The 144,179-nt window shown below is 43.1% G+C and overlaps 1 long non-coding RNA gene across 1 annotated transcript; it reads right to left on the bottom strand.

Moving 5' to 3' along the window:
• Positions 1-7,425: 7,425 nt before the first annotated feature.
• Positions 7,426-48,195, bottom strand: LOC144588097 (uncharacterized). The gene is made up of 2 exons (XR_013543442.1): positions 47,071-48,195; positions 7,426-11,389 (listed from the first exon to the last, which is right to left on the bottom strand). It is a non-coding gene; the product is annotated as an uncharacterized LOC144588097 (long non-coding RNA).
• Positions 48,196-144,179: the final 95,984 nt, after the last annotated feature.

Consider the following 144,179-nt stretch of genomic DNA (forward strand, 5'->3'; position numbering starts at 1 on the left):
TCCTGATGAAACACTTCCATAGGTTTGAAAGAAGGGTGATAGAAATTTCCCTAGCTTTTCACATCAAATGAATATAAGAAACATACTGGATCCTTGCCATTATCAGGTGAAACTCTGTCAGCATTCCAGAGACATGATTTCAGCTTGCTTTTCTGAATGACCCATCAGAAGACCAAATCACAAAACAAACCAAGCAAATCTCTGAGCTCCAGGAGGTGGGAAAGGCTGTGACAACCCAATGTTCTTGACACTTAAGGCATCCCCTCTTTTGACCGAAGGCTTTTGGTAGCATATACTTTGGCTCTAATTCTCCTGGAAAAGATTTACCAAGAAAACAATTTAAATGACAGGAATATGGTACCAAAGGGGTGATTTGACTAAGGAGAAGATGGGTGGTGCACCGAGTCCTCACCATACTGTGGGGCCAAGGATTGGGTCTTAGGTCTTCAGAAGAACAAATGAACATGTTTGCCCTTTGCCTCCCTGTCAAACATACAGTCTCACGACAGTCTCAGATTTATAATAATTTAACTGCTGAACAAATATGACAGGTGATGAATTGAGCACAAGGATCTAGTTCTCAGTGTGCTATTAATCATTAGGCCACCATACAGGGAGAGAATGAGCAATCTATATCAGTTACAAATGCTGTATGGCCTACATTACTCAGACTGCACAGAAAGGTCACTGTGATGCTGAAAAACAGGATGAGTAGATTTAGAGGGATTGATGAGGGACTTCATTTTGTGCATTTATTTTCAAGGAGGGGGAAAGAGCCCATCATTAAATCTGTACAAACATCATAAATAAGCAACTAGCATTAGAGGAGAGGAGGGAAACCCATTTTTGCCTCTGCTTCCACAGTTATGTTCGCATTTGTTCCTTAAATACTTCCAGGTAGCTCTTAGTCTTAGTCAAAACTGTGCTTCAGTTTATTGAATCTCCTTTTGTTAGAGCCCAGACATGCAGGAATTAAACATGGTGTCTAGCCATCTCCACACCTGCAGACAGATTGTAGAATCAAAGAAGACTAGGGCTAGAAGGGACCACAGGGGATATTGACCCCACTTGTCTACCAAAGCAGCAAATCCCTACCTAAAACATCCCTGAAAATTGACTGTCCAAGACACCACCAATGATGGAGATTTTACCACCCTATGAGGTAGTCCATGCCATTGTTAGGATGCTCAACATTTCCCTTTTTGTAATGAAATCTATTACTTCAGACACTACTCTGTGGAGCTCCAAAAAACAAGCTCAGTCCATCTTCCATATGATATGCCTTCAAATATTTGAAGAAGACTATGATATTAATGTAGCGAGCACACTGAAGCCTCTACCAACTCAGGCCTCCAGGAGTGCTCACTCTTCTTCTTCAGTTGCTGCCACCAATTTTATCCAATATTTAAAAAGACAAGTGTTGTTTCAAAACAAAAACTTGTTTATTGGTTTAACAAAATAAAGTAAGTAAATCACAGGATGTTAATCAAGGTCTCTCACTCACTGACACACACAGACTCTTCCCTCACTGACTATTTGGCTTACAGGCCCGTAGACACACTCATCACTCACTCTCTCAGAATCTCCCTCCCCATCTTTTACCTCATACACCCCTTTATATATTCCAGCTCCTCCCCCTTCTGCATCACCTTCCGTCCCCTCATTGGCTGATGTTCCACTGCCCAGCTGTGACGGACAGGTGAGGGCAGGGCTGAATGCTACAATCATATCTCAGTCTTCTCTTCTCCCAACATGGCTAACATCCTCAACTGTTCCTTGCAGGGACTGATTTCCAAACCCTTTATCATATTGGTTGACTTCCTCCAGACACATTCCAGCCCCTTTCAATAACCTCCTTAATCTGTAGTGCCCAGAATGAGAGTATTCTGGTTGAGGTCTGACCAACGGTGAAGGGTTGTGCAGGCCCATCTCCCATCCTTCTCTGTATTCTTCAGCTGTCACCATCTCTCCCTCGCCCTCACACATCTCTCTATTCACCCTTGTACCACCTTCCTTCCATTCCTCACTCAACGGTCCAGGCTTCCCTCTGTCCATCACTCTTTCTCTTCAGTGTCTGTTGTTCTTCATACTTTCCACAACATCTCCATACCTCCATCTCCTCCCATCCCTTGCTCTCATTTCCATGCCTTCCTCCCTTCTTCTGCTCATCACATTGTTGACTCATGCATAATTTGTGATGCAGTGAAACCCCTAGGTTATTTTCACATATGCTGCTTCCATACATACAGTAGGACCCCCGCATCCACAGGATAGGTATCACAGTTTCACTTATCTGCGGTCTGAAAATATTAAAAATATTAAAAGAAAAGAGATTGAAATATCCATTTTCATTATGTATTTTCTAGAACTGGCCACTAGAAGGAGACAGACACAATGCTACGTATTCTTCAATAGCAAAAAAATACAATAGCATGGCCTCCCGGCCCTTCTAGCGGCCAGTTCTGGTAAATACATTGTGCAATTTTTTTTTTGGATTGTTTTCTTTTACCATCCTATTATCTGCGGTTTTCAGCAGGGAGACATCTTGGAACCAATCTCTATAAGATATGGGTGTCCAAACTCCTTTTCCCATGTACTCATGTTAAGATGATGTTGAACACACAAGGTTGTGCATCAACTTTTATGCAGCAATATGTCTGTTGGTGTGAATTAAACAAAGGAAGAAAAGTTACTTTTCTGAATAGCATAGCTGTCGCTCCAGAGCTACACAGAGCATCCCTTTATATAGACCACGATAGCTCACTTCTTTTTCGTCGTTTCGTTTTGTTTAGTCGTGTCCGACTCTTCGTGACCCCATGGACCAGAGCACGCCAGGCCCTCCTATCTTCCACTGCCTCCCGGAGTTGTGTCAAATTCATGTTGGTTGCTTCGCAGACACTGTCCAGCCATCTCATCCTTGGTCGTCCCCTTCTCCTCTTGCCGTCGCACTTTCCTAACATCAAGGTTTTTTAGGAGGAGTAAAATCTATAAATTCTGAAGTACAGTGGTGCTTTGACTTATGAACTTAATCCATTCCAGAAGATGGTCATAACTCAAAATGGTCATAAGTCAAAGCACCATTTCCCATAGGAATGCAGTGAGTCACATGTAATCTGTTCCGGCTGTTTTTTGGTTGTATCTCAAGGCATCATTCACAAGTCGGAACATTTGTTCCCATAGGAACTAATGGAAAAGCAGTTAATCCATCCACTACCACTAGGGGGAGACACTTTTTTTAAACCTAAGATGACTTAGGTTTCTAAAAGGGCAGGAAAGGAGGGAGGGAGGGAACATTAGGGAAAAGAGGAAAGAAAGAAGGTCATCACTGGGGCACACAGACCCCTCAGACAAAAGTTGGTGCTTTTAAGCACAAAAAGAGAGAGGATATATATAGAGAAGAGACAATGGGGAGGGAGAGAGGCTTTTGAGTCTAAAATACATTTTAAACCCACACATTTTAAACCAACACCTTTTAAAACAAAAGAGAGGTCACAGTATACAAACCCTAGGAGCCACAGAATAAAAAAACAAAACATTCTAGCAGGGACTGAAAATGCTACAACCACACACTGCAAGACCCATCAGAGCACAGAAACATAACCCCCCAGCCCAAACGCACACTGCAAAAAACCTGTACATACAGTACTCACCCAGAACAGGCAGTCTCTCTGTTTTAAAAAAGATAGTCAAAAAGCAAAAAGCAAAAAGCAAAATTAAAAAAACATATAAAAAATATACAGTACAGTACAGTACCAGGCAGTCCGAAGTCTCTCTCCGAACCCACACTCTCTAACCACTGGGGCGAAAGAGCTACAGAGAAGAAGGCTCTTTGCTGAAAGCAGTTCAAATTCCCCGCCTTCTTTGCCTTTTTTTCCTGTTCGTAACTTGAAGGGCCAGTCGCAAGTCAAAGCAAAACCTTGCGGCTGGAGCCGGTCATAACTCGAATTGTTCGTAAGTCGGGACGTTCATAAGTCGAGGCACCACTGTACATGAATCTACCTACAGAGTGACATCAAATGTTACTTTCTGCCATAGTTTTAGTTTTGATTTCTGGGGTTTATAAAGGCAGTTGTTGGCCAAGAGTTACATGTGTCTTAATCAATCTGCATTCCTCCTCATGCACAGTACTTGTTGCTTCTGAAACCAAAATGGCTATATTCCTCACTATTCACACTTTCCTGAGCCTGAGTGCTATTACACAACCAAAACCTTGGAGAAATGGCATATTTTAGAGGAGAAATAAGCCCTATTTATGAAAGAGGCACACAGGAAGTCATGAAATGTGTCAACATTTCTTGCTGAAAGATATGAGGCAACGTATATACAAAAATGTATACAGTGGTGCCTCGCATAGCGATCGCTCCGTTTAGTGACGAAATTGCTTTGTGACGAACTTTTTGTGATCGCTTTTGCAATTGCTTTACGATGTTCCCTATAGGGTATTTTCGCTTTGTGATGAAGATCATCGCAAAGCGACCATTTTCGCACAGCTGATCGGCGGTTTCAAAATGGCCACCGGAAAAAAAAACATGGCCACCTGCTGTTTTCTGGGACGGATTCCTCGCTTAGCAGGCAGCAAAAATGGCCGCGCTATGGAGGATCTTCACTGAACGGTGAATTTCAAGCCCATAGGAACGCATTAATCAGGTTTTAATGTGTTTCTATGGGCTTTTTAATATCGCATAGCGACGTTTTCGTTCAACAGCGATTTCGCTGGAACGAATTAATGTCGCAATGCGAGGCACCACTGTACAAAACATTATGAATATCAAAACAGGGTATGCATTTTCATGTTAATGGAAAATACAGTGTTTAAATATGGGGAAAGTTCCTTAGCTGCCCTTGAAAATGCTGCACTGAAATAAGCACCTGTAGGGAAACACAAATCGTCCAATTAACAGTGTAATTAATGCCTCCACGAGCTAAGATGGTTTTACAATATCCTGCTCACCTGCTTATGAGGATCGGCACTGACTAGAGGAGGGCATAAACTACCAGTTCAGTGGTGCCGGCTAGTTCATTTATCAGCAGAACAGAAATTTGGTGCCTCCCAGCTCCACCCCCTCCAGCAGCCACCCATTCAGAGGCGGTGCCTGGAGGAGGCAGGGCAGGGAAACCAGCCCACCGCCTCCAATTGGGCACTCACTGGAGGAGGTGGGGCTGGGAAGTGCCGAACAACTGTTCGGCTGCTAAACGAACCAGCATGAACCGGCAGTTCGTGCCCATATCTACCAAGGACATATCTATGAATACTATTTATTAGCCCTATGTCTTTTTTTAATACTTTCAAATCCCAGAATTATCCATTCTGGGAGTTCTGCCTGCCTAAATTGTGCTCATCTGGAGAATAACTGAGCTGGAAGGCTTCAAGGCTGAGGACAAACCAAACTCTGGCTTAGCTGCCTGTTAGAAAAGGAGGTCGTCTGGCAGTTGCTGGGAGTTCCCAGGTAACCTCCTTTTCTAAAGACAGTAGACCTCAAGGTGAGTACAATTTAGGTGGAAGCCTTACAGGTAAGGACATCCAGAATGTAGAATTCTGGAATTTGATGTCCCCGGAGGGGAGGGAATCAAGAATAAGCAGAGGGCTGTCTGGCCATGTTAGCACACCCAAAGCCAGGATCTGCCCTTCCCAAAGCCTGTCCAGACGTCATCCCATCACCCCATCATCCAGCTTCAGATAGCAGGACTCATCTGGTTTTCAACCCATGTCAAGGGGGCCAGCCTGTCTAAGCACCGCCCCCAAAACCTCAGAGGGCTATCTTTATCATATCCGGGCAGTCTCAACAGCCAAGTTGCAAGCAATCCCCAGCTTTCTAGTTCTAAACAAGCATCTTTGTTGCCCCATCGCCCGGCTTCAGATTGCAGAGTTGATCTGTTTCCGACAGCCCTGTGGCCCCATGGATTAACCGCTGTTAATAGCACTGACCCTGTTCATCTGCTGGTGCTGCTGGTGTTGTTGGAAGTTGCAAGCAACCTCAGTTGCCTCCTGGGGGCAAAAACCTTTCCTTTGCAGGCAAGTCTGATGTTACTGAAGAAGACCAGAGTCTGCTCTGCTGCCTTTTGCCTCAGTGCCCCGATGGGGCAAGACACGGTACTTTGCTGCTGCCAACCACCTCAGTGCCCTATGGAGCCAAAAAGTCTGCTGTGCTGCCAAATACCTCCTTGCTTCCAATCCTCCTCCTGAGGGCAAACTGTAATTCACTGGCAAATGTAATGTTGTGCTGAACTGAAGACAAATTCGATGCCTCATGCATGCCTCTGCCAAAGAGACCTCTCATTCTGCTGGGGCCAAGTATAACTCCCTCAATGCCATGGGCTTCTGTGCCGTGTGGTAAACTCTCCTGGGGGGGACGCAATTTGTGGGTGAATAACTTGGAGTTCTGATATCGAATCTTCACCAAAGTTGGCAGGCATATTGGGGAAAGACATAGGAAGCTCCCTTGTGAATCTGGAGCCTCTAAGTACATGGGGGGAGCTTTTCTGGGGGGGGGGGTCCTCTTTGTGACTATATTACTTAGAAGTCTGTAACACAATGAATGTTCACCAAACCTTCCAGAATTGTACAAATGTGTCTGAGGAAGCTTCCCTGCAAATTCAGTGTATCTAGGTCACTGGGTGCTAGTGTTATAGCCATTTAAAGTGCAGACAAATCGACAGATCGATTCATCAAAGAATATTCATATATTTGTATTCATTGATCCGTCAACCTTGACGACTAACAGATCAAACTGAATCACCATTTTTTAAAAAATTCGTCCTCATCTCTAGTAGAAATACAGTGGTGCCTCGCTTAACGAGCGCACCGTTTAACGACGAATCTGCATAGCGATACGGATTTTGCGATCGTTTTTACGATTGCATTGCGATGTTTTCTATGGCCAAATATCGCATTACGATGATCTTCGCATTGCGACTTTTTTTCAACAGCTGATCGGCGGTTCCAAAATGGCTGCCGGATGCCCAAAATGGCCGCTGCAAGTGTTTTCACGCCCTGCCCTCGCTTACCGAGGGTGCGAAAATGGCAGCGCTATGGAGGAACTTCGCTGAACGGTGAGTTTGGGAGCCATAGGAATGCATTAAACCAAGTTTAATGTGTTCCTATGGCTTTTTCCATCCCGTTTAGCAACGTTTCTCCATAGCGACAATTAATCCAGAACGGATTAACATCACTATGCGGGGCACCACTGTAACAGGATGCTGGGTAATACTTTTGCTTTAACTTATGAGCTGCAGAAGTTCTGATGCTAGTCTTCCCTGCAAGTTCTTTGCTCAGCAGGCGTCCTACAGGGCAAATGCTGGGTAGTTCCATTTAATAAATAAAAAACCTTGCTTTTCATCAACTCACTGTTTCCACAGCCTTGTTAGCGAGACAAGATAAAGGATGGACCAAGTGATGTCCCTTTACAAAGTCTTTCCCTGTGAGAATTCTTTTTTTTTTTTTAAGAAAGGCTCTGTAACATATCTTGTTTTCCATCTTCTTTGTTTTGGTGAAAAGACCACATCTGTTAGGAAAGAGCACAGAATGAATAGCTGATAATAAAGGAGCCACCCTGGGTTCATGTATTAGGGAAAAGGCAGAATATAAAGCGAATAAAGAACATTATCTTTGCAAAAAGGTTTGTCTCCTATTGAGTCACAACCAGTCCCATGTCTCTGTTATACATGCTGTCAAGTCACTTCGGACTTATAGCGACTTCATGAATTAATGAATGACAGAAGATTCTATTGTTCACAGGTCTCACAAAGTAAAGGCTGAGGCTTCTTTTATAAAATCAATCACTCTTATATTATGGCTTCCTTCTCTTTCAGCTTTTCCTAGCGTTTTTGTTGCTTTTTCTTGTTGTTGTTTTCTGGTGCCTCTTGTTTTCTCATGATGCGCCCAAGGTACAAGAGCTTTTGTTTTAGTGTGAGAGAGATAGCAGACGACACTCATGGGAAAAGATAATTACATTAGAAAAAGCAGAAAGCAGCAGAAAGAGAGGAAGACCGACCGTGAGGCAATAAAGGAAGCCACCACATCCAGTTTACAAGATCTGAGGAGGATTGTAAGCGGGGGCATTTTGGAGATCACTAATTCATCAGGTCTTCTTAAGTAAGAAATGACCTGACAGCCAAGTACAGACAAAATAAAAGTCTGATTGTCAACACAGCTATTCTTGTTTTCCATTTCAGTGCCATTGGAATGGCAGGGGGTTTGTTTGTGAAAAAAAGGATAAAGCTTTTCACCGCAATTGCTTATGGTGAGCCCTTTGTCAAAGACACTGTTCGTTAACATTGTCTTCCCCACAAAAAGAAAAATAGCGAGTTCTGAATTTTTGGTTAAATTCCTCTAGCTGCAGAGTAGAAGTGTAGGGATAACAGAGCAGATTAGCTAGATTCTCCAGAGCAGTCTACTCTTTTTCTCATTAACTAACACAGTCTCAGTAACTCACTCTGAGACATTTGTTGTTGTTTAGTCGTTTAGTCCTGTCCGACTCTTTGTGACCCCATGGACCAGAGCACACCAGGCCCTCCTGTTTTCCGCTGCCTCCCGGAGTTTGGTCAAATTCATGTTGGTCGCTTCGGTGACCCTGTCCAACCATCTCATCCTCTGTCGTCCCCTTCTCCTCTTGCCTTCACACTTTCCCAACATCGGGGTCTTTTCCAGGGAGTCTTCTCTTCTCATGAGATGGTACTGGAGCCTCAGCTTCAGGATCTATCCTTCCAGTGATCATTCAGGGTTGATTTCCTTCAAAATGGATAGGTTTGTTCTCCTTGCAGTCCATGGGACTCTCAAGAGTCTCCTCCAGCTCCACAATTCAAAAGCATCAACTCTTCAGCGGTCAGCCTTCTTTATAGTCCAGCTCTCACTTCCATACATCACCACTGGAAAAAACCATAGCTTTGACTATGCGGACCTTTGTCGGCAAGGTGAGGTCTCTGCTTTTTAAGATGCTGTCTAGGTTTGCCATTGCTTTCCTCACAAGAAGCAGGCGTCTTTTAATTTCGTGGCTGCTGTCACTATCTGCAGTGATTATGGAGCCCAAGAAAGTAAAATCTGTCACTGACATTAGTAGTAGAAATGTTTTTAAAGAAACGTTTCATTTACTTACTATTGAACAGCCAACTGACAAACACGACTGCTGTCAGCAACAGTTCCCAACAGACCTCTGATTGCTTCCAACAGACTAAAGATGGGGGAGAGAGTATAGAGCAGAGAATTGGGGCTCTGTTTGAATTCAGAGGCAGAAGAGAATGATTGGCTACTGCTGGATAGATTGACAGTCATCCCGGCCCAGAAAAGTCTCTCCCAGCCACAACTTCTCCAGGCAGCATGCGAGGTTGTAAAAACACCAACAAAATCTTTCCCCTCCTCATTTTTCTTCCTACAGATATGGTGGAGAATTGTGCAGTGCCAGTGACACCAAGCCATGCCTTCATGTCATCAGAGCTACATCTGCATTGCAAGATATATGTTCTGATGCCATCTAGCTATTTTCCAAGGTATAACTTTTTTATTTTCCAGTGTTAGGAAATCTAATACTTTGCAGCATTCATTTGTAGATGGAGAATAGGTTGCATGGGATGGACCCATGAAATCAAATTTAGCATTGGGCTTGATGCCAAGGTCTGTTAGGGTGATGGAGCCAATTGTTGTTGGCCCCCCCACGTGTATACTGCAGCTGAAGTGTGATCTCCTGCTTCTTTTGCTCTCCTGTTTGCTGGAGGCAATATGGCAGAGGCTGAGAGTCCTTCCATGCCCACGACTCCCTCAAAAGCATGGCAATGGGTTAAACAGCATGGAAGCAGGAAATATTGATCGCAGAACAAGTGGGAAGGGGCATCCCTCCAAGATTCCAGGGGAATATCCCCTTGTTCTCATCAGTATGTACTGAGGTACCATGTGGTGTGATGGATAATATGTTGGACTATAATTTAAGGGTCTTGGGTTCAAATTCCTGCTCAGTTGTGGAAATTCACAGGGTTGGGATAATATACTCCTCCTTGAACATCTCACATCCCTCAAAAACCTATTTGAATCACCATATGTTAGAAGCAACCTGAGGGGGCATAACAAGAAATGCAGTACAGGCACTTCACAATTAACAACCTACCTGTTTAACGGCGCTGGGGTTTACAACCCTCGTAAATCTGTGCTTGTGTCTTTGCCACACCCCTTCTCAAAGCCATGTGATTTATTACTCCTTTATATGTTATCGTAGGGACGTGGTGGTGCTGTGGGCTAAACCGCAGAAGCCTCTGTGCTGTAGGGTCAGAAGACCAGCGGTCGTAAGATCGAATCCATGCAATGGAGGGAGCTCCTGTCGCTTGTCCCAGCTCCTGCCAACCTGGCTGTTCGAAAGCATGTAAATGCAAGTAGATAAATAGGTACCATCTCAGTGGGAAGGTAAAACGGCATTCCTTAGTCACGCTGGCCATGCGACAATGGAAACTGTCTTCAGACAGGCGCTGGCTCTATGGCTTGAAAAGCAGGATGAGCACCGCCCCCTAGAGTCGGACACGACTGGACTAAAAATGTCAAGGGGAACCTTTATATGTTATTATTGCTCTCTGCTTATCAACCAGTTCGCTTAACATAAGAAGGGAATTCAGTCTTTAAATGAGGAGTGCCTGTACTGATGTTCCGGATTCCATCTATCCTTTCCCTCCCTGTAAGACTTTCTCTTCGTCCCCCGACAGTCCATCAATCAATGAACACAATCAATTGTCGTTCAGTTGTTTTGCCATTTCCCTGGCTCCTTGGTTATTCTCCCTTAAACATTCTGTCGTCCTGCAAACCATGTGGAAGAGATGGGTTTTGGGATTTTCTGGACTACATATACCATAATTCTCCATTGTTGGAACTCTGCCTACTTTACAGACACCGACATGGGGCTCACCTGGGAGAAAGGCCTACATTGGAAGACCTTGAGGCTGAACTAGGCCTAGCTCTGCCCAGGCTTCCTGTTCATAAAAAAAGAGCTCCCAGCTAACACTGGGGCAGGAACAGGAAGCCTGGGTGATGCTAGGCCTAGTTCAGCCTCAAAGCCTTCTCACTTTCTCCCACGTGAGCCATTTAGGTGCTTTATGTTGGTGTGCGGTTCTGTTCATGTAAAAAACAACAACACAGCATTCATAATGAAGCTTGGAAAGAGTGAGAATTATTATTATTTTTAGAAAGAGGACTTAAACAACACCTTTCCTAGAGGCGCTGCTGTTGCTGATTCTTATGCTGCGCACATTGCGGTTGGATTATAGATATTCTGGACGTAGGTGATGTCAAATTTCTCAGCCACTAAAATATTATCCCGGAGGCATTACAAGCCTCATTCATTTCAAATTTGGTGATTCAGGTTGTTGCTTTGCAGGTAACGGAATTTCAGCAAGGCCGGGTTGAAGGTGCACTTGCCTGCCAAGATAAGAATGTGCATTACAAATACTGTTGATTTTTTACAGGTTACTGTGAGATGAAGTAGGACAGTAGGCTTTGCAAATGCCAGATACATGGCAATCAGACAAGTCCAGGGCACATTAAAAGGCTGGCCAGAGAGGCCAGCAAGCAAGAGCAGACCAACGCTTCATTTTTTTGCTCTCCTACATAAAGGGTGCCCAAGTGCGGTGTAGCGGACAGAGTGATGGTGAACAGGGTTCGAATCCTCACCTGACCATGGAAACTGACTTGAGGAGAGGAACTGGTAAAACCACACCTTAAATATCTCACTTACCTTGAAAACCCTGCTAGGGTCACTATAAGTTGGTTCCAACTTGACAGCACATAACAACAACAACACAAATTAAATTTCCTTACCGAGGTCTTATTGTAGATAAAAGGGATACCACATTAAATGATCAAGATATTTTGTCCCAGCCACTTGCCAGGCAGTCAAGAGAACAAAATTCTCATTATTAGATTTGCAGGTTTACATAGGATATCATCATCATCATCATCATCATCATCATCATCATCATCATCATCATCAGCATCATCATCATCAGCAGCATCATCATCATCATCATCATCATCATCTGCTGTCAAGTCAATTCTGACTTTTCCAAGGTTTTTCAGGTAGACTCATAAGTGGTTTACCATTGTCTTCTTCTGTGGGCGCCCTGGGATGGTGCAGCTTGCCCAAGGCCACATAGGCTGGCACAGAAAGAATGGGGAAACTGGATTGGTCTCAGGAACTGTATTGTCTGCTACGATCCATCTGGTGGGCACATATTTTTATCCGAGCCCAGTGGTGGCGAACCTTTTTGGGCTCGCGTGCCCAAACTGGGGGAAAAACACAAAGAACAGTGGGCGTTGTGCAGACCTGGAGGAACTCGAATCAGAAGTGGTAGTGGAAGGGGGGGGAATCCCGGCATGGAGGTGCCCCAAGGTCCCTCTGCTGCCAGCACCAGTTGCTCCTGATCCGCCTGCCGAAGCACTAGCACCGGCTGCAGCCGCCTCCTGAGGTTTGCTTGCATGGGGGGCGGGTGGGGAGAGTAGCGATCTGGCAACTTACTGCTTGCGTGCTGGCAGAAAGGGCTCCACCTGCCAGCTGTGGCACGCGTGCCATAGGTTTGCCATCACTGTCCTAGCCCAAGCTCAGCCCCTTCCCACCCAATATACTTATAATTTCCCTAGGCAGAAGAGAGGCTATTCTTCCTCTCCCAACATGGGAAAAATAATTTGATCAGTGATTGAGGAGATCCACACACAGCCTTAATCCCCTTGTATGGTAGAGCTTACCCTTGGAATTCAGGAGTCTCCATGGTCTAAAAACACTGGAGAGTTTGTTTTTCACCTCTGCTGAACCCTACTATTGATCACTGAGTGGGATTGGGAGATGGTGAATGTAAATAATTAGTTTTTAGAAAAAGGAGCTTTTAAAAGTTGGGATTGTAGGACGTCCTGGTTTCCTTGTTTTGCAGGAATAATGACCAGGTTGTTATTTAGCTTCATCGCTACATGAAATGGCAGCTTAGGTCTTGAGCCTTAGTTCTCATGGATGTTCTCGATAAAAACAAGTAGCCTGAGCAATCTGCTTCTTGCTTGAATGGCCGTCCTTCATCAGAACAAGAACTTCCCATCTTTTGGCATGTTGGTTAGTCTGTGACCTAACCAACCTATTAGGGGCAAGACAAGGTCATTCCCTTTTCTCATGTTCAGTTCTGCCACATCAATAATGCCAAACTAGGGCATCTCTCTTTGTCTCTCTCTCTCTCTCTCTCTCTCTCTCTCTGGGAGATGGGCATAATCTGCCATTCTGCAGTTCAGCTGCACAGTTGTTCGGTGGGCACTCCAGCTTCCCAGCCCTGCCTCCCCCAGCAGCCACCCATTCAGAAGCAGTGTCAGGGCTTTCCAGCCCTACCTCCTCTGGGAGCTGCTTCTGAGTGGGCACCTGCTGGGGGAGGAGGGGCAAGACAAGCCCATGAAACAGCTTGCAGCCAAACCACGGTGAACCCAGAACCACAGTTTGTGCCCATCTCCCTGTTTCTCGCTGCCTGTCTGCCTACAAACATGTTAAATGTGCTCTGAATAAAAAGCCGGCTCAACAACTCCGGTCTCTTACTACCCAGAATGCAGTTTCCTCTGGCACCCCAGCATCTCCCTATTAACCCACACCATCCCAAACCCAGCATTCAGCCACCGCCACGGATCAGCCACTGCCGTGATGTGCATCTTCGGCCCAGCCATTTCAAGTGCAGCCTCTGTGTGACCCTGTTTTTCCTGTTTGTTCTTCATAATAGGCTATCACTGTGTGTGCAACCTCTCCCTGGTTCATTTCGGGTCCTCTTCAATTTCGGCTGAAATCATCTTCAGCTGTTACTTAAATTGGAAGGCCCTGTAGGCCTGCTGGTGAAGGAGGTGGTGTCACCACCGTGGTTTGAAAGCAAGCAACTGTGTTTCCCTTTGAGCAACTGATTATAGCCCCATTAAGCAACAATTACTATAATGGAAATTACCGAAGCAGCATGATGCATGGCAAGCTGTGTACATCTGGCCAGCTTGTGCGTTTCTATGGAGAGGACTGGAGAGGGCAAATAGAAAGAAGACTGAGGATGGATTATTCACAAGAATATCTGAAATGGATGTCAGTTTGAGAGCAAATGCATGTTGCAAAATTTTGAATGTCTGGTTAAATTCTTCTGCCTGCACAGCAGAAGTACAGAATTCACAGAACAGAATAGCTTCAAGCTCGCCAGATTAGTCCACCTCTTTTCTCATGAACAGGCACTTACAGTCTCAATAACTCACACTGAAACATTATTTGACAAAAGAATAAAAGCCATTTTCTTTGCTTAGAGCCGTGAACAGATCAAACAGCAAACTGAGGAACATGGCTGCCTTCAACAATAGATTTTAACAGGTGATAGAGAGGGAAAAGACACAGAGCAGAGAGGCGGGGCTCTCTTTGAATTCAGAGGCAGGGAAGAAATGATTGGTTAGTGCTGGATAGATTGACAGTTACCCCAACCCAGAAAGGTTCCTCCCAGCCAAACCTACTATAGGCACCATGCAAATTTGCAAGAACTCCAACAGTACAAAACCCGGAGATGTGTGGGGATGTGTGTGTTTGTGTGTCTGATTTTTTTTTTTAAAAAATACAACTTTGAACATCCTGTCTTGGATGTTCTAGAAGTTCTAGATGGGGAAAAAACACCCCAGAGTTTTACAGGTGAGCAGGGCTGCACCCTGTGGAAAAGGAGCAGTCAAAAGGGAAATCAAACCCTTGCTTATTTATTTTTATTTATTTATTTACAATATTTTTTAGCCGCACCATTGCCTGTGGCTTATTCCTCAAAAGCTTGTACAAAAAGGCATGTTTTTAATAGGATCTTAAATATGGTAGATAACTGGATCTCTGAGGAAAAGTTGTATAATTTAAAGTGCCACCACTGGGAAAGCCATGTTGTACACTGTACGGTGGCCATATAGGCCACAGGAAGAAAAGGAATAGCATTAAAACAAAAGTCTTACATCAGTTACTTTACTCTTGTTTACATCCTTACTTAGCTCTAGTTCTCACTGAAAGACTTCAAGTCCAGGGTGGATAGTTATCATCTTTTGGGAAAGCCTTGGCTTCCACTCTACTACATCCAATTTGGATTCATGCCCAATATTGGCTGCAAGGCCATTTCCAGGTACAATTTGAAGTGTTGACTTGAACTTATGAAGTCCTGAACAACTTGGATTCAAGCTATTTGAGGGACCATCTCTCACGTACTGTATCAGCTGCTCCAGCTATTAAGATTTCTGGGGAAGGCCTTCCTCTGGATCCCCACCATCTTTACAGGCACAGACATTGTGGAATATGGACGGGACAACCAATAGGATTCCAGCCTTTGAATTATAAACTGTTTTTAATTCTCACTGTTATCTGAATAAGAGTTCATTATACATTCAGTAAAGAGGCTTATGTGATATAGTGGGTGGAGTCGCCTTAGTCTAGTCACTTTCTCAGCTAGCCTACCTCATAGGGTTGTTGTGGACTGAGGACATCTACATGCATTGCCTTCTCAGTAGGAAAAAAAGGAGATCTAATCAAGTAGTAAATAATTAGCAAATAGATAATTGCAGACATGCCAGATTCAAGGTGAACCAACTAATTCCATGTTTCAGTGGCGTCACTGGTTCAGCAATTCTATTTCTAACTTCAAAAGCTATCCTAAAGCTAAATGATGATATTAATATTTGGATGTTTAATTCAACGAGAGGATAAAACAGATTTCTGAATATACAAGGTTGCTTCCAGTAACTTTATTTATCATTATGACAGTTTCCAGAGGTAGCTGTGTTGGTCTGTTTCACAACCACCACCAAAGAAAAGCAAAAAAACTAAAACATTATGGTGCTTTTAAGAACAGCAAATCTGTTTCCATGTGAGCTTTGGTGATTAGAATTGGACGTTTGATTTCATGGACCACAAATCCCATACTTCTTCATTCTCAGAGTTCTATATGACAGACAGATGCCTTATGGACATCTAAATGTGGGTCACCTTGAAGAAAGGTCTCAACTGGAAGGCTTTGAGGATGAGTGAGGCCTATCTCTCCCAATTCTTTCCAGTTATTGTCCCAGTGTTAGCCAGGAGCCAGCTTTCCTCATAGGAAGCTAGGTGGAACTGGGCCTAGCTAAGCCTCAAGGCCTTCAAGGCCGAAGCCTTTCTACCAGGCGAGCCATATTTAGGTGTCTGTAAGGTATCTGAAGTGAGAGCTGGACCATAAAGAAGGCTGACGGCTGAAGAATTGATGCTTTTGAACTGTTTTGTTGGAGGAGACTCTTGAGAGTCCCCTTGGATTGCAAGGAGAACAAACCTATCAATTCTAAAGGAAATCAACCCCGAGTGCTCACTGGAAGGACAGATCCTGAAGCTGAGGCTCCAATACTTTGGCCATCTCATGAGAAGAGAAGACACCTTGGAAAAGACCTTGATGTTGGGAAAGTGTGAAGGCAGGAGGAGAAGGGGACGACAGAGGATGAGATGGCTAGACAGTGTCATCGAAGCGACCAACATGAATTTGACCCAACTCCGGGAGGCAGTGGAAGATAGGAGGGCCTGGCATGCTCTGGTCCATGGGGTCACGAAGCGGCAAACACGACTTAGCTATTAACAACAAAAAGGTATCTGTCAGGTAGAACTCCAGAATGGAGAATTATGGGATTTGTAGTCCACAGAATCGAAAAATCCCATCTCTAACACTGTGCCTGAAGACGTGGATTGTAATGCACAAAAAGCTCGCTCGAACACCAATGTGTAAATCTTAAAGGTGCCACGATTCTTCTGTTGTTCTCCTCCTTGCCGTGTCAGTAATACCTTTATTAATCTAATAAAGGCTTTAGAACAGTTTGGATTTGGGAATTTGACCAGACCGTCTCCCCCTGCTTTGAGTTGATCCATATGAGGTCCATTTCCCCTACTTCCCATCCTGTCCTTTTTTGTTCTATCCACATAGTCTTCTCTCCGCTGGAGATACAGGTGCTTCGCTGCAGCCATGCCCGGCTCCAAGGCTTCTGTGGGGCCAGCTGTGTTGATCGCTGGCAGATTGGATTAAAGCGAGAAACCACCAAAGACTTTGCTTAGCCTTAATTAGAGCCAGTGGCACACATGGTGGGTACCGAAGCAGACGAGTTGATGGGGGAAAGCAGCAGGCTGTCATTATAAAGCAAGTAAACAGCGCTTTCTTAGACCTGCAAAACCCAGAGCACACGAAATGCTAGAATATATCAGTGCTGGGGTGGAAAGAAAGCAGACGTTATGAGGATGTTTGCTTTGTATTGCTATTCCATATTTTCTTTTCTCCCATTTGCTGTGCTTGCTAAAATATTCCATCAAAGGCATCTGCCGGGGAACATATGTGAACTTATAGGAACTCATTTAAGGGGCCAACTAGACGAGGGATGGGAGATTTGTCTTCTGGTTTGCCTGTGATTCTAAAGGCAGTTTGTCCCCACGATACTCCGTTAAAGTTTCCGTCTGTTGCATTTATTTGCCTCTCCATCTCTACCTACTGTGTTTCCCCGAAAATAAGACCGGGTCTTATATTAATAAGCAGTAGGGCTTATTTTCAGGGGATGTTTTATATTTTTTTCATGTCCAACAATCTACATTTATTCAAATAGAGTCATGTCTTCTTCTTCTGGTTGCTCCACAAGGGTGGAGGGTGGGCTTTCCCTTAACTAGGGCTTATTTTGGAGATAGAGCTTATATTATAAGCATCTTGAGAAATCATAGTAGGGCTTATTTTCAGAGAAACAGGGTAATATATTGCTTTCTGGCTTCAGGCAACACCCTCCTCCCCATGCATCAGAGTGGGGGGATTTTGCTGATGCTGCATTACAATGTGTTGTTGTAAGTTGTATAACCATAATGTAAGTTTTTATGGCATCGTCCTCTGGAGAATAGTACAAAATGGCCAAAATCCTGCTGTTTTACATAGTAAGTCACACTAGAGTAGGCCCATTGGATCACTAAGTAAGCTGCCTTGCGTCCTTTTGGGGAAAAAGGTGGAACAGAAATATTTTAAATAAATAATATGTTTTTGGTGAGTGAACTCTTTTGTGAGAGCCAGTGCTTTGAATTCACTTGCTTTGTGATTTACTTCAGCATAGTAAGCAGGGAACCAATCATCGCAAAGCGAAATTCCCCCATAGAAAATATTGTTAAGCGATCACAAAAATTTTGTCGTAATGTAGTTTCGTCGTTAAACGGGGCAATCATAAAGCGAGGCACCACTGTATACAGAGAGCATAGACTTCAGACATTCAACTGGCAGCATGGCATGATACAATACATGATATAGAGATAAATGATCTGACTTGCAGCAGATAAAATGTCCCCTTTACACATACCTTTTATATATCTAGGGACCAATCACAAAATACATTACATCAATTTACACTTACTAAATCATTTTCTCCAGTTGTACAACATCAAGCCTTCAACCTTGGTACCCACCTGAATCCACTTAGTACAGTGAAACCTCTACTTACAAACGTCCCTACCTACGAACAATCCAACTTACAAACAGCTCCGTTCGCAAAATTTTGCTTCTACTTGCGAATGGAGCTTCAAGATACGAACAGAAAAAGGTGGCAGGGTGGAAAGTGGGCAATTCAAATTTCTAACTATAGGTGGTGCTGAGGCTGTTTTTTGTGCTGTAGCACTTTCGGTTGTTACAGGGTATGTCGCAGTTGGAGGCTTGGGAGAGCCTCCTGCTTCAGAGTGAGCCTGTGTGTGTGTCTGCAGGGAGGTAAGCTGCTGTTTTCCCCTTTAAAAACTGTTCTAAGTGGCTTTTGGCTGGGGCGAATATGTTTCTGTGCTGTGTTGTTGGTGGCTTTTTTTCCTTAAAGCCTCAGCAAAGGAGCTGGGTTGGCTGTTTATTGTTGGAGTGTTTCCCCCTTCTTAAAGCCTCAATGCCTTCCGACCACGCTTGCTGTGTTCTTTTTTTTGGGGGGGGGGTAGTTTTTTCTTCGGCCGGAACGGATTAAATGGTTTTCAATGCATTCCTATGGGAAATGGAGCTTCTACTTACGAACGTTTCAACTAACGGACATCTTCTGGGACGGATTAAGTTCGTAAGTAGAGCTTCCACTGTACAGCCGCCTAGAGTGGTCGAAATGACTAGATAGGCGGGGTATAAATACAATAAATAAATAAATAAATAAATGAATGAATGAATGAATGAATGAATGAATGAATGAATAAATAAATAAATAAATAAATAAATAAATAAATAAATAAATAAATAAATAAATAAATAAATAAATAAATAAATAAATAAATAAATAAATAAATGACTCAGGTTATATCAGCCATCTCACTTTCTACTATACAACATTGTATTTAATACACATCTAGATAAAAAATCTCAACAGTGGGGGCACCTCCAATGTCCTGCCCTGCCTCCTCCCACAGGCGCCCACTCAGAGGATGAGGAGGCAGGGCACAGAAGCCCAGGGCACTGCCTCTGTGTGGGTGCCTGCTGGAGGAGGCAGGGCTAAGAAGTGCTGAACACTAGTGATTCCTGCCCATCTCTGTTCACAACCTATCCCATCCAAACTGCTGTTATTTTGTTATTGGGGCCATTTTTTTGTCCCAGATAATATACTGGGACAAGGAAAGAAATACAGGAAGAAAGGGAGATAGATCCCATGCCATTTTCAGCAAAGCCAGAGGCTGAGAAGTGACCCTGATATCCTCTGAGGGGTCCCTTAGTGGGTCCAGAATATTCAAGACATGTGACCCTAACCTCTCCCTAACTCAGTGTTTTGGAATGTAGCAGAGTTAAAGCTAATTTGTTTGCTTGCTTGCTTGCTTGCTGCCTTTCTCCCCATAGAGGACATAAAAAGGCTCCCAAGGATTCTGTTATGTGCCGTCAAGTCGCTCCTGACTTATGGCAACCCTCTATAGAATGAGCGATCTCCAAAACATCTCATCCTCAACAGCCCTGCTCAGCAATTGTAAATGCATACCTGTTGTAAGCTCAAGGAATTTAGGGAGTATATCCATCTTGTATTTGGTCTTCCTCTTTTCCTGTTGCCTTCAGCTTTTCCTACCATTATTGTCTTTTTCAGAGAATCCAGCCTTCTCAGGATGTGCCCAGAGTAGGGCAGCCTCAGTTTCAACATTTTTGCCTCTAGAGATAGTTCAGGCTTGATTTGATCCAGGACCCACCTGTTCATCTTTCTGCCAGTCCAGGGTCTCCACAAAGCTCTCGTCCAGCGCCACATTTCAAATAATTAATTTTTCCCCCTGTCGCCTATTTTTTACTATCCAGTTTTTATACCCAAACACTTAAGACTATGCAATAATCACAGTTTAAAAACCCATCCAAAATTATACTAAAGAACAATTAAACATTTGTCAGTATTAAAACCGCCATTAAAAACTAGTTAAAACATTTTAAGGTTAAGTCAGAGGTTGTAGATAATCAAGAATTCATCAGCTCAGAGACTGGTTCTTCACTGAATGGTACCCTGTTTTGGTACTGTTGTATCAATAATTTCAATACTTTAACTAGTTTTCCACCCTGTAATTGTTCATAGGATTAATTTTTGGGATAACACCTTTATGTAAACAGCAGGTTAAAATATGTATATATATGTATATATGCATGTATTCGGATGGATGGATGGATGGATGGATGGATGGATGGATGGATGGATGGATGGATGGATGGATGGATGGATGGATGGATAGATAGATAGATAGATAGATAGATAGATAGATAGATAGATAGATAGATAGATAGATAGATAGATAGATTCATTCATTCATTCATTCATTCATTCATTCATTCATTCAATGGCTGAAGAAGAAATCTTGGTGGACTCCATGGCAGATTACCAGAAGCTGGAAAGCTTATACTTTTAGATGACATTTCTCAGAATGTTATAAAGGACCAGTGGCTCATGGGCCTGCTAACATTGCTTGCTTCTAGAATAGAGGGATCAGGCAGGAATTTAATGAGAATACATTCTGTAACTAATAGCATGTGGTTGGCTTTTCCAATGGATCAGCATCTCCTGTTACCTTAAGAGAGAATATTTGTATTAACTGAAGCATCATAGACTCTTGGCTTTGTTGAATGTACATTTTGCAACTATAAGTGACGGTCAATGCCTCATAAATCTGTGCAAAACTATTAAACTTAGACTACCATTTACCACTTCAGAGAATTCTGCAGGCTTTGCATAGGACTGGATAATCACGGAGCCCTATTTTTTTTAATTAGCTCCAACCCTTTGTTGTTGATCATGCATTATAGCAAGGTCATTCTCCCTGCCTTCACTTTCTTCTAAAGTGTAATACAGGGGGTGGTCAGTGCTGGAGTTGTTTCCAAAGAAAACAAGCTGAACTGGGCTCTGAGCAATGGTCCTCAAAGTACAGAATCAAGTCCAAGAGTTCCCCAGATCACCTCTAGCAGGTAGCTCTTGTTCCTGCTATAGAAGCAAGGTAGCATGGTTTTCATGCTGAACTACAGCTCCTAGAACCTTCCAATCATCTTGGCCACTAGCCACACCATCTTGAAATCAGAACTTGGAATACAGTGGTGCCCCACAAGATGATGTCAATCCATCCCATTGAAATCGCTGTCTTGTGAAAACATTATCTTGCAAAAAGCGTTTCCCTGTTGGAATGCATTGAAATCCATTTAATGTGTTCCAATGGGGAAAAATCGTCGTTGTTTTGTGAAAATCACCCATGGGGAAGCCATTTTACGAAGCACCAATCAGCTGTTAAAATTGCTGTCTTGTGAAGCATCGGTCCCAAAAACACCCATTTTGAAAGTCGTGGACCTAGCTGTGAAAATCGTCGTCTTGCGAAGCATGGACCGAAACATCTTCCCTCGAAAATCGCCCATAGGAAACACTGTTTTGTGAAGCGCTATAGTGACCACCAAAAGTCATCGTCATGCAGATTTGTCATTTTGCGAGGTCATTGTCTAGCGGGGCACCACTGTAGTTACTTTTCTTGCACTACATGTCCCAGTACTCCCCAAGCAATGAGGGCATAGGCCACACTGGCTGAGGAATTTGAAGAGAGAGGGTCTGTCAAAGCAGAGTTAGGTTCCAGATTCTAGTACTTCCATTGTCACAGCTTGGGTGAAAAAACAGCAAATATTGGGTGGGAAGGCAAGGCAGAAATAAGTGGAACTGGTTGGCCATTGCCTGAGAATCCTCAAGTATTTATTTTAGTTACCGGTATTTTTTCATTTCAATTTTTCCCCGGCCTATCTAGAGGCCAGGCCACTACTCCAGACAGTTTATAGCTGAAAAAGGCATAAACATATACTAAAATTCTATAATGATAGCAGTTAAAACATAAAGCAAGTTCAGAGGAGGACAACGAAGATAATGAGGAAACTGGAAATCAAGCCCTGTGAGGAGAGACTGAAAGAACTGGGCATGTTTAGCTTCGAGAAAAGAAGACTGAGGGGAGATTAGATAGGACTTTTCAAATATTTGAAAGGCTGTCATACAGAGGAGGGTCAAGATCTGTTCTCGATCATCCCAGAGTGCAGGACACACAACAATGGGCTCAAGTTAAAGAAAGCCAGATTTCGGTTGAATATCAGGAAAAACCTCCTAACTGTTAGAGCAGTACGACAGTGGAACACCAGTGACCTCAGGAGTTGGTGAGGGCTCCAACTGTGGAGGCCTTCAAGAAAAACGTAGACAATCACCTGGCAGATACGCTTTGATTGTATTCCTGCCTTGAGCAGGGGGTTGGACTTGATGACCTTGTAGGCCCCTTCCAACTTCACTTTTCTATTACCTGGGGGGGGGGCTGCAGGTGAGCTCTCCAATGTTGGAAGCATTCAAGAAAAAATTGACAGCACATCTGTCAGATCTGCTTTGGTTTGAATTCTTGCATTCTGCGGTGGGGGGGTTGGAATTGATGGTTTTACAGGTCCCTTCTAACTCAATTATTCTGCTCTATCAGATATTAGAGAGATGAAAAATTAGAAGTTAAGCAGGCACAAGAGTGTTAAAAGCCCGGGCAAAGAGCCAAGTCTTTACTCCCCCCCCCCCCCCACAAAGCCGATGACGGAAGGGTCCTGTCACAGGGAGAGAATTCCATCACTCAGAAGGCCTGGTTCCTAGTTATAGATTTCCAGGTCTCCCTTGGGGTAGACATCATGACATCATATATTGGCATGATTTAATACTTCTGGACCGCGTACACAATGACTGGAGTTCCGCTGACCCTTTTGAGCCAATTTATTTAAGAAAATTGGGTTTGGGTAGATGATTTTTGGTATCCCTTCCAGTTCTTCAGTTCTATGGTTGTGACTACCAGATGAGATTTTTTTCCCTGAATGCCCACCACAAATCAATAAGGAGCACTGGACGGTCTGTCCTAGAGGTAGCATTGTGTGAAACAGAGGTCTTCCGCTTGCGTTTCTTGGGACATAAAGCAGATAGTAACCCCGGTAACAGGAGATATAGCACTGTCAGAAGTAAATTTAAAACAATCTCTGGGCTTCTTTATTCGTTAATTAAAAGGACATTTTCCCACCAAACGATAGTGCCAGCCTCTGTGCCACAATGGTTCATTAAAAGCCAGATTTTATTACGTATTACATGCTTTCTGCTTTTCACACAAACTTATTACAGCACTCCGAGAAGGTGATCTTTTAAAGCACATTAGACTAATGTTCCTGAAACTCCAGCTAATGTAAGTTTTATTGAATTGCTGTGACTTTGATTTTTATTTATTTATTATCATTTAAAAATAAAAAGAGGTCACCTCATGATTGGCTCTCATTACCAGGTTTGGTGAAAAGAAAACAAAAACGAAAAACAGGCCTGAGATACCTTTAACACTTGCTGAGATTGATGAATATTACCACAAAATGAAGAGACAAAATTTATTTTTATTTGTGTGTTTTTTTTCTTCTGCCACTGTCATGAAATGAATGATGAAGGGGAGACAAAGGAGATTGGGGTAGCTTTATTTATGTATCTCTGGAAAGAAAAGAATTGTGATATTATAGCTTGTTTTGTTTAAAATGGAGTTCATTGCTTTCTGAATGCGACGGGTGTTACTGACATTAACTTTTCTCTGTGCTATCCTAGCAACGTTGGCTGGATAGCCCAGAGGTTTAGATCTCTGGCTATGGAACCAAAGGTTGGGAGTTCGATTCCCCCACTGGGCCTCTTGTGAGTAGAGCCAGGCTCTGTGGCCTTGGGCAAACTGCACAGCTAAAACTGTGCTCACGACCTGGGGTTCAAATCCCAGGTAGCCGGCTCAAGGTTGACTCAGCCTTCCATCCTTCCGAGGTCGGTAAAATGAGTACCCAGCTTGCTGGGGGGGGCAATGTGTAGCCTGTATAATTAAAATTGTAAACCGCCCGGAGAGTGCTTGTAGCGCTATGGGGCGGTATATAAGTCCAATAAATAAATAAATAAATAAATAATAAATAAAGTCCCAGGGCACCCCTAGAAAAAGGGAGTGGGAAATCACTTCTGAGTAATTTCTACCTAGAAAACCCTGAAAAGGGTCATCGTCAGTGGCAGAAGTCCATTTTGAGGCCCTGAAGGTTGAATTACTATGGGGGACCTTCGCAACCGGCAACGAGGAACCCTCTGGGTTTAGGGACCCTGAAGCTTAAACTTTGTTAGTTTCATAGCAGATCTACCCCTGCTTGCTATAAGTCGGAATCAAATTGGTGACACATGATTATTATACAGTACTAGCAAATTCAACAATCCTCTGTTCCCCTATTTGTCTCCTCTTCTTCTCTAGAGAATGGGATGTGGTGGCGCTGTGGGTTAAACCGCAGAAGCATCTATGCTGCAAGGTCAGAAGACCTGCAGTCGTAAGATCAAATCCACGCGTCGGAGGGAGCTCCCGTCGCTTGTCCCAGCTCCCACCAACCTAGCAATTCGAAGGCATGCAAACGCAAGTAGATAATTAGGTACCACCACGGTGGGAAGGTAACAGCGTTCTGTGTCTGGTCGCGCTGGCCACGTGACCACGGAAGATTGTCTTCGGACAAAACGCTGGCTCTATGGGTTGGAAACAGAGATGAGCACCGCCCCCTAGAGTCGGACACGGCTGGACAAAAATTGTCAAGGGGAACCTTTACCTTTACCTTCTGTAGAGAAGCCAAGTGCCTGAGAGAAGCTGTAGCTTCCCCTTACGTTAGCAAGGCAGACAAGTGTCCTTTTTTTTTTAGGGAGAACAATCCTCTGTTTGAAGATTGGCCAGAAGACCCTCCGTTTGGGTCGGGGGTGGGTTCCTGACCCGGTTCTGGGTTCAATTTGTGCCTTTTGCTGAAATGAAACAAAGACCCAAACTTTTTTTTTCTATCCCATGGTTTGTTTCAGCAAAACGGATGGTTACATGCCCATTCCTCTGCCCCCATTGCCTCCTCACCTGGTCCTGTTGCCTTCTCCTCTTCTCCTCTGCCACCCTTTTCAGAGATAGCTGCCCAGCATCCCTGCCATCTCTGGGCATGCACCAGCCTATCAGCATGGCAGCAGCAGAGCGCTAATAGTGGCACAACAGAAGAAGGCAAGTCCCTCCCCTCTCGGGCATGAAGTGAAAACCAAACCAGTTTGCAGTTCAGTTTTCTGGTTGGTTCATGATGGTTTGTGGCCAACCATGAACAACAAACCATCACACAGCAGCATTTTTCAGGTCCATCCCCTACATAAAAGGTGGTCACACAGAGAAAGAAGAGAATCTGAGAATGCAGGGCATATAATAATGGGCTCATGTTACGAGAAGCCAGATTTAGGCTGGAGATCAGGAAAAACCTCTTAACTGTTAGAACAGTACAACAATGGAACCAATAACCTCAGGAGGTGGTGAGGGCTCCAGTGCTTGAGGCAGTCAAGAGAAAACTGGACTACCGTCTGTGAGATTTACTTTGATTTGGATTCCTGTACTTAGCAGGGGATTGGACTGAATGGCCTTATAGGCTCCCTTTCAACTCAGTTGTTCAATGATTCTATGAATTGTCACTCAGTTTTTTGTGCTCTTTGATAAGGGCTGGGGAGAAGGCAATATGTGGCTTATGGGCTGTCTAACCCTCCCCCAACCAGTGATTTTTGCAGCCGCCAGCCATAGTGCCCCCCATATTTTAAGTACAGTGGTGCCTTGCATAATGAGCGCACCGTTGAACCATGAATCCACATTGCGATGCGGATTTCCCCATCGCTAATGCGAGGGCATGCTCGCATTACGATGGGGGAACAGGTGTTCCAAAATGGCCTCCGGACACCCAAAATGGCCACCAGAACACCCAAAATGGCCTCTGGACACCCAAAATGGCCACCAGAACACCCAAAATGGCCACCGGGACACCCAAAATGGCCACCGGGACACCCAAAATGGCTGCTGGAACACCAAAAATGGCCACCGGGACTCCCAAAATGGCCACCAGAACACCCAAAATGGCCGCCGGGACACCCAAAATGGCCACTGGAACATGGGAAAACATTGGAGAATGGTGAGTTTTGGGCCCATTTGGAACGGGGTTTCAAATGGGTTTCCCCGTTCCGCTTAACGATGTTTTCCCATAGCGAAGGTTAAATCGAAACGGATTAACCTCGCTATGCGGGGCACCACTGTATTTCTGTTTCCCAACTGGAAGATGAGAAAAATGCAGATATAGTAATAAGGACATCACCAGTGTTATCTTAAAACTGCAGAGCTGGAAGGGACCCTATGGATCACTATGTCCATCCCCAGTTGAGGAGGCTCAGTGGGGAATCGAACTCCCAACCTCTGGCACCGTGGCGAGATGCCTAAACTACTGAGCTAGCCAACAGTTCTATGGGCATAGGAACACGTTGACCAATAGCAGATCTCCAGAACATGAGAAAACTTTCCCCACCCCTGAGAAATGGAGTTTATGGACTCTATCGCTATAAAATATGCCCTCTGCTGCTAAAGTATAGTCTTTTTTAAAAGAATTCGCTGCACATCACTGGGTACAAATAAGACCCAAATTTGTTCCCATCTGAGTTACATCGGGGATCATAATGAGAGGCCTATAAGGACGAAGCTGAGGTACACAATCTCTAATCGGTGACATTGCTGCTTTCCAAAGAGTCCTTGGTCTGTTGTAGGTGGTCTAATTTAGAAGTGTGAAATGGAATGCCATCTTGAGCTCATTGGAAATGGTTCTGCTTTCAAAAGGCTCCGGACGGCTTGACGGATGAATTGATAAAGTTACTGCCATAACGAAAGAGATCACATCTGCTTTATCTTCCAGAAAATGTATTACATTAGAACCTTCGGTGAATCAAATCGTGTTTCTTGGGGGGGAAGTCCTTTGAGATAAACGTATGAGCCCTGCTGTCGGGTAAATAGCCGGCTGCTTCTGCATTGGGGTGGATGTATCTGTTTGTTTCACTTTCTGTAACAAGGAGATTTTTTTTTCAAGTGCAATGTGACTCCATCTCATTCCACTTCAGCTTGTGTATTTTATTTTTAAAATTCATGCAGGAAAACAAAAAGGTGCATTATTTTGCACTTAGTCCCCTCAATAATTTGCAATTAACCTTTGCTCTCTCTTTTTCCTACCCTGTTTCCTCCAAGGATGCATTATTAAATTCCATTTTCCAATAGCTATGCATTTTGGGCTACTGTTTCCCCTAATGTATGCATTTTATACATAGTGTTGATGGGGTGACTACGGTGTAATGAGAGCAGTGCAGAAAGAGAAAAACAAATTTTAATCTGGTTTATCTGTTAGTTCAGGATGTTTGAATTAAGTTAGGTTGTATTACAATCAGAACTTTAAGTAGACATGGTCTAGAGGGGCGGGGTATAAATAAATAAATAAATAAATAAATAAATAAATAAATAAATAAATAAATAAACAAACAAACAAACAAACAAACAAACAAACAAACAAACAAATAAATAATTTGAGTGGTGATACCGGGCTTTTGACTTATGACACCAAAACTGAAACTATTGCAGAATTTTAAATGTTTGGTTAAACGCCTCTAGCTGTGCAGCAGAAGTGTAAAGACCTACGGAGCAGACTTAACCTCAAGTTCCCCCATATTGGTCCATCCCTTGTTCTCATTAACTGGCACTTACGGTCTCAATCACTCACTCTGAGACATTTTCAGGGGGAAAATACTTACAGTTGAACAGATCAAACAGCCAACTGAAAACAATCATGAGTGTTTTTTAGCAACAGGCCTCAACAGCTGCAGTGCTTTCAACAGACAAAAGAGAATGGGAAAACACAGATCAAGAACAGATCTTGTCCCTCCTCTGAATGACAGCCTTTCAAATATTTGAAAAGTGCTGTCAAATCACCCCTCAGCCTTATTTAGGTAAGGTAAAGGTTCCCCTTGACATTTTGTCCAGTTGTGTCCAACTCTAGGGTGCAGTGCCCATCCCCATTTCCAAGCCGTAGAGCCAGCGTTTTGTCTGAAGACAGTTTCCGTGGTCACATGGCCAGTGCAACTAGACCCGGAATGCCATGACCTTCCCACCGAGGTGGTACCTATTTATCAACTCGCATTTACATGCTTTTGAACTGCTAGGTTGGCAGGAGCTGGGACAAGCGACGGGAGCTCCCTCCATTGCATGGATTCGATCTTATGATGATTGGTCTTCTGACCCTGCAGCACAGAGGCTCCTGTGGTTTAACCCACAGAACCGCCATGCCCCAGCCTTCTTTACTCAGGGCTAAACATGGCCAATTCTTTCAGCCTTTCCTCATAAGGCTTGGTTTCCACCCCCCTGATCATCCTTGTCACCCTCCTCTGAACTGGTTCCAATGGGAAACAAACCTGCCAACAGAGGGTGCTAGTGGTGGCAACTCAGCTTTCTGAAGGACTGATGGATCTGATGGTGACTGTCGTTCCTCCTTTCCTTGTTACCTGCTCTGTGATGCTATTCATATCAAGTTTAAGTAGTCCAACAAGCCTCAGGTTTACAGAGGTCATAGCCTAGGAGGACTTGCCTACGACCCTGGCACTCAGCGGGGTGTGTGTGTGTGTGTGTGTGTGTGTGTGTGGATAGCAGTGCTCACAAATTGTTACTAAGGAATGCACAGAAAACAGACTTAAGTTTTGCTAAATGTTTCTGTTTGTTTCCTTTCATTATTCTCCTTTTGCAGGCCAGTCTTTTACTGCATGCAGTTGGCCCAACCCAACCCTGGTACTCACTGACAAACCAGTGAACACTCAGAAGTGGTTTTCTGTTCCCTTCTTCTGGAGGCATCCTGGGACTTTGCAGCTCGCCCAAGGTCACACAGGCTGGCTTTTCTCCCAGGAGGCACTGTTCGGAATCAAACTCCCAAATTTTGGTTTCAAAATCACTTAACTTTCTAGCCAGCCACGAATAATACTATAATTAGAGATGGGCATGCATCAGAAAAATGGTGATTCGTTTTGATTCATCATTCATCAAGGTGGATGAATCACAAATTATGAATTTACATTTTTTTTCCTGAGAATCAATGAATGGAGTCATCAATTTTTTTAAATTTAAAACCCTATAAATACCCCCCAAGGACCTGGAAACACCAAATACACAGTAAAACTTCGCCTGACTCTTCTCTGCAATCCTTGCAAGTTTGGTGGAGTTTGGGTTTCAGATGTCCGAGTTATATTCATTCATTCATTCATTCATTCATTCATTCATTCATTCATTCATTCATTCATTCATTCATTCCATTTATCTGGTCATTATGACCACTCTAGGAGGCCCCCTCCGGAAGATTCCCCCAGGCACTTTGAGGCACCAAAATAATAGAGAAGCTTCCACTGACTCTGCTCTACAATCCCTTCAAGTTTGGTAAAGATTGGGTTTCAGACATCAAAGTTATACACTTACAAAGTGGGTCCCCCCCCCAAGAAATTGCCCTTTAGCAGCTGGTTTAAGAAAACCCAATCTTCACTAAACTGGGAGTTATTACAGAGGAGAGTCACGGGAAGCTTCTCTGTGGTTTTGGTGTCTCCGGGTGCCTGGAGGGCTGTTTTACAGCCAAACAAATAAAAAAAAAAAACACTAAAAAATTGTTGATTCGTATTTCTCGGGGGCATTGATTCGTATGGATACGAATCAACAAATTAGTGATTTTGAACAAATTTGGTGATTTCTTTTTTTAGTTCATGCCCATCTCTAACTATAATCAAATTTGTATGCAGTAATATGATGGCTAAAGGTTGATGGAAGCTAGAGTAGCGACAGCTATCTATTGTCTGGGTAGTTATCTCATTCAAAGCTGATAATCCTCTTCTGACAGTGAACTAGAAAGGGACATTCCAACTGTGGATGAATAAATTAGCCCTCTTGACCACGCCCTTTCCAATGTGTAACTTTCTGTGTGCTACTGAAATTAGATAAGTTAGCCTCCCGTGATCTCCAGTTCAGATCTCACAAACTCAGCACCACGGTTTCTTTGATTTAGCCTAGCACCCAGTTGAGCAGAAGAGAATTCCCATGGCCATTGGGAAAGACCAATCCAACAACCTAAATAGACATCATTTTTTGTGCTTGGCTTCATTACCTGCTTGAAAAAAAAATGCTTTTGTTATGATGTGCCATAGATTACCTTCTAATTTAGGGCGGCCCTATGACTTAGTGACACACACCCTCTCCAAGAGGCTCTCATTGACAGTCTGGGCCGAGTTTTGCAACCCCTTGGCGGTTGTGTCCTTTATTGCATCGATTCACCCCTTCCTCTCTTCCTGCTGCCTTCTACGTTTCCCAGCATTACTATTTTTCCTACTGACTGTCCTTATGATACCTCTGAATTATGATGGCCTCCTTTTAGTCATTCTCATTTCTAGTGAGAATTCAGGCTTGAATTCATCTAGCACTCACTTATTTATCTTTCTGGAGGTGTAGGGTATCTCCGAAGCTCTCCTTGAACACCACATTTCAAATCAATTAGTCTTTCGTGTCCAACTTTAACATCTATATGGATGATTTTGGCTTTGGTCCCTGGTGACACATCTTTATTTTTCAGGATCTTTTCAAGCCCCTTCACAGCTGCCCTTCCAAGTCCCAGGCCTTTGTAAGCCACCTTGTCAAGAAAGGCAGATAAGAAGTGGATGAAATGGATAAAGGAATATAATATTTCTGATGGGTAACACAAACGAGCATTCTGGCTGCCTCCTTCCCTATGGCCCAGCCTGGAATTTAAGATCTTGGCCTTTCATCTCATGAGTCAGCTATTGAGCCCTTAAGTGGCAGTTAATGAGAAAGTGGTGGACAATATGGGGAACCTGAAACTATTTTCCTCTGTGAATCTCGTATTTCTCCTGCAGGAAAAGGAATTTGACCAGAAATTCAAGGCATTGTCATCAGTCAGAAGTGACTTGATGGCACATATTAACAACCTCCCGAAAATCGTGGAGGGCTGAGTGGAGCATATCTGTGTGCATTTATTTGGACATGGACCATGGTGGTGAGGGATTAGGGCTGCTAACTTTCTGAAACCTGCCAGATTTATTCTCCTCTTTAGGGTTTCTTGCATCTCCAGATTTCATCATCAGCACAAACCCAAAATTGTTACAACCATTTTGGTTCTCCAGTGCAAATCGACAAGAGATACTGCATTCTCCTCCAACTTCATTGAGAGCTTTAGCCAACACGTCAGGCGTGGGACGATGTCTCTTGCCCCAGTTGCCAAAATGGCTAGTTATCGCTCTGCCCATAAGCACTTTTGCATGGGCCCATGAGCCCTCGTGCCAGCTAAGAAATAGGGCAGAAACCGCAGTTCATCTTGGCTTGTGGAAGTCCAACAACCATAAAGTTACAATTTCTTTTCCTGAATGAACCACGAAGTGACTCATTGGTTCATTTGGGTTTTTTTTTTAATTTTATTTTTCGAACAGCCCCGTGGCTTTCTTTAAAAATAAAAACACTTGCTCCTCACAGCCACAGCCTGTCTCCCACCCCATTCCCATGGCTCTGGTTCTCTCCCTCCCTTTTTCTGCCACTGCATCCTCCTCCGCTGTGGCATCCATGGCCATCTTAAGAGGCTGCCTCTCTGGCAGGCCAGCCGGTCTCTGCGCATGTCCCGACTTCACAGATCTGCGCATGTCCCTGCTTCTCAGTTGGTAAGTGGGGTCATGAGCAGATGGCCTCAGGGCAGCTGACAAACCGGCTAATTAAAAAGAAAAAATAGATAGATAGATAGATAGATAGATAGATAGATAGATAGATAGATAGATAGATAGATAGATAGATAGATAGATAGATAGATAGATAGATAGATAGATAGATAGATAGATAGATAGATAGATAGATAGATAGATAGAGGGACGGACGGACGGACGGACGGACGGACGGACGGACGGACGGACGGACGGACGGACGGACGGACGGACGGACGGACGGACAGACAGACAGACAGACAGACAGACAGACAGATAGATAGATAGATAGATAGATAGATAGATAGATAGATAGATAGATAGATAGATAGATAGATAGATCTAAGATTATTAACAATGGTTGCCATTGTGTGCTTCTGAAACATAATTTTTCTACTTCTTCTTAGCTGAAGGTATTCAAGCTCTCCCATGCAAGAAACCGTACTGCCATGTGGTGCGGTATTAAGACAAAACACAGCTTGGATTAAATTCTGCGTAGCACTAGATTCTCCTCCCCTCACTCTTTAATATACTCATAAAGGTCTTACTGTTTAAACCACATCTATAAAAACACTTCATATTCTCTGTTTCTCTTTTAGCACCTTCTGTTCAGAAATAATAGGCTTTAAAAGAAGCTTATTCTTCTTTTGTATTTCCATGGAATAGACACTCTGGTCTGTTCAGCTAAATCGCCATAGGAAAATGTTGCAGAAAAATGAACCAATAGTATATTCATGTGCTGCATTGGGGAACTGCCCTGGATGCAGCTTAGGCAGAAGCACAAAATGGACAGGAAGCATTGACAAATGAAGTGAACAATAGCTTAAGAACATCTAACATTTTCTTCCTTGCAGCTTTGGCATGATTCCAAGATTGTAAAACTGTCAGAGGCTTAGTGAGGGCAGCAGGCCAGGCAGAGTGGGACTGCTAAAACATTTCATTCATTTTCTCTGCCAGCAGCCTAATACACTAAAACACAGACAATCACTTTCTGTACCCTTATAAGGTGTGGTGACCCACCAGCTGCTACCATGTCAAGCAGTAAATGATGATGTGATCTCAGTTTCCAAAGGATAAACTACAGTAGGTTGTTGCATCAGAAACAGAGATGTGCATGACAGGGGATGAGTAACCCTGTATAGCCTTAGGAAGACTGCCCAGTCCCAGAGCACACACACACACCCCCAGAAGAAGAGACGGGTCGACCACTTCTGTCTCCTCTCTGTCTCAAAATCTCAGAAAGAGTTGCCATCATTTGGAATTGATCTGACAACTGTTAATTATGCTTTTTAAAATTTCGGGCGAGAACACTGGTTTACAGAATGGGTAAAAGTAAAAATTCCCCTTGACATTTAGTCCAGTTGTATCCGACTTGAGGGTGCAATGCTCATCCCCGTTTCCAAGCCATAGAGCCAGTGTTTTGTCCAAAGACAGTTTCCGTGGTCACGTGGCCAGCGGGACTAGACAAGGAGCGCCGTTACCTGCCCACCGAGGTGGTACCTATTTATCTACTTGCATTTTTACATGCTTTCGAACTGCTAGGTTGGCAGGAGCTGGGACGAGTGATGGGAGCTCCCTTCGTCGCGTGGATTCGATCTTACAACTGCTGGTCTTCTGACCTTGCAGCGCAGAGGCTTCTGAGGTTTAACCCACAGCACCACCAGACAGGCATGGCTATATGCAAAGAGCCAATAGAAGGCATGTTTACACGCTTTAGGGATCCTACCCCTGTCACCAAAATGAAGGGTACTTATCAAAGGGTTCAAAATCCAGCCTTGTGGTTGAGGTCATGTCTAATTCGTATCAGACACCTCAGAAGTCTTCATCAAGAAAGTCATTATGGGATAGGGACACTGCTTTGTTAATATGTATGGGTCATGTTTCTATCCTGCACTTCCTCCACATAAACTCAAGCAAAAATAGAGTCAGAGTTTTTGCAACCTCACATGCAGCTTGGAGAAGGTGTGAATCAGAGGGACCTTTTTGGGCTGGGGTGACTGTCAATCAATCCAGCATCAATCAATGGTTTTCTCCTGCCTTTGATTCAAAGAGAGCCCCACCTCTCTGTCTGTTGGCAGCGGTTAGTGAGTCTGATGAGGTCTGTTCCTGCCATGTTTTGTTAGTTTGCTGTTTTACTGTTTGATCTCTCTTCAGAACTGTATTCTTTCTTCCACTAATGTCTCTGACTGAGTTATTGAGACTGTAAGTGCCAGTTGATGAGGGGGAAAAAGATGGGCTGCTCTGTGAGAATTTGAAACTATTCTGGCTCTGTGAATCCTTGCACTTCTGCTTTGGAGCTAGAGTCAACATTAAGTCAACATTCAAAACTCAGCCACATAGAGGTGTGCGTGGCTCCCTTCTACCCCTTTCTTCACTCACAACCTCCCTGTGAGGTCTGCCAGGTTTAGAGACTGATTAACACATGTTTTCTTTCTCAAACAAGTAGCTGTGTTGGTCTTTATTTTCCTGGCAAAAGAAAAGGGATTGGGGAGTGGAGGCAGGCAAAATAGTGCACTACTTTACTGTAATACATCCGTGTGAGCTTTCCTAGATCACAGTCCTTCAGCAAAAGTTCAGCACGGGAACTACGATAGTACTCTGACACTTTTCTTGTATATACATTTGGGTTATTTTTATTTTTGCTTTCCTCTTTTCACAGACGTCATTGAATAATACGCAAGTGGACTTCTAAAAGGCAGCTCGGTAAGTCACCCTTGGCTGGATTTTGGATTTTCATTGCCGGATTGCTTTTAGAGAAATTCTGTGCAAAACATCTGTGGGTTGAACTGGATGGCTTTCTTTGCATATTGTCTTGGATGGAAGGATGGGAGGCTTCCTTTAAGGAAGCAGATGGACTTTGTAGAATTTGAGCTGCTTAACAGGATTTTGGGTCTCGAAAGGCGATCACTGCTGTACTCATCACGTCGTCCAACTATTTTGCTGTTTTGATGATTGCTTCATACCTTTGTCACCTACATTGTTAAGATAATGGCATGAAACATGGTAGATCTATGAAAACAGCTCCAAAATTGTCTTAAGATGCTCCTTAAAAGTAAAATTTGAAAGCAGGCAAAAGACATGATTCATTAGACCACCACCCTTTCCCCCTCTATTGTTACTTTAGGGATGTCATTGTTACTTTTGGAATTTTCTCTCTATTGTTACTTTAGGAATTCAATAGTTACTTTTGGAATTGTCTCTTTAATGTTACTTTAGGAATGTCATTGTTACTTTTGGAGTTCTCTCTCTATTGTTACTCTAGGAATGTCATTGTTACTTTTGGAATTTTCTCTCTATTGATACTTTAGGAATGCAATAGTTACTTTTGGAATTCTTTTTCTAATGTTACTTTAGGAACACAATAGTTACTTTTGGAATTCTCTCTCTATTGTTACTTTAGGAATACCATTGTTATTTTTGGAATTCTCTATTGTTACTTTAGGAATGCCATTATTTTTGAATTCTTTTTCTAATGTTACATTAGGAACACAATAGTTATTTTTGGAATTATTTCTCTATTGTTACTTTAGGACTGCCATTGTTACTTTTGGAATTCTCTCTCTACTGATACTTTAGGAATGCCATGGTTACTTTTGGAATTCTTTCTCTAATGTTACTTTAGGAATGCAATAGTTACTTTTGGAATTTTACTTTATTGTTACTCTAGGAATGTCATTGTTACTTTTGGAAATCTCTCTTTAATGTTACTTTCGGAATGAAACTTGGGCACATTTGGGGGGTACTGAGGGTATAACTTGGTTGCATTTCAGCTACCTTCTGGTAGTTACTTATGGTAGTTACTTCCCGTTTCTGCAGACAGCAATGCATTGCCATATATCTTATCCTCCACTTGTGAGGGATGAGGAAGGGACTGAGAGGATTTGTTTCTGAGAGCATGGAAGAAGTCTGATGCAAGATTGTGGGTAGACTGCCTTTAATTGTGGAGGATCTGTTGGTGGCTCATGGCCTGACCAGGGAGTGCCTCCCCAAATTTTTGTTTGGGGGGTAAGTGTCCCCCACTCAGTAGGTTAATTGTAGAGAGTCCGTGTGTTGCTCATGGCAGGGGCACTCCACCTGCATTTAGGGTAAGGGGCCTTGTGTAGTCCAAATTTTTCTGATCTCATGTGCAATTGGTTCCTATAAATCCAATAATATGCGTGCAGAATATATCATTCTCTCTCTTCTGCTGGATGTCGTCATGGAGCGTGTATGGTTTTGTACAGTGTTGTAGAGATGGATTTTTTTATTACCACTGTTGATTAAATATATGAATTTGTACTATGTACTGTTGATTACTAATGCAAATTATTTCCAATTGCATGTGTTACATTTTTTTTGAATGGTTTTACACATAGCTATCTATCGGATATGAATTGTTATATACACTTCGGTTCATTGAGTGACTTGTTAGCTGCTCTGGGCAGAGCCTTGGCAGAAATCAGCATATTAACAAAACTGATGATTACGAAAGGATAAGGAGGATGGTGACGGTGGTGGGAGCAGAGACGACGGTGGTCATGGTGGTGGCAATTTAGACCATTAAGAGAAAACCAAGAATAAAACTAGGAAATAGATAAGACCTCAGAACCAGAGAAGTTTCATCACTGACAATGGTCTAGCTAAAAATCATTGAGTTTCAGGGGACCGTCATCAGCATCAACCTGTCACTTCCTTTTGTCAAAGCCTTTCACATACATTCCCTAACATGTAAATTGTGGCAGACGGGCAAGTAAAACCTGCAGGTTTGAGGGTCTGCAAGAGCATGTTTTCCTGTTGACACTGAAGGCTTCTGAGCATGCTTAGACCTTGTATCACTCATTGAAACTCTGAGAGTTGCTCCATTGTGATTACATCTACTCAGCGATTGCTTTGTTGAATATGGTTTAAACAATGACCAATTAAAGAGGGAAGAAAAGGAATTAATTATAATTATGGTGATGGTGGCAAGGCTAATATTTGCAAAGAACTCAAAAAATAATCGCCAATTTATTACAGAAGCACGGTATAAGAAAATGTGGAATATGGCCGCTAATGACCTGTGAAATCATGATTAGAAAAGAAATGTTGGAAAGTAATGATTTTAAATAAATATGGAACACATTTTTGGTATATGTATTTCAGAAAGCGAAATATATTTCCAGATTCAGCTGGTGAGGGATTAGTGTGTTTTTGAAGAGAAATGGGGTGGTGTGATGTATAATAAAAATGATGCCGTAGTTTTGATTATTGTAGTTTTGTTTACTTCTAAGTTGATTTATTGGTAGCATTTTGTATATTTGTTGTTGTTTCCTTTTTTTGAAAATTAACAGAAATATTTTTTTAAGTATCTCGTCAGTGAGTCAGGAAAAATGAAGATACATACTACCTCACATTAGCAATGCAAACTATTTCTTTGCCACAAATTAGTACATTGTGAGACACTGCTTAGCCTGGATATGCTTTAAGCTGAACTCTCAGGAAGATTATTTTCATTTACTATTTATTTTAATTTTGCCTAATCTGTGAATCAAGAGGAATGTAAAAGGTGAACCTAGAAATACCTGTCCTGTAGTACAGTATAGGGAGCCCCTTATCCTTGGGATTTATGGGATCCGTATCTGCTGATTCACTTATCCATCTGAAAATATTGACAATATTAAAAGAAAAATTCTAGGAATATATATTTCTATGGATGAAATTACCAGAACTGGCCACTAGAGGGAGGCAGGTACCATGTTCTCTATAGTGTTCAGTACTAAAATAGTGTTCACTGTAATCCATATTTTTTAGCATCTGTGGGAAGTTTGGAACCAATCTCCCATGGATACGAGGGACTCACTGTGTGTCATTTAAGTTGTTTTTTATTATAAGCCAAAGAAAAATGCTGGAGAAGAAGAGGAGGGTCCAATTCCATTTATAATAGCTTTTGAATTTCCATTGGGGGGGGGACTTATTTCCAGCTTTTCCAGTTCTGGAACGGATCCCCATCCCTTTTTTTTGTTCTTAGTCGTTAAGCCATGTCCGACTCTTCGTGACCCCATGGACCAGAGCACGCCATGCCCTCCTGTCTTCCACTGCCTCCTGGAGTTGGGTCAAATTCATGTTGGTCGCTTCAGTGACACTGTCCAGCCATTTCCTCCTCTGTCGTCCCTTCTCCTCTTGCCCTCACACTTTCCCAGCATCAGGGTCTTTTCCAGGGAGTCTTCTATTCTCATGAGATGGTCAAATATTGGAGCCTCAGCTTCAGGATCTGACCTCATCCCTAGGTGGAGTCAATCAGTCAATCAGTTGGTAACTTAATATATTCGCGAAGGCTTTCATGGCCGGGATCTGATGGTTGTTGTGGGTTTTCCGGGCTCTTTGGCCGTGTTCTGAAGGTTGTTCTTCCTGATGTTTCGCCGGTCTCTGTGGCCAGCATCCTCAGAGGACAGCAACCGGTACCTGGCGAAACGTCAAGAAGAACAACTTTCAGAACACGGCCAAAGAGCCCAAAAAACCCAGAACAACCAGTTGGTAACTTAGTTACATGGAACAATAGGTTGGGGGAAGAGCCTCATAAACCTGAAATAATGGGGTGGGGAGGTCTTTGGCAAGTAACAAAGAACCAGAAAGCAAAGGTGGAGGGCCATAAAGAGAAATCAGAGATGAAGGTCCAGTAGAAGTTAGAGAATTAATAATAGTAGAAATAAGTACAGTTTGTTTAAGAACAAAGCCAATTCAGACTAAGGGCCTCACTTCCTGAAGAATTTCACTTCAGCCTTTTAAAATGCAGCCCCTGAAAGAGAGTCAATGGGTGGGTGTCATGTTAATATTTACACTAAGTTGGAGAATATTTTTACAGATAGCCCTTGCTTTATGCTCTGCTCGTTTTAGAATGCCTCGTTTCTCTTTGTTAAAAGTTTTAACGCATTTGTTAAAAGTTTTAATGCATTTGATCCATGTGACCGATGGATCCTCCCTAGACCAGAAAAATGTGGATTAGCTGCAAAATGTTAATCATTAACCATTCAACCTTCCTATTGTTACAGCAATGGCTGATGTGTGCTTTGTGTTCCATGAGCACAACTGCTGTTTATATAAAGCGATATCCTTTATAGCACAGAGAAACTAAATTCCATTGTACTCTTCTTGCATTTGCTTCAAGACTCCATTCTACTCCCTATATGAATAAGAGAACTCCTTGTCAAAAATTACCTTTGCATTTTAAAGCTCTTCTAATCCAATTTGAGAAAGTTTCAAACCACTTCATAGGGCACCACATATCACTTTACAAAAGGACCAAAATGGACACTGATTTATACCTAGAGATGAAAAACTGAAAATACTCTTGACTATTTAAAGAGAATCAACTATCTAGATATTCCCTCCGGATAGGGAACTTCATGGTCCTCGACCTCCATCTTTTTCTGGTTCTTTATCTTCAAAGATGTGGACTGGGCAGTCCTTTAAACAGAGGACACCATCTTTTCGCAGGTCTTTGAATTGAAGGCCTCTCCACCCCAAAATCAAAGGCGGCGCTCTGGGTTAAACTGCAGAAGCCTCTGTGCTGCAAGGTCAGAAGACCAGCCATCGTAAGATCGAATCCACAAGACGGAGGGAGCTCCCATTGCTAGTCCCAGCTCCCACCAACCTAGTTTAAAAGTATGCAAATGCGAGTAGATAAATGGGTACCTCCTTGGTGGGAAAGTAACGGTGTTCTGTGTCCAGTTCTGCTGGCCACGTGACCACGGAAACTCTCTATGGACAAACACTGGCTCTGCGTCTTGGAAATGGGGATGAGCACCGCGCCCTAGACTGGACTAAATGTCAAGAGGACTACTAAGCTTCCTTGTGTTTGAGGAAAAAGGCATCCTCTCTACCGTCCTGCTGGGACACTCACAAGAGACCCAAGACAAGCAGAAGCCTTGATGGCTCTCCCTTCATGAGCGTGCATTCATACGAAACGGAACGGAGCATTCATTATATCATTGCAGTGAAGAGGATGGGTTACTGTGCCCCTCTATTTAATAAACTTTTTTTCCTTGATGGCTAGAAGTGAACATACCATCCCAGCTCATTTTCCTATATGCAGAGACCACCAAAAGTCGACCTTCTCCATGGAAACTCAGTTCATTACACTGTAGTCTAGAGTCACAACTGTATTTTGCTACACAAAATGGCTTCACAAGTAGAGAGAGTCCAAGAATGTCATCTACGTAGATCAGGGACTCTGAACTAACAGTATGCACGTCACTGATGAAGCACAGAAGCAGCTTAAATAGGGCATTCGGATTTTCATAACATTACATGTATGGATTTATTGCTTTTGTCTAGCCATAGAAATGAAGATTATTTCCAACAATGCTCCTGAGTTTTTTTAAAAAATTACCATTGAATTTTACATTAATGAAGCAACAGTTATTAGTAACATTTCCAACCTCTGTTTTTACACCCAGTACAAAAATGCTGCTGCAATAATTCATGTTCTTCAAACTGTAGAAAATAAATACAATGACTGTAGAAAATGTAATAATGACCATGATTGCTTTTGCCAACCTGTGGTAGATGAAGATCCCTCTTCTTCAGTTTTTTTAACTTAAAAAAACTTCCATCTTCATAAACACATATATTTGTGACTGGAGATGGACAACTGCCAAACCAGAGGTTTGTATTGGTTTGCTTCCTGGTCAAATAGGTGTTCGGTGCTTTCCCAACCCTGCCTCCTCTGACAGGTGCCCATTCAGAGCCTTCTCTACCCCATCTCCTCCAGCCACTGCCTCTAAGTGGGCATCTGCTGGGGGAGGCGGGGCTGGTATCTGCTGAACAAATGAACTGGCACAAACTGCTGGTTTGTCAGTTCGTGCTCATCGCTATTCGTGACATCTCATAGCACCATAGCAGGGAAAACCTTTGGCCTCATGTTGAATAATTCAACCTGAAGCTGAATTTCTCAGCTTTACAGGAGTAGATTGGCCATTTGTCATCCCTATTCCAGAAAGACGGGAGTCTGGGAGAGAAACAGGATATATAATATGCTTTATATCTCCCAGTTTCCAAGAAGCTAGTCAAAACGAATAGCTTAAAGCTGCTTTTTATTACTGTGTGTCACTTGATATTCAACATTTATTTAATTTTTTCTCGTATTTGGAGAGTCATGTGGGTTTATTTTACTATCTATTGTTTGCTTATGTTTCTTATTGTTATTGTGTTAATTGCAGTTTATACACATTGGCTTTTAACTACCCAGAGAGTGTGTATCACACTATTCAGTGGTATATAAGATACAGTGGTGCCTCGCATTACGACGTTAATTTGTTCCAGCAAAATCGCTGTAGAATGAAAACATTGTAATGCGAAATAAAAAAGTCCATAGAAACGCATTAAAACCCGAAGCAGGGAACTGATCATCACAAAGCGAAATTCCCCCATATGAAACATTGTTCTGCGATCGCTTTTGCGATCTCAAAAAGTTCATCGTAATGCGATTTTGTCGTTAAACAGGGCGCTCATCTTGCGAGACACCACTGTACAAGTAAGTAAGTAAGTAAGTAAGTAAGTAAGTAAGTAAGTAAGTAATTGTCGCATTCTGGAATGGAGTGATTAAAACTGCAACAAGCAAAATGTGAAGCCCCACTGTGTTCATTAGCAGAGTATTCTTGGAATGTAGAACATGTGAGCTGCCTTGTGGACAGCATATAAATAATTTCAATAAATAAATAAATGTGTTAAATGATAGGAAGTCGAAAACTTCATTGCCCTTCTGTGAATATGCTCACATGGAGTGTGTGCTCTTTCAGATATAACATTTTGTTGCACTTCAGGCCTACACAACTCAAAGGGACGCAGTCAGTTTGATTATATTAATTACTGTGATGTGTTAATTGAATGCAGGCCCAAATTAAATTCTCTTTCCTTTAGTATTGTGTTCTGTATTGTGTGTGTGTGTGTTTTTAAAAACATCTAAGTTGTGTTGCTAGGCGGCTGGCAACTCAGTGTGCCTTCTGTAGGAATTAATGGGAAAGGTGAACGTGAGGTAATTCATTGTGTCTGGTTCCCGTCAGTTAAAATTAGAATGCTGAATTACACAATAATGTTGTTGTTTTTTAAAGCCCAACATGAATTATTATCAAGAGAAAATGTCTGAAATGTAGCTGTTGAAACCGAAATTGGGCAATCGGTGAAAATAAACAGGATCAAACAACAAGGAAACCAGTGGGAAGGTGGAAAATAGTACCTGGGAAAATGGATTTTGTTCATCACCTTCTTTGTGGGAGATATTTTAGTCAGGGAAATGAATTTATCCTTCATGTACTTTGGATCTAGCATTTTTATAATGACCTTTTTTATATGCTCTCTTTAATAGTTACATTTTTGTTTAATTAAATTAGGTATCTCTGCTGTACAATTATTCCTCCATCCATTGTATTGTTTCACTTGCATGTGGATTAAGCTGTAAATGAAATGACAACCGGAACAATTGTTATTTAAATATTGGAAGAGTTGGTAACTATCTACTTTTGGAGATCTTGAAATTATAACTAATGATGGTTGAAAAGCAACTTCCGGTGCTCTCAGGATCTGGTGGTTTCTCAAAGTTTCCTTACCTATTTCCTTCTTCTACAACTTTCTCAGACCTCAGAAATGTTACTTTAATTTCAATGAGGCACAGTGGGAAATTGAACTCCCAACCAGACCTAAACCACTGAGCCATCCAGCAGTCTTGTACTACACGTCCCAGAATCCCCAAGGCAGATTCTAGAAGTTGTAGTCCAATAAAACAACAGTTCCTATCTGTAAGTCTTCTATATTAGAGAGTTCTCAATCCAAATGACACCCCATTTTCAGATATGGTGCAATATCTGTTAAAACACTAGACCTGACAAACATTCGGCAACTTCCATAAAGTGTATCTCTTTTCGTCGTCTAGTCGTTTAGTTGTGTCCAACTCTTCGTGACCCCATGGACCAGAGCACGCCAGGCCCTCCTATCTTCCACTGCCTCCCGGAGTTGTGTCAAATTCATGTTGGTTGCTTCGCAGACACTGTCCAGCCATCTCATCCTCGGTTGTCCCCTTCTCCTCTTGCCCTCACACTTTCCTAACAATAAGGTTTTTTCCAAGGACTCTTTTCTTCTCTTGAGATGGCCAAAGTACTGGAGCCTCAGCTTCAGGACCTGTCCTTCCAGTGAGCACTCAGGGTTGATTTCCTTCAGAATTGATAGGTTTGTTCTCCTTGCAGTCCAGGGGATTCTCAAGAGCCTCCTCCAGCACCACAATTCAAAGGCATCAATTCTTCGGCGGTCAGCTTTCTTTATGGTCCAGCTCTCACTTCCATACATCACTACAGGAAAAACCATAGCTTTGACTATTCGGACTTTTGTTGGCAAGGTGATGTCTCTGCTTTTTAAGATGCTGTCAAGATTTGTCATCGCTTTCCTCCCAAGAAGCAGGCATCTTTTAATTTCGTGGCTGCTGTCTCCATCTGCAGTGATCATGGAGCCCAGGAAAATAAAATCTGTCACTGCCTCCATGTCTTCCCCTTCTATTTCCCAGGAGATGATGGGACCAGTTTCTCTTTTAGAAACAGTTAAAAAGAAAGAGTTCACCTGAATTCTTCCCAACCTGTTTGACAGACACCTTTCCTGCTTTCTGGAGCTTGTTGTGATGAACATTACTACTGAAATAGCGTGAAATATATCTGGTTTATATTATACTCCTCAGACATCATTTATAGCAAATTTGAGACCAATTGGACATTTACAAGCAATTAAAGTGATGTGTATGTGTATGGGATATATATATATCCCCTCTTTCCCTCCGCACAACGCTGTTTCCTCCATGCATCCATTTTTCACTGAAACAAACTAATTTGGTTAGATTCTCCACTGAGCCTTCTTGACAAGGGCTGGACTTGATGATCCATAGGATCCCTTCTAACTCTGTAGTTCTAAGATGATGACTGACATGGGTAAGCAGCTAGCATTCCCTCTTACACAGCTGTTGTAACTCTGCCCCAACAACTTACTCTCTTAGAGCAGTGGTTCCCAACCTTGGGTCCTCATTTGATGTTGGACTTAAACTCCCAGAAGCCTTCACCACTAGCTCTACTGGCCAGGATTTCTAGGAGTTGTAGTCCAAGAACATCTGGGGACTCAGGGTTGGGAACCACTTTCTTAAGTGTAAGAATGTCTTTGGTGAAATGTAGTGTTGCTTACTTTGGTTGTGCTAAATAAACTTTGTCTCAGAAAAAGGAATTTTCCTGTTGAATTCTTCATACCCAAATTAGTCAGCCTGTTTATGAAACAGTTCAAAGAGGGTTTTTCCAGAATTCCTCATCTTCAGCACAAGAACAAGACAAGGATCACTCCCCCCCCCCTTGCCAAGGGCTCCATAATTTGCATGGTGTTAGAGTGACACTACCTCCCCTATTCCTTTGAAGCAAAGCACACTGGAAGGGCAAGCATGGGGGAAACATGTTTCTTTAAAAAGATGCAAACATCTCATGCAAACCCCCAGTACTTCTCAGAACTATCATCTTCTTGCAGGCATTGCCTTGCAATTTTGCTTTGTGTAGGCAAAAACTTGCTCCTCCCTTTTGTCAAGATCAACCACACAACACCTGGCCCGCTTGTTAGGTGAGGAGAATAATTCCGTGACTCCTTGTCTCTTTGGGAAGGGGAGATAATCAAGGATTTATTTCCCTTATTGCAAAATATATACAAACAGGAGCTGTGCCTGTATCTCAGTTGCCTTGCCGAGAGCGGCTAAGAAGATGATAATGGGAAATCATGCCTTCTCCGTTGCAGTGTGTACTTTATGGAATAGAAACCATGCCTGTTCCCTCCCATACTTTAAGAGGATGCTCAAGACACTACTGTTTCAAGACGTATTTCAGATCATCTTCCTTTAAGTTATCTCTATTTGTGTTCCCGCCATCCATCATCATCATTTGGGTGCATTACCTGTTTAGCGTGTGTGTACACTTGGGGATATTTTCTGGTCAGTTGGGTGATTTGGAATTATTGTTTTACTGTCTTGTAGCAAACCACTTAGAGTAGTGTTTATGCTAAGTCAGTGATGAATGAATGAATGAATGAATGAATGAATGAATGAATGAATATTTACAGAGGCTAGAGAAGGAGGGACTGTGGAATGGAATAATCAAATGAGAGGCAAAATATCTGCTCATGTGCTATGGACTAGCACCTGAAAATGACATCGTAGCTACAATTCCAAGGTGGGAGTCAAATAACATCAAGTCCTGCTGCCTGATTACATCATCAATGATGGCCCAAAAGAATTCCTATCCACCATCACCCCAACACCAGGGGGTTGGCTCAGAGCAACTACTGGGGGCTGTCCTGCCATGGTCCAAAGGACCAGCAGCAGTGAATACCAGACATTTAGACCTTCTCGCCCCGTTCTTCTGTCCCCAGAAGTTCCCAGAATGAGCAGATCCTAAGGCAGCCTATGATCCATTCATTTGGAGAGGGGAGGAGAGAGAACATTTAATCACCAAAATATGGCCACGGCTGGTGACATCATCCAACTGGCCCACCATAAATTTACATTACTGGGTTTTATTCCTTGGCTTCACCTACCCAACCAAGTAGTACAAAGATACCTATTGAAGCTGTGAACGTCTGTTCATGCCTGTTTATGTTGGGAACTACAATTGACTGGGCAATATCCAGAATTCTCCAAATACTGTCTCTACACGATGCTCCGTGAGTGTGCAGATTGGTCAGTGCTAAGACTCATAGAATCACAGAATAATTGAGTTAGGAGAAGCCTCTAAGGCTGTTTCATCCAACCCTGTGGTCAATGAGCAATCCAACTCAAAGCAGATCTGACAGAGGGTGGTCCAGTTTTCTCTCAAATGCCCTCCCATGTTGGAGCCCTCACCCTCTCTCATGGTCATGGGTTGCCATACTACTCTAACAGTTAAGGAGCCTAAATTTGGCTTCTTGTACTTGATAATAACTGCTGGATAGGTCAGTGGATTAGGTCTCTGCCTTCGGAACGATAGGTTGGGAGTTCGATTCCCCCACTGTGCTTCCTTGACAGGGGTTGGACTTGATGATCCAGAGGGTCCCTTCCAGTTCTGCATTTCTAAGCTTAGGGACGTGGTGGCGCTGCAGGTTAAACCGCTGAAGCCTCTGGGCTGCAAGGTCAGAAGACCAACTGTCGAAAGATCGAATCCACGTGAAGAAGTGAGCCCCCGTCGCTTGTCCCAGCTCCTGCCAACCTAGCGATTCGAAAGCATGCAAATTACAAAAATGCGAGTAGACAAATAGCTACCACCTCGGTGGGAAGCTTAACGGCATTCCGTGTCTAGTCACGCTGGCCACGTGACCACGGAGGATTGTCTGCAGACAAAATGTTAGCTCTATGGGTTGGAAACATGAGCACTGCCCCCTAGAGTTGGACACGACTGGACAAATTGTCAAGGGGAACCTTTACCTTTACCCCTTTTCACTTGATAATAGTCACTGGATTTTGACATCATGCCTCAATGCAAGTCCTAAGGCAGCCTTGATGTATTCTCCATTCTGCTTCTGTTAACCACAACTTACGTACATACACCAAGCACTCATACATGCACCAAGCACAAAAACACAAACAATAACGTTATCCCTTATTTAAATAGAAGTTCACTAGAAATGAGTAGTTTGATGCTCCCCCCCCCCCTTTGGCATATGTTCCTCAAGCTTCTGAACATGCATGTGTTAGGCAATCTAATTTTGTTTATCCTTAGGATGATGCACCTTCTGAAACCAACAACTGCAAATATGATTAATTTCTCTTTCTCCCTCCCTCTCAGTGGGTCATTTATAATAAATGACTCCGACTGAAGCGGCATAAGTTCGCCTCCCAAAGAGGGGTAAAGTGAAGGGCTATACAAATTGGATTTTTGCTCGGCTGATGACCATTCCCATTACCCTCCTGAAATTGCCTGGAGTCCTGCAGGCTGTAATGGTCTTGCAAATATAGTTGCACATATCTGGGAAGAATAGAGAGAGAGAGATAGGCAAAAAAGCACACAGAACTTACTTACCAAACTCTCTCTAATACTGTTTAGGAATGGTGTTTTCTAGCAGGTTCCGGACGATTCCAGAGGACATACAGGATCATTCTCTCAGTGCTTCAAATAAGCCCAGTTACATTTGTCTCTTGAAAATAAAGTCCCTTCTCCAAGGGTCCGATCCCATGTTAAAACCATTCCCCTTCTATCTCTTACAATGTTATCCCTCCAGAGATGCAAACCTTTCAGGACTATGTATTCTGAGGCATCAGCATTGCAAACCAATCCATCTTGTCTCTCAGCTGACCAAGTGCAGAACAAAAGCTGGCTAACCTGCTGAAAACAGATTGGGGCAGGTTTGGGTTGCCGTCTTCTCTGTTTAAAAGGCTGTTGCATCCAGTGGTGTAATGTGGGTTACCAGCATCCGGATCAAGGCAACTCATGGATGGTTAGTTTGGGATTTCATGATACCTGAGGTCTTCAGAGAACCTATGTAGAATGCCAAAGGGGGGCATGTGCAGCTCCTTCCAGAATCCTTGAGTGTTTGCCATCTTGTCTAAAGCTTCAAGGACTTGGAGACCAACCTAGGTTTCAGAACTCCTTCTTTATACTTCAGAGTCTGTAAGCCATAGGATTTTGCTTGATGACCACGAAGCTTGACTAATCCCACAGGCGTATGTATTTGCTGCTTCCTGAGTTTACAGGCTACGATCAAAAGGATATTGATTAGCAGGGAACAGCTGTAGCTTTAATTAAGACCAACAGTCCTAGCAAGAGAAGGATAAGGAGCACGTCAGGTAGAGAATGCTTAATGCTCACTCTGAAATAATGAACATTTCCCCCCCCCCACCCGACGTGAAATAAAAGAGGATAAAAAAACACCCCACTGATTTTAAAACTCCATAGAAGACTAAAATAGATGAGATTTTCCCTCCACAACTCACTTTTTAATTTTCTCCTCAGGACCCTGCACTTCAAACACATTAAAGAGTACCTGATTTGAGGGATCTTGCTGTGCCGCTCACAAGTTGCCTCATGATGCAAGAGAGCAGCTTTTCTTCTCCCTCATGGTACCAATTTTATTGTGAAATTGCCAATTTCTCACCCACCCTGATTCTGTCATGGCTCTTTTCTTTTCTACTTTCCTGTTCAGAGAACTTAGAAAGTTACCTTTTGCACGCTCGTAGAAAGACTCTTTCAGTCAGCACATCTGTCGGCCAGGACAATGCTTCACAACCTTGGGTCCCCAGATGTTCTTGGACTACAACTCCCAGAAAATCTGGCCAACACTGCTAGTGGAGAAGGCTTCTGGGAGTTGCAGTCCAAGAACATCTGGGGACTCGAGGTTGGGAACCATTTGGGTAGGTCACTGGTTCTTAACCTTGGGTTACTCAGGAGTTTTGGACTGCAACTCCCAGAAGCCTTCACCACCAGCTGTCCTCACTGGGGTTTCTGGGAGTTGCAGTTCAAAAGCATCTGAGTAACAAAGGTTAAGAACCACTGGGGTAGGTGATACTGTAGTCCAGAAAGGAAACGTTTCAAAGCTTCACCTGTTTCTCCTAACAAAGCTTGTGCTTAATGGTTTCTTATTATATGGACAACAAAAATATGGGGTATCTTAAAAGTTAGTCACATGGCTTTGTTCAAGATGTTTGAGAAAAGATACTGGCATGAAGAGGAGCTAACTCAAGGATGAGATATTGAGGAACAAACACCTGTGCGATTTATCTGTTGAAGTCACAACCCTAGGCTTCCTGAGAGTCGATTCCAGGGGCTATAGCAGTGGAGGCAAACCTTTTTCGGTTGGAGTGCCCAAAATGAGGGGGTGGGGAAGAAACCAGTAGCTGCCGTGCCGCCTGGAAGACCAGAACCAGAATAGGAAGTGACCGTTTCAGGGGGAATCATGGGGACGGATAGGAAGTTAAAGGGGGAATCATGGGGACGGACAGGAAGTTAAAGGGGGAATCATGGGGACGGACAGGAAGTTAAAGGACCCAGAACAGGAAGAGAAAGGGGGAATCCCAGCTGCAGCCACTTCAAAAGATTTGTTTCCACAAGAGTGGGTGCAAGGGCCACTCACTCATGTGCCAGAAGAAAGGGCTTCACATGCCAGCTGTGGCATGCGTGGCATAGGTTCGCCATCACTGGGCTATAGGAATGCCCTGTAAATGCTTCCTAATCATGGAAGTAGAAAACTCACTGCTGCTTTTCTCCTAGCATTGATGCTGCTATGGCAATAGATTGGGACATTGGCAAGACTTCGGGCCTGAGTCCCAAGTCCAACTCTTTGGTACAAAGTCCTAAGTCCAAGTTCCTATTAAAAACAAGCCCTTTTCCCCAGGAAAAAAAAGGGAGGTGTGGATGCTTCCAACTCATGAGTTGAGTCTGAGTCATTGGGAGAAAAATAATAATAATCGAGTTTTGCTTCCATCCCTGGTAGTAGGTGGGAAGATTCCCCATCTGTCATGAGTCAAGTTAAGCATGGAATCCACAGGACCTCAATGGGGCTCACCAGGCTGAAAGGTCAAAAGTTTCGTGGCCTAGCATAGGTCCAGCTTCCTGTTCAAAAAGGAAGTTCCAGGAAATCCTCAGAGTAAAATAGCTTTCTCTATATTTTTGCAAACTTTTCCAGGATCAGCTCAGTAACTATTATTCATTGTCATGTTTCTCCATCACTTGGATTTTCCATATAGATACGTCACAATCAATAGCCGTTGACGGACTTCTCCTCCATGAATTTGTTGACCGACTTGAAAGCCTTCTAAGCCAAGACTCTATCATGGCACCTTGTGACAAAGAATTCAATAAATTCATTATATTTTCTCTGAAGTAACTTGATTCCCCTGAACCATCCAGAATCTCTGTTAGGATGGAATCTTCAAATGTGCTTCAAGTATTATGTTTGTGGGCACAATATTGAGGAGGGAAGAGATGTCATCTCATTTTTCCCAGGGAGGAGATATTCTGCAACATTTTCTTAAGATAGAGTTCACAATTTAAGTGGACATGTTTGTGGACATGAAACATACTTTGGTGGACAAGTGACATATGCCACCTTAAAGTAGTGATGTGATAATACCTACAGTACAAAAATTCACATTCTCTTATTAGCTTTCTGACATACCCTACTGATATTTCATCGAGATTTCATACCTTTCTGTTAAAATGAGAGCCTGCTACATCCTTGCTTTTTGTTATGTTCTCTACCTATCCTGAGCAAGAAAGGGTCAATTCCCCTGCAACTTTATGCCATTTTTAAAAATCCTGCTCCGGAGAGATGTCATTCTAGGCAGGAATTACAACAGTCCTGCACAGATATGTGTTTCTTCTATGCTTTCCAGGTGACTCTCGCAAGTGTCAGAATTAGGAACTGGGTTTTGATCCACAAAACCATGCACTCAAACAAACCTGTTACTCTTTAAGGTGGAAAAACATTTTGTCCTTTGCTATTGTTCCCCCCCACCAGCAACCTTTAATGCCAAAACAGACTGTTCTTGATCATCCCAGCGTACAGGACATGCAATAATGGGCTCAAACAAAAGGAAGAAAGATTTAGGCTGAAAATCAGGGGGAAAAAACTCTTAACTGTTAGAGCAGTACGACAATGGAACCCATAACCTCAGTAGGTGGTGAATGCTCCAACACTGGAGGTATTCAAGAGAAAACTGGACTACCATCTGTGAGGTCTACTTTGTTTTGGATTCCTGTAATGAACAGACAGTTGGACTCAGTGGCCTTATATGCCCCTTCCATCTCAATTATTCTATGATTCTCTGGTTATCTCCTTGGGAAACATCTTGTCTCTATCCTCCCCCCCTCCTCCCGTATGCTATGAATGGCTAACACGGCCCCATGTAGTCTCCATTTTATTCTTCCCCAAACAACTCCTACAAGAAGCTCACATAGTTTGCCAAAGCCTAGTCAAATTTGTCCTTTCCTTTTTGTCATTGAAATGTCAGACCAATTTGTCACATCAGAAGAAAACCCTTCCATTTAAAAATAAAAATCTCCTTGGTTTTCAGAACTGGCTACCATATGGCATGGAAAACTGCCTTTCAAGAACCCAAAGCAGACAGGTCTTTTAGATTGGCAGGGCAAAGGTGTTTCATTCTTTGTAGGCTGGAAAAAAATGTTGTTGTTTTAAAAACTACTCAACCAATTGCTTTTATTTTAATCAGCCTGTGGTGTTTTTTTTTTTTTTTTTTAAGCAACATGTTCAAAGGTATTCTGAAGAACAGAATGGTTGGTTTTGAGGATGAAATAGACAAAAAAAATTCCACCAAGTTTTGATGTTTCTCTTTGGAAAGCATGAATCCTTTTCAAATAGGGGAAATTTGGCCCAGAAATGTTGACATGTCCACAAACAAACAAGAAGCCTGAAAGCTTTTAGAGAAAGCTTTGGAGAAAGATGAACGGGAAAGAAAAAAACCCTAAATGATCTTTCATTGAGCGTTGCTGCTGTTTTTAATTCCCGTAAATATTCTGTGCCACCAGATGTCAGCACAGTTTAAGCAATAGGACAATGAGCTCCCTAATGTGAGATGTATAGAAAATGTTAAAATTGGAAAGAAGGAATAGCATGATTGTGAAACATGTTGAAAAGCCGTTACAGAATGCAATATGTCCGTATGGTGCCCAAACCACTTAAACCTGTGGCTTTGTAAATGGGTGTCACAGAATATCATTCTCTATAAGCTTGAGGTGCAACAGCATGATGAGAAATAACACTAAAACAGATGACATACAACACCATCCAGTTAAATTAGGGTCAACAGGATGGCTTCATATCTGTTACCTCATAACTTGGAGGGTCCAGAAATGACTTGATGAACACCTAGTCAAAGTATTCTCTAAGGCTTTCACGGCCGGGATCTGATGGTTGTTGTGGATTTTTCGGGCTCTTTGGCCATGTTCTGAAGGTTGTTCTTCCTGACGTTTCACCAGTCTCCGTGGCCGGCATCCTCAGAGAACTGGAGTATGATCTCTACAGAGCATGGGCAGAGTTCCTACTCCAGTCCTCTGAAGATGCCGGCCACGGAGACTGGCGAAACGTCAGGAAGAACAACCTTAAGAACATGGCCAAAGAGCCCGAAAAACCCATAACAACCACCTAGTCAAAGCCTTGGTCTCCTGACCTGACCCTACATGAGCATTCAAACACTATGGCAAGGATGGGAAACAATTGACAATCCAGATGTCGGGCTTGAACCCCTATCATCTCTCATCATTAGTTATGCTAGCTAAGAATTATGGTGATTGCAATCCAATAAGTCTCACGGGGAGGCGACACTCATGCTCTTCAGTTTTGGCTGTCTCAACAAATCAAGACACCTTCATGATGAAGTTTCAAGCCCCACCAGATTCCCCACTTCCAACAGAGGATCGTAACAAGCTCTTTTTCATGTATGTCAGGATCTCTACTGTTTCTGCACTTTGCCTCTATGCCTTGTCCCTTTGAGAAGCAAAGCCTTCTCCTACAGAGCAACAGCAGAAGGACTGAGTGATGGTTCCAAAAGATGCAAGAAACCCATCCAGTGCTTCAGTCCACAAAACCAAGCAAGATCTGTTGCAGATATGCACAGTTTGCATCATTATTGGCGTTATCAATGTTGCTTGCATACTTTGGGCAAAAAAAACAACAATGATAGTTGCAACTGAAGAGTTTTGTCAAGGCCCACAAAATCTATCTTGCCCAGTTCCAGGTGGGGAAAGACATGCAGCAGTTCCTCATTCTTGCCTGCGCCAGAATGGTAGAAGCAAAGATTTAAATCTCTATTCTAGGGCCATATGTTGCTCAGACAGTTGCACTTCATGAAACCTTGGTTTATTGGCTTAGAAAGAAGCTATGTACTAGGACTCTTTCCTTCCTCTTTTAAATTAAAAATACACACACTTTACGGTGTTCCAATTGCCTCTTTTCAAAGTTTATGCTTAACCTTAACAAACTGAGACAAACCGTCAGCACTTGTTTCACATGCTGGTTTTGTGAATACACATTCAGAATTTAGATTGAGCTGGAATCTTTTGTTCAAACATAGTTATGAATGTTGCCGGAATGACTTACTATTCTACAAGAGTAGCTCCCAGGCTTTAAGCTGAAGAGGTATGATTCAGCTGCTGCTCAAGCTAAAAATGACTGCAGTAGGACCACGGTATCCATGGGGGATTGGTTCCAAGTCTTCCCCATGGATGACAGAAATAGCAGATAAACAGAGCATTTCCTGTCAGTTTCTGTGGTACCCAGGCATGATGAAGAAAAGGAACCCTGGCCCAGTCTTGCTAAAGAGTTGGGTTTCATACACTCCCGTGCGCAAGGGAGGCTTCCTTGAAACCAGCAACTCCACTTCCCTTTTGCCCTGCTCCCTGAAATGCAGCTTCTCCATTTCACCAGAAGCTGCTTCCCTCAGAGACATCAGGCCAGGAGTGTGTTTCCATTAAGCAATTAATATACACTGGTGCTCCGCATTACGATGACCCCACATGATGATGAAATCGCTTGATGACTTTTTCTTGATCGCAAAACGATGGTTCCTATGGATTTTTTTCACTTTACGTTGATTAGGTCCCTGCTTCGCGAACCATTTGTTTGCAAAACGATGATTTTTCTGGCTCCACAACATGGCTTCCCTTCACAAAATGGCTGGCTTCCCTTTGCAAAATGGCTGTTTTTGGGACAGAAGCTTCGCAAAACAGTGATTTTAAACAGCTGATCGGCGGTTCTCTATGGGCAATCTTCACTGGACGATGAGGATTTCCCCATTGTAACGCATTAACCGGTTTTTAATGCATTCCAATGGGTTTTTTCCGCATGACGACGATTTCGCTGTACAGAGATTTTGACAGAAAAGATTATCATTGTCATGCGGGGCACCACTGTATAGTATAGTCTCAGGGTTCCATCTAATGGTCAGTCCTGGTAATACACCTTGGAAATGGATACTTCTGTGTTTGTTTTTTAAGTGTGCTGCTAATATAACACCCCATAGCACTTAAAGCATTTTCTGGCAATTTACAAGTCACATCCCCACCCGCAAGCTGGGTACTCGTTTTACCCACCTTGGAAAGACAGAAGGCAGAGGCAACCTTGAGTCAGCTACCTGGGACTGAACCCTGGTTTATGAGCACAGTTTTGATTGCAGTACAGCAGTTTAACCACTGTACCACAAGGCTCCTTTTATGTATTTTTTTTTCCAGGCAGCAGATAAGTGAAACTGCAAGTACTAATCCAGTGGATATGGCGCTCTTACTGCACTACTAGTCAAAGCATAGGTACAAAACATTTTGAATGTTTTCCATAATCATCAGAAAAAGCACCCTCAAGAAAAAAACAATACAAGCCCAGTAGCAGGTGATACTTGTATTGGACCACGTTAAAAAAATCAAGTAGACAGCTAGCTTTCAATGATCATTCATCTTCCTCAGGCTGTGCACTAAGATCTCACATGTATAGTTTATAAAAATTATACATTAGAATCCCAAAAGTTTCACGGCATGTATGTTGTTCATGCCAAGCAAGTTTCTTGAGTTGGGGGGGCAGTCTTCAAACACCTTGAGGATGTCGGATGCTCCCCATGCAGCACTTTAGAATTTATCTCCCATCTCTTCTAGTAAAGGATCGCCAAACGATCTGCATACTTTTCAGAACATCCTTATTGACATTTCCTCTTCCCTTTCTTCTTGCACGCTCACCTACCACCGGGGATAGGTCTGTGGTCACAAACAAGAAGAAGCATCAGAAACCTTTATCTCTTGAGCCCCACGATGGCACTCACATGTTCTGCAGGTCCGTTTGAGGCAAAGTAGTTTTTATAGTATACCTCTGAAAACATGTGCACAGATAAGTGAATTGAGTTCTGCCAGACTTATCTTTCAAAAGATAAGTCTGTAGCAAGCCAGCAGGATTCCAAGCTCTGCCTTAGCCAGAATGAAGGGGGGGGGGAGGAAGCTGTAGAAGTTATTCTACCCATTCTTGGTTTAAGTATTAGTTTTACCGCTTCGTACTTTTTTTCTAAAGCTTCTTATCACTGTATTCTTATCCTTATGGTGCCTGGTGATGGCACAATTCAGGCCAAAATAAAGAGGGGTAGAGGGGGTGGCAGGAAAATCAGACTGTGTTGCCTTAGATCAGTGGTTCCCAACCTTGGCTGACCCAGGTTTTCTTGGACTGCAACTCTCATAAACCCTGACCAGCATGGCTTCTGCAAATCACAGTTCAAGAACCACCAGTTTACCCAAGGTTGAGAGCCACTGCCTTAGATGGAAAAGAAGATCTGAATTGAGTTGAACAGATTTGCTTAGGAGCACCGTTCTGATTAGTGATAGATAAGAGTTTCATTTCAGTTGATCAGAAATTTCCCAAATTTTCCAAATTTGAATACAGTGGGGTCTTGACTTAAGAACGGCTCGAGTTAAGAACATTTTGACTTAAGAACTGCTCTCATAGGAAAATATTGACTTAAGTACTTAGATTTGAGTTAAGAACTGAAAAAAACCACGTGGGAGGCAGGGAAAGTGCAAAATTTGAACTTTCAGTTAACTGTTGGCCAGTGAAAAGGGTGCCTGTCTGCTTCCTCACTCCTCCCAGCGTTTAGAGAGTGGATTGGGAGTCTTCAGACTGCCTGGTACTGCCTGGACTGTATTTTCCCTGCCTTCCCTGAACCTTTCTTGACCTAAGAAAAAAAGAAACAAAATATCCCCCTCTAGTGGTCGAAGGTGGAATAGCAGCTTCCCATTAATTTCTATGGACGGAAAAGAGCAGATACGGATCAAATGGTTTTCAATGCATTCCTATGGGAAATGCAGATTTGACCTGAGAACGTTTTGACTTGAGAACCGCCTTCCAATACGGATTAAGTTCTCAAGTCAAGACCCCACTGTACAGTGGCCGTCTGTAACCTGGGTTCGGGAATCAGCCATAGTCTCAAGCAGAAAGCTTGAAGCCCCCTTGACATTCCAGTCAAGAACCACCTATGTTCTGACATTCGAGTTAGTAACTATGTTGTAAGTATGTTGCTTTGTTCAGTGTCACTTGTGGGAAAGGTTTTATTATGCCAAAGGAGAAGGGGTGTCAACCATTTTTAGCTCCACCCTGAAAAAAATATGGGAGGGCCTTTCTTTGATATTCATGCGATGGATGTGCTTGGTTGCAAACGAGTTGAGCTCCTTAAAAAGCAAACAAACACAGATTCAAAGCATCAAGGTACAACTCTCTATTTTGAAAATACTTTGTCTGCTTGCGGAAGGATAGTGAGGATGGAGCCAAGCTGGCCTCCCATGGGAGGGAGTCTGGGAGCCGCGACAGAGAAGGCCCTCTCCCGTGTCTCCACCAAACACACCAGTGAAGTTGATGAGACCGGGAGAGAAAGGCCTCTCCTGATGATCTTAACATCTGGGCAGGCTCATATAAGGCAGATGTGGTCCTTGAGATAGCTTGGAAGAATATTCCCTGCCCAGCACTGGTTGTGAGATCAGTCACACAACCGGTAACCTAACAGGGTGCCTGCCAGAGTGCAGGAGAGGGACACTTGTGCAATTTTTCTTCTGCTCCACATTGAGGCAACAGCACACTAGCCAAGTACAATGGTACCTTGCTTAACGAGGAAATTGCTTAACGAGGAAATCGCTTGACGATTAGGTTTTTGTGATTGCAAAAGCAATCGCAAAGCGATGGTTTAAATGGGAAAAATCCACTTCACGATGATCAGTTCCCTGCCTCGGGAACCGATTTCGCATTACAACAATCTAAAAACAGCTGATTGTCAGGTTTCAAAATGGCCGCTGGGTGTACAAAATGCCCCCCCGCTGTTTTCTAGGACGGATTCCTCGCTTTACTGGCACCGAAAATGGCCACCCCTATGGAGGATCCTCACTGGACTGTGAGTTTTCAGCACATTGGAACGCACTGAAGGGTTTTCAATGCATTTCAATGGGCTTTTTAATTTCACTTAACGAGGATTTCACTGGAACGGATTATCCTTGTTAAGCGAGGCACCAGTGTAGGTCATAAAGTACAAGAATCTTTTCCGAATACACTTTCTACCTATAAATACCAAAAAGCGACATGGATACATTGGTATCCATGTAAGGCAATGGTTCCCAATCTTGGGTCCCCAGTTCTGGGACTAAAACTCCCAGAATCCTTCACCATCAACTGTGCTGACTAGGTTTTCTGAGAACTGCAGTCCAAGAACATTTGGGCACCCAAGGTTGGGAAGCGCTGATGTAAGGTCTACATAATTTGCAGTAGCTAACTACAGCTACTTGACATGGTATCAGAATGTCCCTTGGTTGTACAATAGGCAACATGACACACCTTGTAATGGAAACACACCCCGGTGTCTGATTACTTAGCCATGGTTATCAACAGCGACATTACACAGGCCCTGATAGGTTTCTGGCCAATAAGTTTCAATACAAAGAGCACCATTAATCTGAACTACACTGAAATACAAGCAGAGCTTTTAAAGCTGTTTTAGAATGGGGGCAAGCTCACATTCCATGGAAGGTCTGTAAAGCTGAGACTACTGCAGAAAATGGGTTTCCCCCCCCCACTTCTTTTTTTTTTCTCCTCCATCTAATTAACCTTGATGGCAGACTAGGTCATAAATATCCCTGAAATGCTGTCCCACTTTCATGGCTCGAGAAGAGAGCTGCAGAAATCCAGGCAGGGGTTGGTTGACTGTAGATGTTAATGACCTGAAAACAGAACTCCAAGGAAGTTATAAGTTTCGCCCCCTCCCGCAGGGAGAAAATTTAAAGAATTGCAATGGAACCTGTCCAAATTTCTGTAATTCTATTGAGGTTTCTCAAGGAGCTTTGATCCATTCATAGGTTGCCCCCCTTAGGAATCTAAGAACCTCCATGCTTCAGGTTCACTTGAATTGTTCTGAATTCCACCTGCCTTTTTTTCGGGTGCGGCAATTGAGTGTTGGCCCATATGCTCTGCATATGGGTTCAATCCCAGGTCCAGTCTTCAGGATCTAGAGTGAGTGGGGTGGCCAGGTCTAAGGAGGCTGGCTGAAGTTTCAGGTTCCTCCAGGTCTCCAGGTGTGGAGCAAAATCTCTGGACCAGCATTGTAGCGCAGCGGCACTAACAGTTAAGACAATAGGACCAAGGATGTTGGGAGCACTCCAGCACCGGAGGCGTTCAAGAGAAAACCGGACACTCGTCCGTCAGATCTGCTTTGATCTGGTTTTCTTGAATTGAGTAGGGCGTAGGACTCGATGGCCTTATCGGCCCTTTCCAGATCCATTATTTTATGATTCTATTCTTAAAATTGGATTTACAGGTTTTTATTCTTTTATGACATCTGTAGGCTGTCTTGAGCGCTATGTTCTAGTGGAAAGGCCTTATAAATGCTTGATTGATTGATTGATTGATTGATTGATTGATTGATTGATTGATTGATTGATTGATTGATTGATTGATTGATTGATTGATTGAGCTTATATGCCACCCATTTAGACATAGTCAACTCTGGGCGGCTCACAAACACATAATAAAAACAATCAATATAAGGTAACGGTTCCCAACATTAACTCGAAACAGAATAGATAAAGAGAGAAAGAGAATTACGTAGAGTCTGGAGGGAAGGCCTGTCTATGTAACCAGGTCTTGAGTTGGTTTTTGAAAATGCCCAGCGAGCGGGCCAGACGAATCTCGGGGTGGGGGGAGCGTGTTCCAAAGCCTGGGAGCCACTGCCGAGAAGGCCCGGTGTCTTGTTTTTTCTTTCCGGTCCTCCCTCGGCGTTAGGCTCCTCAGTTGCTCCTCCTGGCTAGATTGGGTGATATGAGTAGGTCTAGGTGGGAGGAGGCGTTCCGACAAGTATTGAGGTCCTAAACTGTTTAGGGCTTTGTATGTGATCATTAGAACTTTGAAATGAACACAGAATCGAATGTAAGAAATATAATCAGGTAAAACCAATCCCACCATACCTGTCAGTCTGCCTCTCCCTCAGGTCAACTTCTCCTCCTACCCACACCTCCCAGTCTTTAATGCTGCGGATGGCCACTCCAAAAGAGGACCGGAAGGCATTCAATCAGAAACGGGGCCTTTTCGGTAGTGGCCACTCTGCTCTGGAACTCTCTTCCTGTGGAGGTGTGACTGGCCCCCACCCTCCTGAGCTTCCGGAAGCAAGTTTAAACCTGGCTTTTTACCTACACCTTCCCAAGCACTACCCTTTCATGCAATTAGGCTGGCCCATTGTCTGCCATCCTATATCCCATGTGGGTGATTTCATGAGGGCGAGGTAGGGTTTTGTTTCTTTTCTATTAATATGTTTTATATGGTTTCAGTAATTTTAGCTGTATGTTTTATAATAGTTTGTAAGCCGCCCACAGTAGTGGCCTGCTCACTAAATGAGCGAGGTAAAAATTTAAACAAACTCCATTAAAATCAAATAAATGCATTAATATCAGTACAATCAGCAGAGGATGCAGTTAAAAATGCATCAAAGGCAGTTTAAATGCCATTGTTGTTGTTGTTGAGTCATTAAGTCATGTCCGACTCTTCATGACCCCATGGACCAGAGCACGCCAGGCCCTCCTGTCTTTCACTGCCTCCCGGAGTTGGGTCAAAGTCATGTTGGTCGCTTCGGTGACACTGTCCATCCATCTTGTCCTCTGTTGTCCCCTTCCCCATGCCACACTCTAGTCCAAAAAACTAAATATCTCTTTTTATTCCCTTCTCAAAATCAATCAGAGTGAAAGCCCATCAGAGCTCTGAAGCACATTCCATGGTTTGGGAGACAGGAGAAAGGCCTCTTGCAGATACTTGCTAGGTGGCTTCCTGAAACTCTCTCTCTCTTTTTTTAAGAGGGTCTCTCCTAAAGATCCAAACACCCAGAGAGGCTTGGGTGTTTGAAAATACTGTAGGCTCCTTGTTTTGTGCATACTTTATTTCTGAAAGACATCCTTGAAACCTTTCAGTGTTGTGAATTCTTCTAAGGTGTATTTCTCCTCACCGGAGTCTTGGTAGGTGCAAAATTGCTGATATTTTTATTTGTGGCTAGCCAGGAGGATGACATTATGGGCAGTTTGGTTAAATCCTGCAAATTAAAATCTTGCAAATTATAATCTATGATGCATGCATGTTCTGGGTTATGCCTGTATTGCAAATATTACTCTTAATACCATTTTAATTCCCTGCCTCCGTCTTTGCTCAAAAAAAAGGGGAGACTGATTTCCCCATCAGGAGTAATTCTTTTTTGATTCCTGACTTTTTCAGTCACCTCATTATCCCTTGTTTGCGGTTGCTGCCTTATCAACCCTCTTTGTTTATAAACCTTCTCTGTTAATATTGACACACTTTGGACAATATCCTGTTCACCGCCTGTTGAGCAAAAACCTACAGCAGTGTATAAAACTCACACAGGAACATTGCACAAAAAGAAGATAAATGTTCTGCATGAAATCACCGCCTCTAGGCCAGTGGTGGAATCCCACACTACTACATGGCTGGGATATTCTGCCCAATAGAAGATCAACAGGATACTGGCCTTTGTTTTAAACCGAAGATACCATGGATTGATCAGCATATTTTGAATTCATGGTTGAACTAATGGTGGATACCTTTTGTTCTCTGACCTTGTACACACAGAAAAGAATGTAATGGATTTTAATAAAACATAAAGTGATAAAAAGGCTAAATTTATGGTTCCATCTACTCTTCGGTTAATCCCTTGTTAGGGAGTATTAACTTGTAAGAGGCATATGCTAGGAATTGGTTATTAAGGTTATCCTAAATGGGTCAATATTGCATCAATTATTCAAACTGTAATTTAGCAGCATAATTATACAATGGTACATTAGTGAAGTCCTATGTTTCCAATGAGGCAAATCTGTGCTGCATGCATGTCCTAGGTTACATCCGTACTGCAAATATTACTCTTGCCTTGGTTGCATTCTTGAAGGGTGTGCATGGAGATAGGGCTTCAGGTTTTCAGAATCTGCCTTTGAAAGTTTCTGCCCAGATCCTGAGGTTTTCCTATGGGAGGGCCATTGAAAGCATCAGAAGCCATTGTTGTCCAATAAGTGGTTTTCCAGAATTTTTCAGGACAGGTTGGAGAAGTCCTGCTTGGATTTCTGGAGGCAAAAGGTTTGCAGAAGCAACATATCTGCAGTAAGTTCATTTTAAAAATTAACTTTTTCCCCCCAAGTTGGAGGAGCCGTTGAAGGACATAACGGAAGCATCTCTCATTCCTGTGAAGATGGGTTTTGTGATGTGATGGTGCCTAAAAGCCTTGAAGAAGGAGGGTTTCACTCCAAGAAAGAAGGAAGTGACTCAATTCCAGAAGGGATTGTGTGGGTTTTTTTTTTTTTTAGAATGAACTGATACTTTCTTGCACCAATGAAGATCCAGTTCTTTGAGAAACTGTTGGCTTACAAATGTGGGATCTTGTGCTTCTGTACCCAAGATTCAAAAAGCCAGGAAATGGCTCAATATTGCTGCACAATGTCATGCCCGAGTTGCCAGCAGGAAAAAGGATGCCAGGCTTTCCATAGCAAAAGGGAGCCCGAATGTTGACAACACCAATGGCAGAAGTCAAGATTGTCTACAGGATGCCCTCTACTGCTCACTACCATTCACACTGCTTGAAAAATAGCCTTGACAATTGCTTTGTGTTTGAGCGAGAAGTGACGGGAAAAAGGAGTCAGGTTCTGGGATTTCCCCCTGCATGGTGTCACTTTGTGAATGCCAAATTTGGTGCTGATCCAAGGTCCAGTTTCATAGTTTTATATATATATTTGCTTGGGACACCTCTGCTTTTTTAAGTTGGTTTACAGAATGCTGAATGCTGCTGGCAACACAATATCTTTGTGCGCATCCAGGCAGCAATAATAAAGCTTTTCATCGGGATTCTGATCACTGTCAATTCATTTTTCAGAGATATAGACAATGTGGTTTGTGGTGGGCCTGTAGGTGAGTCATCTACTTGGTGTGAAGATTAAAGATGGGACATATAGGGATGAAGGTCCTCACCCGTCTATCCTCAAACATGAAAATGAGGGGCTGCAAAATCTTGGCCATTGCCCTACAAAAGAGTGAGGCATTTTGTAGTGCTCTTGATTCTTCCTCCTCCTCATCATCATCATTTCCATTACACACAGCCCACAAAATGTTGCCTGAATTTAGTTCCTTGAATATCAGTTGTGTCATTCTCAACAAACTATAATAGTCTGCAGTTAGTGTTGTTGTTGTGTTGTTGTTGTTGGGAAAATACGTAAGCACAGAAAAGTTGAATATAAATAACAGATTTAATAGGATGATGTTGACCGCTTGGTGCTTTGACTTCAATGGATGAGAAGCATTTTAAACCGATGTCTTGTCTTAATCAACTGGAGCAGAGGACAAACAGATGATAACCTTACTGAAGTGGTGAAGACATAAGCACAAGTCTGAAGTGACATTTTCCAGAAGGTGAATCTAAGAAGATGAGGTAAATAGTGTTGACAAGAAATGAAGTCCTAATGGGGCAGCATATAGGTCAAAACAAGCACCACAATAACAACAACAACAGCAACAACACCAACAACCCCTTAGTGGCAGTTAGAACATAAGACAATCTCTTATGAGCCCTGATGTTACCTATCTAAGAATTTTTAGCTGAAATGTGCGCTCCCAGGGCTTCTCAGTAAAATTTGTAACATTCCTTTAAGGAGAGCCTCTGTAAAATGAGAATACGGACAATCTAGCAGCAGTTTTCATAAATGAGATCCACAGAGAGCGGCATGAGAAATTACTGGCCGTTTAATATGAACTGCCTGTTCATACCAGGCAAGTTGGCAGGGAAGACATTATTAAAGATGAAGTAGTCAGGCATGTAGAGGGACATGTAGTGTGGAGAAAGAATCAGCATGGCTTCCGAAAGGCAGTCCCTTTACCAGTAACCTTCTCTAGTTGTATGGGAGGATTCATAAATGAACAACGAATGTTGCTTCTAAAATCCCTTTGATAATGTTCTGAATGAAAAATTTCTGAGAAAATTTAACAGCCCTGGGTGGACGGATAAAAACATTAGATCCTCCAGACAGATGCTTTTTTTAACTTTGCAAATGGTCTACAATTAGGAACGAGCAAACCAATAATCATGATTAGAGATGGGGACAAATATAAAAAACGCATTGCTTTTTCCGATGAATATAGACGATTCGTTAAATATTCATTTATCTGTATTTGTGAGTTCCAGAGACACCCACAAATATGAAGGGATGGATATTTACCCATTTTTATTCATCCTTCGTATTAAAAACCCCCACAAAACCCCACCATTCTGCCTACCAGCTGCCAATCACCTGACCGGTGGCAGAAAGGCAGCCACAGCCAACCCCCACCCCTTCCTTTCCTTACCTTAGGCCCCAATCCACCCCACCCCACCAACACCCTCTTACCTTAATTGCTGCCACCGAGGTCCTCTGGCCTCGGAGCCACGCATGTAAAGATGGAGATTGGTTGCCCTTTGCAATGATGGTGGCTGCAGCTTCCCTACCCTAAATGAAGCCACAGCCGCCATCTTTGCAAAGGGCAGCCAGGCGCCCTTTTTACACGCCGTGGCTGCAAAGGTCTGACGGAGACCTCAGCAGCAGCTATTAAGGTAAGGGGGTGTCATTGGGAGTGGAGTGGGGGCTAAGGTAGGGAAAGGAAGGGTATGTGTGGGTAAGCTGTTGGGGTGTGTGTGTGTGTGTGTGTGTGTGTGTGTGTGTGTCTTCCTATTGGCTTATGATCTGTTGATTGGCGGCCGGTAGGCAGAATGGGCTTCTGTGTAGTGTAGTAAACTCTCCTGGGGGGACCCAATTTATGGGTGAATAACTCGGATGTCCGATATCCAATCTTCACCAAATTTGGCAGGTGTGTTGGGGAAAGACATAAGAAGCTGCATTGTGATTCTGGAGTCTCTAGGTACCTGGGGGGAACTTTCCTGGGGAGTCTTCTCTGTGACTATATAACTCAGGGGTCCATGATCCAATATTCACCAAACTTTCAGGATTTGTAGAAACGCGTCTAAGGAAGCTTCCTTGCAAATATGGTGCCTCTAGGTCATTGGGGCCCACTCGATAAAACCCATGTTCACACAACTTAAAACAATTGTGTTGTGGACATCAGTTCCCATCAGCCCCACATAGCACCCCCAATGGCAAAGGACTGTGGGATTTGACTTCCAAAACAGCTGGAGAGACAAAGCTTTCTCAGTCTTATTCTAGAGCAGTGGTTCCCATCCTTGGACATCCCAGTACTATTCATCCCAGGTGTTCTTGGACTGCAACTCCCAGAAACCCTGGACAGCACCGGCTGGTGGTGAAGGTTTCTGGGAGTTCCAGTCCAAGAGCATCTAGATTGTCAATGGTTGAGAACCACTATTCGGGATGCCAATAAAAATACCCCAATGACCCAAATCCTCTTGCATAGCTACACAAATGATGTAATTTTTGGAGGCAAATTGCCCATGTTAAGAAATCACCATAGATGTGATCAGTTGCACTCGGAGTCACAGAAGTCCAAGAAAGAGTCTCAAGTAATTTCTTCACTTGAGTTGCTTTGCTTCCAGTAGTTTGCATTGCACCAATATGAATAGATAAGAAGATCTGAGCCAATGTAGACTACAGGAGTATCATAGCTGATCTTCTTAGGAACAAGAAAGGCCAGCTCTTGGGGACCATGTTTATCCTGGCCTTCCAAATGCCAAGGTCTCCCACTAGCTACCCAGCTCGGCAAAATTTAATCTCAGTTTGGAAAGGATGGGACTTTTCCATTGTTGTCCTCCACTTTAGTACAACACGACTGCTCTGGTGTTTGATGAATGCAGTGACTCTTTGGAGTGGCCATGGACAGATTAACCTTCTCTGGATGCCTTCACCATGGGACAAATGCTCACACTGAATGCTTACAAAAAGTTCAAGAACTCATGTTAAGCACTCACAAATGTTATGTTCTCCTTGAGTGGAGAACATAAGATCTAAACCCCAGCAATCATGTTTAACATTCAAAACCTACAAAAATATGTTGTTTAAATGTTTATTTTGAAGATAGATGTCAACACCATGTGGGTGAGCACGAAGCTTGATAAGTTTGTTCAACATATTCAGTGCTTACTGGGGGGGGGGCTAAAATGCTATTCACTCGTTGCAGAAAATCAGCATGCACATGGAGCTGTTTCCTATGATTAGATGCACAGGAGAATTTGGATGCACTTTATATACCTGATTCGCTGCTTCTCAGACAAATGAGGTTATTTTAGCAAATGGTATTCAGAAGAGGCATAGACACCTCTGCCCATGCGCTTTCCCATGCGGAGTTTTCTATATTTTGCTTTGTTTTGAACGTGTTATACCTTATCATGGTGGTTTTGGAAAACTATTGTAAAGAAAGCAGAGAAAAGGTAGTTGGAACAAGACATGTCTACAGGCTTCCTGATTCGGAGACCAGTTGGGAATTTCTCAACATATGATGATTTAGGGAGTCAATCCATCTCATATTTGGTCTTGCTCTTTTCCTGAGGCCCTCAACCTTTCCCAGTATTATCGTATTTTCCACAGAATCCTCCCTTCTCAGGATGTGCCTGAAGTGGAACAGCTTCAGGTTCAGCATTATTTTCTCCAGAGAAAGTTTATTTATTTATTTATTTTTATTTTACTTGTATGTTAAAGTTCAGGCTTGTTTTACTCTAGGACCCACTTGTTTGTTTTTCTGGAATCAATTTTTTTTTATTCTTTTGCATCATTAAATCAAACCTCAATAAACAAGACATTTATAAATTCGTTGTCATTGCTGTTTAGTCGTTTAGTCGTGTCCGACTCTTCGTGACCCCATGGACCAGAGCACGCCAGGCCTACTGTCTTCCGCTGCTTCCCGTAGTTGTGTCAAATTCATGTTGGTCAGCTTCGATGACCCTGTCCATCCATCTCATTCTCTGTCATTCCCTTCTCCTCTTGCCTTCACACTTTCCCAACATCAGGATCTTTTCCAGGGAATCTTCTCTTCTCATGAGATGGCCAAAGTACTGGAGCCTCAGCTTCAGGATCTGTCCTTCCAGTGAGCACCCAGGCTTGATTTCCTTCAGAACGGATAGGTTTGTTCTCCTTGCAGTCCAGGGGATTCTCAAGAGCCTCCTCCAGCACCATAATTCAAAGGCATCAATTCTTCGGCGGTCTGCTTTCTTTATGGTCCAGCTCTCACTTCCATACATCACGACAGGAAAAAATTAAGTAACCTAAAATCAAAGGCTTAGGTTAGGTTAGGTTACTTATAAAGATTACTTAGGTTAGGTTACTTAGGTTAAGTTACTTATAAATTAAGTAACCTACAATCAAAGGCTGGCAGCGGGGGGGGGGCAGTAGGCCTAGGGGAGAATATAGTTGGATGCCTCTTGAAGGAGGACTGCTGTCTGCATCCTCTTAAAAGATGATAGCGAGAGTGCATGAGACACTTCTGTCGGAAGCCTCTTCAAAAGGGAAGGGGCCACAACCAAGGAGGTGTGTTTTCTGGTGACCGTCTTCCCTGCCTGTCTTGCTGTGGCAATCTGAAGAGGTCACACACCTGTGAAGACAGGAGGATATGAGCTGGTATTCTAAGGGAAAGATGCTCTCTGACATTCACCTTTTGAAACACCTACGTTTTGTGCCCGCACAAAAGCTCCAGTCATGTTTTCCTTTCACTGCCACCAGCAGATTCCCTCAATCCACAAAATAAATGACGTTGGATCATACACTTGTATGGTGAATGCAAACAAAACTTATTTAGTCAGGAGGTGAGGCTGAGGAGCCTGATGCCGAGAGAGGCCCGGAAGGAGAAAACATGAAACCGGGCCTTCTCGTCGGTGGCTCCTCGCCTCTGGAACAATCTCCCTCCGGAGATTCGTGCGGCCCCCATGCTGGGCACCTTTAAAACCCAACTAAAAACATGGTTATTTATCCAGGCCTTCCCTCCAGCCAACTCCTGATTTCTCTCTTACTTTTCCTTCTTTATTTTACTGCTGTTGCTGTTTGATTATTATGTATTTGTCTATGTTTTTATTATCTGATTTTATATTGGAAGCCGCCTAGAGTGGTCCGGTGGGCCAGATAGGCAGGGTATAATTCAAATAAATAAATAAGTAAGTAAGTAAGTAAGTAAGTAAGTAAGTAAGTAAGTAAGTAAATAAATAAATAAATAAATAAATAAATAAATAAATAAATAAATAAATAAATAAATAAATAAATAAATAAATAAATTTATTAAAGTGAAGCAAATTTATTAATCACAGAAGTTCTTCAGATGTACATACTATTCTCTTGCCATATAATTTCCACCTTCTCTATCTAATTATCTTAGGTAAAGGTAAAGGTTCCCCTTGACATTTAGTCCAGTCATGTCCAACTCTAGGCAGAGGTGCTCATCTCTGTTTCCAACCCATAGAGCTAGTGTTTGTCTGCAGACAATCCTCCGGGTTCATGTGGCCAGCACAACTAGACACGGAACGCTGTTTACCTTCCCACCGAGGTGGTACCTATTTATCTACTCACATTTACATGCTTTTGAACCACTAGGTTGGCAGGATCTGGGACAAGCGACAGGGGCTCACTCCGTTGCATGGATTCGATCTTACGACTGCAGGTCTTCTGACCCTGCAGCACAGAGGCTTCAGCCATTTAACCCACAGCGCCACCACAACCCTCTTATTATCTTAACCAGTCTCAAACTCTATCTCTTCTGCCTCTGACTCAATCTCTCACTCTGCCTCTGACTCCTCCTCTCAGGCTCCGCCTTTTAACCTCTCTCTCAGCTCCGTCTCTCAACCACATTAGCATAGACTATCAATAATACATGACTTATACCTAACAAAGGGTGAACAGTTACATGCTCTGAGAAATAGTGGGACCCTGAATCATTCAGGGCTTTATAAACTAACACAAAAACCTTGAATCTGGCCCGGGATACAACAAGGAGGCAATGCAGGTGAACCAGAATTGGTGAGATGCATTCAAACTTGTTCATATTCTGCACCCACTGCAATCTCCTGGTTGGTTTCAAGGGAAGTCCCACATAGGGAGAGTTACAGTAGTCAATCCTGGAAACCACCAGGACAGTTCAGTTTCTTCTCATGGGCCTTGTCAGAGAAGACCCAGCCTGTGTCTTCTTGGGCAAGTATAATATTTTGCTCAATATTTTATTTTACTTTATAAATAAAATAAAATAAAATAAAATAAATAGTCCCCTAGTGCTCCCAAAAAAAAAAGGGAATGGCAAATCACTTTCTGAATACTCGCTACCTAGAAGACCCTGAAAAGGGCTGGCATAAATAGGAATCGTTTTGATGGCCTATGTTTGTTATTAGTGCGTATTAAAGAAAAATAAACCCAAGAAACAATCAAATGCCAGCTCACTTTGAGTTTCACTGGGAGAGGCTGGTGTCCTGCCTCTCCCCAAGGGTTGTGGACCTGAAAATATTGGACCTCACAACCATGTTGGCAAGTATTTAGGTCTGAGTCCCAAGTCCGAATCTGAATCTTTGGTACCAAGTCCCAAATCCCAAATCTGAGACCCTATTAAGAACAAGCTTTTTCCACAGAGGGGTAGGTGGTCCCAAGTACAGTGGTGCCTCGCTAGACGATGATAATCCATTCCACTGAAATCACTGTCTAGTGAAATCATTGTCTAGTGAAAAGCAAATTGTCGTCTAGCGAAAATCGGTTTGTGAAGCAGGGACCAAACATTGTCCAGCGAAATTCCCCCATAGGAATCACAGTTTTGTGAATCGCTATAGCGATCGCAAAAAGTCAATGTCTAGCAAAAAAACTGTCATGCGGGTTAACTGTCTAGCGAGGCACCACTGTACTCATAACGAGTCAAGTCTGAGTCAATAAAAGAACAACCAAGTCAAGTCCAAGTCAAGTCACCGGTGTGACTTAAGCCTGACTTCACAGTGAGTCCTGCGACTTGAGTCCCCCTCCCTGCTTAGTGGTCGTGCTCACCTACGTTAACCCTGATGCTGCCTTCCAACAAGAAGAGCTAACATATCTTGGCTTTAATGGCTTATTCTTGATGAGACGCCCAACTTTCATGCTTCTTCCTGTTTTCTGGCAATGCAAACGCCATCCTCCCCAAGGTGATTGGCAGGAGAATGGCACAGGAACACCACCTTGGCAGCAAACAGCTCTGTTAGGTCTCGGAGACATTCCTTCAGCTGTCAGGCTGTCACGGCTGAGCTAAGCACCGTTCCGCTCAAACTCCTGGTCCTGATTAGCACCTGGGCTGTCACTCTTCCATGACTGGGAGGGAAGCAGCCGGCTTGTTCGACAGCTGTGGAGGTTAAAGTGAAGAGAAGGCCCCTTAGGGATACTTGCCACGTCGGCTTTTCTGCAGCAGAACCAGACAACATGGCTGTTTTTCGCCACCACGGTCCCTCCTTCAGGTGTACGGTCACTGATTGGGAAGACGAGACTCGTGGAAGGAACGCAACTGGGAGCAAAAGAAAAATAGCAATCAATGTTGTGCAGACTTTAAGAGATAGATATGGTTTGGACTTGCTCATAAATAGTCTGGACGTTCTGAGCCACATACATATACATGTGTGTGTGTGCGTGCGTGTGCATGTGCGTGTGCATGTATATGTGTATGTATGTGTGTCTGTATGTATATGTATATGTGTATGTATATGTGTATTTATGTATGTATTGAACTGGGGAGCTCAGAACATCCAGACTATGTTGTTTAGTCGTTAAGTCGTGTCCGACTCTTCGTGACCCCATGGACCAGAGCACACCAGGCCCTCCCGTCTTCCACTGCCTCCCAGAGTTGGGTCAAATTCATGTTGGTCGCTTCGGTGACACTGTCCAACCATCACGTCCTCTGTCGTCCCCTTCTCCTCTTGCCTTCACCCTTTTTGTTTATGAGAATATTTATGAGCAGTGTCCAAACCAGGTTGCAAAAGCGGAAACCTTGAGGTGTGGAGTCCATGCATGCCGATAAAACCACCAACGCTGCTCTCATGGCTGCAGATGTCCGTGACCGTTTTTCTTCCGCACCCAGGAATGGCGGTTTGGCCCATCATTTCATCACTCTTAGCTAGGAAAGCCTCCCAACTGCTCTTTGAAAATTTTAGAAGAATTCAGGACTTTTAAAATTGAAGCAGAGTACTCGTCCAAACGCAGAAGCATGAAAGTCTTCTCTGGAAAAGAAGTCATTGCTGTTATTCATGATGGCATTTGAGACGTAATAAGGTGCAAATTTTGTTGCATGTTACATTTTCGTTTCGTTTATTTATTTATTTGTGCATGGGGCTACCAGAGTCCTTAGAACTGATAAAAAGCCCCACTTAAATCTGGAAATTTTCCTATTAAAATTCCTCGAAATGCCTTTTTAAAGAACTGTTTTTAATTAACTTTTTTTTTACTTATTTGCATCACTTTAGAATCATAGACTAATGGAGTGGGAAGTAGCCTGTAAGGTCATCTAGTCCAACCTCAGGTTCATTACAAGACTCCAAATCAAAGCTGATCATTGTTTCCCTAGTGATTCTGTTTTTGAAATATAACTCTGATATACCCTTGTTACCAGGAAGAAATAATTGGTTTAGAGACTTTCTTTCTTTCTTTCTTTCTTTCTTTCTTTCTTTCTTTCTTTCTTTCTTTCTTTATTTATTTATTTATTTATTTATTTATTTATTTATTTATTTATTTATAATGGTGTCAGTACTAGAACTGGGTACTATGCTATGCATAGCCTTCACTGTTCTAATACAGTGGGGTCTTGACTTGAGAACTTAATCCGTATTGGAAGGCGGTTCTCAAGTCAAAAAGTCTGTAAGTCAAGTCTCCATTGACCTGCAGTGCATTGAAAACCAATTAATCCCGTAACAGGCCGTTTTTGTTCCATTTTGGATTTTTTCTGGTCTGTAAATCAATTCTCAGGCTGCAAGTCAAACCTAAATTTTGCGGCCAGAGAAGTCTATAACTCAAAAATTCTGTAAGTCAAGCCGTCTGTAAGTCAAGGGTCCACTGTAGTGTGTGATACAATCCACTTTTTTTCAGCCTCTACGGGGTGGCTGAAAACCGATCCTCTGTGGATATGGGGGTTCCTACTGTAGTTCCAAATCCTTCTCAAGCATTTGCACAATTGAGGCTCAGCCGGTCGTGGGATCAGTTGTGTCGCAGAATCTGCTGAGAAACGTATCTCGTGACAAGGTCACTTTTTAAAAAACCTGCTGCCAAGAGCCATTCTGTGGTGGAAAAACCAGTGGTGTTGAATCGCATCGGATGCCTAAATCTCCTACGATCTTTGGGCTCAAAAACGGTGAATTTGAGACTACCTCAATCTATCAGAAGTAAACGAGTTTAGGGAGCCTTCTTTACTTCCCTCTCCTTTTGTGTACATCTGCACACGCTTATGTTCAGTGCATGGTGATGCCAGATGTACAGCACCCAAGGAATATAGGCTAACAGAGCGTTATATTAGAGGCCTACCTATGATATATTTTTTTGTTTAGTCATTAAGTCATGTCCGACTCTTTGTGACCCTATGGAACAGAGCATGCCTGGCCCTCCTGTCTTCCACTGCCTCCTGGAGTTGGGTCAAAATGCTGGATTTTACATACTTAGGAATTCTGCATTGCTAGGGCTATCTGGTTCATCTGATGATTGCTATAGTGATCCTCAGATCTGGACTAGCCATTTTCAATGGGGGCCATATGGGGGGGGGGAGCATGTCATATTTGAAGGGGGCCACAGACCACATCACCTTATAAGGTTTGTTATATGACTTATACAATCCTGACTGAGCTTATTTTGTTTATGAAAGAATCTCTTGGTGTAGTGGTTAAACTGCATACTGCAGTGAAGACTCTGCTCAAAATCTGTGTCTGATCACCTTGAGGTTGACTTTTCATCTCCCTGAAGTCAGTAAATTGAATATCTAGCTCACTGGGGCGGAGGAGGCAATGTGTGTCCTGCATCACAACATTGTTAACAAAACTGTGAACCGCCCAGAGAGAGCTTTAAGCACTAAGGGATGGTATATAAGCAGCATACTTTTTGTAATGGCTATAGCCAAAAAAAAAGTTGGAAAATGGCTGATCCATACAGCAGTCTGTTGGACACGTTCTGACTCTGGATTTCTTGCACTGACCAGAGCGTTGGATCCAGTAAGCAAAATCTGACCAGATGACCTGCAAGATGGCTGCTGGGCTCTATCTACAATTCGATGAGGAGTTTGCTTTGAAACATTTCTTTCCAATAATGTATGAGCATGCCTTTGATGGAAAATACATTTCTGACCCGCGGCCCTGGGCCATGGACGGTGCTGCCTGTAACCCGAGGCAATATGAATAATGCAAATGCTTCCTCCCAGAAGCAGGAAGTGGCTTTTGTCCATTCTGTAAACACCATGCAGTATAAAATGCCAATAGCTGGCAGCTTCGTGCATCATGCTCTAGCATTTCTCAAGCACCATCTGCTGTCCATAAACAAGGGCTACTGGACTCAACATAGAAATGATTACAGCAGTGTTGATGGGGTCACTAGCTTTAATCCCCAGCGTCATGGGCATTAGCTGAGTGGTGCTTTGTTTGAATTCCTAAGGATCAAAATTGGAAATGGACAAGAGCAGAAATGGGGGTCGGGATGATGGACGAGAAATGGTTTTCATCCATTTGGAAAAGGTTTCTGGCAATTTCCAAAAATGCAGAGAGGAAGGACTTGAGGATGATGAACATCACTTGGCATCTCATTATGTTGTTAAAGCCGGACGGATTTGAAAAAGAAAAATGTGACCTAAAGGAAGCAATTGTGCCTCGTCCCTGAAAATTTTCACTATTTAGTCTGTATCAAAAGCATGAGCAGGAACAGCCAAATTCATTGTTGTTGTTGTTGTTGTTGTTGTCGTCGTCATCGTTGTTGTTCTCGTCGTCATTGTCATCGTTGTTGTTGTCGTCATTATCATCATTGTTGTTTGCCGTCAACCTGACTTATAACAACCCTGTGAATGAATGCTCTCCAAAATGTCCTCTCCTCAACATACCTGCTCAGCTCTTGCAAACTCTTCAAGCCTGTGGCTTCATTAAAGAGTCACTCTGTCACATATTTGGTCTTCCTCTTTTCTTGCTGCTTTCCATCTTTCCCACATGATGGTCTTTTCCAGAGAATCGCACCTTCTTGTTGTCTGCCCAAAGCAGGACAGCCTCAGCTTCAGCGTTTTTGCCTCCAGAGATAGTCCAGACTTGATTTGCTTTAGGACCCACTTGTTCATCTTTCTGGCACTCCAGGATATCTGCAAAGCTTTCCCCCAGCACCACATTTCAAACAAATGGCTTTTTCTCCTGTCAGCTTTCACTTGCAACTTGTGTACTCCTTCAGTGAGCCACAGTCCTTTTCCCTGAAGGGGGGAGAGAGAGAGAAAGAGAGAGAGATGCATGCTTTGACACAAATACTAACAAGACCACACTACTATTATTCATAGCCCCTCAAACAAACCAACTGTACTGATTCTCACTCTGTCTTCCCCACTGTCAGATTGGCATGGAATTGATTTGAAGAGAGGAGAAGAACTCTGTGATAAATCAAATTTGACAACTCTTCCCATCCCTAATCAGGATGGGATTGTGATGGCTACAGACATCGTCACTGCCCAGACCCCATGCACATTCTTTGTAAGAAGAGTGGGACTTAAATCATAGCTTTCCTAAATGAGTTGGGGATTTTGTGTGCTTTCTGCCCCTGGTGCAGCCATGAGACACCGATCCTTGACGGAGCTTTTAGCCGCAGCTCTAATATAGATTATAAATAACACCACTTAGACAATATCCTATTATTTGCAAATGTGTCTCATATGTTCCACATCCTTGATCCATGAGAAGCTTTAATTCTGATGTAGCCTGCAGAAGCACGAGCTATTAATTACATATTTACATCTAAGACACTTTCCGTGTGCAATTAATAATTCATCATAAGAAGGGACCGTGCCATCGGTAAACAAATAAGGGATTAGTTCTCTCTGAATGTAACAAACAATTTCAGGACAAGATGCTGGAATTGTGGATGACGAGGGTTGGCTGGTACATAATGCCAAGAACCAGCAGCCCATTCAAAGAGAGAGGTAATGGGTCTTAATTTTTCAGCAATGAACAACATGAATCACCAGGTATGATTTCAGAGTCTGCCGGTGGCACAGGTCAAAAGGATTTATAATAATTACACAAGGGATAATAATAGCAGGAGCTTTTTTGGGCTTTCTTTGTGAGCAACAGACAAACCAAAATTAGCTTCTTTTCCATTGACAGACTGTCTGATCAATTCCGATGTGTCCTGAGTCCTGTCCTATCATCTAAATTATTATTTATTAATTTAAAATGCATTTACCCTACCTTTCTCCTTAACAAAGTGCCCAGGTGGCTTACATTATTAAAAGATAGCATTTAAAGAGAACAATGGCGGGTATACAAACATTAAAAAGGGCCAAACCAATACTATATTTAAAAAACATAAGCAACACCAGAACATATTCAATGCAGTAAGGTGCAATATATAAAAAAAATTCAGCACCATATCTAGTTTCCTGTGGAAGGGAGTTCCAAAGTCATTCATTCATACCCATCTAGTCCGAAGTCTACTCTGGGCGGCTGACAATAATGCATAAAAGTAAAACAATATAACAAAATAATGGCAATGAGAATAATATAATTCACCCAATTACAACGTCACCAAATTAGCCGCCAGAATAGGCAAGGCAAAACAAATTGCCTGTCAAACATGTAGCCGCCTTATCCTCTGGATACCTTGAATGCCACCCGCTTGTCTTCTTGCCTCTAAGCCGAACAGCAAAACGTGCATCAATTCCATATTTCTTTAAAACTAGGTAAACAGTACAACCTATTGAGCCTCTTTGTGGGCCTGAAGGATAATTTATCGTGTCAATATTGATGATCAAAGGTAATACAGACTTGAGAGGTTTTTAAGATTAGAATGGGTGGGTGGGAGAGAGAGCATGCAAGCCACCCTGGTTTCTATCATTATGTGGTTTACAGCTCTATTTTTTGCTCAGGGAAACATGGCTGGTGTCTAAGGAAAACACAGTGACAGCTGTCACAGAAAATTAGACATCCCTGACAACGGTGGCCCCATTTATTCCTGCAACTCTGACAGAGTTCAGAGAAGATTAAGTCTGATAATAAAAACTTAGAAATATGACAACTTTGTTAAGTCTGCTTCAACTGTCTTGCGGCTTGAAGAAGAATATATATATATATTTGTAAAAAAAAGTAATCTCACTTCTAGGGATGCATTGAATGTTTCTGTGCTGGTTTTGATTTTCAGGGGGAAAGGAGCGCAAAGGCAAATTCTTCCTCGCCTTGTCCTCGCTCCTGAGAAGGATGAACTGCAACCTTCTCCTTCTCATGGGCAAGGATGGCGAGACAGTTCCTGATGCTCTCAGTGCTTTAGCCAGAATATCAAGGGCACTTGATATTGCCACAGCGCTTGTTCCTTAAGTGGCGTTGCTCCTCACGTAGGCACTCCTGGTGGAGCACAAAAAGGGTCCTGTTTCTATCCAAAGTTGTACAAAATAGCACAATAGAACAAACTGCATTAATCACTACTTCAAATGGGGAATGACCTCTGCTTTATTAAAGAAACTGAAGCATGGGATGGGTTATTTTCATCTTTCTTGAAGGTCAAGCAGCCCATCTGTTTCTTCAAATCATGGGAAACGGGTGAAGTGCCGGATGATTGGAGGAGGGCTAATGTGGTCCCTCTCTCCAAAAAGAAGGGCAAATAAATTAGAACATGGGAACTACAAGCCAGTCAGCCTGATGTCAATCCCGGGGGAAATTCTGGAACAAATTATAAAGCAGTCACTATGCAACCACCTAGAAAACAAGGCAGTAATCATTAGAGGCCAACACGGATTTGTCAAGAACAAAACCTGCCAGACTAATCTGATTTCTTGGTTGTTGTGGGTTTTTTGGGCTCTTTGGCCATGTTCTGAAGGTTGTTCTTCCTGACGTTTCACCAGTCTCTTTGGCCGGCATCTTCAGAGGACAGCACTCTGTGCTCTGGTGTAGTGCACTCCCAAGCCAACTACACCAGAGCACAGAGTGCTGTCCTCTGAAGATGCCGGCCACAGAGACTGGCAAAACGTCAGGAAGAACAACCTTCAGAACATGGCCAAAGAGCCCAAAAAAACCCACAACACCCATCAGATCCCGACCGTGAACGCCTTCAAGAACACATTAATCTGATTTCCTTTTTTGATTGGCTAACCTGTCTGCATACATACCTACTACATACTACATATGTACAAAGCCACACTCAGTTTAGCCACATGGCCCAGAAGCTAATTGCAGGATTCCAGCCAAGCCTCTTCTTATGATCTGAGTTTGATCCCACTGGATTCAGGTAGCGGGTTCAAAACTGACTCAGCCTTCCATCTTTCTAAGGTTAGTAAAACAAGTAACTGTGACAAACCCAGACCTACTGGGATCTGCCACACGTTAACTAAGCTGCCACCAACCATTCCCTATAAGAAGTCACACAGACCAGGGATGGATTTTTAAACAAATAAAGAACAAGGTTTATTTAAATCACACACAGGGAAAAATAAAATGATCAGGTGAATAAGATTTAGTAACGTGGCTTAGTTTCACTCATACATACACACAGTTTGGTTCACAGTTTGGTTAACTTGAAGCACAGACCCTGAACCTATCAGTTCTGGCTAACCATTCAGACACCTGAACCTATCAGGTTGGTACTGACACACAGTAGTACCCTGTCTGACACACAGACTCCCACACCAGCTTCTTCTTCCCAGCTGCTGCTTCGTCACATCCCAGCGTCTCCTAAACTCTTCACACACGCTCCACATATATATACAGTACAGCCCCTCCTCCTGATGTCCCGCCTTCCACTCCCCATAGGATGGAACTTTCCCTCCAAACCCATGACAGACAGGTAACATCAGTGCTGTATGTAACAGTAACCACCTAGAGTAGTTGCAATGACCAGATAGGCGGGGTATAAATAAAATAAAAATAAATAAATAAACCAGCTCATTTGGGGGGGGGGGGCAAAGTGTACCTTGCACAATTATTTTGTAAACCATTCAAAGAGTGTTCTAGCACTACAGGGTGGTATATCAATCAAAACAAAGAAACATATAGGGGAAATGCTCTTGATAAGCGACACAGGTCTAAAATTGGAAGGGCACAATTTGAGATTAGGATGGCACACACATATATATGGTATGCTAAGGTCAAAGTCCAAAGACATTTTTCTGATCACATTGTAAGGAAAGCGCTATGCCAGGTTTGGCAAAAATTCCAGGGGTAAATATATATATATGATATGGGTAGCACCTTTGGAAGCTTTTACGCAACCTTCTCTAGTCTTGAAATAATCGAGATATACGTATAAAGAACTCTTAACCAAAGGTAAAGGTAAAGGTAAAGGTTCCCCTTGACAATTTTTGTCCAGTCGTGTTCGACTCTAGGGGGCGGTGCTCATCCCCGTTTCCAAGCCATAGAGCCAGCGTTTCGTCTGAAGACAATCTTCCGTGGTCACATGGCCAGTGCGACTTAGACACGGAATGCTGTTACCTTCCCACCGAGGTGGTCCCTATTTATGTACTTGCATTTACATGTTTTCGAACCGCTAGGTTGGCGGGAGCTGGGACAAAGTGACGGGAGCTCACTCCGTTGCGTGGATTCGATCTTACGACTGCTGGTCTCTTCTGACCCTGCAGCACAGGCTTCTGCGGTTTAGCCCGCAGCGCCACCACTTCCCCCTTAACCAAAGAGCAACCATTTAAAAATATACAGGAGCTGAAGTAAATGGGTCCACCAACGGTGGGCAATGTTAGAATTAGAATCCAGCTTTAAAAAAGACAAAATAATTGGCTTTTATGAAGGGAAGTTTCAGGTAGACGAGTTATGGAATTATACTAGTGATAAGATTATACAAACATGTATATTTTTGTTAGAATATAATTTAAAAAAATGAAAGGTTGAAAGCAGTGATGATTAAATGGGCAGAAAATTTTGGTTATCATATAGACATAGATGACTGGACTTGAATGTAGAATGATAACTATAGACAGATTAAACCAGTAAACTTGAATGAAGATGTTTTATAGATTGGACCTTACATTTGTAAAATTGGCAAAAATGGCACTGGGGTTAACAACTCATGTTGGAAGTGTGGTGAGCAACCTGGGACTTTTTTTTAATTTCATATGTGGTGGACATCCGATAGAGTAAAAAGATTTTGGAGACAGATAGAAGATATTACACAATAAATTATACAACAGAAATTAGCCTTTAAACCAGAAAGGTTTCTGCTGAATATAATGCCGGAAATTATTGATGAAAAATATATGTTGTTGCACCTACTTAGAGCTGCAAGGCTGATCGGGGCCCAAAAATGGAAAAATCAGGAAAATCCAAAGGTGGAGGAGCTGATTAAAAATATATATATTGGATACTGCAGAAATGGATAGATTGACAGAGGCATTACGTGAGAACCTAAGAACATATGTTAAAGAAAGCTGGAAAATTTTATGATTGGGCCCAGAAACAAACATGAATAGAGAATATAGCATATGTTATGGATTTTAGTATCATTTAATTAATTAATTAATTAAATTTCTCTTAAACCTGTTATGTTTTTATGTTGTAAGCCGCCTAGAGTGGTCGAAATGACTAGATAGGTGGGGTATAAATACAATCAATCAATCAATAAATCAATCAATAAATCAATAAATAAATAGTATTGTGACACAGCCATGGAGCCAAAATTATACTATATACTGTATTATTGTAACCACTTCCCCTTGCTTTCCTCTCCCCCCCATATTTGTATTTCTTTGACTGTTGTTTGTTTGTTATATGATGGGGGGGAAAGATAAGAGACACAGGGCATAACCCAACACTGTGTGCATAGTAGCTACTGTCCAATAACAGTAAGGCAGGAGTGCTATCCAAGAAGCACTTCTGTCAGTGCATTCTGCAAAGATTGCTATAGGAATTGCATAACTGATCAGACAATCACTTTTTCCCTCTGGGCACACTGAGATCTGCAAAATGCACACATGATTTTGTATTGATTTCACTTTGTCAAACAAACTGCATCCGAAGCAAGATGTGTTTCAGACTCCAGAGGTTGAATATCATAGAACCATAGAAAAATGGAGTTGGAAGGGTCCTATAAGGCCATCAGGTTCAACCCCCTGCTCAACACAGGAATACAATGAAAGCATATCTGCCAGATGTCTATCTAAGTTTTTCTTGAATGCCTCCAGGGTTGGAGCACTCACCAACTCCCGAGGTAACTGGTTTCACTGCTGTACTGCTCTAACAGTTAGGAAGTTTTTTTTCCCTGATACTCAACCTAAATCTGGCTTCTTTAACTTGAGCCCATTGTTGCATGTCCTGCACTCTGGGATGATCGAGAACAGATCTTCCCCTCCTCTGTATGACAGCCTTTCAAATAATTGAAAAGTGCTAGCCTATCACCCCTCAGGCTTCTTTTCTCAAGGATAAACATGCCCAGTTCTTTCAGGCTTTCCTCATAAAGCTTGGTTTCCAGCCCCCTGATCTTCCTTGTCACCCTCCTCTGCACTTGTTCCACTTTATTAGCATCCTTCTTGAAGTTAAGCCAGCCTGCGTGGCCTTGGGCAAGCAACACAGTCCCAGGTTGCTCCCAGAAACCTCAAAAAGGGTCACCATAAGTCAGAATTGACTTGACATCACATTATTATTGAAGTGCGGTGTCCAGAACTGGACACGACTAAAGGTGAGGCCTAACCAGTGCTGAATAGAGGGGGGACTAGCACCTCAAGGGATTTGGAAACTATACTTGGATTAATGCAGGCTAAAATAGCATTTGCCTTTTTTGTAGCCGCGTCACCCTGTTGGCTCATATTTACCTTGTGATGTACGACAATTCCAAGATCCATCCCACTCGTGGTTTTGCTGAGCCAGGTCTCCCCCATCTTGTAACTTTGCAATTGGTTTCTTTTTCCAAGGTGCAGTGCTTTGCACATATCCCTGCGGAATTTCATTCTGCTGCTTTCGGCCCCGTGCTCCAGCCCACCCAGATCACTTTGAATTTTGTTTCTGTCCTCTAGGGCAGTGGTCCCCAACCTTGGGCCTCCAGATGTTCTTGGACTTCAACTCCCAGAACTCCTGGCCAGCAGAGATAGTGGTGAAGGCTTCTGGGAGTTGAAGTCCAAGAACATCTGGAGGCCCAAGTTTGGGGACCACTGCTCTAGGGTGTTAGTTGTTCCACCCAATTTTGTATCATTTGCAGATCTGCAGCATCCCTTGTATTCCCTTGATCCAGGTCATTAATAAAAATATTGGATAGCACTGGGCCCAGGACTTGTTACTTTGTTCCCTCCCGCCAGTCAGAGAAGGACTCATGAATCTTCACCCTTTGAGTACGATCCTGTAGTCAACTGTGTATCCACCCGAGAGTCGGTCTATCCATTTTTAGTTATAAACAATCGTTTGCCTGTTTCACAAACCAGAGAATAGTGGTAGGACATGGTGCAAAGCCTTCAGTGCTGAGTGTAGGGATTTGCTAGGTACCGTAGCTGCAGAGAGTTAATTATTTGGATTGTAACACCCACTTTGGGGAATGCAAAAGGATTTTCAGGGAAAACTGGTTTCGGGGAAGTAGAATGTTTCTGAACCCAACCAGAAGAAGTCCTGGCCCAAATCAGCATCCAAGGTAAAGGAAGCTCCAGATAATTCATTAGTAGAGATGGGCATGAACCAAAAGGCCAGTGGTTTGTAAGGATTCATGATTCATGACTAACTGCTAGTCATCATAAACACCAAGAAAAACAAACCCATTTGTGGTTCATTTTTCCGGTTCATGCCTGGGGGTGAGGACAGAGGCAGTGGACCAGCTTCCGGGAAGGGAAGCTGTACCTGTTGTCTCTGACAATGGCAGTACGGTGGACCCTCGACTTACAGACGGCTCCACTTACAGACTTTTTGATTTACAGACTTCTCTGGCCACAAAATTTAGGTTTGACTTGCAGTCGGAGAATTGACCTACAGACCGGGGGGGAAATGGAACAAAAATGGCCGGTTACAGATTAATCGGTTTTCAATGCCTTATAGGTCAATTGATCCTCGAGCTACAGACTTTTGGACCTGCAGCCACCATTCCAATACGGATTAATTCCGTACGTCGAGGGTCCACTGTAGTGGCTGCATCAGATGTGGCCGGACTGGATAGAGAAGCAATGAGGGCAGTGGGAATGGAGCCAATGGGCATCCCCTTTTGCCAAACTGAATGAAGTGCCATGTGGGAATAAGTTCCATGCTTCATTTTGCTTCAGCAAAATGGGATCTCCAAATCAGTTCGTGAACCAAACCACAAACTAACTTGATTCATCTGTTTTTCTGTTTCATGGTCTGGTTCATGCTCACCTCTATTCATCAGCAATAGCACTTGGAGTTGCAGACGTTTCCAAACTGCCTACGGGAGATTTATTGTCCAGTCGGGCAGTGCTGCCAACTTCATACACCAATGGATCTCTCCAGGCTGGGGTCAAGTGGAAGTTTTCACTCATAATTTTAATACCTACTGGGTGTAACTGAAGACACTCAGGACTGGACCTGGTATCCTTTACATCAGTGGTTCCCAACCTTGGGTCCCCAGATGTTCTTGGACTGCAACTCCCAGAAATCCTTGTCAGCACAGCTAGTGGTGAAGGTTTCTGGGAATTTTAGTCCAGGAAGGTTTGGGGACCACTGCTGTACTGTGATCTCTGTCCCTGAACCCTATCCATTCCTTGATGAGAAGCCTACACAGAATGTGCTACAGGAGTTCATTCTCCAGATGCTCAGAAAGATCAAAGCACCCAGAGGTCTATATGTACAACCCTGTCTTGGAATTTTGCGGTGGAGGTCAAAGCATCCCATTCTGAACAATCTTGTCTGGCAATTTTGCCTCGCTCCCCAGTTTGTCCTGGCTGCTTTCTGTCACTTCCCTTTGACATTCTCGCTTATCACGACTGTTGTCTTTTGGCAGGTTCTGGCTGCTGCTGAGGGCCATCTGCAAGAGCTGCTATAAAGCGTGGGGGCCAACGTCTGCTTGAGAGAACATTTAGGAGCATGATTGATGCGAGGCAGTAGGTCTCTGTTAAGTCAGTGTCAAGCCTCCTGTTATCTCCTTCACTCAAGTCAAGAAGGAGAGGAAGATGAAAAGTCAAGGCTAAAGGGAAATCAAGGCTTCCTCCATCAGTTCACTTTGTATACTTAGGAAGGTGGAATGACAGTTAAATCATGTATATAAACAGCAGCCTGAGGGGAATAGACTTTGGTGCAGTAGTTCCTGCCACCATTTTTCTCTAAGAATAAATTTATTCTTTATGTTGAGAACTATTATGGATTGGCTAGCCCTGACCTTCCAAAAAATACATTATGAAAACATGAAAAATCTGTCTTGATAATAAATAGGGAAGCCAAGCTAAGGGGAATTCAGTGTGATCATTTGTGCTTACTCTTTTCTTCAATGAACTGAGTTCGCTGGGTGGAAAAAATGCTTCTTTTTCCATTATTTCCCATATTTCAATAAGTAGCCTTTTCGTACTCTCTCCTGTGTTCCTTGTCCAACGAGGCTAAATTCTGGAGGCAGACCAACAACAGAGTGGTGTGAGAATGGGATACTGGGACCTCTAGGTAGCTCCAAGGTCTCTTGAGATCCAGACTATGACAGGAGGAGATGGGACCTTTAAGTCGCAATGCTGGTAACTGTTAGATCAGACAATGAAATCTAGTGGGTTCAGAAATCTGCTGGGGGGCAGACGACAGAGGGTCCAGTAGATCATATTGGCAGGATGAAGGATAAGATCACCCCAAATGAACCTTCTTGGATTTTTAGATTTTCTAAAGAGGTCCTGCTGTTGGTTCTACCACCTCCCCGACCAAAGGACTGTTCCTATTGCAGCTGCTGCATCGATGGAGCCAATTAGATTTAAAGACCAATAAGCTATACAAGATTTTGGTTGAAAGGGAAACAAAATGGAGGCTGTTGGCTTCTCTTCAGGGCTACTACCACCTCATACTCCCCATGGATTCAGTTTCATGCCTTGGATGTTATTTTCTGTTGATGGTGTTTATTGGCAAAACAATGGGCAAATGGTGGATGGGTGGGCAGCCATACCCTGGCTAGAAACTGAGATCAGAAACGTTATTTTCTAGGACTACAATTTTTTTAAAAAAATACACCCTATTATTTTTCTGGGTTCCTCTCTGGCATTTGGGTTTCCTAGTTATGAAATACACCTGTTTGGAGGCTGAGTAACACACTGGATGGAAAGAGTAACATAGCCTCTCTAGCAAACCAAGCTTACCCTATACCCTTTGTTCTTGTTTAAACCTGGGATTTCTCCAACCGCTGGAGATTCTGAGAGTGTGACTCAAACATTGTAGCTTCAAAACTGAGACCTATCAACCCTCCATCTCCACAAGAGAGGCAGTCCACATAAGACCCCAAAAGGTCAGTAAGGAAACACATGTTCCCCTATGATCATAGAATCATGGAGTTTGGAGCAGCCTATAAAGCCCTTGAATCCAACCCCCTGCTCAAGGCAGGAATCCAAATCAAAGCAAATGTAACAGATGTTTGCCCTCTTTTGTCCAGTTTTCCCGAATGTCTCCTGCATGGGAGCACTCAACACCTCATGTAGTAATTGGTTCCACTGTCACACTGCTCTAACGGTTAGGAGGTTTTTCCTGATATTGAGCCTAAATCTAGCTTCCTGTAGCTTGAACCCATTGTTACGTGTCCAATACTCTGGGATGATTGAGAACAGATCCTTCAGCTCCTCTGTATAACTACCTTTCAAGTATTTCAAAAGTATTAATCTATCTCCCTCCAGTCTTCTTTTCTCAAGGCTAAACATGCCCAGTTCTTTCAATCTTTCCCCATAGGGCTTGTTTCCCATCCGCTGATCATCCTTGTCGCTCTCCTCTGAACTTGTTCTACTTGGTCTGCATCCTTAGTAAAATGAAGAGTCCAGAACTAGACACCATACTCAAGGTGAGGACTAATATATTAGTAGGACACAATCAAGGTTGAGTCCAAGGTGCATGGGGACTGCTATTCTATTAATGGCAGTTTGTCTCCCAAAGTAAGAGCTTTAGGGCTAAGTCTGAAGCAAGTAACAGGAACATGGAGAGATGGTACTCTGCCCTTCCAGACTGAAAGGGGAAAAAAATGTTCGTTCGATTAGAAGAGCTCTCTTTGCTTCCCTTGAAATTCTTTCAAATTCAGAAACTTCACATTTTGCACCCAAGTGCTGAGTGAGAGAAAATACATTCAGGTGACGTGACTTTTATGCATACAGGCCATAGCAGTTCAATGCCTGATCCTTTCTCAGTTTCATCACCTCTCTGCTCATGACAACCAAGTCGAAAACAAATCCTGCACTATCCTCATGAATTAGTTCCTTTATTTTCCCTGAGATCCAACTCATCTAAGGAACATCTGTGGATGGCTCAGTTCAGTTTTAGCCCCTTCATACTGCTCTCCCTCTGCATGTAGTAGGTTAACAAAGCCAGAAATGGAAGAGTATGAAGGTCAGTCTCTCCTTGCTTAACCCTTGATGAGTATACCCAACATTCATAACATGATAATGAAACCGAAAATCAAATCTGGAACACAGAATGAGCAGGAGGAAGTTATAAAGAACCTCAAGTGCTGCAGAGTCCCACGATGCCCCTAGAAGAAGGGGATGGTAAACCACTTCTTGGTACTCTCTACCTTAAAAAAAAACTCTGAATACAATCACCATGAGCCAAAAGGGACCTAAAAGCACAAAATTAAATTTACAGCAAACTAGGTTTCAAACCCAGTGGAATTTGATATGGCAAGAAGTGTTTCACCATCTGCCAAATGACAGGAGCTTCCAAGCCATCAATCAGTCATCGCAGAGAGAGTTTCTTTTTTCATGGATTATGGTGTTTCAAAGTTTATACAAAGCTGTGTGCAAAAATCAAATCGTACCAGATCATCATTTCTCTCCCTCTAACTTCCCATGACCTAGCTGGATATCTACAAGCTGAGATAATAAATGGTAGATTTCTGGTTTGATACATTGGAAGGAAGGAAGGAAGGAAGGAAGGAAGGAAGGAAGGAAGGAAGGAAGGAAGGAAGGAAGGAAGGAAGGAAGGAAGGAAGGAAGATGGATTGTTCTCTAGGCTTGCCAAGGGAACTTAGTGGGAAGATATAATCCTACTGATAATGTCAAAGAAGGCACAGATGGGAGATAAATGCTATCAGTATATTTGAAAATTCACAAAGAGCTTAAACTTTGCTGTAATGTATTATGTAAGGAAGGGGTGGAATTGTCCTTGAAGGAAAACTGGGGAGGGGAGAGGGGGAATCAGCACCCAGAATATCAGAGATGTTTGAGATAACAACATACAGTACACCTCTCCCCAGAGGGAGCAAAGCGAAAAATGAGATAATTTCACACTTGATCTTGATAGGCCTCCTTTCTTTCAAAGCCTCAGCTTCTTTGTATTGTATCATTCTGAACATTTGAAAACGCTAATATTCTTGCTTCTCTTGTCCTTCCAATACTGCCCTCACAATGGTCCTGTAAGGTAAATTACCCTGAGAGTACCAGAAAGAGTGGTGCCCCACATCAGTGGTTCTTAACCTTTGTTACTCGGATGCTTTTGAACTGCAACTCCCAGAACCCCCAGTCAGGACAGCTGGTGGTGAAGGCTTCTGGGAGTTGCAGTCCAAAACTCCCGAGTAACCCAAGGTTAAGAACCAGTGCCCCACATGATGACGATAATTCATTCTGGGAAAATCGCTGTTTAGTGAAATTGTCGTCATGCAAAATCAGTTTCCCCGTTGGAATTCATTGAAACCCGTTTAATGTGTTCCAATGAGGAAAATACCTCGTCCAGCGAAGATCGCCCATAGGGAAGCCATTTTGCAAAGCGCCAATCAGCTATTAAAAAGGCTGCCCTGCGAAGCATGAGTCCGGAAAACACAGGGCAGTCATTTTGCGGAGCCGGAAAAATTGTCGTCTTGTGATAAAACGGTTCGCGAAGCACGGACCTAATCAACGTCAAGCGAAAATCCCCCATTGGAATGACTGTTTTGCGAATCGCTATAATGGTCACAAAAAGTCATCGTAATGCAGATTTGTTGTTCAGCGGGGTCGTTGTCTTGCGAGGTACCACTGAATATTGGTACGTCTTTGGGTCCAAGTCCCAAGTCAGAGTCTTTCATACCAAATCCCAAGTCCCTATTGAAAACAAACTTTTTCTCCAGACAAAAAGGGAGGGGTGGGTGGGATTGGAGTCCCAAGTCAAGTATGAGTAATTGAATGGAAAAAATGAGTGGGGTCCAAGTCAAGTCACTGATGTGGCATGACATTGAGTCCTGCAATTTGAGTCCCCATCCCCGGACTAGCCTTAGATCGCCTGAGGTGTTTCACTGATGTGTGGAGATGTAGATGTCAGCCTTCCAAATCCAAGCATTGCACAGGCTAAAAACTACACCAGTTTAATTCGGGCTCCGAATCAAATACGTACAATAATGCCATTCCCTCACCCTCAAAAAAAACATCCTGGCAGCTGCATTCTTCACTAGTTGAAATGTCTATCTTGTTCTGAATGGCAATCTTCTGTACAGAATGATACTAGTCTAGCTGCTATTTGCAAGTGAAGCCAGGATCTCTGAAATCCTAGCATTTTAAAGGTAGCAAAACCCTATCACAAACAGTTGCAAATCTCCATCTAGCTCAGAGTGCAACTACACAGTGGGGAAAATACAGCTTGTATTAGCATTTTATCACATTGGGTTTCCCTGAGTGAATCATCGTAGCCATCTGGATGATAATCTGCAGGAGCAAAGGAAGAGAACTTCATTTGCATCAACAGCCAAAGCTGCTCTAAGGTGCTAACAAGTTGCTAATTGGCAGTTCCCACTTACATTGTTATCCTAAGTGATAGTGTGCTCCAGCGCTGAGCGGAAACCTTTAAAAAACAGACACAGTCTGTAGATAAGAAGCCTGAGTGCAGGAAAACTGTGAGCATCCCTTTGCATCAGATTGGGCAATCACACTGGAAAGGAAGTGAACAAAAGTGATGTCAACCTGATTGGAACAAATCAGAAAGACAATTCCCTGTTCCAAAAAGACAGTTCTCACAATGAGGTTGAGCTATACATTGTGTGGTCACTGGTTTTAATCAGAATTCATCTGTGCCCAATCTGACCTAAATTGAGAGCTAAATGACCAAGGTAGTCAGCCCTTCAGTTATTCTTTCGATGGACAATACCACTGTTGGCTCCGGATTCACAGCAAATTAGTTTGTTTGCTCCAACAAACTGAGAACGTAAAGCATTGGTGACAATCTGTGAAAACGTAGAGCAGTGGGGTGGAGATGTGGTCCTTGAGGTAGCATGGAATAATATTCCCTGCCCAGGCACTGGTTGCGAGATCAGTCACACAACTGGTAACCTAACAGGGTGCCTGCAGGAGGGTGATACTTCTGCAATTTCTCTTCTGCTCTACATTTAGGCAACAACATACTAGCTTTACGTGGGGCTGCCTTTGAAGACGGTCCGGCAATTGCAACTGGTCCAGAATCGAGCTGCGCGGCTGGTGAGTGGTGCAGCTGCCACGGAACATATCAAGCCGATTCTGTATAAGTTACATTGGCTACCAGTTGCTGCCCGGGCCCAATTCAAAGTGCTTGTTTTGACATATAAAGCCCTAAACGGCTTGGGCCCTGGATACCTGAAGGACCGCCTCCTTCCATATGAACCTACCCGGCAGTTAAGATCTAGCCAGGCGGCCCTTTTGAAAGAGCCGTCCCTTAAGGAGGTAAGAGGGACGGCTTGTAGACAAAGGGCCTTTTCGGCAGCTGCCCCCAGACTATGGAATGCCCTCCCGACTGAGATTCGTCTGGCGCCGACGCTGATGACATTTCGGCGCCAGGTCAAAACCTTCCTGTTCCAGAAGGCTTTTAATTGAAATAATATTAGCTGTGGGTCTGATGGCAATTTTAATTGTATTTTAATTGTATTTTAATTATTTTATCTTTTGCTGTATTGAATTTTAATTATTGTAAGCCGCCCAGAGACCTCTGGGTAGTTTGGGCGGCATATAAATTGAATAAATAAATAAATAAATAAATAAAATAATAAAGTACAAGAATCCTTTCCGAATACACATTGTATCTATAAATACAGAAAAGTGACTGGAGTCCTATTGGTATCCATGTAAGGCTGTGGTTCCCAACATTGGGTCTCCAGATGTTCTTCAACTAAAACTCCCAGAAGCCTCCACCACTAGATGTACTGGCCAGGATTTCTGAGAGTTATAATCTAAGAACATCTGGAAACCCAAGGTTGGGGACCACCGATGTAGAAGATTGTCTGCTTTTCTAATGCTAGCACATCTGGGCTCTTCCAGATGGGTCAAATTTTCGCTCTCCTTTTCTGCTACTATATTGTGGAGAAGCACAAGCTTCACAAGCATTCGTGTCCAAACTTCCTTTTAAGAAGTTACTTCTCTATTAAAAATAATTAAAAATCCTTTTAAAAATCTATTGAAAAAGCCATTGAGTTCTTTGGAACCTATTTTTGAACAAATAGGCATCCCGAGAGAACATCTCTTTTAGAACTTTTTTTTTTGTTTCTTTGCTAATTAACCTTAATTGGAAGCTTCCAAACTGGAGGTTTAATTCACAAACATGGACTTTGCATTAGGAAGTGCCATAGTAGCAAAACTGCACCACCAGAACTTCTAAGGAAACCTGGACTAAAAATAAGCCATGTGAACAGGAAGGCATAAAAACCAAAACAAGCAAGCAAGCAGAAAACAATACGAGTTGGAAGCTTTACATCTGTGGATGGTGGCAGAGATACCAATAAAATTATTGCAGAAGGGGGTCCTTCTACATAGACAAATGATCCATCTGGACAAGCCTTCTGTCTTCAGAGACAGATTTATCTGGCAAGTTCTGATATTTTCGAGTATTTCCTAGAAATGTTGGATGGCAATTCCTGGGCATCATTGCAGGACGATAAGGTTCAAATATTTCCTGATTATGTTTTCTTTGAAACATAGAGACTCTCTTTATGAGTAAACCATTAGCCAGTTCCAACCATCCCTGTTTATTGGACTCAGTAACCTTTGCAGTAAAAGATCTTTCTAAGGTTGTAGCCATTTATAATAAATACAGGTTCCAAAGACTATTATTCTGCTGATACTAAATGTCAGTAAAATATAGAGCTTCTCTTTCTGAATTTCACCAGACACTGTCACTAGCATTTCCCGTTGGAAATAGTTAATAATAATAGAGACTTATGGGTCATCTTTTTCTCATGACGGTTGGTAACTCAATTAGTATGCATCAAGTGCAACTCATTATGGTTTGGCCCAAGACAACTGACCCAGTAGCTTTATATTTCAGATCCAATGACATGAGAAGGAATGGATGAGAAATTCATTCCAGTTTGTTGTTGATTACAATTTCCCCCCAATTTACACCTGCTAGAAGTCACTATGGACCCAAAGACATTGCTTAGAGATGAAAATCTTAGGCTTCCTCAGCTCACACTGTGAGCCAGGCAACAACAGCAAATGTCTGAGAAATGTTTGTGGAAAAAGGTTTACGTTTTAAATCGCACACTAAAGTGATATGGCCACTGGAGCAAAAGTCATTATCATTGAAAAATGTTGATAAATATATGCACGGTCATGCCAAAAAAGAAAGTACAGTGGTGCCTCGCTTAACGGGCACCCCATTTAACAATGAAATTGCATAGCGACGAAGATTTGCGATCGCATTGCAATGTTTTAAATAGGGAAAAATCGCTTTGCCGTTATCAGTACCCTGTTTCGCTTACCGATCATCACAAAGCGATGATTTTTTAACAGCTGATCGGCGGTTCCAAAATGGCCAGCGGGTAAAAAAAATGGCCGCCCGCCATTTTCTGGGATGGATTCCTCGCTTACCGGGCAGCGAAAATGGCCGCCGTATGGAGCATTTTCGTTTAAAGGTGAGTCTGAAGCCCATAGGAACACATTGAAGGGGTTTCAATGCATTCCTATGGGCTTTTTAATATCGCATAGTGACGAAATCGCTTTGCAGTGATTTTTGCTGCACCGATTATTGTCGCTATGTGAGGCACCACTGTACAATCTCTTTGAATTCTATGGTTTTAATGTATTCTCGAAGGTTTTCACAGCCAGGATCCAATGTTTGTTGTAGGATTTTTGGATTGTTTGGCCGTGTTCTGAAGGTTGTTCTTCCTAACATTTCGTCAGTCTCTGTGGCCGGCATCTTCAGAGGACAGGAGTCAGAACTCTGTGCTCTGATGCAGTTTGTTTGGATAGTTGAGTATTTATAGATGTGGAATCATCTTTTGTCCTTTTCAGAAGATGGGTGATTTGTGGTGATCAGCATGTTTTTTTGTTGTGGGTGTATTGTTGTGATAAGAGGACAAAAGCTACAACAACCACCTACGGTTTTACATATCAAGACCTAATTAAATTCATCTGGTCTTTAGCAGGCATGAAAATTAGGTAAATACAACCTCTGATGTCATGATTTATTTTACGTAAGCAAAAATTGAAATTTCCGCTCAGCGCAAAGGACCTGTTATTGCTGTACATGATATCCCCAATCAGGCCCACCTTCAAACACATACACCTTCTTCCATGTTCTCCTCCACACAGCATGTGCCTTCCTTGAGCAGAAAATGTAACAGCCATTCTCATTTGCCTGTTCAGTGACTCTTTGAACCAAACCTTCTGTTGTAAATTCATTATCACCGGAAAAGCACCTACACCTTGAAAAGCAAACAGAGATTAGCTATATTCAGGAGAACGCCTAATTAGCCAAAACAGGAAAAAGACAGAAAGAAAGAGAGAGAGAGAAAGGAACTGAAGTTGTTTGTCACTGATCAAAGTACATGTTAATTAACGTGAAAAATGTAATGTGTCATAGGGGTTCAATCAAGACCAGCAACATCTTGAAGTTTCCCATTACTTATCACCTGAAAGCCACTGGAGTCATCCTCCATTAGAGAGCACATCTGGCTCATAGTTCTCTCCTTAAATGAATAAATCAGCTATCACATACTTCTAACTGCTTCTTTGAATGACAGCTGAAATTAATTTCATGCAGGTTGCCAGGGCAGAGGTGAGGTCAAGGTATCGTTGGCTTGCTTCCTATATTTAAACACCAGACGGTACCATCCATCTGGTTAAAAAGCAATCAATATTTGCAATTTATCATAATTTGCTCCATGGGCCACACATCTGCTGTTTAGTCAAGTATCCTGAGGGAATGCAGACATGAAACATCATGATAAGACCTAAAAGAACTGCAGTTACTTCTCAGGAACAACAGTTCCTCTGAAAAATGGTCCTCATGGAAAGTGGTACCTGGGAGTGAACATCATGTCAGCATACACGTGTATCACTGCCAACCAGTTTAATGTTGAAAGTGGGCCAATATGCTGGCAACATGACAAAAAAATATCAGTACATTACTCCAATTTCTCATGGGTAAAGGCTTTCTCAGTACGGTCACAGTCTCTCTGTCTCTCTCTTATACTCTCTCACTCACACACACACTCCCTTCTGCAATGAGGAGTTACCATGTCTGACACATTTCCTCATCTCTGGTAAGACACAGAAAGAGAACAAAAATTACATCTGTGAAACAAAGCAAATAGAAACACATAGCAAACACGAAAGGAAAGGCATGGATGAAAAAAAAGAGGCAAACAGCCCATTTGCTACGTCCTGGAAAGAAATTCCAGGAAGGATCTTTGCTGGTATTGGTAACACAGACAACTTGTAAACTCCGGAAGATGGTTATGGCTCACTCTACAATCTGGGTGTAAGATGTTCAGACACCTACTCCAACCATGGACCATCTCTGCCCTGGACTGACCATTAGGTCTCTGGTTGAGATGTTGCCTACAACTTGCATTTTTACCAGATTGTGGCAGTGCAACAAGAAGCCAAAATCCTGTCTCCTGTTTCATTTACCAGTTGACTCTGTTTATTTGATTTCTCGGCCTCAGAAAGTGGTGAGTGGTTGCTAAATTCCTTGAGAAAATATTTCCAAACCCCACAAGATCCCTCATCAACAAAGGAGAAGAGAAGCAGGAGTGTCCCCCCCACTCCCCACTGACATGTCTGTAACATGTACAAACTGTCTATATGTAAGACGGGTGTCCTGCCCTTTGAGGAAAGAACACGAACGTACAAAGCAAGAACAGAAGGACTTGCTGACTGTTTAACAAAATGTTGCAAACAAACCTGTCAGGTGTACCTAATGTTTCACACCTGCTGTCCCCATTTTGCACAACCGAGTGAAATAATTACCTACCTATTTGGCTTAAGGTGCATAAAACATAAGGAGCCTCATGGTGCAGTGATTAAACTGTAGCACTGCAGTCAAAGCTCTGCTCATGACCTGGGTTCAGTCCCAGGAATTCGGCTCAAGGTTCACTCAGCCTCCATCCTTCTGAAGTTGATAAATTGAATATCCAGCTTGCTGGTAGAGGGGGCCAATGCGTAGCCTGCATAATCATATTGTAAACTGTGCAGAGAGTGCCTTCAGGACTATGGGATTTATAGAAGCAACATGCTTTGCTTTTTTTGCTTTCTAATACTTCTCCTTTGTCACCGAGTGCTCTCCTCTCACAGGGTGAAGAGTATAGTTTATTTTAGTGATTTCTCATGCTTGTATATGAAGACAAGGGAAGCTTGGGGTTTATGTAGGCTCAAGTAGGGGGACCACTGGGAGATTGGAAGATTGGTGGCTGGTAGGGAGGTCACTTGGTGGGTGAGTTGAAGTCCCACGAGGAGGTCAAGGCACAATTTAGACTCTTGTTTTTATGTGCTGGGTTCAACTAAAGACTCAATCAGGTTCACTTAGAACTCAGAATTCAGCATTCTGAAGACTTCTGGGATTAGTAGGCAAACCCTTTAATCACTTCACTTTAAATACTCAAGTTTCAGAGTGTTTGACAGGAACTGGAAACAAAAGTGTAATATGGTGGCTTTTCTAAGTCAAGAGCAGATGCATCTGCTTTCTTTTCACAAGTATTTCTTATTCAAATTATTTCGACAGCTCCTTGCAGGGAATAGTTCTCTCAAGGTGTTTTAAAGTCATGCGTTAATAAATGCAAGTCTCATTCTTATTCTCCTGGGCCAGTTGTGTCAACATTTTCTAGCATTTTATCTTATTAACATTTTTTTAAAAATATATAAAAAAATCTTCTTGAAGGACAGCTGTTGTTATGTGCTGTCCAGTCACCTCTGACTTGCAGCAGCTTTATGAATGAGTGATTTCCAAAATGTCCTCAACAGACCTCCTCAGTGTTCATAAACTCAACGCTGTGGTTTCTTTAAGGAGTCAGTCCACCACGTATTTGTTCTTCCTCTTTTCCTGCTGCCTTCTACCTTTCCCAGCATTATGGTCTTTTTCAGAGAATCCTGCCTCCTCATGAGGTGCCCAAAGTTGGACAGACTCAGCCTCAACATTTTTTCCTCCAGAGATAGTTCAGGCTTGATTTGATCTGGGACCCAATTGTTCATCTTTCAGGCAGTCCAGGGTATCCACAAAGCTCTTCTCCAGCACCACATTTCAAATGAATCTTTTATTCCCTGTCAGTTTGCTTTACTGTCTAGCAGGCAAATCAGACCTTTGTGATGGACTTCTTCTCCCACAATTCCTCACTAGAGAGGGGCACAAGCCTTTCCCTACCTCCCCAGCCAATGACCCATGCACCAATCAGAGCACACTCCTCTCCTCCTCCTCCTCCTCTTCAGCTGTTCAACCAGTCTGTGGCAGGAGCACAGGTTGGCCTGTCCCGCCTCCTTGTCTGAGTGGGTGATCAGCCAAGGAGGCGGGGCAGGGAAGTCCGTGCTCCTGCCAGAGACTGGTTGAACAGCTGAAGAGGAGGAGGAGTGCGTGCCAGGTGCTGCGTGGCGGTGCAGCACGCATGGTTTCATGCATATAAACCAGCACAAACCTCCGAACCAAAGTTTGTGCCATCTCTGTTTCTCATCATTGACTATAATTACGTTAGGCATCCTTCAGTCTCAAGAGATTATGGTAACATGCTCTGAATAGAGGTCTTGGAACGGCGTCTAGTGTGGCCGAGGAGGCCAATTCGAGAGTGACCATCCTTTCCACACTGAAGACAAATCCAATCTGTCCCCTGTCCAGCTCCCTGATTTTGCTGCTTTCAGGACTGCCTCTTGGCCTCGGCTTGCTGGACAAGTGTCTCTTCAAATTGGGAGGGGTCGTGATGCACCGCCTGCCTCCAGGCTGAATGCTCAGGGGTCAAGGTTTCCCATCTGTTGAGGTCCATTCCTAAGGCCTTCATATCCTGCTTGCAGATATCCTTGTATCACAGCTGTGGTCTCCCTCTGGGTTGCTTTCCCTGCACTAAATCTCCATACAAGAGATCTTTTGGAATCCGACTATCAGCCATTCTGACGACATGCCCAAGCCAATGCAGCCGCCGTAGACAACGTAGACATTGATGATAATGGCTAGGGCTGATAAGGTCGAACAGCCCGTAGATTGGGAGCGACTTGTTATTATTGATCATAAGAATGTGAAGAAAATGCTTCTTTCTCCTTTCTTCATCTCCCTTAATGCTGACACTGTGAATCAAGCAATAAAGAGTTAACAGTGGCTTTTAGGGGAAAGTTTTCATGATGAAAACATTCAGGAGAATCTTGCAGTGAAAGCAAACATACTTCAGAGGCTTAAAAAATTCTGAGGAAACCCTTGATGATATCCACCACCAGATGTTCATTTAGCATCCTATTCTTTTCATCTTTTCCCCTGCAGACGAAGATCATGTATCCTGGTTGCTGGAAATCAAAATAATACATTCACAGGGTGGGTTTATGGGGGATTTTTTGAAGCAAAGCCTGCCTTGCAGATAAATGCAAAGGGTTTGTTTGTCTCTTTCCACCTTGCGCGGTTCCCAAGAGACCCACTTCCCTGTTGGTACTGATGTGAGAGTGGGAGCGTGGTGCAGTGTAGCAAGAGAAACAAAAACAAAAATTAGAAAGAAAGAAGCTGGCATTTCAGGAGAACCTAAGAAATAGTGTTGTATGCCTGCAATCTCACTTTCCTTCCTCCACCCTCTGCTCTGCGTAAGAAACTGCCAAATTCTGTGTGCAGCTTAATGCTCTCGCTAGTGAGCTCTATGCAGAAAGGATGCTGTTCTGTGCGAGAACTGTAGCAATCCGATGCAGATTGGCATTTATTCTGCCCTTTTCCAGGGGAATCCTGCACAGGAAAGATGTCATCCTGCGCAGGAAGGTAATAAATTTATAGAGCTGATCATTTCTTTCGGTGGGGGCAAAAATATATATTTGCATTACAAATCATAAATTTTGAGCCAAATATAAATCAGTTGCATGAAATTGTTGTCCTGATATCCTGTTTCTCAAAAGGAGAGCGGATGGGAAATTGTGCGCCTCTGCCCTCATTCCTAGTGGCTCCCCATATGATCACACGGGGGTTCTAAGTTTGGTCACGAAACTGGTTGCACAGCAAAGAAGGATGCGTATGTGGTTTTCCTTCCATTTCACATGCAGGCAAAAGGATATTAACAAGAGGTTTTAATGTGTGTGCGCATGTGCATGCATGCGCATGCGCACGTCAATGATATTTTCTCCAAAGAGCACACGAAAAGTATTGTTGTCCAGCAGGGGGAAAAGCAAAGTGTGCTACTTCTATACCACACAATAGTACTTTAAGCACTCTCTGGGTGGTTTACAATTTAATTTGCAGACTACTCTTTGCCCCCATCCACTGGAAACTGGGTACCCTATTTACTGGTGGAAAGTTGAGTCAACCTTGAGCCAGATACCTGAGCCCATCAGGATTGAACTCTGGTCATGAGCAGAGTCTTCACTGCAGTACTGCAGTTTAACAACTGTGCCACGAGGCTCCTCAAAAACTTGACCTGGTATCCTATTTCCCAAATACAGAGTGGATGGAAAATTGTGCACACCTTGCCCTCCCTTCTAGAGGCTTCCCTTCTGATTGTGCACTGGTTGTAAGATTGGTCACACAACTGGTTAGACAGCAGTGAAGGATGGTTATGTGAATTACTGTTCCTTTCACATGCAAGCAAAATTATTTTAATGAAGGCTTTCAGTGCAGATACACACTCGTACACAAAAGACATCAGTAATATTTCTCCCAAAGACAACAGGAAAAAAAATCTTGTTCTGTGGCCGAACAGAGAGAAAACTTTGCCAATGTTTCACTGGTATCTGTGAGAATGAAATACAGGAAGATGTATATCCTTTGTTTGGAATCCTCTTGAGTCAGATCTTTCTGGAGCTTTTTTTGATTGATTGTTGTGTTTTTTTTGGACTCTGGCCATGTTCTGAAGGTTGTTCTTCCTAACGTTTTGCCAATCTCTGTGGCCGGCATCTTCAGAGAACAGGAGTCAGAACTCTGTCTGTGCTCTGGTGCTGTTTGTTTGGATAGTTGAGCATTTATAGCTGTGGGTTCAGCTTTTGTCCTTTTCAGGACATGGGTGATTATGGTGATCAGTGTGTTTTTGTTGTGGGTGTATTGTTGTGATAAGGAGGAGAGATGATCTGTCACTATGACTGATGAGTGTCTTTAGCTGGTCTTTTGTATGTAGTGATCACCAGTCCTTGTGGCCGGGTAGAGTTCATTGACCTTTTGATTGCTTGAAAGAAGGAATGTTCATGTGTTCCTCTCCAAAGTTTCATGCTTTGCAATTCCTGTCGCCTTAGCACATCGGTGCTGAACTATACACAGTGTACTCTCAGTTGGGTCTGGAATGCTGCCATCTTAAAAATGTGTCACTTCAGTATTATTGGCAAACGGTGCTGACTTAGCAGTGGTCAGGAGACCTTCACCTGAACTTAGAGCAACTCTTTCACAGGACAGTGTGGGGGGCTCATGAATAAACCAAGGGTGGTACGTGTCGAACTCTGAAGCTTCAGGGGTGAACTTTAAAGGCAAAATTAAAGCTTGTAATTCAGAGAGACTTTCCACCACCCATATGACAGAGATAGGCATCCAGCTACAACACTGTTATCACCTTTGTATTAAGTGTGAAATCCAAGTTGCATTTTGCTGCCTTATGGAAAGGCACCAAAAGGTCAACTGGAAAACTTTATCAGTGCTGCATAAACACGAGATGCCTTTGCTGCAGTGAATAAAGATGAGGTTGACTCGGTTTGTAGCAGAAAAATACGTTGAACACACCTTTTGTCAGGCACGTCTGTGGCTGTCAGGTAAGCCCAGGTGAAGTCTGAAAGCATCACCTAAGAACAAATAATATTTTTCAGACAAACGTGAGGTGGCCCATGGCAGGTCAGAGTATCGGATGAGGAGATCAGTCATTTCACTTCCTCCTCCAATAATTTTTTTTAAAGGTTCTATTCTTTTCATGCTGAACATGATAAAATATTTGAGTTGTCATCAACTCTTCTGAAATAACTTGAAATTAGTTTGCCCCACGTCTGAACTGACCAAATTCGATAGGCAGTTATTTCCAGCATGGATAAAACCCCAGTACCCATCAGCTGTGCAACTAATAAAGATGAAGAGCCTTTCAAAACTAACTTACTAACTAGATAGATATTCTGGTAATTTTAAATAATCATTGTTGCAATCCATTCCAGTTGTGGTTCATGAGCCATGTTTAGTGAGGTTTTAGCTGTGATGATTCAGTGTAAATTTCATGATCACCACTGTCTGTTTATTGTCATTTCTGTTTGATTTTGTGGCTTGTGAACCGCACAGAATAGCGCCTTGCACTAAGGCGGGAAGTGATATTAAAATCTATGAAATAGGTAGGTAGGTAGGTAGGTAGGTAGGTAGGTAGGTAGGTAGGTAGGTAGGTAGGTAGGTAGGTAGGTAGGTAGGTAGGTAGGTAGGTAGGTAGGTAGGTAGGTAGATAGATAGATAGATAGATAGATAGATAGATAGATAGATAGATAGATAGATAGATAGATAGATAGATAGATAGATAGATAGATAGATAGATAGATAGATAGATAGATAGATAGATAGATAGATAGATAGATAGGCATGCAACCTTCAGTCAACATTGTACACTTGAACTGGAGCTCAGATTTTCTTAGGGTTTGTGTGAGGAGTCCCCCATGGGCACTCTCCTGTCTACACTTTTTGCCCTACATACAATGTGGTGCGGGGAATGGTGGAAGAAATCAAGGAAAATGTCTACCTCCTTGATATGTCATGAGTGTTTCCTAAAATACTATGCCTGACTTAGGGCTACCTAGAACATTGTTTTCCTTCACTAGAGTTGCGCTGGAGTTAGGCCTGCGTGTAGAATGGCTTTTATCATTCCAGCCACAAGGGCGAATCACCTTTTTAATCCTCCATTGCATTGAAACGAAAGACCACGAAACAGAACACCAGTGCTTAGAAACATGAGTAGAGATGGACACGAACCACTGGTCCAGTGATCTGTGCCACGTTTGTTTTTGGGTTTTTGTCCAAACAGATATTCAGTGCTTCTCAGCCACAGCTGCTCCCTCACCTCCTTTGTATCAGGGTGGTGTTTCTGAATGAGCCCCTGCCAGAGACAGCGGGGCTAGGAAGCACCAAACATTTGTTTGGATGGGGAAAAAAACAACAACTGGCAGTTCATGCCCATCTCTAAACACGAGCACAGCAAGAAGTGAACTGACATGATGTGCTAGCAGTTGGCTGTATAATATTTTCCATGATGAGTGAAACGGAATGGTGCCCAGACCTCAAGCAGATCTTACCATTTCAGGATTCTACCATCTCTTCCTTATGCTCTGTGCCAGATTAAATGAATTTTATAGGGGATAGGAGAAACACTTCTGTATTCTCGAAGGCTTTCATGGCTGGGATCCAATAGTTGTTGTAGGTTTCTCAGGCTGTCTGACCGTGTTCTGGAGGTTTTTCTTCCTAACGTTTCGCCAGTCTCTGTGGCCGGCATCTTCAGAGGACAGGAGTTAGAAATGTGTTTATGTTCTAGTGTAGTCTAAAGCTCAACAAATCCTGGCTTCCAGCACTGAAAAATACAGCCTGCAAAAAGATCAACGAATTCTACCCAGCCACAAGGACTGGTGATCACTGCACACAAAGGACTAGCTAACAATACCCATCAATCGCAGTGACAGTTCATCTCACCCGCTTATCACAACAATACACCCATAACAAAAAACACCCTGATCACCGTAATCACCCAATCTCCTGAAAAGGACAAAAAGCTGATCCCACAGATACAAATACTCAACTACCCCACATACTACCTACACAGAGCACAGACAGAGTTCTAACTCCTGTCCTCTAAAGATGACGGCCACATAGACTGGCAAAATGTTAGGAACAAAAACCTCCAAAACACAGCCAAACAGCCTGAAAAACTTACAACAACTATCAGAAACACTTCTATTATCTTTTTTCATAATATTATCTCCCTCTCACTGTATCTACCTCCTTTTCCAGTTTTTCTAGCTATATCCTTCTGTGCAAGCTAAGACAGTGCCTCCTCCCATCCTCATACATGGTACAGCCCATTCTACCTGCTCAATCAGGACTTTTCAGACACTTCATTCCCGCCTCATTCAGCAGCATCCATTGATGAGGCCTTATTCTCGCCTGAGCAGAAACAGAATGAGGTCCGGAAAGGTCGACGCATCAATCAGACAGAAAATCACAACCTTACCAAAGTACAGCCCTCGGCTGAAACTCCTCCAGGCACTGAGTTTTGATCCTCTTTGCAGTATAGCCTGGAGGGAGCCGTTGTAAATAAGTTGTCTCATACAGTGGTGTTGAGAACGTACAAGGAAATAGAATGCTTTGTGGCATCCCCAACTTAGCCTTTGCTGCTAGTCTTTGGAGGATACAAAGTCAAAACAAGCAGTGTTCACTGAAAAGCAGGCTCTTTTACCGGAACACAAAGCCTTCTGCAGCCTGTATGACAGCTCTTAGGAAGGGCCCTTTTGTGAGCGCACACATGTGTGATAATACCCTCCAGGAGGAAACTAACCAAACGCTACCGAGTGACAAGTTTCAGAGGTGTAGAGTGCTGAGATGGGCTTGTTAACCTTCTCACATAACAGTTGTGTGTCCTTTCTTGTCTAATGTGGAGTGAGGGAATAAATCTTGCTCAAGGCACAAGATTCATATCCAGGATTAATTGCAGCTTTATTCAGTCGTTACTTATCCACTTCTCACCAGCAGGCTTAAAGAGGAGCAAGTAGCTGTGCACAAGAGTTCTAGAAAATTAGAATTCTTGCTTCAGCAGAAAGCCTTTAGATGAGCAGGGACGTCATCAGCCATGTGGTTCTCCACAAAGAGAAAGTGATGATGGAACAAGGAGGTGCTCGATGCCATTTTAATGCATGATTCTCAGAGCCAATAAGTAATGGCTGAATCGGGCTGTTATGTGCCCAGCCATGACCTTATATCATATTTACTTGGGAGTAAGACTCACTGAGGGACATGGTGGCACTATGGATTAAGCCGCAGAAGCCTCTGTGCTGCAAAGTCAAAAGACCAGCCCTTGTAAGATCAAATCCACATGACAGAGTGAGCTTCTGTCACTTGTCCCAGCTCCTGCCAACCGAGCCATTTGAAAGTATGTAAATATGCAAGTAGATAAATAGGGACCACCACAGTGGGAAGCTAACAGCATTCCATGTCTAGTCGCGCTGGCCACGTGACCACGGAAACTGTCTTCAGACAAATGTTGGCTCTACGGCTTTGAGATGAGGATGAGCACCATGCCCTAGAGTCAGACACGACTGGACTAAATGTCAAGGGGAACCTTTACCTAAGACTCACTGAATATAGAAAAATAGTGCTGTTACTCATTTGTGTTGTTTGTTGAAATGGATGTATATGTCACTTTCCTATCTAGTGATGGTAAATAAGTATGATTAATTATTCATTCATATCCTACCACATAAGTGGGTTATGTGTGATCCTCCAGATGCTGTTAGATTGCAAATCCCATCGTCCTTCATCATTAACCATGTTAGACAGGGCTTATGGGAGGTGCAATAGAGCCACAGTTAGAAGGATATCAGTTGATAGCTGAGCCACACAAAAGGACAGGGCACAAAATAACTGAAAATACCTCAGAAATCAAAACATGGCTTGATCACGACAGCGCTAACATAATGACAATTTCAGGACCAAGGACAGCTTCTTAGGTAGGACATTGGTTGCAAAATAGGTTTCAGAATGATCTATCAGACTAAGTTACAATTCCTCAGAAGAACCTCCATCCCAGCTGAATCTAGGGCACAAAAAGAACACAGCTTCCATATTCATTAGGATGGTTTGTTAGGACAGATACAATGTTAACCTGGAAAAATAAAGAGGAAGATTTAGGTAAGTTGATCAAAACCTATCAGCTCTTACACTGTAAGAGTTACTACAATCTCCAGGTTAAATTGAAGACCAAGGGCAACACCGTGCTGGGGAGTTGTGCATGTGTAGCTAACATTCTGAGTGTGGTTCCCTCATTGACAAGGTTATCAGTTGAGCCACAGCTTGTGCAACTGGCTGCTCAGTCAGTCTATTGGAGATATCAAAGATTCAAGAGAGAGAGGGAGAGAGAGAGCAGTAATGGAAAGCTGTTGGAACTCAGACAAGCAAATGGCTTACTTGTCCTGCTAACAATTTTGTTCTCTAGTTGGTGGGACGAGTAACAAGGAGATTGGCTGTACAAGTCCTGATCCTCACCGACAAGGAAGAGTTGATCAATGAGGTGGAAGTTGAAAGTATCTTGAGAGTATCATTCATCAAACTTGTTTACCACACCGATCAGTGATAAAACTACTCTGGGTGGTTTACCTCCAGAGAGACACAAACATAAAATAAAACAAATCAAAATGTAATAAAAATAAATTCTGCAGATAATCAATACACATACATCAAAGGAATCAATAAAAAAAGCCAAACGATGGCAAACAGGCAATCTAAAGATAATCACTCATACTGTGTTAAGAGAGGATGCACTAAAAGGCTTCAGTAAACAGCCTTGTTTTGAGCATCCGTTTCACCTTTGTGAGGGAGGAGGCCAGACATTGTGCACACATTCTAAAGGGATGGACCCACAACTGAGAAGGCCTTGTTTCTGGCTGATGATTTCCTGGCCTCCCTTGGCATGGCAACCTGGAGGATCATGGCCTGATGGACATTTTAGGGAACAACACTCTGACAAGCACCCAGCTCCCAAACCATGAAATGCTTTCTAGGCAACAACCAGCACCTTGAATCTGGCCATTTCCTCTTGGCACTCGAGGAAGCTTAGCACAATCAGAGGCATCCTCTGAAAGTTAAGTAAGCCAGTTTCAAGACATTTAAGGAAATATGGGGAGTTGACACTGTCAAAGATGCTCAAAAGGGAATGCAGTTCTTGATGGTAAGGAGTTTCCTGAAGGTAGAATATTCCAATCAGAGACATCACCTTGCCAACAAAGGTCCGCATAATCAAAGCTATGGTTTTTCCAGTAGCGATGTCTGGAAGTGAGAGCTGGACCATAAAGAAAGCTGACCGCCGAAGAATTGATGCTTTTGAATTGTGGTGCTGGAGGTGGCTCTTGAGAGTCCCCTGGACAGCAAGGAGAACAAACCTATCCATTCCGAAGGAAATCAACCCTGAGTGCTCATTGGAAGGACAGATCCTGAAGCTGAGGCTCCAAGACTTTGGCCATCTCATGAGAAGAGAAGACTCCCTGGAAAAGACCCTGATGTTGGGAAAATGTGAAGGCAAGAGGAGAAGGAGATGACAGAGGACGAGATGGATAGATAATGTTATTGAAGCAACCAACAAGAATTTGACCCAACTCTGGGAGGCAGTGGAAGACAGGAGGGCCTGGCGTGCTCTGGTCCATGGGGTCACGAAGAGTCGGACATGGCTTAACGACTACACAACAGCAAAGAATATTCCAGCAGAGTGAAATAAACAATTCCAACAGGTAAGGAAGTGGGAGGAACCTAAAGAAACAGGGGAGGTGGGTTTAGAACAGCTAGCTCTGTTAGTCTGCGCAAGCATATCTGAGAAAATCTAAAACAAAACAAAAACATGCGACACCCTAAAGACTATTATGTTTTAATGTCAACTTTCATGGATCACATGCACTTCTTCAGACATATGGGGAAAAAATGAAATACAGAAATCACAAGCAAAACATTCAAAACATTTGTTGGCTCTTCAGAATCCTGGGTGTGTGGTTACACCACACGAGCAGTAATTTATGGGCTATGTTCGGTGCTAAGTTCTATTGTAAACATTCCCACAGGAGACAGAAAGCAGAAAACAGGCAAGAACAAAACAGGGAGGAAGGAGGCTTGGTGGTATCAGTCAAAAACCCGGGGGCTGGGGAAGAAGGACAGAAACTATATAAATCAAAATAAAAGAAGATAGCAGAGGACCCCTGTGTATTAGGGGAAGTGAGGAGACCTGCATTCCTGGAAATGGGAGATGGGCAAATATTTCTCTATTTTCAAGAAGGGTTGGAAGAATCCTGAAATCACTGGCTGTTGACCTTCATGTCAACCCTAGAGAACGGGAAGGGATGAGCTAGGACATTTAATCCTTGTCACATCAGTCTGCTGTCAGTGTGTGTGGTTGCTCCAGCCCTCCTAGTGTGACTGAAGACTACATACTATTGGGGATTTCCACAAGCCCAGAGGATTTTGGGTAAGTAGTTGTACTGTTTGGCAAAAGTGTCTTCGGAGTGCACATGCAGTTGTGCACAACTCACACAACGCATGAGTCACACAACGCATACCTCCATTCATTAAATCTTGGAATCTTAAACATATGGGGATAGAGTGAAAGGGAACTTGAAGAGGAGAAGGAAGACAAGAATAATGATGACAGAGTGAGCGGCAGCAGAGAGAAACTGATGGCGTTCCAAAATAGCCAGCATGGAAAAGTGAAATAGCTGGGAAATTGCACTTCAAAACATTGTCTAGCCTATGGCACTACAATCTTTGAAAAGGCCAATTGCTTCAGACTTCGTACCTTTCCGATGGTGAGCAAAAAGGTCCCTTTCATTAAAATCAGCAGGCAAAACTTAGCTCTTGGAAAGCACCACAATGCCTTCACACGTGAGTCAGGAGTGTGGGTGTGAGTCAGCTTCTGGCACACAGACATGCAGCAATAATAGAACGACCAGGTGTGGTCGGGAAAACAGGCTGAGAATAAGGTCTGAAAGCTCAACCCATTGAAAGTACTGAAGGTGAGACCATGCAGGGTAGAACGAAGAGGAGATTTATCCCACACCGAGAAGGCAGGGAGCAGAGAAAATGTCCTTGGAGGAGAAGGATGACATGGGGTAGTTTTTCATTTCTTTCGGTGGCCAAAAGATCCTTAGGGAGGAATACAGCTTAAATAGAAGTGAAATTAAATTTTGGGCTGGATTAATCACTTAGCTTCTCTCCAGCTTTTACAATTCCTTGATTTCATGGAGATACCTTTACATATTAGCAGGGTGCTGCTCAGAATGCATAATGGTGTGTTTCCAGAACGCACCATGCTTCTGAGAGTGGGCAGTGGTGACACTGGGTTTGGTGGGGGCAGAGGATCCATTCTAGGTTTTCATCTGACCTGTGCTGGAGCTAATCCCACATCTCCAAAACAGATTCAGCACCTTGGAGAGTTCCTTTAGACTTTGGGTGAAACCCCAGGTGGATACATTCCCCCTGCAAAATTGAAGTTACTTGCCTCCGTGGATTTCTGTCATTACAATCGTTGTGTGCATGCATGTGGTGTACTGCACGCGTTCCATTATTCCCAGTAATTTTCTTTCTCAAAATCTCCCTCCCTTTCTTTTCACAACACTGATTTTCACACTCCCACTTGTTACAAGGTGCTGCTTACTTCAATTCTTGGGAAGCATAATTTAATCTGAAAATTCTCATAACATTGCATGATTCTGGATCAGTGGCTCCAAACTTTGGGTTCCCAGAACCCCTGAACTAGGACTCCTGGAAGTCTTCACTAGTAGCTGTGCTGACCAGGATTTCTGGGAGTACTCATCCAAAAACATCTGGAGATCCAAGGTTGGGAACCACTGTTCTACGGCATTCTGGGTGGACAATGTTGGACTTCAGAAGACAACAGTGCCCTAGCCTGCGAGGAAGGCACTCCCAATCAGGGGCCACCAAAATTCCATTCTCTTCCCCCAGGATAAAAGGAAAGCCCCCCCCCAATGGTGTGAGCCAGTACATTCGGGATTCTTTTCTGTATTTCTGTGCATTCAGTTCAGAACTCTTATAACAAGCACTGGGAGAAAGAGGGAAGGTTTTCAATAAAGGGGCAGATCAGCTTGCCATTTATGGATGGCCGTCTCCCTTACTGAGCCACCTCTAGCATTTGCTAAATTTCATTAATCCTTACAACTACTCAGCAAGGTCCCTCAATATGTATTTATCTTGCTACACAGTTTTTTCCCCCTTTCCTTCCCTACTTAGGAAACTTCTAGGAGGGGCATATGATTCATGCCGGATCTCTGATCCAATCATTTGTAGAAGGCTTTTGAAATTTAAAAAGAGGACATGGCACGGCAGTTGAACTGCAGTACTGCAGTCAAACCTCTGCTCATGACCTGAGTTTGATCTTGGCGGGCTCCGGCCGGTTCAAGGTTGACTCGGACCTCTGTCCTTCCGAAGTTGGTAAATTGACTACCCAACTCACGGGGGTGGGCAAAGTATTAATTACATCAGGGGTCCCCAACCTTTTCCACCCCGCGGTCCATGCGTGCATGCAAAAACAGTGTGGTTCTTGTGTGGACACGCTTGCTCATGCACATGCGCAAATGGTGGCACAGCACTTGTGTGGATGTGCACACTCATGCACATGCGCAAATGACAGCATGGCACTTGTGCGGGCACACATGCTCATGCGCATGCACAAACAGTGGTGTGGCACTCACACAGGCGTGCTGGAACACTCCCGCATGCGCAAATCAGTTGTGCAGGGGTGAGTGTGGGGGCGAGTGTCTCTGTGGCCCGATATGGCTCAAGCCATGGACTGGCACTGGGCCATGGACCAGGGGTTGGGGACCTCTGATTTACATAACTATGTTGCAAATTGCTCAGAGAGTGCTCTAGCTCTATGCGGTGGCATATACATAAGTCAAAACAACAACAAATCAGCATAGGTGGCCCATGATGATGGCAAGGAGACACATGTACAACATTTTGGAGGGATGTGTTTAAGTGTTCAGGTTTACAGACTTCCTCTGATACCCTTGCTTGGTTTCTGGGGTGGGTTGGGGTGCAGCTTGTGAACCAGGAGGGCACTTTAGATTTATCCCAGCAGCAAAAATGCAAGAAGTATTTTGGTGCAGGCTGTGCAACATGAAAGAGTACAGCCCTGAGGCTTTGCTTAGTAAATGCTAGGGGTTCACATCCTCCTGCCTTTGCCACTACAGTTACATATCCATCACCCACCCTTAACTAGCACTTTCTGTGATTTTCATGCTAACTGAACAGCTCTGGTCTATGGAGCTGGTAATTCTGATTTTGTAGGGGAAGTGAACTCATTTCAGATTTCAGTCTGACTATTAAAGGAGCTGTCTAAGGTGCTAAGCTGGCTGAATAGCTTAGTAGTTTAGGTATCTGGCTGCAGAACCAGAGACTGGGAGTTCAATTCCCCACTTTACTATGAGTAAATCCACCAGTCAGAATTGACTTAACAGCACATTATTATTACCTAAGGTACTAAAATCATTTGGGGGCAGAGTCCAGAAGCTGGGATACCTCTAAGCCAAATCCTGGCATGGATTCAACATCCCTATGAAATTGGAGCCTCCACTGACTTTAATGAAAACTGCAAATGAACAACAACAAAAAAGGAGCAACCCATCACAATCAGAATATTCCATTATCCATGAACCTTCAGAAACCTCTCTTACACTCCTCAACATTGTCAAAAATGGCCTGCCCCAGTTCACTGCTTCAGAATGTGCTACTCGGGGATGTGATGTTGTTCTGGGCATGTAAATTTCTAGAAATGAGGTGGCAGCTTTCCATATCTCTGCTGCTTATTTATTTATTTATTTTATTTATATCCCGCCTATCTGGTCAAGCGAGGACCACTCTAGGTGGCTTACATCCCTCCAAGATGAGATGGAGTCAGCTGCAGGGAGTATCCCCATTATATTTTGTCATGCTCACAAACATATTGAGAAGGAAGCGTATCTCACATGTCAATCACGTTGAGCGAGGAGTTGTGCATTAACCTTTGTTCTGTTCCTGTCATCCTTCTCAGCTGAAGCCTTGCCCGTGATCAGCGCCCTGTCGCACAAAGAAGCAAACTCAGTTTTTACTCATTTTTGTGATGGCAACAAAGCCAGTCCTGAAGCTACAGATACTTCATGTTCTAACACTCTTATCAACACATCCTTTCCTCTCCTGTCTTTGCTCAGGGCCGGCTGACGTGCTCTGTAGACCTAAGCAGTGAAGTGTCGCTGCTGCTGCTGCTGTTGTTGTTCTCTGGCTTTGTACCACTCCAGGCTGTAAGTGTGATGGAAATATGAGTTGCATATTTCTTCCCAGTCTTCTATATTGTGCATGTTCACTTTGACTTTAGACATGGGGATTGAGTTGGCACCTAAGGCTGCAATACTGTCTGCTTCTTGCATCAAGCAAAAGGGCTTGGGTTAGGATTAGCTACTAATCCAAGGGAAGTTGGAATTTGGTTTTGTGAAATCTCTTTTAGCTTGGACAATGTGAACACTGCTGTTGGGAGTGTGCATGGAGGGAAGCACTTATCCTCAGCCGTTCCCGTAGCACTTCTTCACACTTTTAGCCCTGCATGTGGAAAAGAGAATTTCTTGTTCTTGTGTAGGCTCCAAGATTTTCCAGGGTTTTTCCTTGTTCTGGAAATATGAATAAAGCAAAAGCAAGGAGGGGAGGCAGGAATGAGGTGTTCCTCCCTCTGCATGTTCAGAATGTTGTAAATTTTGATTCAGACGCTGAAATATGGGGGAGGTTCTGTTAGGAGATTTCTTAGGTTGTGTCTACATGGCAAAGGAAATGTGAATTAACTGGAATCCTTTCACTCTGAAGTCGCACTGGGCTATTTGGTTCTCTCCAATATAAGTGAGGATGAAGGAGAAGAGGGAAGAGGTGTTCTACTTTCAGTTCCACTTGAAGCGTCTGCAGGTGGCACAATTTGTTTGCTCACTCTTAAGATGTCTTTCCTTCCTCCCAGTCATTCATTTCTGTATCTTATATTGAATTTGTAAATAAATACATAAATATATAAATAAGGCTGTCCATGGGGAAGGAGCTTTTTTTTTAAAGGAAGAATGGCTTGGAGAAAGAGAGGCTTTGCAGACAGAGGTGAGTGCTGGCGGTCCTTGTCCTCCATCTATTGGCAAGAAATGAGGGGAAAGTTGCTTTGTCAAAGCACCCCCCTCTCTCTTTCTGTGTGTGTGTGTGTGTGTCTGTGTCTCTGTGTGTGTCTCTCTCTGTGTTTGTCCGTGTATGTGTGTGCATACATACTTGCTTGGTCTTTCTGTAGAAAGGTTTTTCAGAAATGTAGTAGTCTGGTAGCAAACTATAAGCACAGTACTTTGCTTTTGTCCATCCGGCCCCATCCAGAGTATCACACCACCAACTGCCTATATCACCAAAATCCACCACCTACAGACATGTCTTTCCATCTTTATGTAGCAGCAACCCACATACGGTCAAATCATTTCAGCTAGAAAAAAAGTAGAGTTAAGATATCACTTTGGGAGCAAAAAAAAAGGTTGCACAAATTTGTATTACGCAGTCAGTAAAAAAATATTTCAGATTCACCCATTTTATAAGCAGAGCTGTGTAGTCAAACTCTTAATTAGTACAGTAAACAGCAATTGTGTTCCTGTGAACTTTTAAACTCACCTTATTGCTCTCTTCTCTGTAGCAATCCAGTAGGCAGAACATTAAGCTTAAAGAAAGGTTACTAGGTTTATTTGGAAAAAAAAACATTTGATATAAATGCCTATCCTAAAACTGGGTGGAAGATCATGGCTCAAAACCGGAGGTCACGGCCCAGAAAGGAGGGGTTTAGTCCTTTCTCAAGAAAGAAATGCTAACAGTTTGAGGGTTAGAAAGGGTTGAATGAAGAAGATAAGAAGTGGTATATTTTTTACTCTTTAGGAGGGACAATGAAAGAGTGAGAGATAGCCAAAGAAAGAAATAGTTACAACCTGCTCTTCCATCCAGAATAACCCCATTGGGCAACCCTGGGGAGTGGTGTAAAATAGGTGATGTTCTGGAGGATTTTTCCAATACAGAATGCCAACGTTTATAAAATCTGAAGAGGGTTTCTGTTTTCTTTCTGAACAGCCAAGGTCCAGATGCAAAGTGGTGGCTCCAGAAAGAATTGATTCCCTACACACTTGGGGATGACTTGCTGGACTACAATACCCAGAATTCATAGCCTATAAGTTTCTGGCAGCTGTTCCCCATTAAGTACAATCTAATTGACCAGATGCATGGCGTATACTCTCAGTGGGCAGACATTTCTATACTGCCACAAAGAACAGTAAAGTTGAAAGAAAACACAGACGTCTGTGTTTCAGAAGTTGTATTTTTCAAAATCTTTCCATTTGAGGTGTGGAGAAATGTACAGCGCTTGCTAAATTTTTGTAATAATTGATCTGAAAGGAAACCTTAGCCCATCCCTAAAAAAAACCCAAAGAGGTTGAGAGTTCCATTCCCTGCTATGTCTCCTTTTGAAGGGATGGACTTAATGATCTAGAAGGTCCCTTCCAGTTCTGCAGATCTAAGGTTTAAGGTTAAAAGACGACAATGAACATAAGAACCATTTACGTGTGAACCAGACCGCTCCAGATTTCCCCATCTGGACAGGCCCTGTGTCACACTAACATAACACTTCCATACCCTTCCTTCCACAACCCCCCTGCCTTTTTTTTCGGGTTTCTTTTCCTTTCTTCTTATAAAAAGTAGCCTTGCTGCGGCAGTAAATAAATCTTGAAAGTACATAGTACATCAAGAATGGAATTTACAGAGTGCTACAGCCAGGCAACTTTTCAACAGCTTCCCTAAATGGGCACCGCCTGTGTACGACCACATTGCCTTCCTACCAACCTTTCCTCCCTCCTTCTCTTCAGCCTTGGTGTAAATGTGCAGAAGAAATCTTCTGGAGAAACCAGGTTTCCAGGCCACTTAACAAAAGCGTCTTCAAGTGTAAAGAAACACCTCCTTGAGCCCACAGAGCAAGAGAGGAAGAAGAGGAGAGAGAGGGAGAAAGAGAAAGAAAGAGAGAGGGCGGGCGGGCAAGAGGCGAAGTGTGAAAATCTGCTTTGAGCCGTCGAAAGATCCATGCCCAACGGACATCCTCAAAATTAGTCATTTTGAACACCTGAAGCATGAAACGGCATCTGCATGGGTTGTGATCAAACACAAATGCAAAAATTAAAAATGAAACGTGCCGCTACCGAGTTTGGAAAAAGCCCAGCGTGTGGTACACAGAACGCAGCTCCCTCTTGGCTTTTTCATCTTCACTCCCCTTGGCTCCATCTATTGAATTTTCTCCCTCCCCAACTGTGTTCTGTTTCCCTGACTCTTCCGACTTTTCTTCCCCACAGTGTCTGAAGGATGGCGTCACTTCTAGCTCTTGCCAAACGTGTCACCGAGGCTAGCCTGAAGCGCAGTTCATGGCTTGGGGCCTGAAGCAAGAGGGCTAAGTTTGCAGCTTGTGTGCTAGTAAAAAACAGAGTGAGAAAACATATGCAGTCGCACAGTCTCCTTGGGTTTGCCAAGGTGGCAGAGGTTGACTTCAAGTGCTCGAGGGTGGTGAATCTGCTTGTGGGTTTTGTCTGAGCTTTAACAGAGCAGTTCATGCTGCTGAACCTACCGTGTTTCCCTGAAAATAAGACAGGGTCTTATAATAATTTTTGCTTCAAAAAACATGCTAGGGCTTATTTTCAGGGGATGTTTTATTTTTCATGTACAACCATCTACATTTATTCAAATACAGTCATGTCATCTTCTTCTGGCTGCTGCACAAGGGTGGAAGGTGGGGTTTCACTTAACTGGGGCTTATTTTTGGGGTAGGGCTTACATTATGAGCATCCTGAAAAATCATACAAGGGCTTATTTTCAGGTTAGGTCTTATTTTCAGGGAAACAAGGTATTTGGGGATAGTGAATCAGTAAGAGATGGGCATTTACTGTAGTTCAGCTGTTTGGTGCAGTTCAGTGTGCTGTATACTTAACACTGCATATTTTAACAGCCGCAAGGATTATATTTGCACAATATTGGAAGAATGAAGAAACACCTACAGATCAAGAAATAATTAAAAAGATATTGGACTGCACAGAAATGGACAGACGGTGTCAAATGAATGACACTGAAAATCAAAGGAAAGCAAGATGCAGAATATTATCAAACATGGAACCTGTTCTATCAGTGGTTAGAAGCATGTTGTATAAATTATGAGCTTAATATGTATTGTAGTTGTATTAACAAATGATTATAAGCCAGGTGACATGATGTTAAATAAATAAGCACGGATGGACTTTATAAATAATAATAATAATATAACTAATTTTTTTAAAAAAAGCTATTGTTTGCTCAGCTTCACACGGCAAATTCAAGTTACCACAGTTGTTTGCCTTTAAAGTATCTTTTCTTAAAGCACCTGACAGTTTGTACAAAATCATATTTCTTCCTTGAAAACTCACAGGAGAACAATTAGCAAAAGTAAGGCAAATTATCTCTGACAGTTGTGTGATAATACAAACGCTAAAGTGTTGCTGCCACAAATTGTGAGGAAGAAAAACAGAGGTTTTGAATTTTCTTAATTCTTTTGTCTGCTGCCTTGGAGATTACGTATCTCTCTCTCTCTCCTCTTCTACATTAAAATTATGAATTAGTTGTAATCTAGAACTGAAACTCCCTCATAGAGACAGACGAAGTCGTTTCGGCGCCTGAGGCAGCAGAAACCTAAAAAGAAAAATATTGGTGTCCCACGTCTACACCATCACAGTGCCAGACATATAATAACAAAGCAAAATAACTGGTTTTTAAAGACACCTTAACATTTAGAGGCCAAAATCCAGTTGCTTAGTTTAATAAATCACACTAGAGTAGACCCATTGACTCAATAGTGATTTAGTGAGTCAACTCATTGGTACGTTCCATTGATTCCAATGGGCCCGCTCTGTGTCTTCATATACTAAAGTAAGTTGTAGTTAGTTATAGTAACCCCATTGGAATCAACACAACTTACAAAGGAGTTGGCTCACAAAATCATTGAATTCAGTGGGTGTACTCTAGTGTACAAAGTTCCAAATAGAGTAGTCCTAGAATGAGCTGGAATTTTTTAGCATGTATGCATTACTGAAGCAGTGATGTCTATGTTGGCTTGGGCATGTCGTGAGAATGGGTGATGGTCAGATTCTGAAAGATTTCCTGTGTGGAGAATTAGTGCAGGGAAATTGCCCCAGAGGGAGACAACAGCTGCGATACAAGGAGATCTGCAAGCAGGATCTGAAGGCCTTAGGAATGGACCTCAACCAATGGGAAACCTTGACCTCTGAGCGTTCAGCCTGGAGGCAGGCAATGCATCATGGCGTCTCCCAATTTGAAGAGACCCTTGTCCAGCAGGCCAAGGCCAAGAGGCAGTCCCAAAACCAGCAAAATCAGGGAGCTGGACAAGGGAAAGATTGTATTAGTCTTCAGTGTGGAAGGGACTGTCACTCTCGAATTGGCCTTCTCAGCCACACTAGACACTGTTCCAAGTCCTCCATACAGAGCACATGACCATCGTCTCTCGAGACTGAAGGATGTCTACATACACTCTAGTGTGAATTAGTATGCTAAGCAGCAGGATTTTTAACCATGGTTTCATGCTGGCTTGACATATCTTACTGAAGAATGTTATAGCAAAGCTTGTGAAGAATTTCACGGCATCTTCAGGTATTTAACCAGTTTTACTTTAGTTTTATGGATTGAGCCCACTTCCTCAGATGCCAGGAACTAGAGAAGGCTTTGCCCCAGACACCACATTTTTTTGGTCTCTCCCTCTCCTTCTCCTTCTCCTTCTGCCTCTCCCTCTCCCCCCCCTCTCTCACACACAGACAAAGAGAGAGAGAGAGAGAGAGAGAGAGAGAGCCAACTGATACTTACGTTTTTGGTTCAAACTTGCACCTGTTATATAATACCAGTCAAATACTGTATCTTGTATTTTTAACAACAGCAGCAGCAACAACAACAATCATAATACAGTGGTGCCCCACTTAACGTTTACCCCGCTTGACGACAAATCTGCTTCACGATGAAGTTTTTGCAATAGCTTTTGTGATCCCAAAACAATGTTTAAAGGGTTTTTTTTCGCTTCAGGAACCGATTCTTTGCATTACGACATCAAAAACAGCTGATCGTCGGGTTTCAAAATGGCCACCAGGTGTACAAAATGGCTCCCCGCTGTGTTTTAGGAAGGCTTTTTCGAAAGACAGGGAGCAGAAAATGGCCGCCCTATGGAGGATCTTCGCTGAACAGTGAGTTATTCAGCCCATTGGAACGAATTGAATGGGTTTTCAATGCATTTCAATGGGATTTTTTATTTCGTTTGATGAGGATATCGCTTAACAGTGATTTTGCTGGAATGGATTATCCTCGTCAAGCGAGGCACCACTGTAATCATAATAATAGAAGCACTAGCTCCACTTTAAACTGTTGCATTAAACTCACCGCTGTAAGATAAATCTATAGCTATGGCTATGCACAATTCCCAAATAGAATCCCCGAATTCCTGTCAGTGCACAGTCCTGAACAAAACAAACAGGCCAGATTCAGTTCTGGAGGGAAGGGAAGTGTGTTTCCAGACTGATTTGAATCTGGAGCCCAGATCAAATCAGATGGGGACAAAAATTCCTTCAGCTTTTAAAGGTATTCATGCCCAGCCTCTTGAAATCTGGCAGGTTTATTCCAGTCTTTAGTCTCTAGATTCTCTGTCTATCAGTGCATAAACGGAAAGATGATAGCCATTTTGGTGTTCCAGTACTTCAGCCGTGCAGTTTACAAATTGATTCTGATCCAGAGTCACAGATCCTTCTGGAATGAAAATTGATGATTTCCAAACCCCAGAGCTTGCCTCTGAGTTCAGAGTGGGGGGGAACTCACGTCCAGCCTAGTGATGGCTTTAAAAGGGTATGAGACATTTCATGAAAGAGAAAGCTATAGGTGATTACTAATCACAATTACTCTGTGCCACACCCAGAATCAGGGTCAACATAATTCTAAATAAGAGTTAGGAAGCAGCCGTGCTCCTAATGTCTTGCTCGCAAACATTTGGTCAGCCATTGCAAGAAACACGTTCCTGGATTACATCAACCATTGCTCTTATCCCATGGGGTCCCTCCTCTCTATTTACTTTCTCAACAACATGCTAAATTTTCCAGCATTTCCACAAATTAAAAACCACAGGCTCCGTTAGAAATCCTTGGGAGGACATACATTGCTTGTTCTCTCCCTTGTGCACTCCAGATGTATATTCCTACTCTTTATTTCCTGTTTTATAACCTGCTGCTAGCCGACATCAGAGATTCTCCTTAGGTCCTTATATTCAGCTCAGCTCTTGGTCTGGATTCTGTATTCAAGCCATTGCACAGCCAATTAATTTCGCTTCATAATTAGTCATCCGGTTTTCCCCATCACTTTCTGAAAAGCAGGTCATTTTTGCCAAATTATGTAAAAAAAACCTAATTAACTTTTAATTTTATAATCTTTGCTAAGGTAAACTGCTGAGATTTAAATTACCTTTCTCCCTTCCTCCATCCCCCCCCCCCCGCCACCCTTGTTAGGAGTAAACAACTGCCCACTAGTATTTTTGGTGAATGAGAACAGGTATCATGCAGGGTGGCTAAATCCATTCAAGAAGCCCTCAGAAATTGTGGATCTTTATCCCTTTTTGGGGAATACTGCACAATGGCTGGACCAACAGATGTAAACAAAGCTGAGATGGAAAAGATAGCCAACAAATGTCAAAATAATCCGTTGAATCATTTCGTCCGGTCTCCTGAGGAGAAGAGGCGGGAATGGATGGAGGCTTTCCTTTAAAAAGGATCCAAAGTGATTTACATCATTAAAAACAGAGGTGGGCACTTAATGTGGTTCGGCGGTTTGGCACGGATCATCAGATTGGGCTCACTGAATTACACGCCCCGCCTCCTCCCACGGTCATCCACTCAGAGGAGGAGGCGGGGCCGGGAAGCCTGCAGCACTGTTTCTGATGGAGCACCTGTAGGGGGAGGCGGGGCACGGAATCCAGGTCACCTGCTCAACACCTGTAGGCCCAGTCCACTGAACCGCCGAACCACAATAAGTGCCCATGTCTAATTAAAAACACATTATTAAAATTTTGCAGCGGTAAACTATTCAAATATTTCAAAAGAATTTAACATTGTATATAAAATGTTAGGTAAAAGCATGACCAAAACAGCAGCAAAAATACAAACCATCTCATTTTAAAGGCTCTCAGACTGGAACATACTAAGGAGAAGCCTGCCTATTCATCCACATCCAGTCCATGACTGACACCAGATACTGATCTAGAACAAAAACAACGTGCTTGGATTTAGATGAAAAGGAGAGACAGAGTTGGGTGTCATCTGCATACTGGTGACACCAAACCCCAAAACCGAATACAGATCCCACTGCGCTAATAAAAATCATGTAAATCTTGGGTTTATAAATGCTGATGCAGAATTAAGCAATGCTGATGAAACCACCAAACCACATTAAGTGTTCAGTAGCGATGGAGGGAAGTGAGAGCTGGACATAAAGAAGGCTGACCGCCGAAGAATTGATGCTTTTGAATTGTGCTGCTGGAGGAGTCTTGAGAGTCCCCTGGACTGCAAGGAGAACAAACCTATCCGTTCTAAAGGAAATCAACCCTGAGTGCTCACTGGAAGGACAGATCCTGAGGCTGAGGCTCCAAGACTTTGGCCATCTCATGAGAAGATAAGACTCCCTGGAAGAGACCATGATGTTGGGAAAGTGTGAAGGCAAGAGAAGGGGACGACAGAGGATGAGATGGTTGGACAGGGTCATCCAAGCCACTGGTTCTTAACCCTGGGTTACTCAGGAGTTTTGGACTGCAACTCCCAGAAGCCTTCACCACCAACTGTGCTGGCTGGGGTTTCTGGGAGTTGCAGTTCAAAAACATCCGAGTAACAAAGGTTAAGAACTACTGATCCAAGCGACCAACATGAATTTAACCCAACTCCGGGAGGCACTGGAAGACAGGAGGGTCTGGCGTGCTTTGGTCCATCGGGTCATGAAGATTCGGACATTAAGTCATGACTAAACAACAACAATATATTTTGTCACTTCTAATTTAGATTTTTCCTTATTATAATGAGGAAACAAAAAGAACCTGTTGTATTATCACTAAGAACTTTTACTCTGCTCTTATTGGCTACATTTCTATCCTGCCTTTTCTCCAATTAGTTCAGAGCAGTGTTCGTGGCTCTCTTTTTCTTCGCTCTAAATTCACAACAGTGTTGTTGAGAGAGTGTGATAGGGCCGAGGTCTGTCATTGAGTTTCACGGCCATGTAGGGATTTGAACCCATGTCTCCCAAATCTTGGGACCGTGATCCTTATACCATAATGGCTTTCTCCACTTCCTTCCTTAGAATTTTTTACTTTGTAACAGCGGAGTCATGCATGTACGCATGCATGCACGCATATACACACACACATACAAACTCATACAAAGTTATCTCGTCCTGTCTTTGTCGAAACGGTGGCTGTACCATGAGAGGTAGTTGACAGGCAGATAATTTTTTCTGTACAAACAAATACCCAAATAAATCTGTGGCCCCATCCATATGAATTATAAATGCTCCAGCAATTTCTGCTGATAATATGCACATCCCCAGCTTAGCATCTGAGCAGCGCATGTAAAATGCAGAAGCTTTTAGTGGAATTTCAACTAAACAAATTACAGTTTGCGACTCTAATTTATGAGAGCTATGTAAATACGGAGGGCTTTTGTAGCCGACGCTGCTTAAATTACCCACAAACTACTAATTATAGAGTTTTCGGCTCCAGGATAAAGTGCCATCGAGAAGGAGAGCATTCACAACTGCATTTTCAAAACTCCCACTGCTTATCAATTTGCACAGTACAGTGGTGTTCGAAATGTTGAGGTTTTCGTTTTCATACATACTTATGAAAGAAGAAAGGGACCAAGTTGTACAGCGTTGTTTTTATTGCTAAGTGTCATCAAGTCACCTTCAACTCACTGTGACCCTATGAATTTCCAAAAGGTCCTGTCCTTCAACTGCCCTGCTCAGTTCTTATAAATTCAAGCCTGTGGTTTCCTTTAGGGAGTCTGTCCATCTTATGTTTTGGTCTTCCTCTTTTCCTGCTGCCTTCCACTTTTCCTACCATTATTGTCTTTTCCAGAGAATCCTGACTTCTCAGGATGTGCCCAAAGGAGGGCAGCCTCAGTTTCATCATTTTTTGCCCCCAGTTCGTACTTGATCATTTCAGACTTTGGGCTTCTCTAAACCTAAGACAAACCTCTACAATCTGGCTTTAGTCTTTGCCAAGAGTCATGATTCAGGGGTATCTGTAAATACCTCTTCTTTCTTTATCCTTTCCCTCTTGCTTTTGTTTAGCTTTTGGTGAGATCTTTCCTGTTTTACTTAGTAATTGCTAGGATTGTAAGCAAGTGGTAAAAGGCCACACACTTCACTGCTCTTTTTATACTTTATCAAATATTTAATTCCTCCTCTTTGCTCTGTAGCTATGAGTCAGCAGACTGTAACTTTAATATATTTCATTGCCCCAAATGCTAGAGCCCTTTTTTTTACTACATGATGGGAGACAGAATTACCTATCTATCCACGGTCTTTATGCCCACCCCCTTTTTACTGTAGCATTTGAGCACCACATAATCTTAAATATATTAATCCTTACAATGAGAGAAGGCAGGGCTGTTATCTTCCTTTTACAGCTGTGAAGCCAAGACATAAAGAAGCAGAAGCCTTAAGGTGAGGCACAAATTGGTCAGGTTTCTGAGCTCCGGCTTGAACATCCTTCACGAGCTGTTATTCCATGCAAAACCTCTGTTATCACGACATTCATTCTATATATGTTACAAGGCATTTTGTAATCCGGTCCTTGTCAAGTCACCTTATACTTCGGAGGTAGTCCGTGCAAATATCTGACAGCCATTTAAAAAAAAAGGAGAGGTCTGTAGGTAAAGTTTTTCAGACAGGTGCTTCGTTGATATATTACAACATGGTCTACATGGAAAGGGTCCCTGGCATCTGCATGTCCAACTAGATTGACACCTTGAAGGTCCGCTCCGAGAGGGTTTTTTAAAAAAGAAATGTAAGAACAATTTAACATCATGCGAAAGGCAGGACTGGATGAAACCCAAAACGGAATTAATATTGCCGGAAGAAATATCAACAACCTCCAATATGCAGATGATACCACTCTGATGGCAGAAAGTGAGGAGGAATTAAAGAACCTTGTAATGAGGGTGAAAGAGGAAAGTGCAAAAAACAGCCTGAAACTCAACATCAAAAAAACGAAGATCATGGCCACTGGTCCCATCACCTCCTGGAAAATTTAAGGGGAAGATATGGAGGCAGTGACAGATTTTACTTTCTTGGGCTCCATGATCACTGCAGATAGTGATAGCAGCCATGAAATCAAAAGACGCCTGCTTCTTGGGAGGAAAGCAATGACAAACCTAGACAGCATCTTAAAATGCAGAGACATCACCTCTGAGATCCACATAGTCAAAGCTATGGTTTTTCCAGTAGCGATATATGGAAGTGAGAGCTGGACCATAAAGAAGGCTGACCGCCAAATAATTGTGGTGCTGAAGGAGACTCTTGAGAGCCCTCTGGACTACAAGGAGATCAAACCTATCCATTCTGAAGGAAATCAACCCTGAGTGCTCACTGGAAAGACAGATCCTGAAGCTGAGGCTCCAATACTTTGGCCATCTCATGAGAAGAGAAGACTCCCTGAAAAAGACCCTGATGTTTTGGGAAAATGTGAAGGCAAGAGGAGAAGGAGATGACAGAGGACGAGATGGATAGATAATGTTATTGAAGCAACCAACAAGAATTTGATCCAACTCCAGGAGGCAGTGGAAGACAAGAGGGCCTGGCGTGCTCTGGTCTATGGGGTTATGAAGAGTTGGACATAACAACTAAACAACAACAACAAAAAGAATAATGACAAACTAGAGTGTGTCTGAAAAATGGCAATGGTCAGAGACCAATAAACCTAGTCCTGCTAAGAATATTTTGGAAGGACTCGGCAGGTTTAATATAGAGATGACTCAGTGCTTTTAAAATTTCTGGTTTATGAATGTGGGATATTGTGTTTCTGTACCCATGATTCCAAAAGCCAGGGAACATGGCCTGATATTGCTGCACAATATCATGCCCGCATTACCAGCAGGAAAATAAGGTGCCATATATAACAAAGGGTATCCGGAATGTCAACGGCATCAATGGGAGCCGTTGAGATGGTCTACTGCTCACACCCATTCATAAAGTGACACAAAGCAAAGGAAAATCTCTGAAGCCGACTCCTCCTTCCCATCAGTTAACCATTTCTCACCCAAACACAAAGCATTACTAAATCTCAAGATGGTGAAGCTAAAAACAACTGAATCAAGCATTAAGTGACAGACCATCATCATAGAGCCATCACAAAATTACTTCCAAAATAAAATTAAAAAAGGAGTGAGGCTTTCAAAGGACTGGGGTTTTCAAAGGTAAAATCCCACATTCTAGCTTGCTTCCTGAAGCTCAGGAAAAGGCCTGGTTTCTAACTGACCATTTCTGGGCCTTCTTTAAAATGGCTACCCACAACATCAAAGATTGGGAGGTATGGGTGGGAAAGGTGCTTGACCTATCTGTCGGAGTGCAGATTGACCTGCACTCTGACAGATAGCAAGGCCCTAAACCATAAAGGATTTTTATCAGTTAACATTAGCACCTTGAATTTGGACTGGAAGCATACTGGTAGCCAGTGCAGGCAGGCCAGGCCAGGTGAAATATGGTCAGATTTAAATATATCCATGACCAACCTGGCCGCCACACCTTGCATTTGCTGCAGCTTCTGAACCACCTTCAAGCGTAACCCCATGTAGAGAGCTTTGCCATTGTCAACTTTTGAGATTACCAATGGATGAACCAGTGCTGTTAAGGACCTTCTGTTGAGAAAGTGATCTGATTCTCTATCTAGAGGGCCAAGACCAAAAAACACACCCAAATTGCAAACCCGATCCTTCAGGAGGAGTGTGGCCCCATCAGTTAATAGGCTGATGTTGAATCCTGACAAGATGGGGGTCCTGTTGTTAGGGAAGCCCCTAACTGATTAGGATGCTTCCCTAACAACAGGACCTCCATCTTGTCAGGATTCAACATCAGCCTATTAACCCTCATCCAGTCCATAACCATGGCCAGGCAGCACTCCAGGGTCTGTAGAGCTTTCCCTGCCAAAATGGAAAGGGAGATATAGGGTTGTGTGTCATCAGTATACAGATGGCAGAGCACTCCAGATCTCCAAATTACCTCTTCCAGTGGCCCCACATAGATGTTGGACAGCGATGGAAACATAATCAACCTCTGTGGATCAGAACACTGTAGCACCTATGGGGACAAAACAGCATCCCCAAGCTTGACCATCTGACATCCGCTGTTGAAGAAGGAACAACACAGGGCTGAGCCTCCTAACCTTTGTCAACTGGTCTAGGAGGACACTGTGGTTGATGGTATCAAAGGCTGCAGAGAGACCCAGGAACACTAACAGTGTCACACTCTCCCAGTATGTCACCCTAGCCATTTCTTTGTCTCTTGGTGAGTTCTCCATGTGAAGCGTCATATGTCTTAAGAGCAAAGGGTCCCCATCCCATGTGTGTGTTACACATAAGCAAGAACCCTACAAAGTTAGGAATCTCTTCTTGTCAGACACCTTGCTCTCCATAGAGGGGAAGTGGCATCAGAGGGAGGGAGGTCCAAAAACCAGGCAGATGCCAACTGAATAAGGCTTCAGAAATGGCTTCTTGCTTTTTTCAAAACTCCCAAACTCCTGATCTGGCATAAAGTAGTGATACAAAGAGGAAGATTAAATTTAGATGGCAACCTAAGTTTTAAAAAGCCACTTGGGTTCAAATGGTGAAGTGTTACATTCTGAGGAAGCTGAAGCCAGACAGGCAACCCCAGGTAGTGTGTGAGAGATAAGTAAGTGTTCTTCTTTGGCTGGGATTACAGACACATTGCAGACACAATGACTGCAAATTCTTTCTTTCAAATGATTCTCTTGACCCTGCAAGAAGGTGAGTGTCACGTTCTCGGGGGTTTCAAGAGCAAAGTCCGATAAGCCAGTCAAATATCAGAAGTTCAGAGGATGCAGAGCCGATACCAAAATGCCAAAGCCAAATCACAAACCGTAATCCAAGGTCAGGGTCCAAAGCCAAATCACACAGCATAGTCCAGGGGCAGAGTCCAAAGCCAAGGGTCCAGAGAACAAGGTTGAAGGTAGTCAGGAGCGTGGATGTGAGCCAGAGATTTGACTTGTTGCTTCCACAAGCTTCCCAGCCGTCTGGGAGTTGCTTATACAGCAAAACAATCATTGAACTCCTGGAAGCCTTTCCTCCTGTCAAAACTCAGGACTAGCTGACCTGATGTTTCTGTGGGCAGCATTCAAGCGATCCTCTGACCTTTGCATCATAAGTCTTTGCCGAAGTCTAGCCCCTACGCCGGCTACTGGGGGAGGAGGGATCTGGTGGTCACTCAGCTGTCTGTACTTCTAATCAGTCAGCATTCTCCTCAGCTGTAGTTAACCCCTCAGGTTCTGGATCTTTGGCTGAACTCATGATAGTGAGGCAGCTTCAGCCTTTCTCAACTAGAGAAGAAAATCAAGATGGGTGCTTCATATTTGTATCCTTGGGGATACAAATATGAAGTGGAGCACCACAGGTGCCACGGAGAACCATTCCTCCCCCCCCCCCCCAAAACCAGCCTGGTCCACTAACCAAGCTTTGTGCAGCGCGCGCATGAATCAGTGGCAGTATCGTGCCAATTGTGAAAGCAGCCCGACCGGCTCTCGACTGCTGAACAGCTGAAAAGGGAAAGTTGTCATCCCACCTCCTCGGAGGAGTGGTTGGCTTCATGAAAGAGCGGGGCAGAACTGGTTGGGCTACTTCCACGATTGGCACTACGTTGCTGCCAATAGTAGACGTGTGCACTGCATGGAGACCAGTGAGAGGTCCCAGTATGTCATGAGTTCAGCCAAAGAAGATTTGGAATCAGAGGGGTTAATTACATCTGAGAAAAATGCTGGGCAAATTAGTATCACAGACAGCTGCATCACCGTCAGATTCTCCTCCCCCGCTAGCCAGAGTGAGAGATAAGCTTCAGCAGAGACTCACAACACGGAAGTCTGAGGCTCACATGAAAGCTTCTCAGAGGAACATCAGGTCGACCAGCCCTGAGTTTTAACAGGATGGAATGTTTCTAGGAATTAGATGATTGTTGCTGCTATATAATTTGTACCCAGAGGCTTGGAAGCTCCTGGAAGCAACAAGTCAATTCTCTGGCTCGCATCCATGCTCCTGCTTATCTTGAACCTTACTCTCTTGACCCTTGGCTTTTGGACTCTGACTTCTGACTATGGTTTTGTATCACCCAGACCTCTGACCTTGGACTGGCTTATTGGACTTTCGCCTCCTGAATCCCCTAGGAACGTCACAGTGATTTTACAGGGAGGGAATGGACATAGAAAGTGTTGCAATAATCAACCCTTGAGGTTACCAATATATGAACCAAAGTTATTAGAGACTTTCTGTCAAGAAAGTGACCATGGCCATGATCTGATTCTCCATCAAGAGGGCCAAGACCTCAAAGCATACCAAAATTGCAAGCCTGATCCTTTAGGGGCAGTGTGACCCCATCAAGATCAGGTAACATAAAAACATAAGAACCCTCCTGGATCAGGCCAAGAGCCCATCTAGTCCAGCTTCCTGTATCTCACTGTGGCCCCACCAGGTGCCTCTGGGAGCACATGAGAGAACAAGAGACATGTCTCCTTATCCCCCTCCTCTTCATCTGGCATTTGGAGGTCACTTCCTAACTTATTAGGATGCTCTCCTAACAACAGGATCTCCACCTTGTCAGGATCCGTGGAACCTGTGGTGCTGTGTGTCATATTGCCTGTAATACAAATATGAAGCTCCTCTCTCTAGAAGAAAAGGAAGTTAACTCCCCCCCCCCAAAAAAAGTAAGTTAAATTATAGAACTAATGTTCAGTGCCAAGCAGTAGATTGCAAAAAAAAAAAAGAGATGGTGGCAGTTACTTTGTTGCATGGACTTCTAAAGATCAGAAGTCTTGGAACAGCATCCACCTCCCTCTTTTTCAAAAAAAAAAAAAAAAAAAAAGCAGCCAGTTATTACCTGCCAGTCCTCACCGAGGTGTCCCACCAAGCCTGAAGATAGGAGATAATGATCATTTTGTGGATGACTATGGAATGCAGGACTATTTTCTCAAGCTTCCGTATTTAAATTTATTTATTTGGAAAATATCCTGGAAGTCTCCCATCAGTCAGATGAGCCCAGATTATTTTGTTCAGCCAAGATGATGAATTTAAAAAATTCTCACTCTTATTCCTATAGGATGCATCAGTCCTCCATGTCCTTCTGATCAAACCCCCATTTTCTTAACTTAACTTCTACTTTTGGGTAGCCAGCAGTGGTTTGTGAAGAGTTTTGATAAGTAGATTTCCCTCACCTGTCCTTCCACACACGATGCACCAGTATTGAAAAATAGTGAGGGGCAGGTATCTTTTCTCAATTGGAGAAGGACCAGATGCTGAACTTGCCTTTCTGCTCCATATTATTGTGGTAGGAGACTGGTCATTTTGGCTAAAGTCTTATATTATGCATAAAGACCTTTGGCCAGTATCGTGTTTGATGTAGACCAAGAAGAAGAAAATAAGGATTATTATTATCAAGATAATGAAAAATACATGAAAATCTCCAAAATTTCACCCAGAAGGGAGGAAACTGTTTTGTTGTTGTTTAGTCGTTAAGTCGTGTCCGACTCTTCGTGACCCCACGGACCAGAGCACGCCAGGCCCTCCTGTCTTCCACTGTCCCCCCAGAGTTGGGTCAAATTCATGGTGGTCGCTTCGATGACACTTTCCAACCATCGACGTCCATGTTAGCAAGGTTGCATCTGAGCCTGTGCAGAGTGCAAGTGTCCAAATGGTCCTGCGGCTTGTCCAGGGTGGGTTCAGATACAATTGGCTGTTTAAATAATTTTGGTATTTTGGAAAAAAAAGCCTCCATTGAATTTATTTTTTAACATGACTATTTCTTGGTCAGTTCACTAAGAGACATTTATTGGCAGCTATTGTAATAAAATTGTATTGATTGCGGATTTAATCCAGAAAGCTTCAAGTGAAACATTCAATACGTCCTCCTCTGTCCTCTTTTTCGTCTTTCTATGTCCTCCTTTTGGTACCCATGTATCTGCCAACCCTAGTCTTGGGTCCTCTTTAAGGAGATGATGATGATGATGTGCTGTCAAGTCAATTCTGAGATATGGCAACCCTTTTTTTTTCCTGTGGGGGAAAAAGCTTGTTTTTAATAGGGATTCAGACTTGGGGCTGAGGATTCTGAACTCGGTGCCAAAGACCCAGAGTTGGGATTCAAACCCAAAGGCTTGCCAACTTTCCTGGGATTTGAACTCCGAACTTCTGGCTCTTCAGCCAGTTTCCTAAACCACTGAGTTATCCGGTCAGCTTTACAAGAGACAGGCATGGTAAAAATATTTTAAATAAATAAAGAAAAATATGGGACGTGGTGGCGCTGTGGGCTAAACCGCAGAAGCCTCTGTGCTGCAGGGTCAGAAGATCCGGCAGTCGTAAGATCGAATCCACGCAACGGAATGAGCACCCGTCGCTTGTCCCAGCTCCTGCCAACCTAGCGGTTCGAAAGCATACAAATGCGAGTAGATCAATAGGGACCACCTCGGTGGGAAGGTAAACAGCGTTCCGTGTCTAAATCACACTGGCCATGTGACCACAGAAGATTGTCTTCGGACAAAAACGCTGGCTCTATGGCTTGAAGAGCGGGATGAGCACCGCCCCCTAGAGTCAGACACGACTGGACAAAAATTGTCAAAGGGAACCTTTACCTTTTACCTATGTGTGTGTGTATCTCTGTGTTACATCTGATCATTTCTACTTGCCAAAGAACGGACCCCACTCCCCCATTTTACCAAAATGAGATGATAGATAGGTAAAGAGAAAAACAGACAGGCAGATACATTTAGATGCAAATATTTTATAGATATAGATAATTTTTGTCTCCCTCAAACAGATAAGAATCTTCATTTCTGGGTCAAATTGTTATCAGCGTTTCATTGCACAACCAGAAGCCTTATCAGTCCATTTGTCTTCCAGGTCAGCAGACAAATTCCCCTTCCTTAATATTTTATAAATGTTACTTAACAAAATCCAAACAGTGAGTCCATTAAATGGAATCTTTACAGCGTTCGACATAGTTGCATTTCCTTCCAGAATATGACACTTTAAAAGATCCCATTTTTCCTTGATATAAATGAGGAAATGGGCAATCTTTTTCCACCGAGCAAAGATGTTCTAGTGTGTTTTTTTTTGTTTCAAACCAAAACACATAAAATGGAATCTCTATTTTTAAAAGCCTATTTGAGCTGTGAGTCACTCATTTCCAACGTCAGCCTATCATTTGTATGTGAGTTCTATGCTGTCGAGTCGGAATCTACTTATAGTGATCCTAAAAGGGCTTTCCAGGTAAATGAGATACTTAAGGAGTGGTTTTACCAGTTTCACTCTCCCAGTGAATTTCCACAGCTGAGCGGGAGATTCGAACTCTGTTCTCCAGAGTCCTGGATCATTACTGTATCCACACTATAGATCGCCTACAATTGGTTTGCTTTTTGCAGTTGGTCGACAAACAGCTTAATAAAATAAATATATATATCCCAGAAACCACATTTTGGGGCAGCTCAGATAGAAAAGCTATCTCCATAAATTGTTAAGGCCAATAAGTGCTTGATGGGGAATTGCTTGAGAACTGACTTCATTGCCCTCCCCCCCCCAAATTTACCTGGTCTAGTGGCGGACCTACATCTTGGAGGCCCTGAAATTTGAACTATTATGGTAACCCCCCTTCACAACCAGCAATGAGGTCTAGGTAAGCACTGTTATCTGTTGCAATGGAGTTGTTCCACAACAGATCGCCACATTTTGAAATAATATTTGACCTAAAGTCACTTCTGAGCCCACTCTGGAATTAGGGGTCCTCATTAGTTTTCATAGTATTTATTTATTTATTTATTTTTATTTATTTATTTTATTTAGATCCTGCCTATCTAGCCGGTTAAGACCACTCTAGGCGGCTAGTAGATCTGCCCCTCATCCAGTCTAGGCAAAAGTTAAGGATGTTGGGAATTGTAGTGTGATGCCATGCAGTCCCCTGGACTGCAAGGAGAACAAACCTATCCATTCTGAAGGGAATCAACCCTGAGTGCTCACTGGAAGGACAGATCCTGAATCTGAGGCTCCAGTACTTTGGCCATCTCATGAGAAGAGAAGACTCCTTGGAAAAGAACTTGATGTTAGGAAAGTGTGACAGCAAGAGGAGAAAGGGACGACAGAGAATGAGATGGCTGGACAGTGTCTGCGAAGCAACCAACATGAAATTGACACAACTACGGGAAGCAGTGGAAGATAGGAGGGCCTGGCATGTTCTGGTCCATGGGGTCACGAAGAGTCGGACACGACTAAACGAATGCCATGCATAACTGGGTATTTGGCTGCAGAAAATTTAAGAAAGCTTGAGAATAGTTGGCTGGGATCTTCTCATAAGAATTTTTTAGAGTTTTGTTTGCAACCTCGCATGCTGTCTCTAGTTTGTGTACGTGAGAGGGACTTTTCTGGGCTGAGGTTATTGTCTGTCTATCCAGTACTAACCAAACGTTCCTTCTAGCCTTTGAATTCAAAGAGAGCCCCGCCTCTCTGCTGAGTATTCTTTTCTTCCTCCGATGTGGCAGTTGTTTGTTTGCTGTTGATCATTTTGGTTGGTTGTCAGTATGCATAGAGTAGAGAAAGCAGCATATGCAATTTTGTAATTTCAAGCAACTATTAGGAAAGATTTTTTAAAAAAATTTTCTCCTACAAATATCTCTGAGTGAATCACCGAGACTTGAAGTGTCAGTTAATGAGAAAGGGACTGACTTTGGTGAACTTTGTAGACTTTCTCCTCAGCGGATCCCTGTACTTCTACTGCATAGCAAAAAGATTTTACCAAAAAAATCCATGTTGGCTAAGAGAGTCTGAGTGTTCCAGCCTGGAATAAAAAGGTGCTTTTTTTTTACAAGTTCTAAAACTACTTTTGGCCTTTGCCTTCAGGTAAAGGTAAAGGTTCCCCTTGACATTTAGTCCAGTCGTGTCCAAGTCTAGGGCGTGGTGCTCATCCCCATCTCCAAGACGTAGGGTCAGCGGTTGTCCGAAGACGGTTTCCGTGGTCACGTGGCCAGCGCGACTAGACACAGAATGCTGTTACCTTCCCACCGAGGTGGTCCCTATTTATCTGCTCGCATTTTTACATGCTTTCGAACTGCTAGGTTGGCAGGAGTTGGGAGAAGCGACAGGAGCTCACTCCATCGCATAGACTTGATCTTGTGACTGCTGGTCTTCTGACCTTGCAGCACAGAGGCTTCTGCAGTTTAACCTGGAAGCACCACCACGTCCCATTATGTTGTCTTCAAGGTATGAGCAATTGAGGAAGGCACAGCGAAAGTATAGTCTATTGGCCACACATCACCTGTGGCCTCCCAGTATGGTTCCCAGCACGCTTGAATCCCTTCCCCTCGACCAGTTTAGTTTTCAGATTCTTGCTAGGCCATGTAAACGAATGGAGGCAGTGTTGGTGACCGTGGTAGAAGCATTCCTTAAATCGATCACATCACAAAAATCATTTTTTAGGATAATTGTAACTCATATACAGGTTGATGACACACAACACCAAGGCTTAGAACAGGCCAGGGTGACTTTGTGACCCCCTGGGGCTTTTAGTGTGAAATTTTTTTTAAATGGGCATTTTCTCTATAGGCATGTGGAAAATAACACACATACCCCAAAATTCTCATTGTCTGAGAACTTCTGAATTTTTTTGAGTTGTCCCAGCTTCTCAGGAAAACAAATTCCCCGGTCTTATTTTCCCCACCTACCCCACCATCTTCCATTTTTTTCACCTCTTCTTTTGCAATAAAAAAATGACCACACAGCTACTTCTAAGAAAAATGTCGTTTGCACGGGGGACATAAGGATTGTGCACTAATAGGAAAAAAAGGGAATGATTTCTCTCCCCCCCCCCCGCCCCAGAAACCATACCGGAAGTCCTGAGAGATTTCCTGTGTGATTTCTCCAGGGTAAAACATAAATCCTTCATCTCACTTTGAGAAAAAATGCGGGATTTCCCCCCACCCCGCACGATTTCTCACTGCATCCTTAAACCGAAATTCACAGTTGCAAGAAGGTTGTTTGTTTTGATTTATTCCACCTTGATCTTTATTAATGGGAGGAAGCCAATACCATTACCAGCAGCATTTACTGAATGATCAGATTTTATACCACATGTTATACTGACTCTCTGTTGCTGCTTGCAAACTCTGGAACTCCCTCCCACTGGAAGCTAGGCTGGCCCCATCTTTGTTGTCCTTCTTCAAGAGGCCAAATACCTTTCTCGTCGGGCAAGCTTTTCCCTATTGATTGGTCATCTGAGAGGTTTTTTTTTTTTTAAATGGGCTGTTGTGCTTTGCGAAAACTGTGTTCTAGTGTTGATTTTAATAACCATTTTTAATATAATACTTTTTAAATTCTTTCTTAAACCTTCAAATATTTGTATACTAACTGTTTTAGCTTTTAAATATTCTCCTTTTTAAAGCTGTAAGCTGTCCCGGGTCCTTTTTAAGAGGAAAGGCGAGAAAGAAATATTTTAAATAAATAAATAAATAAATAAATAAATAAATAAATAAATAAATAACACTCTGCAATGAGGATGATGGACCACAGAGGGATAAAGGATATCCCTCACAGGACTTACATATATCAAGCACAAGGTGGCAGTGTTACTAGTCATTTTCAATGCCTTCCCCTCCATTAAATAAGTTCTCTGTGTTTCTCGGTGTCTGTTCGCATTTCAGAATAAATAGTTTCAGTTCCACACGCATTCTCTAAAAGCTGAAAGAGGATACTAATGAAAATTATATGTACAGACAATCATTTAAAAAAATAGTCATGTTTAAACCAGATCAAGGGGATTACTGTATAGGCATGTCCCCACACCATTTCTCGAAGGAGAAGTATATGCAGTGTGGGCCATTAATAATGACCAACAGAGGTTTATATCACACAGCCCATCAATGTGAGTGTTGCTGTACGAATACGCCAGTTTCAATCAGCTCCTCGTTTTCCCACTCTTCGTTCCATTGTATTTGTTGCATCAGTTCGTAACTTTACAAAAAATTTGCTCACAAATTTATGTGTGTTTTTGTGTTCATTTCTTTTAAGACGTGCTTTTTTGTACACCTTTTTTGCTTTGTTTTTAGTATGACATTCTCCTTATCGCAATCCTTTTTTTGGTGGGGTATGATGAATTTTTGTACATTTTTGGTACATTAGTTTGCATTTGAATATTATGATAGCGGAAATATTGTCTGAAACATCCATTTCGATAAGGCTCCCCATTCGGGCTTCTTAGGGTTAAATCAAACTGGGCATGAGAGGAAAAGGAGCAAGCAGGCCGTTTTCTGTGTTTACTGAAAAGGGAAACCACTGCTTTGTGTGGAGGCACCCCACACAACCCCATATCTCGATAAATCAAGATTTCACACTTTGTGGAGAGGTTATCCCCATACACCCTGCTCTCCTCAAACTATCACTCTTCCCGAAAAGAACATGACATGTTTAGCCTGGAGAAAAGAAGACTGAGGGGAGACAGGGTAGCACTTTTCAAATGCTTGAAGGGTAGTCATACAGAGGAGGGGCAGGATCTGGTCTTGATCATCCCAGAGTGGAGGGACTTCTGCAAGGAGACACGATGCAATTTTGAGGAAAGAACCATACACCGTTCTTTTTTTGTTTTAAGTCTTGGCTTTCTCATACATTTGTATTTTGAAATAATTCTATCCAAGGTGTCTTCCTGAACAAATCTGATCTCATTTGATTCCAGAAAGGTTGACTCACCAAATCCCCACTGATTCAATGGGCCTACTCTAGTTGCAACTTACTACTGGATTTCGGCCACTCAATCCCAACTTGAGAGGTCCGTGTGATGTCTTTTATTGCCTTTAGAAACCTGTGGCTCTTCCAAGAGAAGTAACTTGTAAGTTACGTAAGAAAGAAGGTGAAGAAAAGCTGGTTATCAAAGGCAAGTGTAGTTGCACAAGGTTTGCCTTATGTAGTTCAATTCTGTGACACAAGGATATAGGTAATAACTGCCACTGTTTATTATTATTATTCAAAAATACCACCATAGTCAATCAATATTATAAAAACATTGACTGGTTTAACAGATACAAATTTAACCAAAAACTTAAGCATCTGTTGGATATCAATGTTGTATATATACTGTTCCTAATATTGCCATTTTTTGTAGCTCTGGTGATGTTATTTCTGAAATCTGCTTATAATATTGTGTGAAATTTCTTGATACTATTCCCAAAGTCTCAATGACAATGGTGACCACTGAGGTATGTTTCATCCACAAGCGAGATATTTCAATTTCCACGTCCTTGTATTTTGTTGTTGTTGTTTAGTCGTTAAGTTGTGTCCGACTCTTCAGGACCTCATGGACCAGAGCACGCCAGACCCTCCTGTCTTCCACTGCCTCCCGGAGTTGGGTCAACTCCATGTTGGTCACTTCGATGACACTGTCCAAGTATCTCGTCCTCTGTTGTCCCTTTCTCCTCTTGCCTTCACACTTTCCCAACATCAGAGTCTTTTCCAGGGAGTGTTCTCTTCTCATCAGATGGCCAAAGTATTGGAGCCTCAGCTTCAGGATCTGTCCTTCCTGTATTTTGTTCGTTGTTGCTATTCTTGAGCGGCTTGGCTTCCCTGCCCTGCCTCGTCCAGGCACAGCCTCTGAGTGAGCACCTGCCAGAGGATGTAGGGCTTTGACATGCCAAACACTTGTTTGGCCGCTAAACAAAGTGGCAGGAACTGCCCAACTGGTGGGTCATGCCCATTTCTAGTGGGGAACTGAATTTCTAACCTCTGGCTCTGCAGCCAGATACCTAACTCACTGAGCTATCTAGATAGCTGTAGCTGTTCCTCATAATGGGGCAAGGCAGATCAGTCTATGGACCAAATTAGGGGACCCAGTCTATGGACAAAATCAGGGGACCCAGGATCCTCTGCGATTCTTTTGCAAACAGAAATAAGGAAGGTTGAGTTGCCTGCTGAGTTGAGGGCAATTAACTCCTCCCTTATGACATCCATGTAGCACCTATACATTTTCCTCTGCAAAGCAAATAGCAAGTGTAAGGAATGAGAAGGCAACTGGGACTTGTAGTCATGCCTGTGACTCCTCGCCCAAGATCATTTTCTCTTTAGGGATAAGTGATTCAGGCAGCAAGGACAACAGTTCAGATCTCAAAAGTTATTAACTTAAAGAAATTCCTGGAATGACAGCTCTTGGAAATCCTTCACCCACCATGCCTACCGAAAGTTCTTTTAGAAGATTGGGAGACTTTTCTAAGCAGCATGGAACGGAACACGAGGGCCTCCTGTGGGAAGGAGACAAGAGCTTCTCTTTCTATGACATTCTTTCTGTTCACTACTGTGAGGAGAAACCCAAAGAAACTGGTCCATCCAATGACTTTTGATCAGTCCCTGGAGCTCTGAAAAGTGCTGAGCATTTTCAAAACAGAACAAAGATTGCTTACAAGTTTCTACACCCTGAGACTTCAGTCTCTCATTTTGATTTCTGGAGACATTTGCCAACTATCAACTTTCTAAGTTCCATTAATAACTCACAACTAGAGTAGGCCCATTTGAATTAATGGAACCTAAAGAGGAGTTGATTCACCAAATCGCCACTAATGATGACTTATAGTAACCCTTTGCAGGTGGAGAGTACTCAAAAGTGGTTTCCCATTCCCTTCTTCTGTGTGTGTGGGGGGGTGCCCTGGGACTGTGCAGCTTGCCCAAGGCCACACGGGCTGGCTCTATTCACAGGAGGCACAGTGGGGAAATGAACTCTTAACCTCTGGCCTGGTAAGTAAGAGACCTTCACCACTGGGCTTAATTAGGGACTACAGATCATGTCCCAAACTTTTGTCAACAGCACCAAAATCTGTTGGGTTGGATCCATAGGTACAAACAACATTCTCTGCCCATCACCTCACCATCTTGGAACTGCACAGCTGGAAGGGACTCTATGGATTATGAAAGCTAGCCCTTGTCAATGAGGCATAGTGGGAATATATGGTTCTGCAGCCAGAGACCTGTACCACTGAGCTATCCAGCCAGTTCTCTCATCTCCTCCTATCCAGCAGGGGGTTGGACTTGGTGGCCTTAGAGGCCCTTTCCAACTTCATGATTCTATGATTCTATCTGCCCAGCAAGCAGAGAAAGTGGGTATGGGAGGAAACAGGACAACAAACCTTTTCAGACAATTCTTCAAAACATTATTTTCTGAGAAGCACTGGCCCGGCTCTAAACAAGTCAAAATCCAGAAACTTTCATTCAGACTCCAAAATCTTGTCGCTGTTCCATGTGCGTGCACACACACACACACACACATACACACACACACACAAACGATTAGGTTCTTTTCATTGAAGAACAATGAACTTATCATGAATGCCCATAAATGTCGGCATGACACCCCCAAACCAAACTGATGTGGAATTGTTAAAAAGGAACATGTAACACAACTTTTTTTTCATTCTCCTCCCCCCCCACCAAAAAAAGGAGGCGTAGAAGGAAAAGCAACAAAAACCACTGAAGAAAAGACGTCTAAGGATGTCACTAATGAGTGATGAAAAGCAAGAAAGACAAAAGCGTCTGATAGATCTTCAGATCCTTTTCATTTGAATGAATACCTCCCAAAATTGATAAGATGTGACAGGAAATGGAATTTAATTTTATTTTGGGAGGGGAAAAGTTGGTCAGGATGAAAGAAAGAGGGAAAAACTTCAGTCCTTGCATTTTTCTTGCGTGTATCCTTTCCGCAGCAATGATATTGCTTTCAAGACTATAAGCCTGTCTCTGCCACCACGACCAGATCAAGATATTTGGCCCCCTGAGACAGAAGGCAAGAGGGATTCTACCTAGTGACTGGAGTGTCCACTACATCTGAGAGCATTAGTAGTAGGCATCCTTCAGTCTCGAAAGACTATGGTCACATGCTCTGTATGGAGGACTTGGAACAGCATCTAGTGTGGCTGAGGAGGCCAATTCAAGAGTGACCATCCCTTTCACACTGAAGACAAATACAGTCTGCCTTCTGTCCAGCTCCCTGGTTTTGCTGGTTTCGGGACTGCCTCTTTGCCTCGGCCTGCTGGACAAGGGTCTCTTCAAATTGGGAGAGGCCGTGATGCAACGCCTGCCTCCAGGCTGAACGCTCAGAGGTCAAGGTTTCCCATCTGTTGAGGTCCATTCCTAAGGCCTTCAGATCCTTCTTGCAGATCTCCTTGGATCGCAGTGGTGGTCTCCCTCGGAATGCTGAGAACATTAAGCAAATTTAAAAGCATTGTCTATATACCTCTGTACTAATTATCCTGTCTCTTTCATTGTCAGGTGTAATCTTGTTTTTGTACATCTTCCTTTAACCTGCCTCTTGTAATTGTTTCAATTCATTATTTTCTTGTAGACATTTGGTATCGTCTACACATTTTAAATTGTTGCAAAGTTCTGATCCCCCCCCATTAAATTCCTCTAGAATTTTAAGTATTAATGAAGCAGAATTGCTTCAAGTTCCTCTTATTAGTCCATTGCTTTTCTCTCATTCATTGGCACTTACAGTCTCAATAGCTCACTCTGAGATATTACTAGTAGAAAGAATGAAAGGTTTCGTTATTTACAATTGAACATATCCAACAGCAAGCAAACAACATGATTGATTCAGCAACAGACCTCAACAGACTACCTGCTTATCACTTCTGTTAGAATATTTTTAATTCTCACACATATGATTTTTATATAGGAGAATGTAGTATTTTGTGGATTGTTTGGATATTGGACTTGACTTGATTACCTGCTTCCAACAGAGGGGGTGGGGTGGGGAACCACAGCAGAGAGACATCACTCTCTTTGAACTCAGAGGCAGGGGAAGAATGATTGGTTAGAGCTGGACAGATTGACAGTCACCCAGCTGAGAAAGATCCCTTCCAACCAAACCTGCAAAAGGAAGCATGCGAGGTTGCAAAAGCTCCATTATAAATTACTGGTGTTTCTTCCATGATTTTCACTCCTCTTTTCTCTGAATATAGTCCAGCTTTCCATATGATATGTTCTGCATATAGGTTGAAGAAACAGGGTGAGAAACACACCCTTGTCTGATGTCTTTCCCAACTGGAAGCTATTCTGTTTGTCCATGTTCCGTCCAAACATTAGATCCTTGTCCAGAGAATTGGTTATGATTAGTTAAAGCAAAGTGTCCTGCTTACATCCCCTTTGAAAACCATGTCAGGTTGGTTCTGACTTGATAATCCATAGGAAAATCTGAATCAGGTTGGACTTACCAAGAGTGATCTAAAGAGCTATCGCCTGTCCGTGAAATTGACGGAGCACCTTGGATAGCTCTGATGAAGTTAAGATCAAGAACGGATTTTGAGATCAGCCTTACCAGCCTCTACTGATGCCCACCCTTCTTTGCTTAAAAAGCTGAAAAAGCAAAGTGAGTTTGCTTAAAAAAACAAAGTGAGTTCTCTCCTTGGTCTACAAACCTATAGGCCCAGTGACTACCACCAGGAGTGTTGTGGTGGCATGCTGTTGCATTGTGGGACAGGATGAATCAGACGTTGCCATTTTGTTATTGCTTGATATCCTGAGGTTCTTCAAATTCCATGTTTGTTTTTTTGCCAGCCGTGCTTTGAGAAGTTGCTTTTGTTTCCTTCTTTGGTGTTTGCTCTGCTCTGAGCCATCTCCTAGCCACCAGCCCCATTGCCTGGGAGGCTCTCAGAGTGGTCATTCTGGAAAAGTCTGGATCCGGAATGCTCAAAGGATCACCTCATCTCCTTTGAGCCCTTTCGGTTTTTAAGATCTTCTAAGGAGGCCCTTCTCTTAGTTCTGCCACCTTCTCAAGCTTGTTTTGTGAGGATATGAGAGAGGGCCTTCTCAGTGGCTGCTCCCAGGCTTTGCTCCAAGGCCCGCTCCTTCTTATTCTTCTGTCATCAAAAAGTGTGCTGCTTATATATCACCCCATAGCGCTTCAAGCACTCTCTGGGTGGTTTACAATTTAATTATGCAGGCTACACATTGCCCCCCCAGCGAGCTGGGTACTCATTTTGCCGATCTCGGAAGGATAGAAGGCTGAGTCAACCTTGAGCCGGCTACCTGGGATTGAACCCCAGGTCGTGAGCAGTTTTGGCTGCAGTACAGCAGTTTAACCATTGCGCCACGAGGCTCCTTCCTCATCAGGCAGGCTGTTAAGCAGTAAGTTATCTCAGGAATGCTGGTTTTCAACTTACACATTTTAAAACGATTTTAAATTGTTTTAAAACAATTAAAGAACAATTTGATATATAACATTCTTTAACCTATAAATCATGGAATGCCCCAGCCAGTCTGGCTATATGTGCTGGAGGTCAGCCGTTTGGGTGAATCTGAGACATTTAAGCCAGAAAAGACACCTGCCTCAAGTTGTGCTTTTTTGGAAAGCTGTTACCACTTTCAGGATACTTCCATGTCACTAATAAACACAGCAAAACTTGCTTTAGGAAACAAATACAGTGGTGTCTCGCATCACGATGTTAATTCGTTCCAGCGAAATCACTGTACAATGAAAACATCGTAAAGCGAAATTAAAAAGGCCATAGAAACACACCATCCAGCGAAGATCCTCCATAGGGTGGCCATTTTCGCTGCCTGTCTTGTGAGGAATCCGTCCCTAAACACAGTGGGAGCCATTTTATTTACCTGGTCGCCATTTTGAAACCGCCGATCAGCTGTTGGAAAATCATCGTTTTTGCGAAGAATTGGTTCCCAAAGCAGGGAACCAATCACCGCAAAGCAAAATTCCCCCATAGGAAAGATCATTTTGCAATTTCAAAAGCGATCACAAAAAGTTCATCGTAATGCGATTTCGTTGTTAAACAAAGCGATTGTAATACAAGGCACCACTGTGCGGTAACCAATATCTCCTAGATAGAATCAAATGTCATTGACATCTCTGGGATTAAATGATCTACTCAGAAAAGCAGAAGCATGTCTTTTAAACAACAAAAAAAATCAAGGTGAGAACATCTGACTTTTCAAAGTGTTTCCAAAAGTGTCACCTTTTGGCCTGAGCACCTCGGGCCAAATTGCTTTCATTTGAATATAATTTGGAATTGGATCAACTAATCACCGTAACATAATTGCATTTTGATGGAAGAAAAGGGGAAATTACATGGAGTGGCGGGTTCTTGTTAAGCTTCTGCCAAAAGCTGAATATGGAACTCATGCTAGTGTTGCTTCGGAGGAGTAGCTCCTGCAATTTTTTCCTTAAGTGCTCACAATTCAACCCTCTGCCTCTTTTAGCACATGAAGTACATAATTTCATTGTATCGGTGATATTACGCTGCATGGTTATAATAACATCATTCAGACTGCTGTGAGAAGCCTTTGAAAGTGCATAGTACTCCATCTCTTGGCTTGATCAGTGGCCTTCTACTCAACTTCACCTCACCTTGGGTCAAGACCATTTGAAGATACATTAGATAAAGATCATGGAAGTGTCAGTGAGTCAACCCACCATAGTTTCTTAAACATGCCAAAAAGTATCTGCAGGAGTTTTAGAAAAGGAAACAAAATGGACACCTGTTGAACTGCTGTTAAAATATGTACAGCCAACATAGTGGGATTGTTTGTTTGTTTGTTTATATTGACAGTGGTGCCCCGAATAGCGAGGTTAATCCGTTCTGGATTAACCTTCACTATGGGAAAACATTGTTAAGTGGAATGGGGCCCAAAACTCACCATTCTCCGATGTTTTCCCATGTTCTGGCAGCCATTTTGGGTGTCCCAGTGGCCATTTTGGGTGTTCTGGTGGCCATTTTGGGTGTCCTGGCAGCCATTTTGCGTGTCCCGGTGGCCATTTTTGGTGTTCTGGCGGCCATTTTGGAACCGCTGAACAGCTGTTCCCCCATCGTAATGCGAGCATGCCCTCGCATTAGCGATGGGGAAATCCACATCGCAATGCGGATTCATCGTTCAACGGTGCGCTCGTTATGCGAGGTACCACTGTATATTTATATTTATACCCCATCTATCTGGTCATTATGCTCACCCCAAACCCTCTGTCATTAATGTTGCCCTCTCTACAAAAGGAAGGGTGTCCAATCTACAGTCAAGGGCCCTCTGTATTCATGGATTGTCTAGGAAGTGGAATTAGGAACTGGAATTTCTTTACGGTTCCAATTCCTGAGGGCTATCTGGATAGCTCAGTGGTAGGTCTCTGGCTATAGAGCCAGACGTTGAGAGTCTAATTCCCCATTGTGCCTCCTGTGAGTAGAAACAGCCTGTGTGGCCTTAGGTAAGCTGCACAGTCCCAGAGAAGCACCCCCCCCCAGAAGAAGGGAATGATTACTTTTGAGTAGCAAGTGTGCTGTTTATATACCAGCCCATAGTACTTAAAGCACTCTTTGCGAGGTTTGCAGTTTAATTATCCAGCCAACATACCATTCCCCAGCCATCCAATGAGCTGGGTACTCAGTTTACCAATATATGGGATATTCGTGTTTGTATACGAATACACCCACACAGCTGGAGTCTGCTTATGGGTCCAACGCCAGCCCGCTCTTCCTTCCAATCGCTCCAGAGCGCCAGTCAGCTAGCGACTCCTAGCAGAAGGAGAGATGAGTCTCCCTGCAAGGCTGATGAGTAACTAGTCAACCAGGGGCTCCAGAGTGATTGGACTGGTGGTGGCAGACATGTGAGTGGACGGTCTGGCCCCCGGGGGCTGGACCCTCATTAACTGCAGCTGTGTGGGGGTATTCCTCTTTGTATATGAATACCCCCATCTCGATTTACCAAATTTGGAAGTGTGGAAGGCTAAGTCCACCTTGAACTGGCTACCTGAGGCCATTGGGATCAAAATTCAGGTGGTGAGCAGAGCACTTGTTGTTGTTGTTGTTGTTGTTGTTGTTGTTGTTGTTGTTGTTGTTGTTGTTGTTGTTGTTGTTGTTGTTGTTGTTGTTGTTGTTGTTGTTGTTCCTGTGGAGAGTTCACATGAAAGCAGAAGGTTCATTGCCATCTATGTCCAGGAAGCAAAGGAAAGTGGAATAGAGGGGCGGGGCTAGCATCCACTACTTCCTCTTGTAGTATCTGCTTTGATAATGTCCATATAGCATTGACATTAAACACAGATGTCCTTTCTTTCTCACAAGCATAGACACTCACCAAAGGGCCTCACCAAACAACATACAGTGGTGCCTCACTAGATGATGATAATCCATTCCACTGAAATTGCTGTTTAGCAAAATCATTGTCTAGCGAAAAGCATTTCCCCATTGGAATGCATCGAAACCTGTTTAATGCATTCCAATGGGGAAGAATTGTCGTTGTCTAGCGAAGATCGGCCGTAGGAAAGCCACTTTGTGAACCTCCGATCAGCTGTTTAAATCGCTGTCTTGCAAAGCTTAGGTCCCGAAAACACCTGTTTTGCAAGCGCGGAGGGAGCTGTCAAAATCGTCATCTAGCGAAAATCGGTTTGCGAAGCAGGGACCAAACATTGTCCAGAGAAATTCCCCCATAGGAATCACTGCTTTGCGAATCGCTATATCGATCGCAAAAAGCCAATGTCTAGCAAAAAAATTGTCATGCGGGGTAACTATCTAGCGAGGCACCACTGTATCCCAGAATGTTGTGGTATCGGCCCGTAGTGGTGGTGGTGGTGGTGGTGAAATACTACATTGCTATTATAGTATAGTGCAGATACAGGCAAGGTAAAAAGGAAAAATCAGATTTGCACCAAGAACCCCCATCAGAATGTCATGCTTTCAAATTTCAGAAGGAAGGGAGTGCTAGTTACCACCACCACCACCACCAGGTTTTGATCTGCCTCAGCCGTAGGCCACGATGGAAATATGGAAGAAACGAGAAAAACAGGCCCAGCTTCGCTCCAAAGAACCTTTAAAGTCAAGCAAAAGATATGGGCAATTCTCCTGCCAGTCCACCATGAACATAAAAACAAGGTTTCATACATAAAATAACATGGAGGAAGAAATTCAATTATCTCGATTCCAAGCCACCTTGGGTGTATCAAAACAATATTGTTTTATTATGCTGCCATGAAAGCAAAATGGGCCCTTTTTTCCTGTTTCCTTTCATCACTGTCAACAAATAAGGGTTAGTTTAGTTTTCCCATCCTTTCCTATATAGTATAGAATATGAGCTGCTACACCTTTGCCTCAGATTATAGATATGAATCATACAGATGCTCAATACTGGAGAGAAATGGACAGGGGATCACTTTTTTCTTCTACAGATATCTCTGTAAAAAAAAAGTGTTGACCGACTTCTGAGAAACTTTTCAAGAAGTCTTTGAATTCTCAGAAGTATCTGTAGCCATTTTTTCTGGAACAAACATCAAGCTGCAAACGATTATCACATATTTCTGCACAGAATGTAATCTTTCCTAATCAGGATTTACCAAAGAAGAATGTGGGGGGGGGGGGAACCACCACGCTGTTCAGAATATTATACTTCCTCTGTAGAAGAATGGCATATTTCCTGCCCAGGATTCATGTGGAAGGATCAAGGAAAACACCACACTGTGCAGGATTCATCTACATCCTGTGCAGAATTGTGTCTTTCCTAATCAGGATTCACTGGAAAGGGCACGGTGCTGTGCAAAATTTGACAGTTTTCTGTACAGAAGAAAAATAGTTATATAAAACAAAGAGTGAGGCCTCATTAGGCTTTGAAAATTGTTACAAATGAGAACATTTATAAGCACTCATCACATCCCTACCTCCGATACAATGGCAATGCTTGGTGGTAGAGATGGGCACAAACAGAGTTTGGTAGTTCGGCGTATGGTAGTTCAGCTGCACAGCAGTTCCGTAGGCATCCAAGTTTCTCAGCCCTGCCTGTTCTCGTGAGCACCCATTCAGAGGCAGCCAGCATGACTTCCCAGCCCCACCTTCTCTGGACGATGCCTCTGAGCAGGTGCCCACTGGAGAACGTAGGGCTGGGAAGCCACCTTAATGCCTCTGAGTGGGCACCGGCCAGAGGAGTCGGGGCAGAGGATGCCAGGGCTAATCTCATATACATAAGAATTTGATTAAAATGCTGTTTTAGAGTGTGACAGGTGGTGAGAAAGGATCATGTCCGATCCCTCTCAAGCTGACCCAAAAAGGTCCAGCTCGGGCATGGAGGAGGGGCGGGTGGCTTCACAATCTCCTCTATCTGCTCCCCTGAAAATAACTCACTGCGGACTGTGCCACACGCAGTCCAAGATGCAAGGTATATCACCATCTGATCACACCCCTAGTCTGAACTTCACAATAATATCCAAGATACTTAATCCTGCTCTCCAAATTCATTAGCTTGGACACTTTCTTTAAAGTTCAGACTAAAACCCATAGCAGCTCTGCTCCCCCTACAAAACCCAATCTCTGCTGCTTCCATTCATTGTCTAAATCTCCTCTGATTCCCAATATCGGCTGACCCCCCCCCCCAAAGCCCTTCGGAATTTGCAAATAACATTCTGCAAATATTAGGCCAGAAGACCATCCTTTGCCTCCAAAACAGAAACCATCATCTTCTGGGAAGACCATCAGAGGTGATCACGTCAAGCTTTCTGAGCCATGTACAATAAATTCCAAGGCCTGGTGTTAGTTCTGATAAATAATTCCATTGGGACACAAAGCTCTTCTGCCATGATTTAAAGAGGGGCTGCCTTACTAATGTGTCCTTACTAAGATCTCGGGGGGGGGGGGGTTCTTACTAATGTGTCCTTTCCCTTCATGAAGTCAGTTGGCAAATGTCTCCAGAGTGGCCAAAGGAGGAAGGAATCATCGGGCGGCAGGTAGTAATCAAGAGAGCTGGCGTTGGGGATGTCGTTGTGATGAGAGAGCTGGCGTTGGAGGTGTCGTTGTGATGACTTTGTTGCAACACAGATTTTGTATTCATCTGTTGTGGTTGGCAAAGGAGGGAGGAGAGGCGGTGGCAGAAAGAAGACACCATAAAGAGTTCACCATGGGAGATGGAAATTTATTCCAGCCTCGTTTGGTCCTTTCCTGTTGCAGACAACTGATAATTTATGACTGGAAAGGACAATTACACCTCTCCAACCTGCACCCGCACCTCGTTCCTTGCTTATTTTTTAATTGCCAGCAAACGCCAGACACTTAAGCAGCCCCTCAGAAAATAATCCTTCATATTGTCGAGGGCTTGTTGTAGCACCGCACTCACAAGAGGGTGATTGCCTATTGTGGCGCTTTTTAAAAAAAATAAAAATAAATAAGGGTAGAAAAGTACCTTTAATTAGAGATGGAGGAGGCTGTGGTGGTGGGAAGAAGAGGGGGGGGTGTTCAGCCGCTGAGGTGAACGTGCAGGACAGATGACACTACTTATTGTGTCTCAAATTGAGACATCATTGAAAATGATTAGCGGTATTAAACAGGAAAAGCTTGGCGGTAATGCAGTGGGGGTGTGTGCGCACTCTTTCAGCCAACGTGCATACATTGAAAAGAACACGAAATTATTTGTACTTCAATTTTGCAGTCAGTTTTTATTTCTGCAGTACAAATAAACAGTCATCACACTTGCTGTGTTTTTCTCAAGCTCTCTGCCTGAGGGAGTTTGTTTTTCAAAATGGAGGATGACCTTCAAAGCCCTGCCTCTAACGTCTAGGGCTTTTGTGTTTACGACTGCAGAGCACGGTGGTACAAAAGCTAAGCAAGGAATTTAGCATGGACAAGACCTTGTTGTAGCAAATGTTAAGCAAACAGTGCCTCCAGGGTGATCTTTTTTAAATCAAAGTATGCAATTTACACACACATTTTTGTATGTATGTATGTATGTATGTATGCATGCATGCATTTATATAAAGGTATGCATGTATATGTCACTTTTCTCCCCATAGGAGGCCCAAGCTCACTCACAACAATTGAAATCACACAATAATAACAAGTTTAAAATGTCACACAAAAGTGTATATTAAGAAGCAATTAAACATAGTTGTTGTTTAGTTGTTATGTCGTGTCCGACTCTTCGTGACCCCATGGACCAGAGCACGCCAGGCCCTCCTGTCTTCCACTGCCTCCCGGAGTTGGGTCAAATTCATGTTGGTTGCTTCAATGACACTGTCCAACCATCTCGTCCTCTGTCGTCTCCTTCTCCTCCTGCCTTCACACTTTACCAACATCAGGGTCTTTTTCAGAGTCTTCTCTTCTCATTAGATGGCCAAAATATTGGAGCCTCAGCTTCAGGATCTGTCCTTCCAGTGAGCACTCAGGCTTGATTTCCTTCAGAACGGATAGGTTAAACATAGATCAAGATCTAAAATATTTTTAATTAAAAAACATTTAAAAATATCTAAATTTCATAAATGGAGTTTCCCAAGGCCCCACTTATTACCTAAAAGCATGCCTCAAAAAGAAGTTGGAGGAACTTCCCTTTAGTTCCATGGAGGAACTAAAGGGAGAGGGCCAATCTGGCTTCTCAAGGCAGCGTATTCCAAAGCCTGGGAGCAGCCACCGGGAAGGCCCTCTCTCATGTCCTCAACAAACGAGCTGGAGAAGTTGGTGGAACTGACAGATGAGCCTCCCCAGAAGAACTTAAGAGCGATCCTGACAGCTTTCCAATTATATTCCGCCGGGTTTCATCTCCAGTTGCTCTCTAGCCTTCTCCTGTTCCTCCACTTCATAGCTCGCAGCTGCTGGTTAAACCAGGGTGCATAGCGAATTCTGCAGCGGAAAGGCCATTTAGGAGCGATCATGTCAACAGCCCTGGTAGCAGCGGGAAGCCAGCCATCAACCAGGGCCTCAACAGGAGTGCCAGTCAGATCAGCTGGAATCCCTCTCATGGAGTCCTGGAATCCTATAGGATCCAGTAATCTTTGAACCTCTTCTCATGAGAACAGAAGACTCCCTGGAAAAGACCCTGATGTTCGGAAATTGTGAAGGCAAGAGGAGAAAGTGAGGACGAGATGGATAGACAGCGTCATTGAAGCAACCAACATGAATTTGACCCAACTCCGGGAGGCAGTGGGAGAAAGGAGGGCCTGGCGTGCTCTGGTCCATGGGGTCACGAAGAGTTGGACATGACTAAATGACTAAACAACAACAAACCTTCAAATACTTTATTGTTTCTGACCAATATACAAGACATCAAAAGGAAAAAAGATTTTTCCCACTTTAAAAACAATTATAACAGCTCATTAGGATACTTGCCATCAATCTGATGATAGCACTGTTTAAAACGACCAAACTTGCTGCATGTAGTTGTGGCAGCTATGCAGCATTACAATCCGTGACAAAACAGGAACACAAATTCTTGGCTGCCAGTTCCAGTTAGCAAATGACTGGATGATAGGTGACAAAAATCTGTCTCTAGGATGCATATAAAGAAGACAGCGCAATAAATAGTGAGTTATATCTTCAGTCTCATTACAGCTAAAGATTCGTTCTAAGACTGGGGTTCCTTGGTACTGCCCTTCAAGATATTCAGAAGGCATCTGTTGAAGTCAGTTCTGTAAAAACTCTACGGAGCTGTGGGAAGGATAGTTTCTCAAAGTAGTCTGACCCAGCATGATTAAGTTGAGGATACCAAATAGAAAATGGTAACCGGACAAGGGTGGCTCTTTCTTGGCTTACATCAAAATCAAAGATCCAGTTCCTAAGCGCTTGGGGATGAAGACAAAGTA

This window comes from Pogona vitticeps, chromosome 3 (genome assembly GCF_051106095.1).
Source record: "Pogona vitticeps strain Pit_001003342236 chromosome 3, PviZW2.1, whole genome shotgun sequence".
In the NCBI taxonomy this organism is placed as follows: domain Eukaryota; kingdom Metazoa; phylum Chordata; class Lepidosauria; order Squamata; family Agamidae; genus Pogona; species Pogona vitticeps.